The sequence below is a fragment of the Cibotium barometz genome, chromosome 2 (assembly GCF_041138505.1).
Source record: "Cibotium barometz isolate CiBa-2024 chromosome 2, ASM4113850v1, whole genome shotgun sequence".
NCBI lineage: Eukaryota > Viridiplantae > Streptophyta > Polypodiopsida > Cyatheales > Cibotiaceae > Cibotium > Cibotium barometz.
This window is the reverse complement of record NC_141047.1, coordinates 64,713,393-64,857,571: the sequence shown is the minus strand read 5'-3', so window position 1 is coordinate 64,857,571 and position 144,179 is coordinate 64,713,393.

Here is a 144,179-nt window from a genome sequence, read left to right as displayed (position 1 = left end):
GGATCCGTTAGTTGATCTTGCTGATCTTCAACGGAGATTCCATTCTGATATGTGAATATATTGCTGGTTACTATGAGCTAGGAAATATCGAAAAGGCCCCTGAGTGAACAGGTGGCGAGCGTTCTGGTTGCCAATGATGCCATAGGTACACCGATGAAGGAATGTTTGGAAATAAGGATTCAACTAGATAATTAAAGAATTTTGATCAGTGACACTATGGTTTCATTAAATGATTGTTTTAAAGATTGTTGAATCTGTGAAAAAGGCAAGTTCATATTGGGTGTGTAAGTGGTGTGACTAGTTTTATGTTTGCATGAATATCCGGCTAGGGGGCCTGGGAACTCTTTTCCCTAGTACTCGGGACAAAACCTAACCAAATTCCTAATTGCATCCCATCACTACAGTGGTTGGGTGGTTGGCTAACCCATGGGACTGGATGGGGTTAGGCAGGACTGATGGATCCATAAAACGAGACTTAATTTTTGTATAGTATGATAGATGAGGTAAATCCTGGATAAAAATTGTTCTATGGAAAAGAATCAACGACTGTGCCTCTCAACGAGGAAAAAAGCATTTGACATAAATAAACATGTTCCTTAATTAAGGCCCTTTTAAAGCACACTTTTTCCACAGTACCATAATGCCAAAGACAAGATTTATAAAAAAAGTTTATACATGAATCAATTCCATACAAGAAGGCAAACCGGCTCTCTTATTCTTTTCCTTTATACTGCCGATGATCTAGAATTCGGCCTTCTAGCCTCTACATGCTGGGCAAAACCTTACGGGACCATACACCTCATCATCGGCCACACTGGGCGAGGACTTAGCCGACCTGTCGCCCTCTTAGGCTCCGTCGCTCGATCCTCCTGCCCCTCAGAGTGATGTCTATGCCCTAGGGTGGGCTAATTCACCGCACTAGCCTGGACGCTCTAAACTAGGCAGCATCACAATCACTCGCCTCAATCGGCGAACCTCATTCTCCCAATGGTATGAGGGATACCATGGGCTGACTTCGGGCCTTACTAACATCTCCGCCGTCCAGATATACAAGCATAAGAACGGGGTAGTATCAAGGCAGGGAGAGGTTATACCTGTATCTTAATTTAACCAAGATAACAATCCATTTATTCAACTAAACCATAGAACTAGAATCCACGTTACCTTCTTAAGAAAACAACCCTTTCACAAAGATTTTAAAATTTCAACTTGAGATTACGAGGTAAGACATTCTTTATTAAGGCATATGCTGTTGTTTAAAAGAATACAAACTTTAACTAGTAAATCAATCAAATAGATCACTATTAACAATTAATAGAGAAGCCGGGGCCATACCTCAACCCCTAAGAATGATATATAATTGAAAAATAAAAAATATATATACCTTATAGAAATTTATCGTTTATCGTTGTCTTTGCTCGTTATTAAGAGATTCAGCACTTGATATATGAGAATAGAGAGTCTTCTAATACCTTCGCTTATGATTGAAATCATTCGATCATCCCCAAGATTTATCTCCTCTTACTCGTACTCTGACTTCTCTCTTTCGAAGATCTATGGCAAAATAGCCTTCTCTTGCAGGGCTACGGCATACTATTCTTTCTTTAAAAGAAAAACTATGGAGTTTTTGGTCTCTTCCTCCGAAAGACCATAGCAATCTAACCTTCTCTTCTAAGAGATTAGATAAGAATGAAGGGATATATACATCTCAAGCTCTAGGATTACCTTGAGGCTACTTGCTACCTTCTTACATTTTTTCCTGTGTGTTACAGAGACCCTCGACAGAATCAGCAAATTGTTTCGGCCATAACTCTCTGATAAGAACTCAGAATATGGTTGTATAACTAGTCAAAAGAACTGGAAGGCATCTAGTCTACAAGCCAACGCAAGTAGAATAGGCAAAAACGTCTGTATATAGCCGCAAACATGCCATCTTTATAAACATATTGCTTTTTCATATTTTTAGTATAAATGGACTCTAAATATGTTAAAGTACTCTAAATACGACCTCCTATCACCTAAATTGGAATTTCTATTTTTGGAGATACTTATCTCTTAATAGAACTATTCTTGTCTTCTTATTTCTTTTAGGATTTTTTGGAGCTAATATTTTTATTCTAACATTTTACTAATGTTTCTAGCCTTATTGTCTCACTCTTCTCTAAGTACACTCTCTTTCCTTATTGAAATCTATATTAAAAGAGACACATACATGGCTTGGGAGGGACCTTACAATCTACCCCACTTAAAAGATTCGAGATGTCCTCATCTCGTGAGCTGGGGTAGTATCTAAGTAAATCCTCCTGTCTCTTTCAAAGTGGTGTCCCCACCACTAGGTAGAAATCTTCTTTTATCTAAACATTGTTCCAAGTCCCTTATTTCATGTGTTTGGCTTGTTTTGTTGTGCCTCCAAAAGGTCTATTATTCTAAAGTTAATTGGCCTTATTATCCTAAGTTCATGCATCCATATACCTCTCATATGATATGAACCTTCGAACTCCTTATTCTATACCCCCATGTAATATGGTACTTACAAATTGTCGTGTGGAAAAACGTAAGGGAATCAATCCTTTACGCAATCGAACCTATGATAGCAATTTCATAATCTTACTATCGTCTTATAGAATACCTCTATTCATCATGCACATTACTTCACATGAATCTTGAAAAAATCCTCTTCTATTTACTTATAGAAATACTTGTTTAATTCGATTATCTATAATCCAGCTATCCCTATTTCTTGACCTAATTTTTGCTCTAGCTCATGATTCCGTGTAGCCAAGGGTGGGCTTGACGTTCCTCTTGATTTAGGGGACCTCTTCTTGATTAACATGGACTCATGTCCTTCTCGACACTTTCTATATATAAAAAAAACTTTATCATAGTTTTTGGCTATAATTATGGCTTCTGAAATAGAGGATGGTTTTTGCATTCTTGACGAGGTTATTCAATGGTAGATTAAGCTCCCAAACGAATCGATGGAGGAGAGTTACCTCATTCATCTCTAGAGCAAATTGGAGAAGTTTAGTGGTATTCTTTTAGGGTCTTCCTTTCTTGGGTTAGATCCAAAAATTCATTCATTTTATCCTCTCGAAATCTTGAAGGCCAAAACCTTTCTCGAAGAAGGTGTACTTTCATGGCATCCCGTAATAACTGATTCTGGTTCCCATGGTTAGATTGACAACAGTGCTTCCAACTAATTTGGCATTTCTTATGATTTTTAGATGCAAGCAAGGGTGAACTTGCTTCTTTCATCATGTCCATTAAAAGTTCAAAACTATCAACTACTTATCATAGCACCACATTTAAAGGAAGTCAGGATTAATACATCTGAGATCTTAATTTTTTGAGAATTACACATCTGGTGCCTTGAGATGGACACATCCAAATATTATCAGGATTAACACGTCTCAGATGATTAGTTTTCTGAAAATTACACATCTAGTATCTTGGGATTAACACATCTAAGAGCATGATCCTCTAGGAATTACACATCCGAGACCCATGTTTATCTGAGATGTGTTCAAGATCTTGGATGATCGTCCTAGTGTAAAGCATCCACCAATGGATGGAATTCACACGTCAACTATTCAAATCTTAATGGAGTTATAATCTTAATAATCTATAATATGCAAATTAATGAATAATATCCTGAAAATTTCTATAAACAAAGTTTCGGTCTATCCTTCTAGTCATTCATTCAGTCTCTCACTAGTTTCTTAATTTGATCACCCTATGTTTTTCCTCAAAAGCTTTCCTCCCCCAATCTTATTTCTCAAATTTATTGTATAAATATCTTGCATGTGCACCCCCAAGATACAAGCACAATTTCATAGGATGATTGTCTCAACATGTGAGGATATTCAAATCACTTCCATGGCCAGTAGAGATGATTGATTCATCCTCCTCATATGATAAACAATCACTTGTTTTAATCCCTTGACAGTTAACCTTTGAAAAACAATTCCTAGGAACTAAGATCGGCTCTCTGATACCACTTGTAAGGTTCCCCCCTTCTAAAATAGGAGAAACACTTAAGATAGTCCACTAAGTCTTATCTTGGAGAAAATTTCCTACTCATCGACACCTTGACCATGTGGGGATTCAAGGATACGATTCATAGGTAAGACCTAGTTCTATCCCACAGGGGGAGTGTGGTCTTCTAAAAATCAAATCAGCCCCATAGGGTAATTGATCATAATTTGGACAACTACTACTCTTGATTCCTAGAGATAACGCTTTTTTTCTCATCCATGCAAGGCACAGCCGCTGGCCTAGTCTTCTTGAATAGAATTGCTCGAGAACCTATTTATCTAGCGTAAAGCTACCCGACTAATCGGGTCCACCCGTCTGTAGGATGGTGCCGTCAGGGCATTCCATCCCCCCACTTTCCACCCTACTCACGCGTCAATTTGTTTTCTAATTAATCCTACCACACTGTTGACATAAATAAACATGTTCCTTAATTAAGGCCCTTTTCACAAGGTTCGTTAAGCTAGCCTTTTTCCACAGTACCATAATGCCAAGGACAAGATTTATAAAAAAAAGTTTATACATGAATCAATTCCATCCAAGGCAAACCGGCTCTCTTATTCTTTTCCTTTATACTGTCGAGCGATGATCTGGAATTCGGCCTTCTAACCTCTACATGCTGGGAAAAACCTTACGGGACCATACACCTCATCATCGGCCACTGGGCGAGGACTCAAGCCGGCCTGTCGCCCTCTTAGGCTCCGTCGCTCGATCCTCCTCCCCCTCAAAGTGATGTCTATGCACTAGGGTGGGCTAATTCACCGCGCTAGCCTAGGCGCTTAGAACTAGGTAGCATCACAATCACTCGCCTCAATCGGTGAACCTCATTCTCCCAATGCTATGAGGGATACCATGGGCTGACTCTGGGCCTTACTAACGTCTCCGCCATCCAGATATACAAGCACAAGAACGGGGCAGTATCAAGGCAGGGAGAGGTTATACCTGTATCTTAATTTAACCAAGATAACAATCCATTTACTCAACTAAACCATAGGACTAGAATCCACGTTACCTTCTTAAGAAAACAACCCTTTCACAAAGATTTTAACATTTCAACTTGAGATTGCGAGATAAGACATTCTTTATTAAGGCATATGCTGTTGTTTAAAAGAATACAAACTTTAACTAGTAAATCAATCAAATAGATCACTATATTAACAGTTAATAGAGAAGCCGAGGCCATACCTCAATCCCTAAGAATGATATATAATTGAAAAATAAAAAATATATATATACCTTATAGAAATTTATCGTTTATCGTTGTCTTTGCTTGTTAATAAGAGATTCAGAACTTGATATATGAGAATAGAGAGTCTTCTAATACCTTCGCTCACGATTGAAATCATTCGATCATCCCTAAGATTTATCTCCTCTTACTCGTACTCTGACTTTTCTCTCTTTCGAAGATCTATGGATTGTCTATGGTTTCGGCTGCAGGAGAGGATACGTTGAGCCGACGAGCTCCGGCCTCGATGACCTGGCCATTCCCGAAGAGTGAGAGACTTCTGTTTCCAGCAGTGTGCTTGGTGGTGCCCCTTGTGTTTGTTGTGTCTTCCAAGGCTGCTGGGTAGGTAGCTATAGAGGCATTTCTTCGTTTCCCAGCCTCCCGACAACGTGTATGTAGATTGAAGAAAGCAGTGTATGGTCTAGAGCATGCACCAAGAGCTTCGAGTGACAAAATAAGCAAGTATCTTATGAGCAATTGTTTTCATGTGGGAAACTCAGATTCTTTACTTTATGTGAAAAAGACATAGAATGGATTGGTTGTGATAGTCATTTATGTGGATGACCTGAGGGATGGTTTTTGCATTCTTGACGAGGTTATTCAATGGTAGATTAAGCTTCCAAATGAATCGATGGAGAAGAGTTACCTCATTCATCTCTAGAGCAAATTGGAGAAGTTTAACAAAAGTTTAGTGGTATTCTTTTAGGGTCTTCCTTTCTTGGGTTAGCTCCAAAAATTCATTCATTTTTTCCTCTCGAAATCCTGGAGGCCAAAACCTTTCTCGAAGAAGGTGTACTTTCATGGCATCCCATAACTGATTTTGGTTCCCATGGTTAGATTGACAACAGTGCTTCCAACTAATTTGGCATTTCTTATGATTTTTAGATGCAAGCAAGGGTGAACTTGCTTCTTTCATCGTGTCCATTAAAAGTTCAAAACTATCAAATACTTATCATAGCACCACATTTGAGGGTAGTCAGTATTAATACATCTAAGATCTTCATTTTTTTGAGAATTACACATCTGGTGCCATGAGATTGACACATCCAAAGATTATCAGGATTAACACGTCTCAGATGATTAGTTTTCTGAAAATTACACATCTAGTATCTTGGGATTAACAAATCTAAGAGCATGATCCTTTAGGAATTACACATCCGAGACCCATTTTTATCTGAGATGGGTTCAAGATCTTGGATGATCGTCCTAGTGTAAAGCATCCACCAATGGATGGAATTCACACGTCAACTATTCAAATCTTAATGGAGTTATAATCTTAATAATCTATAATATGCAAATTAATGAATAATATCCTGAAAATTTCTATAAACAAAGTTTCGGTCTATCCTTCTAGTCATTCATTCAGTCTCTCACTAGTTTCTTAATTTGATCACCCTATGTTTTTCCTCAAAAGCTTTCCTCCCCCAATCTTATTTCATAAATTTATTGTACAAATATCTTGCATGTGCACCCCCAAGATACAAGCACAATTTCATAGAATGATTGTCTCAACATGTGAGGATATTCAAATCACTTCCATGGCCAGTAAAGATGATTGATTCGTCCTCCTCATATGATAAACAATCACTTGTTTTAATCCCTTGACAGTTAACCTTTGAAAAACAAATCCTAGGAACTAATATCGGCTCTCTGATACCACTTGTAAGGTTCCCCCTTTCTAAAATAGGGGAAACACTTAAGATAGTCCACTAAGTCTTATCTTGGAGGAAATTTCCTTCTCATCAATACCTTGACCATGTGGAGATTCAAGGGTACGATTCATAGGTAAGACCTAGTTCTATCCCACAGGGGGTTGTGGTCTTCTAAAAATCAAATCAGTCCCATAGGGTAATTGATCATAATTTGGGCAACTACTAGTCTCTATTCCTAGAGACAAGGCTTTTTTTCTCATCCATGCAAGGCACAGCCTGGCCTAGTCTTCTTGAATAGAATTGCCCGAGAACCTATTTATCTAGCATAGGGCTTTCACTTAATATGTTGGAAAGCTACCTGACTAATCGGGTCCACCCGTCTGTAGGATGGTGCCGTCGGGGCATTCCATCCTCCCACTTTCCACCCTACTCACGCGTCAATTTGTTTTCTAATTAATCCTACCACACCTAAACATGTTCCTTAATTAAGGCCCTTTTCACAAGGTTTTTTAAAGCAGCCTTTTTCCACAATACCATAATACCAAAGACAAGATATATAAAAAAAAGTTTATACATGAATCAATTCCATACAAGGCAAACCGGCTCTCTTATTCTTTTCCTTTATACTGTCGATAATCTGGAATTCGGCCTTCTAGCCTCTACATGCTGGGAAAACCTTAGGGGACCATACACCTCATCATCGGCCACTGGGCGAGGACTCAGCTGGCCTATCGCCCTCTTAGGCTCCATCCCTCGATCCTCCCGTCCCTCAGAGGGATGTCTATGCACTAGGGTGGGCTAATTCACCGCACTAGCCTGGGCGCTCTGAACTAGGCAGCATCACAATCACTCGCCTCAATCGGTGAACCTCATTCTCCCAACGGTATGAGGGATACCATGGGCTGACTCTGGGCCTTACTAACGTCTCCGCCGTCCAGATATACAAGCACAAGAATGGGGCAGTATCAAGGGAGGGAGAGGTTATACCTGTATCTTAATTTAACCAAGATAATAATCCATTTACTCAACTAAACCATAGGACTAGAATCCACGTTACCTTCTTAAGAAAACAACCCTTTCACAAAGATTTTAACATTTCAACTTGAGATTGCGAGATAGGACATTCTTTATTAGGCATATGGTGTTGTTTAAAAGAATACAAACTGTAACTAGTAAATCAATCAAATAGATCACTATATTAACAATTAATAGAGAAGCCGAGGCCATACCTCAACCCCTAAGAATGATATATAATTGAAAAACAAAAAAATATATATACCTTATAGAAATTTATCGTTTATCGTTGTCTTTGCTCGTTAATAAGAGATTCAGAACTTGATATATGAGAATAGAGAGTCTTCTAATACCTTCGCTTACGATTGAAATCATTCGATCATCCCCAAGATTTATCTCCTCTTACTCGTACTCTGACTTTTCTCTCTTTCGAAGATCTATGGCAAAATAGCCTTCTCTTGCAAGGCTACGGCATACTATTCTTTCTTTAAAAGAAAAACTATGGAGTTTTTAGTCTCTTCCTCTGAAAGACCATCGCAATCTAACCTTCTCTTCTAAGAGATTAGATAAGAATGAAGAGATATATACATCTCAAGCTCTAGGATTACCTTGAGGCTACTTGCTCCCTTCTTACAGTTTTTCCTATGTGTAGACACCCTGACAGAATCACCAAATTGTTTCGGCCATAACTCTCTGATAAGAACTCAGAATATGGTTGTATAACTAGTCAAAAGAACTGGAAGGCATCTAGTCTACAAGCCAATGCAAGTAGAATAGGCAAAAACGTCTGTATATAGTCGCAAACATGCCATCTTTAGAAACGTATTGCTTTTACACATTTTTAGTATGAATGGACTCTAAATATGTTAAAGGACTCTAAATACGACCTCCTATCACCTAAATTCAAATTTCTATTGTTGGAGATACTTATCTCTTAAAAGAACTATTCTTGTCTTCTTATTTCTTTTAGGATTTTTGGAGCTAATATTTTTATTCTAACATTTTCCTAATGTCTCTAGCCTTATTGTCTCACTATTCTCTAAGTACACTCTCTTTCCTTACTGAAATCTATATTAAAAGAGACACATACATGGCTTGGAAGGGACCTTACAATCTACCCCACTTAAAAGATTCGAGATGTCCTCATCTCGTGAGCTGGGGTAGTATCTAATTAAGTCCTCCTGTCTCTTTCAAAGTGGTGTCCCCACCACTAGGTAGAAATCTTCTTTTATCTAAACATTGTTCCAAGTCCCTTATTTCATGTGTTTGGCTTGTTTTGTTGTCCCTCCAAAAGGTCTATTATTCTCAAGTTAATTTTCCTTATTATCCTAAGTTCATGCATCCATATATCTCTCATATGATATGAACCTTCGAATTCCTTATTCTATACCCCCATGTAATATGGTACTTACAAATTGTCGTGGAAAAACGTAAGGGAATCAATCCTTCACGCAATTGAACCTATGATAGCAATTTCATAATCTTACTATCGTCTTATAGAATACCTCTATTCATCATGCACATTACTTCACATGAATCTTGCACCAATCCTCTTCTATTTACTTATAGAAATACTTGTTGAATTCGATTATATTTAACCCTGCTATCCCTATTTCTTGACCTAATTTTTGCTCTAGCTTATGATTCCTTGTACCCAAGGGTAGGCTTGACATTCCTCTTGAATTAGGGGACCTCTTCTTGATTAACATGAAAGGACTCATGTCCTTCTCGACACTTTCTATATATAAAAAAAACTTTATCATAGTCTCTCGCTATAATTATGGCTTCTAAAATAGAGGATGGTTTTTGCATTCTTGACGAGGTTATTCAATGGTAGATTAAGCATCCAAATGAATTGATGGAGAAGAGTTACCTCATTCATCTCTAGAGCAAATTGGAGAAGTTTAACAAAAGTTTAGTGGTATTCTTTTAGGGTCTTCCTTTCTTGGGTTAGCTCCAAAAATTCATTCATTTCTTCCTCTCAAAATCCTAGAGGCCAAAACCTTTCTCGACGAAGGTGTACTTTCATGGCATCCCATAACTGATTTTGGTTCCCATGGTTAGATTGACAACAGTGCTTCCAACTAATTTGGCATTTCTTATGATTTTTAGATGCAAGCAAGGGTGAACTTGCTTCTTTCATCGTGTCCATTAAAAGTTCAAAACTATCAAATACTTATCATAGCACCACATTTGAAGGTAGTCAGGATTAATACATCTATAAGATCTTCATTTTTTTGAGAATTACACATCTGGTGCCTTGAGATTGACACATCCCAAGATTATGAGGATTAACACGTCTCAGATGATTAGTTCTCTGAAAATTACACATCTAGTATCTTGGGATTAACACATCTAAGAGCATGATCCTCTAGGAATTACACATCCAAGACCCATTTTTATCTGAGATGGGTTCAAGATCTTGGATGATCGTCCTAGTGTAAAGCATCCACCAATGGATGGAATTCACACGTCAACTATTCAAATCCTAATGGAGTTATAATCTTAATAATCTATAATATGCAAATTAATGAATAATATCCTGAAAATTTCTATAAACAAAGTTTCGGTCTATCCTTCTAGTCATTCAGTCTCTCACTAGTTTCTTAACTTGATCACCCTATGGTTTCCCTCAAAAGGTTTCCTCCCCCAATCTTATTTCTCAAATTTATTGTACAAATATCTTGCGTGTGCACCCCCAAGATACAAGCACAATTTCATGGAATGATTGTCTCAACATGTGAGGATATTCAAATCACTTCTATGGCCAGTAGAGATGATTGATTCGTCCTCCTCATATGATAAACAATCACTTGTTTTAATTCCTTGACAGTTAACCTTTGAAAAACAAATCCTAGGAACTAAGATCGGCTCTCTGATACCACTTGTAAGGTTCCCCCTTTCTAAAATTGGGGAAACACTTAACATAGTCCACTGTCTTATCTTGGAGAAAATTTCCTACTCATCGATACCTTGACCATGTGGAGATTCAAGGATACGATTCATAGGTAAGACCTAGTTCTATCCCATAGGGGGTTGTGGTCTTCTAAAAATCAAATCAGCCCCATAGGGTAATTGACATAATTTGGGCAACTACTAGTCTCTATTCCTAGAGACAACGCTTTTTTTCTCATCCATGCAAGGCACAGCCGCCGCTAGCCTAGTCTTCTTGAATAGAATTGCCCGAGAACCTATTTATCTAGCATAGGGCTTTCACTTAATATGTTGGAAAGCTACCCGACTAATTGGGTCCACCCATCCGTAGGATGGTGCCGTCGGGAAATTCCATCCTCCTACTTTCCACCCTACTCACGCGTTAATTTATTTTCTAATTAATCCTACCACACTGTTTGACATAAATAAACATGTTACTTAATTAAGGCCCTTATCACAAGGTTTTTTAAAGCAGCCTTTTTCCACAGTACCATAATACCAAAGACAATATTTATAAAAAAAAGTTTATACATGAATTGATCAATTCCATACAAGGCAAACCGGCTCTCTTATTCTTTACCTTTATACTGCCGGTGATCTAGAATTCGGCCTTCTAGCGTCTACATGCTGGGAAAACCTTACAGGACCATACTCGGCCAACTGGGCGAGGACTCAGCCGACCTGTCGCCCTCTTAGGCTCCATCGCTCGATCCTCCGCCCCTCAGAGGGATGTCTATGCACTAGGGTGGGTTAATTCACTACACTAGCCTGGGCGCTCTGAACTAGGCAGCATCACAATCACTCGCCTCAATCGGTGAACCTCATTCTGGTATGAGGGATACCATGGGCTGACTCCGGGCCTTACTAACGTCTCCACCGTCCAGATATACAAGCACAAGAACGGGGTAGTATCAAGGCAGGGAGAGGTTATACCTGTATCTTAATTTAACCAAGATAACAATCCATTTACTCAACTAAACCATAGAACTAGAATCCACGTTACCTTCTTAAGAAAACAACCCTTTCACAAAGATTTTAAAATTTCAACTTGAGATTGCGAGGTAAGACATTCTTTATTAAGGCATATGCTGTTGTTTAAAAGAATACAAACTTTAACTAGTAAATCAATCAAATAGATCACTATTAACAATTAATAGAGAAGCCGGGGCCATACCTCAACCCCTAAGAATAATATATAATTGAAAAATAAAAAATATATATACCTTATAGAAATTTATCGTTTATCGTTGTCTTTGCTCGTTATTAAGAGATTCAGCACTTGATATATGAGAATAGAGAGTCTTCTAATACCTTCGCTTATGATTGAAATCATTCGATCATCCCCAAGATTTATCTCCTCTTACTCGTACTCTGACTTTTCTCTCTTTCGAAGATCTATGGCAAAATAGCCTTCTCTTGTTGCAGAGCTACGGCATACTATTCTTTCTTTAAAAGAAAAACTATTGAGTTTTTGGTCTCTTCCTCCGAAAGACCATAGCAATCTAACCTTCTCTTCTAAGAAATTAGATAAGAATGAAGGGATATACACATCTCAAGCTCTAGGATTACCTTGAGGCTACTTGCTACCTTCTTAGAGTTGGCAAAATAGCCTTCTCTTGCAGGGCTACGGCATACTATTCTTTCTTTAAAAGAAAAACTATGGAGTTTTTGGTCTCTTCCTCCGAAAGACCATAGCAATCTAACCTTCTCTTCTAAGAGATTAGATAAGAATAAAGGGATATATACATCTCAAGCTCTAGGATTACCTTGAGGCTACTTGCTACCTTCTTATAGTTTTTCCTGTGTGTAGAGACCCGGACAGAATCAGCAAATTGTTTCGGCCATAACTCTCTGATAAGAACTGAGAATATGGTTATATAACTAGTCAAAAGAACTGGAAGGCATCTAGTCTACAAGCGATTGCAAGTAGAATAGGCAAAAACGTTTGTATATAGCCACAAACATGCCATCTTTAGAAACGTATTGCTTTTTCCTATTTTTAGTATGAATGGTTTCTAAATATGTAAAAGTACTCTAAATACGACCTCCTATCACGTAAATTCAAATTTTTATACTTATCTCTTAATAGAACTATTCTCGTCTTCTTATTTCTTTTAGGATTTTTGGAGCTAATATTTTTATTCTAACATTTTCCTAATGTTTCTAGCCTTATTGTCTCACTTTTCTCTAAGTACACTCTCTTTCCTTATTGAAATCTATATTAAAAGAGACACATACATGGCTTGGGAGGGACCTTACAATCTACCCCACTTAAAAGATTCGAGATGTCCTAATCTCGTGAGCTCGGGTAGTACCTAAGTAGATCCTCCTGTCTCTTTCAAAGTTGTGTCCCCACTAGGTAGAAATCTTCTTTTATCTAAACATTGTTTCAAGTCCCTTATTTCATGTGTTTGGCTTGTTTTGTTGTGCCTCCAAAAGGTCTATTATTCTAAAGTTAATTGGCCTTATTATCCTAAGTTCATGCATCCATATACCTCTCATATGATATGAACCTTCGAATTCCTTATTCTATACCCCCATGTAATATGGTACTTAACAAATTGTCGTGGAAAAACGTAAGGGAATCAATCCTTTACGCAATCGAACCTATGATAGAAATTTCATAATCTTACTATCGTCTTGTTGAATACCTCTATTCATCATGCACATTACTTCACATGAATCTTGCACCAATCCTCTTCTATTTACTTATAGAAATACTTGTTGAATTCAATTATCTTTAACCTTAATATCCCTATTTCTTGACCTAATTTTTGCTCTAGCTCATGATTCCTTGTAGCCAAGGGTGGGCTTGACGTTCCTCTTGAATTAGGGGACCTCTTCTTGATTAACATGGAAGGACTCATGTCCTTCTCGACACTTTCTATATAAAAAAAACTTTATCATAGTCTCTGGCTATAATTATGGCTTCTGAAATAGAGGATGGTTTTTGCATTCTTGACGAGGTTATTCAATGGTAGATTAAGCTTCCAAATGAATCGATGGAGAAGAGTTACCTCATTCATCTCTAGAGCAAATTGGAGAAGTTTAACAAAAGTTTAGTGGTATTCTGTTAGGGGCTTCCTTTCTTGGGTTAGCTCCAAAAATTCATTCATTTTATCCTCTCGAAATCCTGGAGGCCAAAACCTTTCTCGAAGAAGGTGTACTTTCATGCATCCCATAACTGATTCTGGTTACCGTGGTTAGTTTGACAACAGTGCTTCCAACTACTAATTTGGCATTTCTTATGATTTTTAGATGCAAGCAAGGGTGAACTTGCTTCTTTCATCATGTCCATTAAAAGTTCAAAACTATCAAATACTTATCATAGCACCACATTTGAAGGCAGTCAGGATTAATACATATGAGATCTTCATTTTTTGAGAATTACACATCTGGTGCCTTGAGATTGACACATCCAAAGATTATCAGGATGAACACGTCTTAGATGATTAGTTCTCTGAAAATTATACATCTAGTATCTTGGGATTAACATATCTAAGATCATGATCCTCTAGGAATTACACATCTGAGACCCATGTTTATCTGAGATGGGTTCAAGATCTTGGATGATCGTCCTAGTGTAAAGCATCCACCAATGGATGGCATTTACACGTCAACTATTCAAATCTTAATGGAGTTATAATCTTAATAATTTATAATATGCAAATTACTGAATAATATCATTAAAATTTCTCTAAACAAAGTTTCGGTCTATCCTTCTAGTCATTCAGTCTCTCACTAGTTTCTTAATTTGATCACCCTATGTTTTCCCTCAAAAGGTTTTCTCCCCCAATCTTATTTCTCAAATTTATTGTACAAATATCTTGCATGTGCACCCCCAAGATACAAGCATAATTTCATAGGATGATTGTCTCAACATGTGAGGATATTCAAATCACTTCTATGGCCACCAATAGAGGTGATTAATTCGTCCTCCTCATATGATAAACAATCCCTTGACAATTAACCTTTGAAAAACAAATCCTAGAAACTAAGATCGGCTCTCTGATACCACTTGTAAGGTTCCCCCCTTCCAAAATAGGGGAAACACTTAAGATAGTCCACTAAGTCTTATCTTGGAGAAAATTTCCTACTCATCGATACCTTGACCATGTGGAGATTCAAGGATATGATTCATAGGTAAGACCTAGTTCTATCCCGCAGGGGGAGTGTGGTCTTCTAAAAATCAAATCACCCATAGGGTAATTGATCATAATTTGGGCAACTACTAGTCTTGATTCCTAGAGACAACGCTTTTTTTCTCATCCATGCAAGGCACAGCCGCAGGCCTAGTCTTCTTGAATAGAATTGCCCGAGAACCTATTTATCTAGCATAGGGCTTTCACTTAATATGTTTGAAAGCTACCCGACTGATCAGGTCCACCCGTCCGTAGGATGGTGCCGTCGGGGCACTCCATGTTTTTGCCTATTCTACGTTCGTTGGCTTGTAGACTAGATGCCTTCCAGTACTTTTGACTAGTTATACAACCATATTCTGAGTTCTTATCAGAGAGTTATGGCCGAAACAATTTGCTGATTCTGTCCAGGATCTCTACACACACAAAAAACTTTCAGAAGGTAGCAAGTAGCCTCAAGGTAATCGTAGTCTAGATTGAGATGTATATATCCCTTCATTCTTATCTAATCTCTTAGAAGAGAAGGTTAGATTGCTATGGTCTTTCGGAGGAAGAGACCAAAAACTCCATAATTTTTCTTTTCAAGAAAGAATAGTATGCCGTAGCCCTGTAAGAGAAGGCTATTTTGCCATAGATCTTCGAAAGAGAGAAAAGTCAGAGTACGAGTAAGAGGAGATAAATCTTGGGGATGATCGAATGATTTCAATCGTAAGGGAAGGTATTAGAAGACTCTCTATTCTCATATATCAAGTTTCGAATCTCTTATTAACGAGCAAAGACAATGATAAACGATAAATTTCTATAAGGTATATATATTTTTTATTTTTCAATTATATATCATTCTTAGGGATTGAGGTATGGCCCCTTATTCTCTATTAATTGTTAATAGTGATCTATTTGATTGATTTACTAGTTAAAGTTTGTATTCTTTTAAACAACAGCATATGCCTTAATAAAGAATGTCTTATCTCGCAATCTCAAGTTGAAATAATAAAATCTTTGTGAAAGGGTTCTTTTCTTAAGAAGGTAACATGGATTCTAGTCCTATGGTTTAGTTGAGTAAATGGATTGTTATCTTGGTTAAATTAAGATACAGGTATAACCTCTTCGTGCCTTGATACTGCCCCGTTCTTGTGCTTGTATATCTGGACGGCGGAGACGTTAGTAAGGCCCGGAGTCAGCCCATGGTATCCCTCATACCATTGGGAGAATGAGGTTCGCCGATTGAGGCGAGTGATTGTGATGCTGCCTAGTTCAGAGCACCCAGGCTAGGGCGGTGAATTGGCCCACCCTAGTGCATAGACATCTCTCTGAGGGGTGGGAGGATCGAGAGACGGAGCCTAAGAGGGTGACAGGTCGGCTGAGTCCTCGCCCAGTGGGAAGCACTGTTGTCAATCTAACCACCATTAGGGCCAAAAACGTCTCAAAATGGGCTGTGTAAGGAATTTCGCTAACTTGCTAATTAGTAGAATGTTGACGGTCAAAACGGCTCCAAATTTAGCCGTTTTGGGTATTTAAAGCGTATCTATCTGATTGAATACGTATCTAAGTGCATATTTTAAAATCTAAAAAAATAGATCGTTTTCATGCTACTCTTTAATGGCTCGTCTCGAAATTTGTCCTCTTTTAGTGACTACGCGGCAAAATGACCATTCTCTCCAAACGCGCTCTTATCCATTCTCCAAAAAAATTTCACTCCTTTGCTTCTCTAAAAATTTCACAAGCTACATCTCATTCTCATTCTTCTGTGTCTCTCATGATCTAATAGCTCTGCTTATATTTTTTGCTCGGTTAGTAATGAGTGATACATCTAATCGTAAGTTTCATTTGAACATCAAGCTCAACCAAGAGTATGCAACTACACGGAGTGTCTACCAAAGATCCCTTTCATGTGCAAATGAAGCTCAACATCTTCGCAACGAAGGAAAGAAGCATATTGACCTATGGACAGATGGAAGTCTATATCCACCGGATCCCAAAACAGGAAGGTATCCTTCTTTTCACACACCACATGATTTGATTAGATTTGTTGGTGATGGGGAGGATGGCTTACTTGGTTATAGTTCAAGACTATCTCAATCACATATTAATTATGCAGAATATACTACATATCTTCAAAATACTTCATCTTTGAATGCAACAAAAATTTTAGAACTTGAAAACAAAATAGTGTCTTTGAAACAAGAAAATGATCAATTGAAAACCTTAAAAGAAACTCCAATAGGATTAAGAGCACGAGTAAAATGAATGCGGGATGTAGTTAACTTAACAGAGAGATCTGGACAAAGAAAAAAAAGGTTAAAACTTGTAAGAGATCATGTTACTAACCTTCTAGGATTTGACATGTCTAATGCTCAGGAAAGGGTAAGATTTTTGAATGAGCTTATGAATAGGTCGGATATCTTGAAACTTTTAGAACTTCCTGAAAATCAAACTTAAAAAAAACTGGTCTTTCAACATCTATTAAAAGATATGGACTTATTAGTCCAGCCTTCCCAAATGCAAGAAGTTTGTGACACAGTGGGAGTGAGTAGAAAGGGATACAGAGCCATCTCTAAAACCTGGTTCAGGGTCCTTAAGTATTACAAAATCAAAGCTTTTGGGTTGCCTAGACCTCACAATGTTGGAAAATATAGAACTCTGTTAAATGAGGAAATTTCTAAACATTTCGGAGAGTATTTCCATATTGAGGGAACAATGCCATATGAGAGACAAAAAAAAAATCATCTTTTGAATACAACGTTTATAATAATATTTGGATGAACATTAGAAAAGTCCGATCTTTTATGGTGAGATATTACAACATAAGAGAAATAGATTGTGAAGGAAAACTTGTATTTGTTTTAAAATTAGATGAAGCTCAAATCCAAAAATGTCAAAAAATGGAAAGAATATCTATATCCCTAATGAATGAAGCATTGGACTATAGTCAAGGTAAGCTTGATTCTCCATACCACAAAACTCAATCAGAAATGGAGCTATGGTGGATTGGATCAGCTCAGGTACCAGTAGAGAGTCATGAAACATTAAAGTGGCTCTTCTCAAAAACAGACATTCCTTCAGTTATTCAGAGCCAAAATACAGGTGAACACCTTCATGTTGACGACATAGGTGATTTCATTGTGGAATGGCATTTGAGTGCCGACCTCAAGGCGTTGAAGTGTATGTTTGGTGTATGTGGAGGAGCAAATACCAAATATCCATGTCTTTATTGCATGGCAAGCACAGGGACAAAAGAATGGCTTGCAGAAAATGAGATTGGAAAACCACCATCCAGAAATAATGTAAATGTTGTCGATTATCCAACTTCTGTTAAAATATGGGATCCAATGTTGGAATTAGGGTTGCAGGAATGCACACACAACTTCAAGAAGATGAGGAAGCTTGAGCACAACACAGTAGTGTATTATGAGTGCCAAAAATGAAAGATAACAAGCCCTAGAAGATAATGGGCGTATATACAATGCACGGGGGAAAAAACCTCCTAGTGAGGGAAAAAGTGCCCCGGCGGTCCTAAGTGTGTTCACACACATCACTACTATAATATGGTAACAAATCCCCCCTGGAGTGATGCGGTGAACAAGAGCTAGCACTCATGTATAGGGAAGTGTCTAGCTATGTGGACGAATCCACAAAAGGGAGTAAGCCCAAAGCTTTGCGAAAAGCTTCGAACTTCTCACGAGGCAGAGCCTTTGTGAAAAGGTCTGCAAGGTTATCCTGTGTTGGCACATAAGCCAAACTGATCTCTCCTGCAGAGAGTCTCTCCCTGACATAATGGTAGTGCACCTCAATGTGCTTCGTACGAGCATGGAACACTGGGTTCCGCGCAACTGCCAATGCGCTCTGACTGTCAGTGAAGATGGTGGTGGCAGATGGCTGCCCAACACCCAAATCAGCCATAAGGCGTCTGAGCCACACACACTCAACCGTAGCTGTGAAAGCTGCCCTGTACTCAGCTTCACAACTAGAAGTGGCCACAGTAGGCTGCTTCTTGCTCAACCATGATATGCATGAGCTTCCAAGCATGAAGCAAAAACCACTCGTGGACACGCGTGTGTCATAACAACCAGCCCAGTCAGAATCTGAAAAAGCATGTAAATCTGGCGGCAATGATCCCCCCTTGGGATAAAACAACCCAAGATGCCGAGTACCACTCAAATAGCGAAAGATACGCTTCACTGTTTGCCAATGCTTAATGCCTGGGCTATGCATAAATCTGCTCACCTGTGAGACTGCAAACTGAATGTCTGGCCTCGTAATGCATACATAAATGAGGCAACCAACAGCTGTCTGATAGAGTGTGACATCAAAGTGATCTCCAGCATCATGAAGACTCAACTTCAAACCTGTCTCCATTGGAGTAGCAATAGGCTTGCAGTCTTCAAGGCCAAATCTCCGCAACAATGTTTCAATATACTTTGTCTGACACAAAGCAATACCTCCATCACACTGCTTAAATTGTATCCCCAAATAATGATGCAAATGCCCCAAATCTGACATCTCAAAAGAGGCATTCAAATCAGCCTTAAAATCAGCAATATGACTCTCATTTGGTCCTGTGAGCAGCATGTCATCGACATAGAGAGCAATGATTAGATGTACACCATCCACACGTTTAGCATACAAAGTGCTTTCTGTTGGACTATTCTGAAACCCATGTGCAGTCAAATATGCATGTATTTTTTCATACCAAGCTCGTGGAGCTTGCTTTAAACCATATAAAGCCTTTTTTAACCTGCACACTTTGTTTTCCTGCCCTCTTTGAACAAAACCACGAGGCTGCGATACATACACCTCCTCATGCAAATCTCCATTTAAGAACGCAGTCTTTATGTCCAGCTGATGTACATTCCAACCATTATGAGCTGCTAATGCACAGATGCTACGAACAGTGGTCATACGACATGTGGGAGCAAAAGTCTCATCAAAATCAATGCCCTTCTCTTGAGCATAACCTTTTGCAACAAGCCTAGCCTTATGGCGATCCACTGTGCCATCAGGCTTACGCTTCAATTTGTATACCCACTTAGTGCCAATGGCCTTCTTGCCAGGGGGCAAGTCACATAAAGACCATGTACCATTCTTCATAATAGCATCGTATTCTGCTTGCATAGCAGCCATCCAATTTTCTGAACTTTGTGCCTCATCAAATGAAACAGGCTCACTTTCATCGCACATACTAGAAACAGCCAATGCATAACAATCTGACGCATAAGAGGCACCATAAGAGCCAGAACGAGTGCGACTAGACAAAGGGGCATCCAACTTGCTGTCACGCAAAGTCTGCACCAGCCATCTAGGCATATTCCTAGAGCCCTCAATCTCTTGTCTCTCATCCTCAAGTGCATCATGCACATCTGCATCAGATATAGGCTGATCTGTGCCATCATTTAAAACCTGCATAGGCTGAAAAACTGCCTCATGAGGTATTGCACTTGACTGTGCACCACTGAAAAGAGGCAACAATGTATCATAGACATCACGTGAGCTGATATCTGTCTCCTTAGTACATGAAACCAAGGGCTGAACTGCATCTTCCACAAATACAACATCACGGCTAACCAAAATGCGCTTTGTCTGTGGATGATACAAACGATAGCCTTTGCTCTCAGCACTATATCCAACAAAAATACATTTGACAGCTTTGTCATCCAATTTTCTGCGATGTTGCACAGGCACTAATGCATATGCCAGGCAACCAAAAACACGTAAATGGCCAACAGATGGCTTGCGGCCATGCCAAGCCTCATATGGAGTGACAACCTGTAATGCTTTGGTGGGACACCTGTTTAGTACATAAGTGGCACACATGACAGCCTCAAGCCAAAAACCATGTGGTAGACTTTGACTCTTAACCATACATCTTGCCATTTCCATGAGAGACCTGTTTTTTCTCTCAGCCACACCATTTTGCTGTGGTGTATACGGCACTGTACATTGGTGTTTTATCCCACGCTCAGCCAGAAATGCATTAAATTCTGAAGACATATACTCCCCCCCTCGATCTGAACGGAGGGTGCCCATCTTACTTTCTGACACATTTTCAGCCATAACCAAAAACTGTTTGAAGCACAAAAACACTTCGGACTTTGCCTTCAAAGGATATACCCATGCATGCCTGGTAAAATCATCAATGAAAGTCACAAAGTAAAGGTAGTTTCCAAATGATGGAGTTTGCATGGGACCACAAACATCACTGTGAACAAGCTGCAATCTGCGTTCAGCTCTCATTGATCCATCTTTGGGAAAGGAAGCACGCTGCATTTTACCCAATATGCAGCCCTCACAAACATGCTTGACAGGTGCCTCAAGCTTAGGCAAAGAAGACACCATTTCAGATTTCTGCAGGCGCAGCAAACTTGCAAAATTCAGATGACCAAAACGTGCATGCCACAGTTTTGCATTTGAAATAGCCTGCGTATCCATAATAGCACATGCTGAATCCTCTACACATTTGCCATCCATATTGAGCTTATACAGCCCTCGACATAGTGAACCAGATGCTACAATGATGTCACCACAAGAGAGATCATGAACAGTACATCTGTCATCCACAAATTTTACAACCAAACCTGTTTTGGCAAATGCGGAAACTGACAGCAGATTCTTTTTGATCCCTGGCACATACAATGCATCAAAAAGTGTAAAGGTGTTGCCATTTGCAACATTCAGCACAATCTGTCCAACTCCTTTAACGGGATAAGAGGAGTTATTGGCACAAGTGACAGTATTCCCTGTGGGAGCAGACTCAAGGAAAGTGAATAAACTGCGCTGCGAGGTGATATGCTTAGTGGCACCACTGTCAAAGTACCATACATCTGAATCTACTGCAGACATACATGTGTCATGCAAAGATGGGTCATAACTACATTGCGCATTGAATGCCCATTCTGTATCTAGCACAACATTAGCAGATTCATTGTTAGAAGGAGAGGCATCTGCAACAGCCATACCAGCCTCTTTCTTCTTAGCCTCTTTCGCAGCCAGCTTAGGACACGCTTTGATGACATGATCATTTCCCTTACAGTACTTGCAAAATGTTTTCTGTTTGTCACCCTTCTTCTCATCTTTGTCTTCCTTCTTTGGTTGCGCAGCATTTGCAGATTTCTGCTTACTAGAAGAAAAGCCAGCTTTACCTTTCCCGCTTCTCTGACCAGCAACGAAAGCTTGATCTGCGACACGCATAATATTCCTGTTTTGCCTTGACTGGTCTTCTTGCAGCAAAACAGAAACTAACTCCTCAAATGATAAGGCATTGGGATTGCCTTTCATCATCAAGCGAAGAGTGGAAGCAAAACCCTGATAAGAATCTGGTAGACCATTCAAAACAGTCTGCACAAGTGAACTGTCTGACAGGATTTCATCTGCAGAAATGAGCTGCTCTTTGAAATCCTTGATCTTTGTCAAAAAGCTATCCATAGAATCACCTTCGTTCATATGCTCACTCTCCAACTGTTTTCGGAGGTAAGCAACACGAGCCTCATTTCTTGCCTGATACAATGTGGCAAGTACATCCCAAGCATCCTTAGAAGTCCTGCAAGAGCGAATATGTGGGATAATGGTACGTTTGACAGACAGCGCAATCAAGGCATGAGCCTGCGCATCTCTACCATCCCACCGAATCTGCTCTGCTGAAAGTGGTGGTTCTCGAACAGCTGCTACAGCACTTGTGCCTGCACCATCATCAACAGTACCTGTTTCTGATGTGTTTGCAGCATTCCCAGCCACAATAGGACGTGCATCAATACCCTGCACAATATTCCATAACCCCTTTGCTACCAATACATGTCGCATCATATATGCCCACAATGGATAGTTGGTGCCATCCAACTTATCCTCAGCAGCCAACATGCGGAATACATCATTGTTGTCAGCCATGGCCAATGACTGTACTACTAGATGTAAATGCTGTCTGTAAGAGGTAAACCTGTATAAAATCGACCTGTGCTATGTAGCACAGCCCAAAACAGACGAATGGGCACCTGTCCTGCAGATTTTAATCTTGACAGAAAATCTGCACAGTAGGACGATTTTGCCTGCGCAGTACTTGGAATGCAAAAACGGAGGGCGAAATGACCTCAGATCAAAATTCTGAAACGAACGAGCCCAACGGGTTTTCCCACGGCATATACTAACCTGCAGACGCTCGTGAAACCTCGTCGCAATCGGAGGAGATGAAGCGGCAGGTGCCGGTGATGCTGCCCGGGAGGAGGAAGCCTGCTCTGATACCAATTGTTGGAATTAGGGTTGCAGGAATGCACACACAACTTCAAGAAGATGAGGAAGCTTGAGCACAACACAGTAGTGTATTATGAGTGCCAAAAATGAAAGATAACAAGCCCTAGAAGATAATGGGCGTATATACAATGCACGGGGGAAAAAACCTCCTAGTGAGGGAAAAAGTGCCCCGGCGGTCCTAAGTGTGTTCACACACATCACTACTATAATATGGTAACATCCAATTCTACCAATACATTTGAAAAATGTGCATATATGTACACTGCATGCAGAGATAAGAATCTTGGACAAATTGCTCAGACTTCATCTGGACTATGCATATTCTATTAAGCCGACTAAACTTGCAGATGAGTGCATAGAAAAGTGCGAAGCCTTGCTCTCTCAAATGGGTTTTCATGGTGGGGAAGTGCATCTTAAAAAAGATCCTGTTCTTTCTGGAGGTATAGGTGATGTTCTGCAAGATGTTTCAATGGGAGGAGCAAAAGCGAGAAGATTTTTGAGCAACCATGACACCAAACAAGTCAACGCAATGTGGAACTGTTGGAAACAGCTATGTGTCATCACCACAAATGTCAAAAGTAGACCAGATGTAGCCAACAAACGTATGGAAGTTTGGAAAAAACTCGACAATTTTTTCAAAGTCCTTAGACGACAAGTTGGTTCAAATACTTATGCAGATGATTTCAAAAACGCAATAAAGCTTTTGATCAAAGCTATCATAGATGCGTGGGGAGAAAAAGACATAACTTATTACTTGGTGAGTATTCAGACTTATCAAAACAGTTATAAATTGGTGTGTCCAGACTTATTACTTGTAATTTTTTAAATGTACTAACAAAAATTTTCTTTGTAGCATATTCTTTACTTGCATGGACCATATTTTGCTATAGAAGGACCACTTGCAACATGGAATACACAAGGAATGGAAAAGTCTCATTATCAAGTGAGAACTTCCTTTTTTAGATGTACCCGAAGAGGAGGAGGTGGACAAAGAAGAAGCAATGCACTAAACGAATTATTCAATTGGTTCTACAGGAGGCAATTACAAAGGATGAGATCAAAGACCCAGCAATCTGAAACTACACCAACACCTCAAGAAAGAGACTAATGATTACTAACACATTTGTACCTCTAACAAAAAATTTTGCTGAAATAAAATCGGTTCTTGCAAAATATTGTGTACATTAGTATTTGATTCTCTTGGGACTACTTGGCATGTCACCTCTGTATCTCAAAAATTTTCTCCTTCTATAACCTCCAAGAAGATTGATATCTGACACCTCAGCTGCAGCTGCATAGCTAGAGTAGCAAAGAAAGTATCCTGCTCTTGAGGCATTGAAACCTGCAGCATATCCAAAGATTCTAAGAGCAGCAGCTCTCTCCAGAAGCAAAACCTTGTTAGCATTTATTTGAAGGGGAGTATATCCCATGAACCTTGACAACACCTTCAAGGCAAATATTGGCAACTCAGCATCTTCAGAGAAGTTCATGTGGAATGCACAGAACACAGCCTTATCCAATGTAGGCAAGTAGTGCATGAGAGCAGATGAAGGCCTTCTTGACCTAGTTTCTATAGATTTCACTCTGCTGCCTCTAGCTCTTCCCAGAAAATCATCCTTATCAAGCAATTCAATCTGCAAGACAAAAACCTCAATTAAAAAAAATTACAATCACAATAACATTTAACAAAAGATTAAATGGAAGCTACCTTCTGCAACTCATCCTCAATTACTACTTTGTCTTTCATCAAGTTGCATGAGCCAACCCTTTCCACTTTATCAGAATCTGCCTGAAGCTTGAAATCTCTGCCAAAAGACTCAATACCTAACTCAATAAGCCTATTCTCAAAATCCTCATCACTCAAGGAAGGTTTTCCCTCTTCCATTTTTTTAAGGCACAAGGCAAGTGCATCAGTATAGCAGGGATAAATGAGTTGTCAGATGTTTACAAATCAAGTGCCAAAAACTCTTCCTTTGGCTCTACTTCTGTATCAATAAAGTCTTTGGCCACTTCACAAGCTTCTGAAATTGCTGCAATACAGTAGTCTTCTCTGATATTGAAGAGACATTGAAGATAGGAAAGAGGAATAAAATCTTTCTCATTGATATAAAAGAAAGGAAGGTTTGGAAGAGTAACAGAGGATACAGATATGCTTGCTTCCTCTGAAGGCTCTTCAGTAATAGTGGAAGCCCTAAATTCTGCAACATCAAGATTGGCACTTTATCTCTCCTCAGCTTGAACATCAATTTCTTCCTCTTCTAAAACTTCACATTTCTCTAACTTTGAAACTGTGGTGACATTTAAGTTTTCTTCCTCATTCTCTACATCAATTTCTGGTTGTTGATCTTTATCCTGTATTTCTGCTTTCAAAAATAGGAAGAAAAGAAAGGAGACATCCTTGGGGACAAGGTTGCAATGCTTTTTATGGATAGGACAAGAAATGGATGAAGGGCATGTGAAAGAGGTTCTATTTGAAAATCTACTGAACCTCTTTGTTACTTTGGCTTTCTCCACAGATAGCTGTGTAAAATCTGTAAGGTGACAAAAATCATGGTCTCCGATACGAAAACAATGAGCTTGAATTGACATTTCAAATTGCTTGTACTCATCTTCAAGAATGTCCTTAAGCTTTAACAAAACATCTGAAAGAGAAAACCTTGGATTGAAAATCTCCACTGCATCAACGTATATCTTCATATCATGACCATCTTGCAAAATAGCATTCAAGAGTTTCTCACTTGGGCTTTCTTCAACAAGTTCATGTCGACCCGCAACACCTTTACTCATTGAGATATTTGAGAAAAATGCCTGAAAAATTCTGATGAGCCTGAACGAAGCGAAAATGAAAGGTCCAAAAAAATTGGAATGCCTCTATCGCTTGGTGCGGGCTTTGACAATTCCAAGGTCTCGAAATAAATTTTGAGTTTTGCAAAATAGGGCTAGGAAGAAAAAACGGTGCACAGCTTGATCTGACACAAATAAGTGGTCCAAAACTAGGGAAAAAAATTGAAAGTGAGTTTTGAAAAATATATGTTGCGTGATTAAAAGACATTAAATAGTGACCGTTTATGCCACGTGGCAATAATGATTACATGCCACGTGTACCCAACGGTACTTTGTACGACATATCCGAGGTATAAAAAGTTAATATTGTTGAAAATATTCATATTTTTCTCCGACACTGTATCAAGCTACCTTTTTTTTCCCATATCAAGCGATTTCACAATTCCCTGCCCAAATCAAGCGATTACGCTCATCCGAGATCCTTGGATTCTCCTCATCGCTTCGTTCGGGACTTCTAGTTTTCTTTAGTTCCTGCCCGCATCAAGCGATTACACTCATCCGATTCTCTTGGATTCTCCTCATCGCTTCGTTCGGGACTTCTCCTTTTTTTTATTTCGTGCCCGAATCAAGCGATTATCACTTTCCATAATCTTTGGATTCGCTCTATCGCTTCGTTCGGGCTACCTCATTTCTTTGTCCTATTATACAAATCGCTTCATCTGGTCTCTTTTTTAAGCTTCAATGGCAAGGACAAAGCAGACTGCAAGGAAAGTCTACCCACCATTGGAAACTGAAAAAGCTGAAGACAAGCCAGGACCTTCCGAACAAGAAAAGCCTCTTCCAAAGCCTCGTGCAAGGGCGACAGCAAGAAAGAGATTGAATTATCAGGTGAAGTCCTTAAGAGAGATAAGAGCAGCACAGAAATCTACAAGTCTTCTCATCCCTCGACTGCCATTTACTCGGGTTGTCAGGGACATATCAGAAAGGTTAGTTGGTAAAATGAGAAACACATATCTTCAGAAAGTTCGATGGGAGACCCAGGCCCTCATGTGTCTTCAAGAGGCTGCTGAAGATTTTTTAATCGACTTTATGAATGATGGTTACATTGCTGCTGCATTTGCTCATAGGATCACTCTTATGAGCAAAGATTTTGTGCTGGTGTCCAGACTTAGATATAAATTTGACAAAGCTTTGGAGCCTATTCCAAGTCAAGATATGAGAGCTTTTGAAATTCTTAATATCCCTCCAGCAAGGCAACCCAAGCAATCTGTTATTATTGAAGATATTTCTCATCCTTATGATACAAGAAAAGCTCAGGATATCAAAGAAGAAGTTGAAAAAGAGAGAGAGCAGGAGAAAATTTCAGAGGATGCCATTCTTTCTCAGCAAGCTAAAATTCTCCATTCATCCAATTCAGAGCTTTATCAGAATGTGACAGGTCAAATGATAGTAGATGTGTCCATGCCTGGAGAGGATGAGGTGTATTGTGACATTGCCCCTGAGGACACAAGCATGCTTGTGAATCCTAATATTGAGATATCTGACACAGTCCTCTTCATCTGTCTGAGGTTTGTGTGGATTTGCTTTTGTTTTCTTGATGAATTTCTCAGAAACCATATTTTGTTGACATGTTTTGTTTGTGTCTCCAGATGTCTTATGAGGGATCTTCATGAATCAATGGCTGTGCAAGTGACAATTCTTGATCCCCTTGTTACACAGTGCCTTTTCAATAGGCAAGGGGATCTTGCAAGTTTTCTCAAAAACTTTGATATGCTTACCTGCAATTACATTGTGTACCCTTATGTTGAAGTGTAAGACTCATACTCAATTACCTTTTGCCTATTATAGACATGACAGTATTCATAACTAATTTCAGTACTCATATTATCACAGAGGCCATTGGAGTCTTATTATCATCAATCTATTGGATAGAGATGTGATCTTTATGAACTCTTTGGCATCCATCCATGGGAGAAGTAAAATGTAAGAATCAACTTTTCCATGTGTTGACCCTCAAATTTCTTGCATGATTTCAATTATTTGGTTGACCCTCAAAATTTTATGTTTGTAGTGCTGCCAAACTTATCTTGAGTTATCTAGCTTCTACCTATGTAGACTACAAACTTGAAGATTTTAAGTACTTCAATCAGGAAGTTCCCTTGCAGAAAGACTCAACATCTTGTGGATGGATGGTTCTTGCTAATGCTTGGAGATTTCTTGAGTCAAGATTTAGAATGAGAACACTTCCTGTAAGTTCATGAATGAAAACCATTGATTGATTTAGTGAATACATTTAGTGACCTGTTTTCTTACTTTCTTATTTTCTTTTGTCTTAGTTGCATGAGTATCCAGATTCTTGGGTAAGTTGGGTAAGGGAGAAGGCAGTGTCCATGGTTTTGAGCAGATCCATCAATCCATATGATCCTGATTCTCCCTTTCCACCTAATAAAGGAGCCAAGGATACAACTTCAAAGAAAAGGAAAAGGGAGAAGAAGGAAAGCAAAGACAAGGATGACTTATTCAAGAAGGAAAAGACCTCTGCCAAAGAGAAGAAGAAGAGAAAGAAGAGCCCTTCCAAGAGCAGATCTTCCAAGGGGAAAAAGAGCCATTCTAAAGAGAAGAGCCATTCTAAAGTAAAGATCCCTCAGGCTACAGAGAAGATCCCTATCCCTCCTGTTAAAGAGAAGAGCCCTAGCCCACTTGCTAAAGAGAAGACCCCTAGCCCTCCTGCCAAAGAGATGAGCTCTTCACCAGCTCAAGGAAAGACACCTATCAAAGAGAAGATCCCTAGTCCTCCTACCAAAGAGAAGAGCTCTTCTCCAACTCAAGAGAAGACACCTATCAAAGAGAAGATCCCTAGTCCTCCTACCAAAGAGAAGAGCTCTTCTCCAGCTCAAGAGAAGACACCTATCAAAGAGAAGACCCCTGTCAAAGAGAGAAGTGCTGCTAAAGGTCTTCCTTTTCACTCACCAGTGAAATTTAAAATTCAGAAGCGTCGTTTGTCCAACAAAGGTAGTAAGAGGGCAAATGTTGGCTCTCCATTAAATTTCTTGTTCATGTTCCCCAAGAAGACTGCCAAGTCTCCAAGGCCAACCTCCAAAGAACCTTCTCCAAAACCAGACCCCACTGCCAAATCTCCCTCGCTAACACGTGAAGGTCTCAGAGAGGAGCCCAACTTACCACCATTAGGGGAATTCACTCTAAAGTCTTCCTCTCCAACACCTCAAGTGCTGAAAACTCCAGAACTTGAACCTCAATCAGCAAAATTTGATCGAAGCAAACAGAAGAGAGAAAGATTCTCTAAAGATGCAGGGTCATCTCATGCCAAAAGGAAAGTTGATTTTGTAGAGTGATTCCACATATTGGATTTTGTTTTGTTCATTTTGTCCATATGAACACACCCTTTTTGGGACAATTTTCTGTACTTAAATTCAGTATCAATAATTTGATATTCAACTGTTAAACCTTGTTTTGTGTTGCGAACAATTTGTTAACCAATTTTGTGAAGAAGCCAAGACGAAATCTAGCAGAATATATTGATTACATTATTGGAGAAATCCTTTTCAACTATACAAACTTGCCCTTGCAAGTGGCTCAAATACAACTTTTTTTGGGGGGAGACATGTGATGCATGAGGTTACACTCTCCATCCTTGTACGGATAACAATATCATCTACTTTGAATCTATATTCAGGTGATATTTCATCCAGAAACTCAAGCGACTCTCTAACATGTTGTAGTCGCCAGTTTGATGTTACTATGAGTTTCCTGGGATCTATGAATGGATGGACTATGATGTTAAATTCAAACTCTGGACAATTCTCTTCAGAATCCAAAGGGACCCAACTACCAAGCTTGCTTTTCCATCTCCTATAGTCATAGCCCAAAACTAGGGATTGGCGACACAGTTGGTATGAGATGGACAAAGAATTTAGGCTTACTCTACAACTGATATTGTCCCCCATATGAAAAGTTTCCTTGGTACTCCATCCTTCTCCAAGTACAGTGTCCAGATCAGTCAGAGATAGTCTTCTATTAAGCCACATCGTTCTTGTCCTCTCCAATTCCATTGTTTTGAAACATGCCACAAAGACATGTATAGGCAAGAACCATTGAAGTTTAATCCTTCTTGAAATCCTTCTAGGAGACATTGCTTTAAGAATATCATCTTTGATTTTGGATTTGAAGCTTGTTATGGTATTTGGATCAGGAACTTCCCATTCTAGTGACATTATTGTGGGAATAGATATGTCATACAATTCTCCATGAACACCTTCTCTTGATGGAACCCTGTATTCTGCAAAATACACAAATAAATCCACTGATTTGTAAAATGAAGGTGGTTTGTCTGCGTACATGACATCTGCAATCCCCTTGTGAATTGCTTTGAATGTGCCACTTAAGCTCTCAACAGGCTGCCACTCCACAGCTGTTGACGGAAAGATAACTGAAATGAAACAAACAACAAATATATCAGAAAGAGAAATATTGTGTTGTATCAAATAGATAAAGGTTTGTTGAATTACAGTAAGAATGGAGAATTGGATGTTCATCCAAGTTCAACACCATGTCTTTGGCCATGTAGACATGTTGAACTTTTGCAAGCCAGCCATTGTCGGTCACTTTGAATGCAAGAACACGACCTTTCCAATGGGATTTCACTTCATTTCGCTTGGTTCTTTTCACCCTGTGGGCATCTTTGCAAGAGGGAAGCATTGTTACCCAATCATTCACACGAAAGGACATGGGTTTCCAAACACCATCTTCTCTCGTGTTATGAAAAATGCGGGAACCAAAATCAGTTATGGGATGCCATGAAAGTACACCTTCTTCGAGAAAGGTTTTGGCCTCCAGGATTTCGAGAGGATAAAATGAATGAATTTTTGGAGCTAACCCAAGAAAGGAAGACCCTAAAAGAATACCACTAAACTTTTGTTAAACTTCTCCAATTAGCTCTAGAGATGAATGAGGTAACTCTTCTCCATCGATTCATTTGGAAGCTTAATCTACCATTGAATAACCTCATCAAGAATGCAAAAACCATCCTCTATTTTAGAAGCCATAATTATAGCCAAAGACTATGATAAAGATTTTTTTTATATAGAAAGTGTCGAGAAGGACATGAGTCCTTCCATGTTAATCAAGAAGAGGTCCCCTAATTCAAGAGGAACGTCAAGCCTACCCTTGACTACAAGGAATCATGAGCTAGAGCAAAAATTAGGTCAAGAAATAGGGATATTAAGGTTAAAGATAATTGAATTCAACAAGTATTTCTATAAGTAAATAGAAGAGGATTGGTGCAAGATTCATGTGAAGTAATGTGCATGATGAATAGAGGTATTCTACAAGACGATAGTAGGATTATGAAATTGCTATCATAGGTTTGATTGCATAAAGGATTGATTCCCTTACGTTTTTCCATGACAATTTGTTAAGTACCATATTACATGGGGGTATAGAATAAGGAATTCGAAGGTTCATATCATATGAGAGGTATATGGATGCATGAACTTAGGATAATAAGGCCAATTAACTTTAGAATAATAGACCTTTTGGAGGCACAACAAAACAAGCCAAACACATGAAATAAGGGACTTGGAACAATGTTTAGATAAAAGAAGATTTCTACCTAGTGGGGACACCACTTCGAAAGAGACAGGAGGATTTACTTAGATACTACCCCAGCTCACGAGATCTCGAATCTTTTAAGTGGGGTAGATTGTAAGGTCCCTCCCAAGCCATGTATGTGTCTCTTTTAATATAGATTTCAATAAGGAAAGAGAGTGTACTTAGAGAAGAGTGAGACAATAAGGCTAGAAACATTAGGAAAATGTCAGAATAAAAATATTAGCTCCAAAAATCCTAAAAGAAATAAGAAGACAAGAATAGTTCTATTAAGAGATAAGTATCTCCAAAAATAGAAATTCGAATTTAGGTGATAGGAGGTCATATTTAGAGTACTTTAACATATTTAGAGTCCATTCATACTAAAAATGTGGAAAAGCAATATGTTTCTACAGTTGGCATATTTGCGGCTATATATACAGACGTTTTTGCCTATTCTACTTGCGTTGGCTTGTAGACTAGATGCCTTCCAGTTCTTTTGACTAGTTTTACAACCATATTCTGAGTTCTTATCAGAGAGTTATGGCCGAAACAATTTGCTAATTCTGTCAGGGTCTCTACACATAGGAAAAATTGTAAGAAGGGAGCAAGTAGCCTCAAGGTAATCCTAGAGCTTGAGATGTATATATCTCTTCATTCTTATCTAATCTCTTAGAAGAGAAGGTTAGATTGCTATGGTCTTTCGGAGGAAGAGACCAAAAACTCCATAGTTTTTCTTTTAAAGAAAGAATAGTATGCCGTAGCCTTGCAAGAGAAGGCTATTTTGCCATAGATCTTCGAAAGAGAGAAAAGTCAGAGTACGAGTAAGAGGAGATAAATCTTGGGGATGATCGAATGATTTCAATCGTAAGCGAAGGTATTAGAAGACTCTCTATTCTCATATATTAAGTTTTGAATCTCTTATTAATGAGCAAAGACAACGATAAACGATAAATTTCTATAAGGTATATATGTTTTTTGTTTTTCAATTATATATCATTCTTAGGGGTTGAGGTATGGCCTCGACTGCTCTATTAATTGTTAATATAGTGATCTATTTGATTGATTTACTAGTTAAAGTTTGTATTCTTTTAAACAACAGCATATGCCTTAATAAAGAATGTCTTATCTCGCAATCTCAAGTTGCAATGTTAAAATCTTTGTGAAAGGGTTGTTTTCTTAAGAAGGTAACGTGGATTCTAGTCCTATGGTTTAGTTGAGTAAATGGATTGTTATCTTGGTTAAATTAAGATACAGGTATAACCTCTCCCTGCCTTGATACTGCCCCGTTCTTGTGCTTGTATATCTGGATGGGGGAGACGTTAGTAAGGCCTAGAGTCAGCTGATGGTATCCCTTATACCATTGGGAGAATGAGGTTCGTCGATTGAGGCGAGTGATTGTGATGCTGCCTAGTTCTGAGTGCCTTGGAGAGTGCGGTGAATTAGCCCACCCTAGTGCATAGACATCCCTTTGAGGGGCAAGAGGATCGAGCGACGGAGCCTAAGAGGGCGACAAGCCGGCTTGAGTCCTCGCCCAGTGGCCGATGATGAGGTGTATGGTCCCGTAAGTAAAAGCCCTACGCTAGATAAATAGGTTCTCGGGCAATTCTATTCAAGAAGACTAGGCCAGCGGCGGCGGCTGTGCCTTGCATGGATAAGAAAAAAGCCTTGTCTCTAGGAATCAAGACTAGTAGTTGCCCAAATTATGATCAATTACCCTATGGGGCTGATTTGATTTTTAGAAGACCACACTCCCCTTGTGGGATAGAACTAGGTCTTACCTATGAATCCTATCCTTGAATCTCCACATGGTCAAGGTGTCGATGAGTAGGTAATTTTCTCCAAGATAAGACTTAGTGGACTATCTTAAGTGTTTAGAAGGGGGGAACCTTACAAGTGGTATCAGAGAGCCGATCTTAGTTCCTAGGATTTGTTTTTCAAAGGTTAAGGGATTAAAACAAGTGATTGTTTATCATATGAGGAGGACAAATCAATCATCTCTATTGGCCATAGAAGTGATTTGAATATCCTCACATGTTGAGACAATCAGTCTATGAAATTGTGCTTGTATCTTGGGGGTGCACACGCAAGATATTTGTACAATAAATTTGAGAAATAAGATTGGGGGAGGAAACCTTTTGAGGAAAAACATAGGGTGATCAAATTAAGAAACTAGTGAGAGACTGAATGACTAGAAGGATAGACCGAAACTTTGTTTATAGAAATTTTTAGGATATTATTCATTAATTTGCATATTATAAATTATTCAGATTATAACTGCATTAAGATTTGAATAGTTGACGTGTGAATGCCATCCATTGGTGGATGCTTTACACTAGGACGATCATCCAAGATCTTGAACCCATCTCAGATAAACATGGGTCTCGGATGTGTAATTCCTAGAGGATCATGCTCTTAGATGTGTTAATCCCAAGATACTAGATGTGTAATTTTCAAAAAACTAATCATCTCAGACATGTTAATCCTGATAATCTTGGGATGTGTCAATCCCAAGGCACCAGATGTGTAATTCTTAAAAAAATGAAGATCTCATATCTATTAATCCTGGCTGCCTTCAAATGTGGTGCTATGATAAGTATTTGATAGTTTTGAACTTTTAATGTGGACACAATGAAAGAAGCAAGTTCACCCTTGCTTGCATCTAATGTATATAGCTGCAAACATGCCATCTTTAGAAACGTATTGCTTTTTCACATTTTTAGTATGAATGGACTCTAAATATGTAAAAGTACTCTAAATACGACCTCCTATCACGTAAATTTGAATTTCTATTTTTGGAGATACTTATCTCTTAATAGAACTATTCTTGTCTTCTTATTTCTTTTAGGATTTTTGGAGCTAATATCTTTTAACATGGCTTGGGAGGGACCTTACAATCTACCCCACTTAAAAGATTCGAGATGTCCTAATCTCGTGAGCTCGGGTAGTATCTAAGTAAATCCTCCTGTCTTTCAAAGTGGTGTCCCCACTAGGTAGAAATCTAAGTAAATCCTCCTGTACTCCTTTCAAAGTGGTGTCCCCACTAGGTAGAAATCTTCTTTTATCTAAACATTGTTCCAAGTCCCTTATTTCATGTGTTTGGCTTGTTTTGTTGTGCCTCCAAAAGGTCTATTATTCTAAAGTTAATTGGTCTTATTACCCTAAGTTCATGCATGCATATACCTCTCATATGATATGAACCTTCGAATTCCTTATTCTATACCCCCATGTAATATGGTACTTAACAAATTGTTGTGGAAAAACGTAAGGGAATCAATCCTTTACGCAATCGAACCTATGATAGAAATTTCATAATCTTACTATCGTGTTGTTGAATACCTCTATTCATCATGCACATTACTTCACATGAATCTTGCACCAATCCTCTTCTATTTACTTATAGAAATACTTGTTGAATTCGATTATCTTTGACCCTGCTATCCCTATTTCTTGACCTAATTTTTGCTCTAGCTCATGATTCCTTGTAGCCAAGGGTGGGCTTGATGTTCCTCTTAAATTAGGGGACCTCTTCTTGATTAACATGGAAGGACTCATGTCCTTCTCGACACTTTCTTTATAAAAAAAACTTTATCATAGTCTCTGGCTATAATTATGGCTTCTGAAATAGAGGATGGTTTTTGCATTCTTGACAAGGTTATTCAATGGTAGATTAAGCTTCCAAATGAATCGATGGAGAAGAGTTACCTCATTTATCTCTAGAGCTAATTGGAGAAGTTTAACAAAAGTTTAGTGGTATTCTTTTAGGGTCTTCCTTTCTTGGGTTAGCTCCAAAAATTCATTCATTTTATCCTCTCAAAATCCTGGAGGCCAAAACCTTTCTCGAAGAAGGTGTACTTTCAAGGCATCCCATAACTGATTCTGGTTCCCGTGTGGTTAGATTGACTACAGTGCTTCCAACTACTAATTTGGCATTTCTTACGATTTTTAGATGCAAGCAAGGGTGAACTTGCTTCTTTCATCGTGTCCATTAAAAGTTCAAAACTATCAAATACTTATCATAGCACCACATTTGAAGGCAATCAGGATTAATACATCTGAGATCTTCATTTGAAGGCAATCAGGATTAATACATCTGAGATCTTCATTTTTTTTAGAATTATACATCTGGCGCCTTGAGATTGACAAGATTATCAGGATTAACACGTCTGAGATGATTAGTTTTCTGAAAATTACACATCTAGTATCTTGGGATTAACACATCTAAGAGCATGATCCTCTAGGAATTACACATTCAAGACCCATGTTTATGTGAGATGGGTTCAAGATCTTGGATGATCGTCCTAGTGTAAAGCATCAACTAATGGATGGCATTCACACGTCAACTATTCAAATCTTAATGGAGTTATAATCTTAATAATTTATAATATGCAAATTAATAAATAATATCCTAAAAATTTCTCTAAACAAAGTTTTGGTCTATCCTTCTAGTCATTCAATCTCTCACTAGTTTCTTAATTTGATCACCCTATGTTTTTCCTCAAAAGGTTTTCTCCCCCAATCTTATTTCTCAAATTTATTGTACAAATATCTTGCATGTGCACCCCCAAGATACAAGCACAATTTCATAGGATGATTGTCTCAACATGTGAGGATATTCAAATCACTTCTATGGCCAATAGTAGAGATGATTGATTCGTCCTCCTCATATGATAAACAATCACTTGTTTTAATCCCTTGATAGTTAACCTTTGAAAAACAAATCTTAGGAACTAAGATCGGCTCTCTGATACCACTTGTAAGGTTCCGCCCTTCCAAAATAGGGGAAACACTTAAGATAGTCCACTAAGTCTTATCTTGGAGAAAATTTCCTACTCATCGACACCTTGATCATGTGGAGATTCAAGGATATGATTCATAGGTAAGACCTAGTTCTATCCCGCAGGGGGAGTGTGGTCTTCTAAAAATCAAATCACCCATAGGGTAATTGATCATAATTTGGGCAACTACTAGTCTTGATTCCTAGAGACAACGCTTTTTTTCTCATCCATGCAAGGCACAACCGCTGGCCTAGTCTTCTTGAATAGAATTGCCCGAGAACCTATTTATCTAGCGTAGGGCTTGCACTTAATATGTTGGAAAGCTACCCGACTAATCGGGTCCACCCGTCTGTAGGATGGTGCCGTCCGGGCATTCCATCCTCCCACTTTCCACCCTACTCACGCGTCAATTTGTTTTCTAATTAATCCTACCACACTGTTTGACATAAATAAACATGTTCTTTAATTAAGGCCCTTTTCACAAGGTTTGTTAAAATAGCCTTTTTCCACAGTACCATAATGCCAAAGATAAGATTTATAAAAAAAGTTTATACATGAATCAATTCCATACAAGGCAAACCAGCTCTCTTATTCTTTTCCTTTATACTGTCGATGATCTAGAATTCGGTCTTCTAGCCTCTGGGCAAAACCTTACGGGACCATACACCTCATCATCGGCCACTGGGCGAGGACTCAAGCCGACATGTCGCCCTCTCACGCTCCGTTGCTCGATCCTCCCGCCCCTCAGAGAGATGTCTATGCACTAGGGTGGGCTAATTCAGCACACTAACTTGGGCGCTTAGAACTAGGCAGCATCACAATCACTCGCCTCAATTGGCGAACCGCATTCTCCCAATGGAATGAGGGATACCATGGACTGACTCTAGGCCTTACTAACATCTACGCCGTCCAGATATACAAGCACAAGAACGGGGCAGCATCAAGGTAGGGAGAGGTTGTACCTATATCTTAATTTAACCAAGATAACAATCCATTTACTCAACTAAACCATAGGACTAAAATCCACGTTACCTTCGTAAGAAAACAACCCTTTCACAAAGATTTTAACATTTCAACTTGAGATTGCACGAGATAAGACATTCTTTATTAAGGCATATATTGTTGTTTAAAAGAATACAAACTTTAACTATGAAATCAATCAAATAGATCACTATTAACAATTAATAGAGAAGCCGGGGCCATACCTCAACCCCTAAGAATGATATATAATTGAAAAACAAAAAATATATATACCTTATAGAAATTTATCGTTTATCGTTGTCTTTGCTCGTTAATAAGAGATTCAGAACTTGATATATGAGAATAGAGAGTCTTCTAATACCTTCGCTTATGATTGAAATCATTCGATCAATCTCCTCTTACTCGTACTCTGACTTTTCTCTCTTTCGAAGATCTATGGCAAAATAGCCTTCTCTTACAGGGCTACGGCATACTATTCTTTCTTTAAAAGAAAAACTATGGAGTTTTTGGTCTCTTCCTCCGAAAGACCATAGCAATCTAACCTTCTCTTCTAAGAGATTAGATAAGAATGAAGGGATATATACATCTCAAGCTCTAGGATTACCTTGAGGCTACTTGCTACCTTCTTACAGTTTTCCCTGTGTAGAGACCGTGACAGAATTAGCAAATTGTTTCGGCCATAACTCTCTAATAAGAACTCAGAATATGGTTGTATAACTAGTCAAAAGAACTGGAAGACATCTAGTCTACAAGCCAACACAAGTAGAATAGGCAAAAACTTTTGTATATAGCTACAAACCTGCCATCTTTAGAAACGTATTGCTTTTTCACATTTTTAGTACGAATGGACTCTAAATATGTAAAAGTACTCTAAATACAACCTCCTATCACCTAAATTCGAATTTCTATTTTCAGAGATACTTCTCTTAATAGAACTATTCTTGTCTTCTTATTTCTTTTAGGATTTTTGGAGCTAATATTTTTATTCTAACATTTTCCTAATGTTTCTAGCCTTATTGTCTCACTCTTCTCTAAGTACACTCTCTTTCCTTATTGAAATCTATATTAAAAGAGACACATACATGGCTTGGAAGGGACCTTAAAATCTACCCCACTTAAAGGATTCGAGATATCCTCATCTCGTGAGCTGGGGTAGTATCTAAGTAAATCCTCCTGTCTCTTTCAAAGTGGTGTCCCCAACTAGGTAGAAATCTTCTTTTATCTAAACATTGTTCCAAGTCCCTTATTTCATGTGTTTGGCTTGTTTTGTTATCCCTCCAAAAGGTCTATTATTCTCAAGTTAATTGGCCTTATTATCCTAAAATCATGCATCCATATACCTCTCATATAATATGAACCTTCGAATTCCTTATTCTATAGCCCCATGTAATATATTACTTAACAAATTGTCATGGAAAAACGTAAGGGAATCAATCCTTTATGCAATCGAACCTATGATAGCAATTTCATAATCTTACTATCGTCTTGTAGATTACCTCTATTCATCATGCACATTACTTTACATGAATCTTGCACCAATCCTCTTCTATTTACTTATAGAAATACTTGTTGAATTCGATCATCTTTTACCCTACTATCCCTATTTCTTGACCTAATTTTTGCTCTAGCTCATGATTCCTTGTAGCCAAGGGTGGGTTTGATGTTCCTCTTGAATTAGGGGACCTCTTCTTGATTAACATGGAAGGACTCATGTCCTTCTCGACACTTTCTATATAAAAAAAACTTTATCATAGTCTCTGGCTATAATTATGGCTTCTAAAATAGAGGATGGTTTTTGCATTCTTGACGAGGTTATTCAATGGTAGATTAAGCTTCCAAATGAATCGATGGAGAAGAGTTACCTCATTCATCTCTAGAGAAAATTGGAGAAGTTTAACAAAAGTTTAGTGGTATTCTTTTAGGGTCTTCCTTTCTTGGGTTAGCTCCAAAATTTCATTCATTTTATCCTCTCGAAATCCTGGAGGCCAAAACCTTTCTCGAAGAAGGTGTACTTTCAAGGCATCCCATAACTGATTTTGGTTCCCATGGTTAGATTGACAACAGTGCTTCCAACTAATTTGGCATTTCTTATGATTTTTAGATGCAAGCAAGGGTGAACTTGCTTCTTTCATTGTGTCCACATTAAAAGTTCAAAACTATCAAATACTTATCATAGCACCACATTTGAAGGCAGTCAGGATTAATAGATATGAGATCTTCATTTTTTTGAGACCCTCAAAAGGTTTCCTCCCCCAATCTTATTTCTCAAATTTATTGTACAAATATCTTGCATGTGCACCCCCAAGATACAAGCACAATTTCATAGGATGATTGTCTCAACATGTGAGGATATTCAAATCACTTCTATGGCTAGTAGAGATGATTGATTTGTCCTCCTCATATGATAAACAATCACTTGTTTTAATCCCTTGACATTTAACCTTTGAAAAACAAATCCTAGGAACTAAGATTGGCTCTCCGATACCACTTGTAAGGTTTCCCCCTTCTAAAATAGGGGAAACACTTAAGATAGTCCACTAAGTATTATCTTGGAGAAAATTTCCTACTCATCGACACCTTGACCATGTGGAGATTCAAGGATACGATTCATAGGTAAGACCTAGTTCTATCCCACAGGGGGTTGTGGTCTTCTAAAAATCAAATCAGTCCCATAGGGTAATTGATCATAATTTGGGCAACTACTAGTCTCTATTCCTAGAGACAACGCTTTTTTTCTCATCCATGCAAGGCACAGCCGCCGGCTGGCCTAGTCTTCTTGAATAGAATTGCCCGAGAACCTATTTATCTAGCGTAGGGCTTTCACTTAATATGTTGGAAAGCTACCCGACTAATCGGGTCCACCCGTCTGTAGGATGGTGCCGTCGGGGCATTCCATCCTCCCACTTTCCACCCTACTTACGCGTCAATTTGTTTTCTAATTAATCCTACCACACCTAAACATGTTCCTTAATTAAGACCCTTTTCACAAGGTTTTTTAAAGCAGCCTTTTTCCACAATACCATAATACCAAAGACTAGATATATAAAAAAAAGTTTATACATGAATCAATTCCATACAAGGCAAACCGGCTCTCTTATTCTTTTCCTTTATACTGTCGATAATCTGGAATTCGGCCTTCTAGCCTCTACATGCTGGGAAAACCTTACGGGACCATACACCTCATCATCGGCCACTAGGCGGCGAGAAGTCAATCCGGCCTGTCGCCCTCCTAGGCTCCGTCGCTCGATCCTCCTGCCCCTCAAAGGGATGTCTATGCACTAGGGTGGGCTAATTCACCGCACTAGCCTAGGCGCTCAGAACTAGGCAGCATCACAATCACTCGCCTCAATCGGCAAACCTTATTCTCCCAATGGTATGAGGGATACCATGGGCTGACTCTAGGCCTTACTAACATCTCCGCCGTCCACATATACAAGCACAAGAATAGGGCAGTATCAAGGCATGGAGAGGTTATACCTGTATCTAATTTAACCAAGATATCCATTTACTCAACTAAACCATAGGACTAGAATCCACGTTACCTTCTTAAGGAAACAACCCTTTCACAAAGATTTTAACATTTCAACTTGAGATTGCGAGATAAGACATTCTTTATTAAGGCATATGCTGTTGTTTAAAAGAATACAAACTTTAACTAGTAAATCAATCAAATAGATCACTATTAACAATTAATAGAGAAGCCGGGGCCATACGTCAACCCCTAAGAATGATATATAATTGAAAAATAAAAAATATATATACCTTATAGAAATTTATCGTTTATCATTGTCTTTGCTCGTTAATAAGAGATTCAAAACTTCAAATATGAGAATAGAGAGTCTTCTAATACCTTCGCTTATACGATTGAAATCATTCGATCATCCCCAAGATTTATCTCCTCTTACTCGTACTCTGACTTTTCTCTCTTTTGAAGATCTATGGCAAAATAGCCTTCTCTTGCAGGGCCACGACATACTATTCTTTCTTTAAAAGAAAAACTATGGAGTTTTTGGTCTCTTCCTCCAAAAGACCATAGCAATCTAACCTTCTCTTCTAATGGATTAGATAAGAATGAAGGGATATATACATCTCAACCTTGAGGCTACTTGCTACCTTCTTACAGTTTTTCCTATGTGTAGAGACCCTCGACAGAATCAGCAAATTGCTTCGGCCATAACTCTCTGATAAGAACTCAGAATATGGTTGTATAACTAGTCAAAAGAACTGGAAGGCATCTAGTCTACAAGCCAACGCAAGTTGAATAGGCAAAAACGTCTGTATATAGCCGCAAACATGCCATCTTTAGAAACGTATCGCTTTTCCACATTTTTAGTATGAATGGACTCTAAATATGTATGAATGGACTCTAAATATGTAAAAGTACTCTAAATACGACCTCCTATCACCTAAATTTAAATTTCTATTTTTGGAGATACTTATCTCTTAATAGAACTATTCTTGTCTTCTTATTTCTTTTAGGATTTTTGGAGCTAATATTTTTATTCTAACATTTTCCTAATGTTTCTAGCCTTATTGTCTCACTCTTCTCTAAGTACACTCTCTTTCCTTATTGAAAACTATATTAAAAGAAACACATACATGGCTTGGGAGGGACCTTACAATCTACCCCACTTAAAAGATTCGAGATGTCCTCATCTCTTGAGCTGGGGTAGTATCTAAGTAAATTCTCCTGTCTCTGTCAAAGTGGTGTCCCCACTAGGTAGAAATCTTCTTTTATCTAAACATTGTTCCAAGTCCCTTATTTCATTTGTTTGGCTTGTTTTGTTGTGCCTCCAAAAGGTCTATTATTCTAAAGTTAATTGGCCTTATTATCCTAAGTTCATGCAAAATATACCTCTCATATGATATGAACCTTCGAAGTCCTTATTCTATACCCCCATGTAATATGGTACTTAACAAATTGTCGTGGAAAAACACCATCCTACGGACGGGTGGACCCGATTAGTCGGGTAGCTTTCCAACATATTAAGTGAAAGCCCTACGCTAGATAAATAGGTTCTCAGGCTATTCTATTCAAGAAGACTAGGCCAGCGGCTATGCCTTGCATGGATAAGAAAAAAAGCATTATCTCTAGGAATCAAGACTAGTAGTTGCCCAAATTATGATCAATTATGAGAAAAAAAGCATTATCTCTAGGAATCAAGACTAGTAGTTGCCCAAATTATGATCAATTACCCTATGGGGATTTGATTTTTAGAAGACCACACTCCCCTTGCGGGATAGAACTAGGTCTTACCTATGAATCGTATCCTTGAATCTCCGCATGGTCAAGGTGTCGATGAGTAGGTAATTTTCTCCAAGATAAGACTTAGTGGACTATCTTAAGTGTTTCCCCTATTTTAGAAGGGGAGAACCTTACAAGTGGTATCAGAGAGCCGATCTTAGTTCCTAGGATTTGTTTTTCAAAGGTTAACTGTCAAGGGATTAAAACAAGTGATTGTTTATCATATGAGGAGGACGAATCAATCATCTCTATTGCCATAGAAGTGATTTGAATATCCTCACATGTTGAGACAATCATCCTATGAAATTGTGCTTGTATCTTGGGGGTGCACACGCAAGATATTTGTACAATAAATTTGAGAAATAAGATTGGGGGAGGAAACCTTTTAAGGGAAACCATAGGGTGATCAAATTAAGAAACTAGTGAGAGACTAAATGACTAGAAGGATAGACCGAAACTTTGTTTAGAGAAATTTTTAGGATATTATTCATTAATTTGCATATTATAAATTATTAAGATTATAACTCCATTAAGATTTGAATAGTTGATGTGTGAATGCCATCCATTGGTGGATGCTTTACACTAGGATGATCATCCAAGATCTTGAACCCATCTCAGATAAACATGGGTCTCGGATGTGTAATTCCTAGAGGATCATGCTCTTAGATGTGTTAATCCCAAGATACTAGATGTGTAATTTTTAGAAAACTAATCATCTCAGACGTGTTAATCCTGATAATCTTTGGATGTGTCAATCTCAAGGCACCAGATGTGTAATTCTCAAAAAAATGAAGATCTCATATCTATTAATCCTGACTGCCTTCAAATGTGGTGCTATGATAAGTATTTGATAGTTTTGAACTTTTAATGGACACGATGAAAGAAGCAAGTTCACCCTTGCTTGCATCTAAAAATCATAAGAAATGCCAAATTAGTTGGAAGCGCTGTTGTCACTCTAACCACGGGAACCAGAATCAGTTATGGGATGCCATGAAAGTACACCTTCTTCGAGAAAGGTTTTGACCTCCAGGATTTCGAGAGGATAAAGCAACCACAAAAGCTTCAAGATTTCCTACCAATTGGCAACAGTAACAAAAGAAAAATTATGTGGATGGTATCTCCTAATCCATGAACATGTGTGGGTACCACAATGATTACATTGTGGAAACACTTAGGTTGGATATTCCTTCACGGCACACAGGGGTTTTATCACCCAGGCGGGTCATTAATGTCCATCATAGCACTAGTTGAGCTCAATATCTCAACATAGCATACGTATGCATGCATGGCTGTAATATCCATACAAAGAACATATGTATTCTGTATGCATGCATATTAGAGCTATGTAGCAAGGTGTTGGACCAAAACAAAGAGTAGAGACAATGCATATGCATAGAAGCCTCTTATGCATTCTCTAAGCATGCATATTATTGGAGCTTTGCATGAGGCATATTAGAGCATACATACAAAGCATGCCTATGTTATTGGAGCTTTGCATGTTGTATGTATGCATATTAGAGCATACATCTAGACCAAAACAAAGAATACCTACAATCATAGAGTAGAAGCAATATTGCATAGGCATAGAAGCCTCTTCTGCAGCATGCACATTATTGGAGCTTTGCATATTGTATGTATGCATGTCAAATCACACATAGAGTATGCATCAAGCATACATATGGATCAAAACAAACAAGACCTACAATCATAGAGTAGAGCCACTACATAGGCATATGCTACAAGAGATGAAGAGATGCAGAAGGTGTACACAATTTTAGTACATGGCTATAGTCGTGCGTAGCTACTATGCAACTATAGCCACATTTATAGATGCGTGTGTAGATGCATACTACGAAAAAAAATCCAAACATTCTAAAGAGCATTCCTAAGAGGTCCCATTGCAAGATTAACAAAAATATCTATCCCACTAGCAGTGGACTCAACATCATCATCATCAATATGCTTAGACTCAATTCCTTCCTCATTATGTTGGATAGGGACACCTTTATCTTGATTATTTGTTGGTATCTCATGTTCTTCATCTTATACTTGACCCTTCACATGTTCATTTTCAACTACCACTTCATCCATGAGCTCATCAACATCCCTATCTTGAACAATACTCTTTGAACAAGGAGCGACTTGTATGACATACCACCATTTCTTGTCATTTATATCCATGTGAAACACAACCTTGTAAGAAGAAACACATCGAGTGTAAATCAAACATGCATAAGGATGATATAATAAAAGCTTATGGTTAGAATTTACTTGCTCACAATGGTGAGGTAGGACAAATTTTTCCCTCTCTGTTTTGTGGAATCAATTGCCATAATTCCATTTGGATGTGTTTTCATGGTTGCTTGAGTGCCTCCACACACCACATCCTTGAACCACTTCACATCCAATATAAAAATTTAGAATTTCCTAAATCCAACCTTTATGATGTTTTGAATCATTCCACAATAATCAAGAATTGCTCCACTTTCTTGCTCAAAGTTTGCCATAACCCTATAATTTTGGGTTATTTTCTTTGTACGCATGGTGTCCCACGAACCAGAAGGCAAAGAAAGAGTAAGGAGAATGGACACATCAATGTTGAAGAAGGTGAATACATTTTGTATTCTCAATAGTGAAGATATGAAGAGATTGATGGCAAGGTATGAAGAGGTGGATGGCAAGCTATGAAGAGGTGAGGAGAAATCAATCTAAGAAGAGAAGAGCATTTAGGATGTGTTTGAGAGCCTTGCCATTTCCTCTGGAGCTTTCATCACTTCCAAAAGATTAGACGATTGATTAGCTTTATGAATAAATGGAAAAGGCCAAAGAACATAGAGAGATGGTGACATAAGAAGAGTGGTAGTACGCAAGAGGATGAGAGTCACACGTAAGTGTCTCTCTACTTTCTCTTTTTTTATTTAAGTAGAATCTCATGATATGGTTATTCAATATCATAAATATATTTCATTTGGTGTTGGTGGTAGTATAAGGTATACAATGCCATGTGGTCCAAAGGAAGGCATTTCTACAGTCAATGTCTTCATTACTCCACAATCATGGCATTGTGGGATTAACTCAACATAGATACTCTAAAATAAGGACACATGCTTCTTGCACACTAACCAACTCTCTACCATGCTTCCTTCTATCATAGCTCTAATTTTCCTAACAAAATCCTTCAAGGTCTTCATGAAATTCTCAAGTAAGAACATCCACCAAGCATGCACAACACCACACACTGACACTTCATCAATCAAGTGTACCGCAAGATGAAATTGACTAGTGTGGAGAGTTCTTGGGAGGTTTTCCTCTATCATGCATTGCCTACACTTCCATTACTCAGGTTGCATTAATAGTGATGAATGGATCTCCTTGGAACTTATGTACCTAAGATGGAGTTGAGTCCATTTAATTAGCATGACATGTCTTACAAACTAGTGTAATAATAAAATAAAGTCATGTGAGAATTTTAGTTTCTCATACCTCACCAATGCCCCCATTTGTAGATGGCCTTGCGCACTTTTTGATCTCCACACCTACTAATTCATATGGGAAGAATGAACCTGGGGATAGGCCCCACACTTGCACCACTGGCATGGTTGGTGAGATCATGGGTGATATGCGGCGGCCAGTGGGATGACAGGCTATGTGACAACCATTCTAGAGACTGGCATAGTTATAGCGCCAGCTCATTTAGTTGGGTTCACACTATAGAGAACCCTAGTATGTATTTGGTTATGTACTCTTATCTTTGTATATGGTGTGTTGAGTGTTGTGTAAAGAAGAAGAAGAAGATTTTCAGCCTCTCACCTTGTGTGTTCTCTTTTAGGGTTTTGTGAGTGTGTGTGTGTGTGCTTGCAAGAGCTGAAGCTCTCTTCTCCCCTACATCTTTTCATGGTATCAGAGCCTGGTTCATGCGCTAAGGGCTGAGCTACAAGAAAGAGAAGCACAGGAAGCGGTACGAGGGTAAGAGCTTCAACTACTCTTCCCTATTTGTGTTGGCAACTACACCCTTGTCGAGAACTCTACGGGAGGCACCGGCAAACGATCTCTGATTGAGGAGCTTTCTTCGTGGGAGTAAAGCTATAGGGCAACTATACTGTTCTTTCAGACTATATTTTTTGGGCTGAAAACGCGTTTCGGGCACGTCAAGACCTTCGTTTTTCAGAAAGCAGGCGATTTCGAGCATTGCGGATAAGTCATCGATTCTCTGCAGAACTCTGTTTTAAGAACTGTAGAAAGACAAATTGGTTGTGCAGACATTGTGTGTGTTGCAAGGAGGTCAACAGTTGCCATTGGGTGTATGTATGCACATTGTGTGTGCTGCAAGGAGGTCAACAGTTGCCATTGGGTGTATGTATGCACATTGAGGTCACTGGTTGTGACATTTGAGTGTACTATAGTACCGCAGCATGTCGTTAATGCCATGTCTGAAAATGTTGAAGCAGCACATAAAGATGATGTATGGTACATTGATTCAGGTGCTTCGAACCACATGACAAGTCATGAGGAGTGGTTCAAGGAGATGAAAAACCTTGAAAGACCAGGTTTTGTGGAAACAGGGAATGACACTGCTCATCCAATTGCCCATGTTGGAGATGTGCCATTGTCTATGTAGGATAGCAAAGTGAAGTACCTTGTAGATGTACTTCATGTTCCAAACATAATAAAGAATCTGGTTTCAGTTGGCCAGATGATTGAGCAAGGTTTGCAGGTTTGGTTTAACCCTGATGGCTGTTATGTTGAAGACTTTAAAGACGTGCAGGTTGGTTGTAAAAGGCAACAGAGTGGGCAGAATGATTACATTGAATATAAACATGCCTGAAGTGAGTGCTGCGATGTTTGCAAATGGTTGAGGAATTGTTGCAGACACAGACATTTGGCATAAAAGAATTGGACATGTGAATGTGCAGAGAATGAAGTCTATGCAGACTAAAGGAATTGTGACAGGGCTGCCAAAGTTTAGAGTTGAAGGTATGCAGAAAATATGTGATACATGCCAATTTGGAAAGCAAACAAAGCATGTATTTCCATGTAACAGAAATGTGAGCAGAAATGCACTAAATGTTGTGCATTTAGATGTATGGGGTCCTACAAAGCCATGTCTATCGGAGGCTGCAGGTATTATGTGATATTTATTGATGACCACACAAGGAAATTGTGGGTATACTTCATGAAGGAGAAGGGTGAGGTGTTCACTCACTTTCAAAATTTCAGAGTTAAGAAGTTGAAAAGCAAACAGGGAAATATGTAAAGTGCCCAAGGTCAAATGGAGGGGAGAGTACTTCTCCAATGAGTTCTCTGAATTTTTGAAGAAGAATGGTATTCGGAGACAGTTTACATGCAAATACACTCCGTAGCAAAATGGAGTTACTGAGCAGAAAAACAGGCACATTGCTAAGATTGCGCGAGCATTGATAGAAGAGAAGAATATGCCGCATAGCTATTGGACTGAGGCTGTTTCTACAGCAGTTTACATCATGAACAAGACTCCAACTGTAGCCATACATGATGTAACTCCAGAGGAGAGGTTTACTGGCAGAAAACTTGATTTGTCTTATCTAAAAGTCTTTGGATGCATTGCATATGTGCATGTGCCAGATGAGCTGAGAATGCTGAAAAATGTGTGTTTATTGGATACTCCTTTGAGCAAAAGGGATACAGGTGTTATAACCCTGTCACACGTGAGTTGAGGGTAAGCAGGGATGCTGTTTTTTATGAGATGAGCAGCTGGTATGCTAGTGAAAAAGAAGCTGTTGGGGCTAATGTGAGTGGAAATGTGGTTGCATAGAATGCAAATCAGCAATCACAATCTTTGAGTGGACCAGGAGAGTCCTCATCTAATGGTTCAGTTGATAGATCATGGAGTGGCAGGCTGTGTCATAATACCAGTCCTGCAAATGTGATTAGTACACCACATAAAGGCAAAGAGAAAGTGGTTGAGCCCCTTAGTATGCCTCACATTTTTGGAGGGCATTCTCATGTTGATGGAGAGTCTAGTGGCTCACAGATGAGCCTTAATGAGGAGCTTGGGATACCAGCTAGAGAACACCTGGTGTGTAAAGAAAGCTATGGAAGCCATGAATGCAAAGCTGCGAAGATCTGGGAGAGTGAAGAATCTTGTTCAGAGGTTTACCTATGATGGTTATGTGGCACATCACTATGCAAACATGGAAAAAGTTGTATAGGTTGTAAAGCCCACATGCATTGATGAGGCTATTGGAAATGTGTGTTGGAAGAAAGCTATGGATGAGGAGATGGATGCACTATATGGAAATGTGTGTTGGAAAAAAGCTATGGATCAGGAGATGGATGCACTATATGGAAATGTGTGTTGGGAGAAAGCTATGGATGAGGAGATGGATGCACTATATGGAAATGAGACTTGGGATTTAGTGCAATTGCCTGAAGGCAAGAAAGCTATTGGATGCAAGTGGGTGTACAAAGTAAAACATAACAGTGATGGAAGCATAAGCAGGTACAAGGCTAGAATGGTAGCCAAAGGATATGCGTAGACATATGGCATTGATTATGAGGAAACTTTTAACCCAGTTGCCAAGATGGCAACAGTGAGAGTTGTGATAGCAGTGGCTACGTCAAAGCAATGGTCTTTACATCAGATGGATGTAAAGAATGCATTCTTGCATGGGGATTTGCAAGAAGAGGTGTATATGCCACCTGGTTATGAGGATGTGAGTCACCCCGAGCATGTGTGCAGGTTGAAGAAAGCCTTGTATGGCTTAAAACAAGTACCAAGAGCATGGTCTGACAAGATTTCTCAATATCTTGTCACTATTGGCTTTCATGTAGCCAATGCAGATTTCTCGCTGTATGTGAGACACAATGATAGAGGGGTTGTGCTTGTTGTCATCTATGTAGATGACTTGATCATTACGGGGGACCATGATGCAGAGATCTTTTGATGTAAAGATCTTGCTTAGACAAAAGTTTGAGATGAAGGATCTGGGGGAGCTCAGATATTTCTTGGGCATTGAGGTGATTAGGTCACTACATGGTATTGGATTACTGCAGAGACAGTATGGCTTGGATATGTTGTCCAAGCATGGTATGATAGGCTATAAGCCTATCTCAGTGCCATTGGATCAGAATGGCAAGTTGAGTGCAGATTCAAGAGAGATTTTGGAGGATCCTACTATGTATAGGCTCATAGTAGGAAGCTTGATCTACATGATGATCACCAGGCCAGATTTGAGCTATGCTATTGGGTTGGTGAGTCAATTTATGCAGGTTCCTTGGAAGCCACATTTGGATGCATTCAGACGCATACTGAGGTATGTGAGGTCTACTTTGCATTGTGGACTATTTTATGAAACTGGGACAGAGATATGTGTACATGGGCACACAGATGCTGATTGGGCTAGTAGTATCTCAGATAGAAGATCTACTAGTGGCTTCATGTTTTCTTTGGGGAGTGCTACTATGACTTGGAGCAGCAAGAAGCAGCCTATAGTTGCTCTATCCAGTACCATAGAGGTCGAGTACAGAGGTACTGCTATGGTAGAATGTGAGGTAGCTTGGTTGAGAAAGCTACTTCAGATTTGGGTCTATCAGTATAGATAGACAAGTTGTCATTTTTTGTGATTTGACAACATTAGCAGTATAGAGTTGGCCAGGAACCTAGTTTTTCATGCTCGCACAAGGCATATAGAGGTCCACTACCATTTTGTCAGAGAGAAGGTTTTGGCAGGAGACGTTAACCTTGTTTATGTCAACACATAGGATCAGGTCGTTGACATCTTTACCAAAGCATTGGGTACAGAGAAGCTCCACAGATTCAGGGCTTTGCTTGGTGTACATGAGATGGAGTTGAGCTCGAGGGGAAGTGTTGAGATATCGAGCTCATCTAGTGAGGTGGTGGACACTGATGACCCGCCTGGGGGATAGGCCCCACACTTACACCACTGGCATGGTTGGTGAGATCATGGGTGATATGTGGCCAGTGGGATGACAGGCTATGTGATAGCCATTCTAGAGACTGGCATAGTTATAGCACCAGCTCATTTAGTTGGGTTCACACTATAGAGAACCCTAGTATGTATTTGGTTATGTACTCTTATCTTTGTATATGGTGTGTTGAGTGTTGTGTAAAGAAGAAGAAGAAGATTTTCAGCCTCTCACCTTGTGTGTTCTCTTTTAGGGTTTTGTGAGTGTGTGTGTGTGCTTGCAAGAGCTCAAGCTCTCTTCTCCCCTGCATCTTTTCAACCTCATCCTGTCCACACCATCTTCTTGTTTGCCAGGTCAATGGGTGAGAGAGAGAGAGAGAGAGAGAGAGAGAGAGAGAGAGAGAGAGAGAGTGACAAAGAGAGATGTGTGAACAAACAATACCCGCCTCTTTGATCGGCAAAACCCCCATGAGTGACACCAGAGACTGGGTTGCCGATAGGCAAGTTCTCCCCTGGTAGAGGGCCTGGTGAAATTTCCCATAAGGCTCAGCTTAGCAAGGAGATCGGGTAAAGTGTAAAGCCTTTTCCGAGCTTCTCACTGCCCCCTGGATACTCGAGGAAGAGCTTGAATCAAAATAAGTGAAGGGGCCTAAGTTGGAAAATTCCATATACTCAAATGAGCGACATCGTACCCTCAAATGAGACACGGGTGGGTGGGATCTTTCTGCCTAGACACAAAAGAGTTATCCCTCTACTAACTATAATCCTAATTTCGTGAGCTGTGCGATGGGTGACCATTGCACACCGTTCTAAGAGCACTTGATCATGCCACTCGGGTGAATGGTTGCATCATGCTCACATAGTTCGGAGAGCATTTGTTCATGCCACTCAGGTGAATGGATGCATTGTGGTATGGATAACAAACAAGCTCTCTTGATTTGCAAAGGGAAAGGCCCGATGAAGTAACTTTTGACCCGGTGTTTGATAGTCTGACTATAGTTATGCCAATTGTGGTGACAATCATTATAGAAGCTTGGTTTATCTCTCTCTCTCTCTCGGTGTTTGATAGTCTGACTATAGTTATGCCAATTGTGGTGACAATCATTATAGTAGCTTGGTTTATCTCTATCTAACGTTCACACACACCCTCTCTCTCTATCTCACCCTCTCTCTCTCTCTCTCTCTCTCTCTCTCTCTCTCCCTCTCTCTCTCTCTCTCTCTCTCACTCTCTCACCCTCTCTCTCTCTCTCTCACCCTCTCTCTCTCTCTCACCCTCTCTCTCTCTCTCTCTCTCACCCACTCACCCTCTCTCTCTCTCTCTCTCTCTCTCTCTCTCTCTCTCTCTCTCTCTCTCTCTCTCTCTCTCCATACTAGCTGACCACACATTACTTTCTTTCACAATCTCATGCCCCCCCTTATCGCAAGCTCCCACACCCCCTGCCACCACGTTCACCTGGATTCATTTTCATCTCATGATCTTAACCACATCTATGAGGGCCACCTCTCCCACCACATTTCAAGTCTCAACTTATCCCTCCCTATCTCCACCATTACATCCTAACTCTCCTCCATCATTGATGACTCCGCCCATGCTAGCTTCCCCTACACCACATACTCCACAACAAGTTTTCCAATTGGATTCCAACCCCATAATGGATGGTATGATGAAGAGTGAAAAACCACCAGGATTTGCCTCTTACACATGAGGGAAAATGGGCTCATTTCAGCACATAAGATGTAATGCATCTTTTGTACATTCACTCATCGAAAGAAATGGGCATTTCTCACTAGACAAGAACAAGAGTTATACAACTCTTTTTGAGTAAGGACAACTCAGAAGCTTGGTGAATTCTTGAAGAAAAAAGAGCACTGACACCTATCACAGATCCTAGCCTTTGGGAAGCCTATGTACAACAGCCGTATGATGTGCCACTCCAACCTATACCACAAATGTCACACATCCCTTGGCCTACATCATCTTATCTCTTTGATTCCCCCAATGTCACTAGGGATCTTAAAAAGTTGCATAATGGGAGAGAAAAAGATCATGAGGATCTACGCACGAAACATTTTGCCCATGGGCACCATGCATTGACTCCCATTCTTGCCAATCTTTTTAACAGAGCACTATGTGAAGGCTTCCCACCCTGATGGACTACCAACACCATTGTCCCCATCCACAAAGCAGGAGACCCCACAAACCTAGGTAACTACATGACTATCATGATTGGTCACACAATGGCCAAGATCTTTGGGGTAGTACTAGAGGACATGATGAGCTCTATGGCAAAGAGGTTGGGAAATAGAGCACCATGCTAGGTAGGCTTCAGGAGAAACTTCTCCATGCTAGACTATATCTTTACTTTATGGGCTATCATAGAGGAGGCGAGGTCCTCAAAGAGACATGTGTATTGCTGCTTTGTGGATTTCCATAAAGCTTTTGAATCCGTCCCTCGATCTCATCTGATAGTCGAGTGGTTTCATGCACATGCCATATAGATGGACTATCCCCCCTATTTCACTATAGCCTAGATTTCCCTACCTTGATCTCTCATGACAGGAGATCAACTAGATCATCCAATTATATCACTTGGGCTATACATACACCAGATATGGGTGTCTTCATCAAAGATTAGTTATTAGAAGTGTGAGTTCTATAGAGATCACTTCTTGAGACTCTTCGAGGATGGATTCTTTGATATCCCACGATATCAGTTTGGTCAATTTTTGACCATTTTTAGGTCACTTTAGCTTACTTTTTGGAACTAGACTTGAATTAGGAGAGAGGAGAGAGGAGAGATGAAATATCTCAATTTTTTATGATTTAAAACTCCACCACACATGTGAAGTAGGCGCCTCATTCATGAGGGGGGAATCCCTATTGTGAGGTGTCAAAAATCCATTTTTTTAGTAATGCCTTTGGTCCTTAGTCCACTCTTCATCTTATGTGAGTATTTACTCGTTTTTGGGGGGATTTTCTTTATTTCTTCTATTTATCTTCTCCACACATTTGGATGAATCGGATTGGCCCCTCAAAACCTTAATTTAAAATTTTTCAAAAATCTGGATCCCTAGGGTAAGGCCTCTTGAACAGATTATACTTGATTTCTAATGCAACTTTTGAAAATCTTTTTGAACTTCTGTTTTGGGGGAACTTATTGGACTATTGTTGTCCAGAATTTTGATTTCCTTGTCGACCACCACCTTGGCCTCTCGACCACGGCCTCTACCTTTGCCTTTACCTGAATTAGAGTAGAAGGCCTGTTCCGATGTGTTCTTACTTTGTGAAGAAGAATCCTCGCCTAAAGCCTTTTCTTCTATGATTAGCATAGATATCAAGTCTCAAAAGTTGGGAATATTCTCCCTAACTGCAATGGAGGCCTTGAATAGCTTGTAATCTTTGCCAAGCCCATTTAGATAGACACTCACCAAATCATCATCCTCCACCACTGATACATTGATAGACCCAAGGGATTCAACAATTCCCTTGATCTTTAAGGCATATTCATTTATGAACATGCTTTTCTTTTCCACAGTATGCAACTCTTGCTTTAACTGCAACTTCCTTCCTTTGTGTGTTAGTCTGGAACATCTAAACCAAATTCTACCATCATGCAACTGTTAGAGTGTTTGCATCTTGTATGTGTCCTATCATAGTATCTGTGACACTAATTGAAAACCAGCACATGACTTTTCTTGCACCCTGATTCCAATCCTTGAATGCCTTTATATATGCAAGAGTGGCATTCTCTCAGATAACTCTGGAGGCTCCTCATCGTTATCTCCTTCTACATAATCCCAAAATCCTTTGCCCATTAGGAAATTGATCATTCCTGAACTTCCAAGCATGGAAGTTATTCTTATCCAGCTTCTCACTAACAATCTGATTAATTCCGTTAGACATGTTTTTCTATAGCAATCAAATAACCTGCAAACAGACAACTTCTGTATGCAACCTGTAATACAGCATTATCTCTTGTAACTGCTACACAGCGGTACTTCAGCACAACCTATATGTCACCAAATGTGACAAGAGTACATATACATACACCCAGTATCAACAATACATGTGCAAATCCTGTCTACACTTTCAAAATGCACTGCTTCACTACAATAACCAGATTTTGAGTAGAAATAGCTCTCTACCAGAACTTCGAAAAAACTGCCAAAAATACCTTGCAATGACGAACTTGCAAAAAATGACAAAACGGGGACCGTAACACGCCCAAAACATGAATATGGCCAGAAAAAGTATACTATTATCCACACAAATAGGACAATATACTTGCCCTGTAGCTCTGCTCCCACAAAGACAGCTCCTCAATCAGAGATGCATAGCTCCCAGAGCTACTAAGGGGGTGTTGTATCTAAACCAAGAAGGGGAAAGAGATGATGGTGCTCTTACCCGTGTAGTACCTTCCTTCCTTGCTTGTTCTTGCCTCTTGCTTGCCTACTTAGCTCTCACATGAACTAGGCTCTAATACCATAAAGATAATATGGGGGAGAGGGAGAGCTTCAAACCCTAGCGAGTAAACACACACACACAATAGAGAGCAAGACACAAGAGAGAGATAGATAGCTAAATATTCTTCTATCTTCTTCTTCTCTACTCAACCAACATAACATAAAGATAAGAGTACACACTGTTGAAATTAGAGCAATGTGATGAGCTATGGTGGATCAAACACTAGAATCAACATCATTAACAAAGTAATTAGCAAATAATTAAGATGTAGTAATTAGCAAATAGCTTAATGTAGGCATGGATAATCAAAAACCAGCAAATTCTCATTAGGCCAATGCCTCAATTTATAGAGTTTACATCCAAGCATCTAATCCCACTGATTTCTTCTTGATTCACTCCACCTCTCCCAGAATATCTCCACCTCTTTTGCTTGATTCTCTCCACCTCTTCACTTTTCCCAGAATATCTCCACACTTCCTAAATCTTCTCATGCTACCCTTTATTCTCTCCCAGTAGATTCTTCTCACCTTTTCACAGGTTCTTTCACATTTACACATCCTCTTTTACAGCCTCTAACTAAGGGCTTGTTCCCGCACACACCCTATTCACTTATATATTTCAACACCTCCCCTCAAGTGAATACTCTCTAGCACACTTGGACCCTATACCAAGTTTCCCTCTTACTTGATGCTCCGCGCGACCAGTGTCTAGCACACCTCCCCTCAAGTTAACTTAGCACACATGGACCCTGTACCAAGTTTCTCTCGTACTTGATAGTCCGCGACCAGTGCCTCAAGTCCCTAAACTCCATAGTCCTTGACACTCTCTCTCTCTATGTGTCCAAGGCTACTATAAGTGCCCGCGACCTTGACTAAAGTGCTCACACATACATCTACCTACCACGTGGCCTACATCATCAATGGCTCAGAGGTGGTTTTACTTTGTTGGGGCACGGTTACATTGGGTTGTAGGGTCTCTCTCTCTCTCTCTCTCAAAGATTTTCACATGGCTCCTCACTCTTTGGAGCCTCACATCTTCTCTTGTTTTCAGTCTTCTTGTCGTGGCAGTTTCTCTCAACACGTCCATCTCTTCTTTCAGTCTTCTTGGGGTAGCTTCTCTTCTCGTGTCCATGTCTTCCTTTAGATCTTCTTGGTGTGGATCTTCTTCTTGGAAGGAGATGTCCTTCTTCTTTCATGGCTGGGGCCATGAGCTTGTCCGTCAGATCTTCTTGCTCCATGATGTGAGCAACATGTTTCAATGTTTTGCTGACAGTTCCTTTGGATTTTTGATGTTTATCTTGTGTCATTATGCAATGCAAACCCAAATCTATGCGGGAGGTCTTACCTCTTGCCTTATTCTGGACAAGGGCAGTGTCTGATCCCATTTTTACACTGATGCAATGTGCCCAATACATAATGCATATGGCATTCATTCTAATGCACATTCCCAAATGCAACTTTGGCTATGAATAATCTTGAATTTGAGTGAGATTTACAAATATTAACCAAGGGTTAAATGCAAAATGATGATTATCACAAATTTATCAGCACAATTTTACCAGAAATTACATTAAATCAAGGGTAACCAATTTGTACGGAATGGTTGGAGTATCAAACCAACTCCGAATTGCAATCTGAAGTTATAGGGATCTGTATTAGATACTTAATGGTTAATTTGAACCCTCAATCGCACCAAAATATAGTGATTAGCATTGATTAATCATTGATTAGCAAATTAATCCATTATTTTGTGTGTAGAAAACAGAGTATGCAGGGAGTCCAGATCTAGTGCCTTAGACTTCAAATGAGCTCAAATGCTTTCAAAGCCATCAATAGCAATGAGTCTAGTAGAGGATTAAGCCAATAAACACAAGATTTGACCAAATATTGGATGCTTAATCTCTGTTTTACCAAAGTCACCTGCAGATTTGATGAAGAGCTTGGATCTCACTGTAGACTTGATAAAATTGAATTCTGTCTTCACCAGCTTGTAGAGCATGCTTAAAAACCCCCGGGGCTATGAGAAATTAGAGCAATTTGATTTGATGGAGTAGCAATGTCAAAATCTCCTCAGAAAACTGACGCCAGCAAAAATCACGATTTCTCCTGCGTTTCTTAGCGGTTTGCTACGTTGATTCGACTGGCTGGAGCATTAGTGAGTTAGCTACCTTGTGCTAGAAGGGTTTGGCCTTTTTTGAAGTGTGCAAGGAGCAACCTCATGGATTCTAGGCATGGCTCTGATACCATGTTGAAATTAGAGCAATGTGATGAGCTATGGTGGATCAAACACTAGAATCAACATCATTAACAAAGTGATTAGCAAATAATTAAGATATAATTAGTAAGTAATTAGTGATTAGTAAATAATTAAGGTGTAATTAGTGAGTAATTAGTGATTAGCAAATAGCAAATAGCTTAATGTAGGCATGGATAATCAAAAACTAGCAAATTCTCATTAGGCCAATGCCTCAATTTATAGAGTTTACATCCAAGCATCTAATCCCACTGATTTCTCCTTGATTCACTCCACCTCTCCCAGAATATCTCCACCTCTTCACTTTTCCTAGAATATCTCCACCTCTTTTGCTTGATTCTCTCCACCTCTTCACTTTTCCTAGAATATCTCCTAGAATATCTCCACACTTCCTAAATCTTCTCATGCTACCCTTTATTCTCTCCCAGTAGATTCTTCTCACCTTTTCACACGTTCTTTCATATTTACACATCCTCTTTTACAGCCTCTAACCAAGGACTTGTTCCCGCACACACCCTATTCACTTGTATATTTCAACACACACTATATGGGTTAGTACTACTCAACTACTATAACATGTAAGGGTCAGTCCATAATGTGAACTTGACTAAAATGAGATGGAGCTATAACTATGCTAGTCTCTAGTAATCCAAAATGGCTGTCACACAGCAGCCTGTCATCCCATTGGTCGCATATCACCCATAACCTCACCAACCATGCCAGTGGTGTAGATGCGGAAGCTATCACCCATGCGGGTCATCTCATCAATATTCACCATAGCACTAGTTGAGCTCAATATTTCAACAAGTTTGAGCATACCTTTGGCAACCAATCTTGCTTTATACCTTCTAATACTTCCATCTGAGTTTTGCTTTATTTTGTACACCCACATAGCCTTCTTGTCCTCAAGCAATGGCACCAAGTCTCAAGTCTCCATTACATCCAATGCAGCCATTTCTTCATCCATGGCTTTTTCCCAATATACATTCCCAATAGCTTCTTCAAAATATGTGGGTTCAACATCTTGCACAACTTTAGCCATATATGCATAATGATGAGCGACATAACCATTATATGTCAACCTATTAATAGGTTTTCTGAATCTCCCTGACCTCTAAGTTGTCCATGATCACTGCCTAGCATTTTTGCAACTTCTCTTGCCTTTTGTTACCATATTATAGTAGTGATGTGTGTGAACACACTTAGGACCGCCGGGGCACTTTTTCCCTCACTAGGAGGTTTTTTCCCCCGTGCATTGTATATACGCCCATTATCTTCTAGGGCTTGTTATCTTTCATTTTTGGCACTCATAATACACTACTGTGTTGTGCTCAAGCTTCCTCATCTTCTTGAAGTTGTGTGTGCATTCCTGCAACCCTAATTCCAACAATTGGTATCAGAGCAGGCTTCCTCCTCCCGGGCAGCATCACCGGCACCTGCCGCTTCATCTCCTCCGATTGCGACGAGGTTTCACGAGCGTCTGCAGGTTAGTATATGCCGTGGGAGAACCCGTTGGGCTCGTTCGTTTCAGAATTTTGATCTGAAGTCATTTCGCCCTCCGTTTTTGCATTCCAAGTACTGCGCAGGCAAAATCGTCCTTCTGTGCAGATTTTCTGTCAAGATTAAAATCTGCAGGACAGGTGCCCATTCGTCTATTTTGGGCTGTGCTACATAGCACAGGTCGATTTTATACAGGTTTACCTCTTACAGACAGCATTTACATCTAGTAGTACAGTCATTGGCCATGGCTGACAACAATGATGTATTCCGCATGTTGGCTGCTGAGGATAAGTTGGATGGCACCAACTATCCATTGTGGGCATATATGATGCGACATGTATTGGTAGCAAAGGGGTTATGGAACATTGTGCAGGGTATTGATGCACGTCCTATTGTGGCTGGGAATGCTGCAAACACATCAGAAACAGGTACTGTTGATGATGGTGCAGGCACAAGTGCTGTAGCAGCTGTTCGAGAACCACCACTTTCAGCAGAGCAGATTCGTTGGGATGGTAGAGATGCGCAGGCTCATGCCTTGATTGTGTTGTCTGTCAAACGTACCATTATCCTACATATTCGCTCCTGCAGGACTTCTAAGGATGCTTGGGATGTACTTGCCACATTGTATCAGGCAAGAAATGAGGCTCGTGTTGCTTACCTCCGAAAACAGTTGGAGAGTGAGCATATGAACGAAGGTGATTCTATGGATAGCTTTTTGACAAAGATCAAGGATTTCAAAGAGCAGCTCATTTCTGCAGATGAAATCCTGTCAGACAGTTCACTTGTGCAGACTGTTTTGAATGGTCTACCAGATTCTTATCAGGGTTTTGCTTCCACTCTTCGCTTGATGATGAAAGGCAATCCCAATGCCTTATCATTTGAGGAGTTAGTTTCTGTTTTGCTGCAAGAAGACCAGTCAAGGCAAAACAGGAATATTATGCGTGTCGCAGATCAAGCTTTCGTTGCTAGTCAGAGAAGCGAGAAAGGTAAAGCTGGCTTTTCTTCTAGTAAGCAGAAATCTGCAAATGCTGCGCAACCAAAGAAGGAAGACAAAGATGAGAAGAAGGGTGACAAACAGAAGACATTTTGCAAGTACTGTAAGGGAAATGATCATGTCATCAAAGCGTGTCCTAAGCTGGCTGCGAAAGAGGCTAAGAAGAAAGAGGCTGGTATGGCTGTTGCAGATGCCTCTCCTTCTAACAATGAATCTGCTAATGTTGTGCTAGATACAGAATGGGCATTCAATGCGCAGTGCAGTTATGACCCATCTTTGCATGACACATGTATGTCTGCAGTAGATTCAGATGTATGGTACTTTGACAGTGGTGCCACTAAGCATATCACCTCGCAGCGCAGTTTATTCACTTTCCTTGAGTCTGCTCCCACAGGGAATACTGTCACTTGTGCCAATAACTCCTCTTATCCCGTTGAAGGAGTTGGACAGATTGTGCTGAATGTTGCAAATGGCAACACCTTTACACTTTTTGATGCATTGTATGTGCCAGGGATCAAAAAGAATCTGCTGTCAGTCTCCGCATTTGCCAAAACAGGTTTGGTTGTAAAATTTGTGGATGACAGATGTACTGTTCATGATCTCTCTTGTGGTGACATCATTGTAGCATCTGGTTCACTATGTCGAGGGCTGTATAAGCTCAATATGGATGGCAAATGTGTAGAGGATTCAGCATGTGCTATTATGGATACGCAGGCTATTTCAGATGCAAAACTGTGGCATGCACGTTTTGGTCATCTGAATTTTGCAAGTTTGCTGCGCCTGCAGAAATCTGAAATGGTGTCTTCTTTGCCTAAGCTTGAGGCACCTGTCAAGCATGTTTGTGAGGGCTGCATATTGGGTAAAATGCAGCGTGCTTCCTTTCCCAAAGATGGATCAGTGAGAGCTGAACGCAGATTGCAGCTTGTTCACAGTGATGTTTGTGGTCCCATGCAAACTCCATCATTTGGAAACTACCTTTACTTCGTGACTTTCATTGATGATTTTACCAGGCATGCATGGGTATATCCTTTGAAGGCAAAGTCCGAAGTGTTTTTGTGCTTCAAACAGTTTTTGGTTATGGCTGAAAATGTGTCAGAAAGTAAGATGGGCACCCTCCGTTCAGATCGAGGGGGGGAGTATATGTCTTCAGAATTTAATGCATTTCTGGCTGAGCGTGGGATAAAACACCAATGTACAGTGCCGTATACACCACAGCAAAATGGTGTGGCTGAGAGAAAAAACAGGTCTCTCATGGAAATGGCAAGATGTATGGTTAAGAGTCAAAGTCTACCACATGGTTTTTGGCTTGAGGCTGTCATGTGTGCCACTTATGTACTAAACAGGTGTCCCACCAAAGCATTACAGGTTGTCACTCCATATGAGGCTTGGCATAGCCGCAAGCCATCTGTTGGCCATTTACGTGTTTTTGGTTGCCTGGCATATGCATTAGTGCCTGTGCAACATCGCAGAAAATTGGATGACAAAGCTGTCAAATGTATTTTTGTTGGATATAGTGCTGAGAGCAAAGGCTATCGTTTGTATCATCCACAGACAAAGCGCATTTTGGTTAGCCGTGATGTTGTATTTGTGGAAGATGCAGTTCAGCCCTTGGTTTCATGTACTAAGGAGACAGATATCAGCTCACGTGATGTCTATGATACATTGTTGCCTCTTTTCAGTGGTGCACAGTCAAGTGCAATACCTCATGAGGCAGTTTTTCAGCCTATGCAGGTTTTAAATGATGGCACAGATCAGCCTATATCTGATGCAGATGTGCATGATGCACTTGAGGATGAGAGACAAGAGATTGAGGGCTCTAGGAACATGCCTAGATGGCTGGTGCAGACTTTGCGTGACAGCAAGTTGGATGCCCCTTTGTCTAGTCGCACTCGTTCTGGCTCTCATGGTGCCTCTTATGCATCAGATTGTTATGCATTGGCTGTTTCTAGTATGTGCGATGAAAGTGAGCCTGTTTCATTTGATGAGGCACAAAGTTCAGAAAATTGGATGGCTGCTATGCAAGCAGAATACGATGCTATTATGAAGAATGGTACATGGTCTTTATGTGACTTGCCCCCTGGCAAGAAGGCCATTGGCACTAAGTGGGTTTACAAATTGAAGCGTAAGCCTGATGGCACAGTGGATCGCCATAAGGCTAGGCTTGTTGCAAAAGGTTATGCTCAAGAGAAGGGCATTGATTTTGATGAGACTTTTGCTCCCACATGTCGTATGACCACTGTTCGTAGCATCTGTGCATTAGCAGCTCATAATGGTTGGAATGTACATCAGCTGGACATAAAGACTGCGTTCTTAAATGGAGATTTGCATGAGGAGGTGTATGTATCGCAGCCTCGTGGTTTTGTTCAAAGAGGGCAGGAAAACAAAGTGTGCAGGTTAAAAAAGGCTTTATATGGTTTAAAGCAAGCTCCACGAGCTTGGTATGAAAAAATACATGCATATTTGACTGCACATGGGTTTCAGAATAGTCCAACAGAAAGCACTTTGTATGTTAAAAGTGTGGATGGTGTACATCTAATCATTGCTCTCTATGTCGATGACATGCTGCTCACAGGACCAAATGAGAGTCATATTGCTGATTTTAAGGCTGATTTGAATGCCTCTTTTGAGATGTCAGATTTGGGGCATTTGCATCATTATTTGGGGATACAATTTAAGCAGTGTGATGGAGGTATTGCTTTGTGTCAGACAAAGTATATTGAAACATTGTTGCGGAGATTTGGCCTTGAAGACTGCAAGCCTATTGCTACTCCAATGGAGACAGGTTTGAAGTTGAGTCTTCATGATGCTGGAGATCACTTTGATGTCACACTCTATCAGACAGTTGTTGGTTGCCTCATTTATGTATGCATTACGAGGCCAGACATTCAGTTTGCAGTCTCACAGGTGAGCAAATTTATGCATAGCCCAGGCATTAAGCATTGGCAGGCAGTGAAGCGTATCTTTCGCTATTTGAGTGGTACTCGGCATCTTGGGTTGTTTTATCCCAAGGGGGGATCATTGCCGCCAGATTTACATGCTTTTTCAGATTCTGACTGGGCTGGTTGTTATGACACACGCGTGTCCACGAGTGGTTTTTGCTTCATGCTTGGAAGCTCATGCATATCATGGTTGAGCAAGAAGCAGCCTACTGTGGCCACTTCTAGTTGTGAAGCTGAGTACAGGGCAGCTTTCACAGCTACGGTTGAGTGTGTGTGGCTCAGACGCCTTATGGCTGATTTGGGTGTTGGGCAGCCATCTGCCACCACCATCTTCACTGACAGTCAGAGCGCATTGGCAGTTGCGCGGAACCCAGTGTTCCATGCTCGTACGAAGCACATTGAGGTGCACTACCATTATGTCAGGGAGAGACTCTCTGCAGGAGAGATCAGTTTGGCTTATGTGCCAACACAGGATAACCTTGCAGACCTTTTCACAAAGGCTCTGCCTCGTGAGAAGTTCGAAGCTTTTCGCAAAGCTTTGGGCTTACTCCCTTTTGTGGATTCGTCCACATAGCTAGACACTTCCCTATACATGAGTGCTAGCTCTTGTTCACCGCATCACTCCAGGGGGGATTTGTTACCATATTATAGTAGTGATGTGTGTGAACACACTTAGGACCGCCGGGGCACTTTTTCCCTCACTAGGAGGTTTTTTCCCCCGTGCATTGTATATACGCCCATTATCTTCTAGGGCTTGTTATCTTTCATTTTTGGCACTCATAATACACTACTGTGTTGTGCTCAAGCTTCCTCATCTTCTTGAAGTTGTGTGTGCATTCCTGCAACCCTAATTCCAACACCTTTCTCACACCAGGTGTTCTAATAGCTGGAATCCCATGCTCATCACCCCAAGAGGCTCACCAACCTTCTCTTTTCCTTTTTGTGATGTACCAACTATATTTTTAGGACTAGTATTTTGAACGCAACCTCCTACTCCATGGTCTATCAATAAACCCAATACAAGAAGACTCTCTCGGTCTACTCAATGACTATGATTGCTTACTTGCATTCTATGCAATCATATTTCTGATTACATAATCCCAATAACATCTTTTTCAATAGCATACCACCAGCTACTCATTTCATCAAACACAGCATCTTTGTTTACTCGTGTAGTAGGGTTATAGAATCTATATCCCTTTTGCTCAAGGAAATATCTAATAAACACTCATCTGGCACATGCATCCAAAAAATTTCAAGTGACACAAATCAAGGAAATATCTAATAAACACTCATCTGGCACATGCATCCAAAAAATTTCAAGTGACACAAATCAAGTTTCTTGCCACCACTGAATTCACATCATGTATGGCTGCAGTAGGGGTCCTGTTCATGATATAAACTACTGTAGAAACAACTTCAGCCCAATAGCTATGCGGTATATTCTTTTTTGTCATCAATGCTCGTGCTATCTCTGCAATGTGCTTGTTTTGTTGCTCAGAAACTCCATTTTCTTGCGTAGTGTATCTACATGTAAACTATCTTTGAGTGCCATTCTTTCGCAAAAAATCAGAGAGCTCATTGGAGAAGTACTCTCCCCCTCCATCTAACCTTAGGCACTTCACATGCTTTCATGTCTGCTTTTTTCAGCCATCACTTTGAAATTTTAAAAATGAGTGAGAACTTCACTCTTCTCCTTCATGAAATACACCCACACTTTCCTCATGTGATCATCAATGAATGTTACGTAATACCTGCAACCACCCATAGACATAGTTTTTGGACCCCATACATCTGAATGCACAACATATATAGTACATTCCTACTCACATTCTATCATGTGGAAATACATGCTTTGTCTGATTTTCAAATTAACATGCTTCACATCTATTTGCATACCATCAGCCTTAAACTTAGGTAGCCCTGTGATAATTTCTTTAGTTTGCATAGAGTTCATTCTTTGCACATATATGTGCCCAATTCTCTTAGGCCAAATGTCTGTATCTGTAGCAACTCTTGAATCCTGAGCAAACATTGTAGCTTTCACTTCAGGCATATTTACATCTAGTGTAAACATTCTGCCCACTCTATTGCCTTTGCAACCAACCTCCACTTGTCTGTAAGGTCTTTGACATAACAAATATCAGGGTTAAAGTGCACTTGCAAACCTTGCTCAATCATCTGGCCAACAAAAACTAGATTCTTTCTAATATTCAGAATGTGAAGTATATCTACAAGATACTTTACCTTCCCATTTTGCATAGACAATGGCACATTTCCACCATGGGAAATTGGATGATTAGTATTGTTGGGCGGCGAAATTGACCGCTTAATCCCCCGAGCAACCTGGTGAGATTCTGTGGTTATGCATGGCAGCATACACCCGGCGGATACAAATCCCCGAGCAACCTGGTGAGATTCTCTGGTTATGCATGGCAGCATATACCAGGCGGATACAAACCCAACACAAAACAAACATAGTCCACGGGCTACGATGATTGCCTAATGAAAGAAGTGCAAAGACATGAGGACTTAACAAAAAAACTTACTTAACATATATATATATGTAAACGAGAATGAATATACAGATACACAATGAGGAAAAAAGCATATACAGAAATAAGAAACAAAAGAATAGTCTCGCTTTATTTCAAAGAGAAGATATGATACAATCGGCAACCAGCCTTGCAAAGCTCAGGATCCATCCTTTTATACTATCTGATTGGGTTATCCATTGCTACTGTTATTCGGTGTTAAGGTGCGCCAACTAGGTGTTAAGGAAGTGTCGTTCTTGTAATAAAGTACTCTACCTAACATTTTGTTGGCCCCTGATAATTGGCGGTGCTGACATGCGGCTCTGTGGAAGGGCAGCCGCTCTAGCCAATGGCACAGGCTGGCCAACGACCAACACTTGGCATGCCCGGTGGGTCAGATTTCCAATCCAATGACTCAAACCTAAAAATATGGACTCTCCATTTTGCCCCTTAAGGAGTGAATAAAAAAAGATTAGCCTAACCAATGAGAGATCTGGGATTCTAGATCCATGTAACATGGATCTTTTTGTCATATCTTTGTCCAAATCTCTTAAGACAATAAAATAATAGCGCCCATATCTTAAAAAAATAGAGAAATGTCAGATTTCATGTCAGATTCCATATCTTTCATTGTCAGATGTACCATGTGGTCAGCACATGGAAGTTTGAAAACCGAATTTCATTTTTTTCATTTTTTTATATTTAACTTTTTACTTTCCCTCCTTTTTCATTTCCCCTCCTTTTTTTAGCAGAATTCAATTTTGCCATATCTTCTGCAACTCTAGTTCTCTCTTCCCAAAATTTTATAGGTATGTTTTTCTCCACCATAGCTCTCTCCTCATAAAATTTCATCTCATTTGGACAAACCTCTATTAGTTATGTACGTTTTCTCACATGAACTTTCTCTTCTTTGCGCCACAAATAGCTATCTTAATCTGAAGTGGCATCAAATTCTTATGAGTAATGATTATATGTTTAAGGTTTGTCTATGTTTTATCTTGATGTAAGATAGGTTTGTTTATGTTTTGTCTTAATGTGGTGTTGTTGTTTATTTTCACAGGAGCAAGGTTGTCAACAACAAGATTGTGCAAATCAAAGCAGTAAGTTGTTGTTTATTTCGTGTTGTTTTAATCTTTATTTGTTGCTTATAATCTTCTCTACACCAAAGATAACTATGTTGATTTTATGTGGCATAAAATACTTATGTGAGTAATGATCATAGGTTTAGGGTTTGTTTATGTTTTGTCTTGATATGTTTCTGTTCATTTTCATAAGTTGTAAGCAACAAGGTTGCAATAGGTTGCTGTTTATTTCTTGTTGTTATAATGTTTATTTGTTGCTTACAATCTTAACATAGATATTTATTAATCATGCAATCTAACTTTGTTAATTTGGTGCTTTGTTTTTTTATTGTAGATGTCTTTAAGGGGGAGGAATATCAGTAATATTCACACAGTGGAGGTGTTTAATAGGAGAGATGATGAAGGTAATTGGATCCCTGATCAATACAATAAGTCAAATTGGATTTTAATGAGACCAAGTACTCGTGGGAGTTTCAAGGTCAAGCTCAAAGATGTAACCCCAACAAACAATGGAAAGACGCACCAATGGTACAATAATAGAGGCTTTCATTCAGCATGTTCTAGAACCCAATTGGACTTGGTTAGTGGCCTCCCTCACCTATAAATAGACCCTCATTCCATTATATTTTCATCTTTGTGAATTTACATGCCATTATTATCTTCATTTTAGTGTAATTCTACTATCCCTCTATTTTACCTCTACTTTTGGGAGCTTTGGAGCTTCCCAATTCTCCATCCTCTCTTGGAGATTATCCTCTCCCTCTTGGTTGTTGAAATATACAAGTGAATAGGGTGTGTGCGGGAACAAGCCCATAGCAAGAGGCTGTAAAAGAGAATCTGTAAATGAGAGAGAAGATGTGAAAAGGTGAGAGGTATCTACTGGGAGAGAATAAAGGGTAAAGCATGAGAAGATTTAGGATGTGTGGAGATATTCTGGGAAGAGGTGGAGAGAATCAAGCAAAAGAGGTGGAGTGAATCAAGGAGAGATCAGTGGGATTAGATGCTTGGATGTAAACTCTATAAATTGAGGCATTGGCCTAATGAGAATTTGTTGGTTTTTGATTATCCATGCCTACATTAAGCTATCAATTAATTGCTCAACACTAATCGCATCTTAATCATTATCTAAGCTCTTTGTTTTAATGATGTTGATTCTTGCATTTGATCCACCATAGCTCATCACATTGCTGCACATTTAACATGGTATCAAAGCCTAGCTTAGAATCCATTAAATTTATGAGCTCATTATCTTGCTAATCACCTAGTTAATTAGGATTATAAATGAGAAAATAAGTGATGAGATAGAAAAAGATGTGATTAGAAGAGAATGGGAATACTTATGAAATGAATGTGGATTGATTTTTGGATAATGTGGATTGATGTAGATGGATGTATGGATGATGTGGATGGTGTGGATGATGCGGATTGATGTAGATGGATGTATGGATGATGTGGATGATGTGGATTGATGTAGATGGATGTATGGATGATGTGGATGATGTGGATTGATTTGTGGATAATGTGGATTGATGTAGATGGATGTATGGATGATATGGATGATGTGGATGGATGTGGATGATGTGGATTGATGTGGATGATGTGGATAATGTGGATTGATGTAGATGGATGTATGGATGATGTGGATTGATGTAGATGGATGTATGGATGATGTGGATGATGTGGATAATGTGGATTGATGTAGATGGATGTATGGATGATGTGGATGATGTGGATTGATGTAGATGGATGTATGGATGATGTGGATGATGTGGATTGATTTGTGGATAATGTGGATTGATGTAGATGGATGTATGGATGATATGGATGATGTGGATTGATGTGTGGATAATGTGGATTGATGTAGATGGATGTATGGATAAATTGGATGATGTGGATTGATGTGTGGATAATGTGGGTTTATGTAGATGGATGTATGGATGATGTGGATCGATGTGTGGATAATGTGGATTGATGTAGATGGATGTATGGATGATGTGGATTGATGTGTGAATAATGTGGATTGATGAAGGTGGATGTATGGATGATGTGGATTGATGAGTGGATAATGTGCATTGATGTAGATGGATGTCTGGATGATGTGGATTGATGTGGATGGATGTATGGATAATGTGGATTGATGTGGATGATGTGGATGGATGTATGGATGATGTGGACTGATGCGTGGATGATGCGATTGGATGTGATTTGATGTGGGAATGATGTGATGTGATGTGATAGGGATCGAAATAAGGATTCAACTAGATAATTAAAGGATTATGATCAGTGACACTATGGTTTCATTAAATGATTGTTTTAAAGATTGTTGAATCTGTGAAAAAGGCAAGTTCATATTGGGTGTGTAAGTGGTGTGACTAGTTTTATGTTTGCATGAATATCCGGCTAGGGGGCTTGGGAACTCTTTTCCATGGTACTCGGGACAAAACCTAACCAAATTCCTAATTGGATCCCATCACTACAGTGCTTGGGCGGTTGGCTAACGCATGGGACTGGATGGGGTTAGGCTGGACTAATGGATCCGTAAAACAAAACTCAATTTTTATATAGTACGATGGATGAGGTAGATCCTGGATAAAAATTATTCTATGGAAAAGAATCAATGACTGTGCCTCTTAATGAGGAAAAAAGCGTTGGTCTCTATGATCCAAGTACAATCTTTTCCCTAATCTGACTATGGGACTTACGGGTTCGGTCAGATCAGTTCAATTAGTTCAAGCTTTTGACTACGTTAGAGAAAAGTTATCCTGCAGGAATAGCCCGTGGTTTCCGGGTAGTAAGGGAAGTTTTTTCGGATTCGAATTTGGAAGAACCGATGGATTGGTCTCTTGTCCGAATATTTGTGGGCGAGGCCCCGAGTGTGGGACCCTACCCCGTGCAAGAAGTGCTACTTCTGCTACTAGCACCCTTGAATTCGTTGCATGGTGGGGACATGGATCTTACAGCTAGTATCAGAGTAAATTGGCTAATGAGGATCAACCGAGAAGCCAAAAATGTCAAAAATTTATGAAGAAGCAGTAAAAGGTTGTAATTGTGTATAAAATTCATACAAATTGATATTCAAACTGAAATTCGTAAATTGGTAATTGGGTCTTCAGATCGAAGTACCGTAATTTTATGGAATCACTTGCTTGAGGCCTAGACATGATGGTATTTACCTTATAGTTCCAAGGACCGTGACTACCCGTATATACCGAGGGTATAACTATAGCTCTTTACTGGCAGTATATACGAGTAAATCTAAGACTTGAAATTATAAGCATTAATACTATCCAAATGATGAATTTGAATGTGGTTGATATGATTTTAAATTCTGGTTTGAGAACTGATGAGTTGATTTGGATTCTGATTGAAAAATGAAGATTCCTGAATTTTGGTTGAAATGTAATAACCTAAGCAAAACCACAATGAGAATGAATGGGACGAGTCCCTGTGATAATGTTTGTCGCTGGAATGACGTTAATGACTTCAGCAAATCCCTATGAGATTAGTGGATTGTGCTAGTAGATTGCTGCTATTAACACTTGTTGACCCAGTGGATCAAGTTAAGGGGTGTTAAATTAAAAATCTGTAAAATTGAAAATTTCCATGAAGGACTGTTCAGATAGAAATTTTGGTCTAATGGACCATTATTATGATAAGGATTTGAATGTTACGATCTGAGTGAATTATTATTTGATGATGAATTTTATATAAGGGATCTTTATCCTAGGATTCTGTTGGGTTCAGAGGACTATAAGGAATCCCAGAATCAGTTGGATCTTAAGGAAAAGAGTTCTCCTCTAATTTTGCGAGATGAGGACATCTCGCGTTTTTTAAGTGGGGTAGGATGTAAGATTCCCTTTCGCTTTTGAGGTGTGCAGGTGTAAGAACCTCCCCTTCTGATCTTATAATTATTTTCCCTCTCTGAAATAAAAGAAAGAATCTGTTTTATCCTGTTTTGGCCTAGAGAGAGAAAATATTCTAGAGAGAGATTATTCAATTTTTAGATATTTTTGGATGCAAAAATATCTCTTCTTATTAAAATAAATTTCCCTCAAACAGAAGTTCAAAAAAATTTTCAGAAGGTGCATTAGAAATCAATTATAATCTGTTCAAAAGGCCTTATCCTAAGGGTCTAGATTTTCGAAGAATTTTAAATTAAGGTTCTGAGAGGCCAATCAGATTCATCCAAATGTAGGGAGGAGATAAATTGAAGAAATAAAGTAAATCCCCCCAAAAATGAGTAAATACTCACATAAGATGAAGAGTTGACTAAGGACAAGGATATTAGTTAAAAAAGAAGAGATATTTAGAGAAATGATGCATTTTTGACACCTCAGTGTGGGGGAATTCCCCTCATGAAGGAGGTGCCTATTTCACATGTGTGACTGAGTTTTAAACTCACAAATAATGAGATATTTTCATCTCTCCTCTCTCCTGCTTCAATTAGATCCAAAAAGTAAGCTAAAGTGACCTAAAAATGGTCAAAATTTGACCAAACTGATCTGGAAAATTCTAGAACCAGTTTGCTTGGTTAGAGGCTCACTTTTTCCTATAAATGAAGCCTCCCCCTTTGTAAATGGTTCATAGTGTTTTATGCACTGTTACTCTACTCCTCCCTAGAGCCAAAAACTGTGAATTTATTAATAATTCATTAGTTTTTGACCATTCGAGTCTCTTCTAAAGAATTGGTGGCCACTCTTGTTGCAAACAAGAGTAGATCCCTCAAACCATCAAGCCAAAGGAAAGCTCCCAGAAATTCATGTAAGCTAGAAATCCTACTTTTTCTTATTCCTTTTAATGGTTTTCTAATTTTTGTTTTGTTTAAAATGTAAAATGATGCTATGCCTTGTTGGAAAGGCTTCCCCCTCTCTTGTTTCTTAAATTCAGCCTTTCTTTATCCTAGATAAGTAATCTAATTGTTGGAATTAAACTTTTTATATTATTTCTCTTTTAAAAGTGGAATTTGATTAGTTTAGAATGCTTTAAAACATTTGGGGATAATTTTTAAGTAACTTAAGGATAGGAAAATTTGAAAAATGGTTAGCCATACAAAGGAGGTTATGGCAAAATTTTCTTAAATTATGTGAAATAAGTTTTATGTTTTATTATTCAAAAAGAGTAATCCCCACCGTTTGTGTATTCTAAAAGTGTTATTTTCATTCTAGGCATATAAAAATGCATAGTAGAAATATTTTTATTATAAAAGTGTTATTTCCATTAAAATTAATTTCTATGCATACAAAGATGCATATTGGGAATATTTTGATTATAAAAGTGTTACTTTCATCAAAACTGATTTTTATGCATAAAAGATTTTTTATTATTATAAAAGTTTTACTTTCATTAAAATTGAATTTATGCATAAATAGATGCATAAAAGAATTTTTTTAATAATAAAAGCGTTACTTTTATCAATTTTGATTTTATGCATAGAAAGATGCATAAAGAAATTTATTTTTATTTCAAAAGAGTTATTCTCATCAATTTTAATTTTATGCATAGAAAGAGACATAAAGAAATTTATTTTTATTTCAAAAGAGTTATTCTCATCAATTTTGATTTTATGCATAGAAAGATGCATAAAGAAATTTATTTTTATTTCAAAAGAGTTATTCTCATCAATTTTGATTTTATGCATAGAAAGAGACATAAAGAAATTTATTTTTATTTCAAAAGAGTTATTCTCATCAATTTTCATTTTATGCATAGAAAGAGGCATAAAGAAATTTATTTTTATTTCAAAAGAGTTATTCTCATCAATTTTGATTTTATGCATAGAAAAATGCATAAAGAAATTTATTTTTATTTCAAAAGAGTTATTCTCATCAATTTTGATTTTATGCATAGAAAGAGGCATAAAGAAATTTATTTTTATTTCAAAAGAGTTATTCTCATCAATTTTGATTTTATGCATAGAAAGATGCATAGAGAAATTTATTTTTATTTCAAAAGAGTTACTCTCATCAGTTTTGATTTTATGCATAGAAAGAGGCATAAAGAAATTTATTTTTATTTCAAAAGAGTTACTCTCATCAGTTTTGATTTTATGCATAGAAAGATGCATAAAGAAATTTATTTTTATTTCAAAAGATTTATTCTCATCAATTTTGATTTTATGCATAGAAAGATGCATAAAGAAATTTTTTTTTATTTCAAAAGAGTTATTCTCATTAAAATTGAATTTATGCATAGAAAGATGCATAAAAGATTTATTTTTATTTCGAAAGTGTTATCTTTCCTAAAATTGAATTTATGCATAGAAAGATGCATAAAAGATTTATTTTTATTTCGAAAGTGTTATTCTTCTTAAAATTGAATTTATGCATAATTAGATGCATAAACGGATTTTTATAAAAGTGTTATTTCCCATTGAAGTTGTTCTTATGCATAAATAGATGTGTAAAGAATCTTTATATCAAAAATAATAATTCTCTTACATTCTATAAATGGATGTGTAAAGAATCTTTATATCAAAAATAATAATTCTCTTATATTTCAACACCTCCCCTCAAGTGAATACTCTCTAGCACACTTGGACCCTATACCAAGTTTCCCTCTTACTTGATGCTCCGCGCGACCAGTGTCTAGCACACCTCCCCTCAAGTTAACTTAGCACACATGGACCCTGTACCAAGTTTCTCTCGTACTTGATAGTCCGCGACCAGTGCCTCAAGTCCCTAAACTCCATAGTCCTTGACACTCTCTCTCTCTATGTGTCCAAGGCTACTATAAGTGCCCGCGACCTTGACTAAAGTGCTCACACATACATCTACCTACCACGTGGCCTACATCATCAATGGCTCAGAGGTGGTTTTACTTTGTTGGGGCACGGTTACATTGGGTTGTAGGGTCTCTCTCTCTCTCTCTCTCAAAGATTTTCACATGGCTCCTCACTCTTTGGAGCCTCACATCTTCTCTTGTTTTCAGTCTTCTTGTCGTGGCAGTTTCTCTCAACACGTCCATCTCTTCTTTCAGTCTTCTTGGGGTAGCTTCTCTTCTCGTGTCCATGTCTTCCTTTAGATCTTCTTGGTGTGGATCTTCTTCTTGGAAGGAGATGTCCTTCTTCTTTCATGGCTGGGGCCATGAGCTTGTCCGTCAGATCTTCTTGCTCCATGATGTGAGCAACATGTTTCAATGTTTTGCTGACAGTTCCTTTGGATTTTTGATGTTTATCTTGTGTCATTATGCAATGCAAACCCAAATCTATGCGGGAGGTCTTACCTCTTGCCTTATTCTGGACAAGGGCAGTGTCTGATCCCATTTTTACACTGATGCAATGTGCCCAATACATAATGCATATGGCATTCATTCTAATGCACATTCCCAAATGCAACTTTGGCTATGAATAATCTTGAATTTGAGTGAGATTTACAAATATTAACCAAGGGTTAAATGCAAAATGATGATTATCACAAATTTATCAGCACAATTTTACCAGAAATTACATTAAATCAAGGGTAACCAATTTGTACGGAATGGTTGGAGTATCAAACCAACTCCGAATTGCAATCTGAAGTTATAGGGATCTGTATTAGATACTTAATGGTTAATTTGAACCCTCAATCGCACCAAAATATAGTGATTAGCATTGATTAATCATTGATTAGCAAATTAATCCATTATTTTGTGTGCAGAAAATAGAGTATGCAGGGAGTCCAGATCTAGTGCCTTAGACTTCAAATGAGCTCAAATGCTTTCAAAGCCATCAATAGCAATGAGTCTAGTAGAGGATTAAGCCAATAAACACAAGATTTGACCAAATATTGGATGCTTAATCTCTGTTTTACCAAAGTCACCTGCAGATTTGATGAAGAGCTTGGATCTCACTGTAGACTTGATAAAATTGAATTCTGTCTTCACCAGCTTGTAGAGCATGCTTAAAAACCCCCGGGGCTATGAGAAATTAGAGCAATTTGATTTGATGGAGTAGCAATGTCAAAATCTCCTCAGAAAACTGACGCCAGCAAAAATCACGATTTCTCCTGCGTTTCTTAGCGGTTTGCTACGTTGATTCGATTGGCTGGAGCATTAGTGAGTTAGCTACCTTGTGCTAGAAGGGTTTGGCCTTTTTTGAAGTGTGCAAGGAGCAACCTCATGGATTCTAGGCATGGCTCTGATACCATGTTGAAATTAGAGCAATGTGATGAGCTATGGTGGATCAAACACTAGAATCAACATCATTAACAAAGTGATTAGCAAATAATTAAGATATAATTAGTGAGTAATTAGTGATTAGTAAATAATTAAGATGTAATTAGTGAGTAATTAGTGATTAGCAAATAGCAAATAGCTTAATGTAGGCATGGATAATCAAACGTGGTCAGCACATGGAAGTTTGAAAACCGAATTTCTTTCTTTTCATTTTTTTATATTTAACTTTTTACTTTCCCTCCTTTTTCATTTCCCCCCCTTTTATTAACAGAATTCAATTTTGCCATATCTTCTGCAACTCTAGTTCTCTCTTCCCAAAATTTTACAGGTATGTTTTTCTCCACCATAGCTCTCTCCTCATAAAATTTCATCTCATTTGGACAAACCTCTATTAGTTATGTACGTTTTCTCACATGAACTTTCTCTTCTTTGCGCCACAAATAGCTATCTTAATCTGAAGTGGCATCAAATTCTTATGAGTAATGATTATATGTTTAAGGTTTGTCTATGTTTTATCTTGATGTAAGATAGGTTTGTTTATGTTTTGTCTTAATGTGGTGTTGTTGTTTATTTTCACAGGAGCAAGGTTGTCAACAACAAGATTGTGCAAATCAAAGCAGTAAGTTGTTGTTTATTTCGTGTTGTTTTAATCTTTATTTGTTGCTTATAATCTTCTCTACACCAAAGATAACTATGTTGATTTTATGTGGCATAAAATACTTATGTGAGTAATGATCATAGGTTTAGGGTTTGTTTATGTTTTGTCTTGATATGTTTCTGTTCATTTTCATAAGTTGTAAGCAACAAGGTTGCAATAGGTTGCTGTTTATTTCTTGTTGTTATAATGTTTATTTGTTGCTTACAATCTTAACATAGATATTTATTAATCATGCAATCTAACTTTGTTAATTTGGTGCTTTGTTTTTTTATTGTAGATGTCTTTAAGGGGGAGGAATATCAGTAATATTCACACAGTGGAGGTGTTTAATAGGAGAGATGATGAAGGTAATTGGATCCCTGATCAATACAATAAGTCAAATTGGATTTTAATGAGACCAAGTACTCGTGGGAGTTTCAAGGTCAAGCTCAAAGATGTAACCCCAACAAACAATGGAAAGACGCACCAATGGTACAATAATAGAGGCTTTCATTCAGCATGTTCTAGAACCCAATTGGACTTGGTTAGTGGCCTCCCTCACCTATAAATAGACCCTCATTCCATTATATTTTCATCTTTGTGAATTTACATGCCATTATTATCTTCATTTTAGTGTAATTCTACTATCCCTCTATTTTACCTCTACTTTTGGGAGCTTTGGAGCTTCCCAATTCTCCATCCTCTCTTGGAGATTATCCTCTCCCTCTTGGTTGTTGAAATATACAAGTGAATAGGGTGTGTGCGGGAACAAGCCCATAGCAAGAGGCTGTAAAAGAGAATCTGTAAATGAGAGAGAAGATGTGAAAAGGTGAGAGGTATCTACTGGGAGAGAATAAAGGGTAAAGCATGAGAAGATTTAGGATGTGTGGAGATATTCTGGGAAGAGGCGGAGAGAATCAAGCAAAAGAGGTGGAGTGAATCAAGGAGAGATCAGTGGGATTAGATGCTTGGATGTAAACTCTATAAATCAAGGCATTGGCCTAATGAGAATTTGTTGGTTTTTGATTATCCATGCCTACATTAAGCTATCAATTAATTGCTCAACACTAATCGCATCTTAATCATTATCTAAGCTCTTTGTTTTAATGATGTTGATTCTTGCATTTGATCCACCATAGCTCATCACATTGCTGCACATTTAACATGGTATCAAAGCCTAGCTTAGAATCCATTAAATTTATGAGCTCATTATCTTGCTAATCACCTAGTTAATTAGGATTATAAATGAGAAAATAAGTGATGAGATAGAAAAAGATGTGATTAGAAGAGAATGGGAATACTTATGAAATGAATGTGGATTGATTTTTGGATAATGTGGATTGATGTAGATGGATGTATGGATGATGTGGATGGTGTGGATGATGTGGATTGATGTAGATGGATGTATGGATGATGTGGATGATGTGGATTGATGTAGATGGATGTATGGATGATGTGGATGATGTGGATTGATTTGTGGATAATGTGGATTGATGTAGATGGATGTATGGATGATGTGGATGGATGTGGATGATGTGGATTGATGTGGATGATGTGGATGGATGTGGATGATGTGGATGATGTGGATTGATGTAGATGGATGTGTGGATGGATGTGGATGATGTGGATGATGTGGATTGATGTAGATGGATGTATGGATGATGTGGATGATGTGGATAATGTGGATTCATGTAGATGGATGTATGGATGATGTGGATGATGTGGATTGATGTAGATGGATGTATGGATGATGTGGAGGATGTGGATTGATTTGTGGATAATGTGGATTGATGTAGATGGATGTATGGATGATATGGATGATGTGGATTGATGTGTGGATAATGTGGATTGATGTAGATGGATGTATGGATAAATTGGATGATGTGGATTGATGTGTGGATAATGTGGGTTTATGTAGATGGATGTATGGATGATGTGGATCGATGTGTGGATAATGTGGATTGATGTAGATGGATGTATGGATGATGTGGATTGATGTGTGAATAATGTGGATTGATGAAGGTGGATGTATGGATGATGTGGATTGATGAGTGGATAATGTGCATTGATGTAGATGGATGTCTGGATGATGTGGATTGATGTGGATGGATGTATGGATGATGTGGATTGATGTGGATGATGTGGATGGATGTATGGATGATGTGGACTGATGCGTGGATGATGCGATTGGATGTGATTTGATGTGGGAATGATGTGATGTGATGTGATAGGGATCGAAATAAGGATTCAACTAGATAATTAAAGGATTAGGATCAGTGACACTATGGTTTCATTAAATGATTGTTTTAAAGATTGTTGAATCTGTGAAAAAGGCAAGTTCATATTGGGTGTGTAAGTGGTGTGACTAGTTTTATGTTTGCATGAATATCCGGCTAGGGGGCTTGGGAACTCTTTTCCATGGTACCCGGGACAAAACCTAACCAAATTCCTAATTGGATCCCATCACTACAGTGCTTGGGCGGTTGGCTAACGCATGGGACTGGATGGGGTTAGGCTGGACTAATGGATCCGTAAAACAAAACTCAATTTTTATATAGTACGATGGATGAGGTAGATCCTGGATAAAAATTATTCTATGGAAAAGAATCAATGACTGTGCCTCTTAATGAGGAAAAAAGCGTTGGTCTCTATGATCCAAGTACAATCTTTTCCCTAATCTGACTATGGGACTTACGGGTTCGGTCAGATCAGTTCAATTAGTTCAAGCTTTTGACTACGTTAGAGAAAAGTTATCCTGCAGGAATAGCCCGTGGTTTCCGGGTAGTAAGGGAAGTTTTTTCGGATTCGAATTTGGAAGAACCGATGGATTGGTCTCTTGTCCGAATATTTGTGGGCGAGGCCCCGAGTGTGGGACCCTACCCCGTGCAAGAAGTGCTACTTCTGCTACTAGCACCCTTGAATTCGTTGCATGGTGGGGACATGGATCTTACAGCTAGTATCAGAGTAAATTGGCTAATGAGGATCAACCGAGAAGCCAAAAATGTCAAAAATTTATGAAGAAGCAGTAAAAGGTTGTAATTGTGTATAAAATTCATACAAATTGATATTCAAACTGAAATTCGTAAATTGGTAATTGGGTCTTCAGATCAAAGTACCGTAATTTTATGGAATCACTTGCTTGAGGCCTAGACATGATGGTATTTACCTTATAGTTCCAAGGACCGTGACTACCCGTATATACCGAGGGTATAACTATAGCTCTTTACTGGCAGTATATACGAGTAAATCTAAGACTTGAAATTATAAGCATTAATACTATCCAAATGATGAATTTGAATGTGGTTGATATGATTTTAAATTCTGGTTTGAGAACTGATGAGTTGATTTGGATTCTGATTGAAAAATGAAGATTCCTGAATTTTGGTTGAAATGTAATAAACTAAGCAAAACCACAATGAGAATGAATGGGACGAGTCCCTGTGATAATGTTTGTCGCTGGAATGACGTTAATGACTTCAGCAAATCCCTATGAGATTAGTGGATTGTGCTAGTAGATTGCTGCTATTAACACTTGTTGACCCAGTGGATCAAGTTAAGGGGTGTTAAATTAAAAATCTGTAAAATTGAAAATTTCCATGAAGGACTGTTCAGATAGAAATTTTGGTCTAATGGACCATTATTATGATAAGGATTTGAATGTTACGATCTGAGTGAATTATTATTTGATGATGAATTTTATATAAGGGATCTTTATCCTAGGATTCTGTTGGGTTCAGAGGACTATAAGGAATCCCAGAATCAGTTGGATCTTAAGGAAAAGAGTTCTCCTCTAATTTTGCGAGATGAGGACATCTCGCGTTTTTTAAGTGGGGTAGGATGTAAGATTCCCTTTCGCTTTTGAGGTGTGCAGGTGTAAGAACCTCCCCTTCTGATCTTATAATTATTTTCCCTCTCTGAAATAAAAGAAAGAATCTGTTTTATCCTGTTTTGGCCTAGAGAGAGAAAATATTCTAGAGAGAGATTATTCAATTTTTAGATATTTTTGGATGCAAAAATATCTCTTCTTATTAAAATAAATTTCCCTGAAATAGAAGTTCAAAAAAATTTTCAGAAGGTGCATTAGAAATCAATTATAATCTGTTCAAAAGGCCTTATCCTAAGGGTCTAGATTTTCGAAGAATTTTAAATTAAGGTTCTGAGAGGCCAATCAGATTCATCCAAATGTAGGGAGGAGATAAATTGAAGAAATAAAGTAAATCCCCCCAAAAATGAGTAAATACTCACATAAGATGAAGAGTTGACTAAGGACAAGGATATTAGTTAAAAAAGAAGAGATATTTAGAGAAATGATGCATTTTTGACACCTCAGTGTGGGGGAATTCCCCTCATGAAGGAGGTGCCTATTTCACATGTGTGGCTGAGTTTTAAACTCACAAATAATGAGATATTTTCATCTCTCCTCTCTCTTGCTTCAATTAGATCCAAAAAGTAAGCTAAAGTGACCTAAAAATGGTCAAAATTTGACCAAACTGATCTGGAAAATTCTAGAACCAGTTTGCTTGGTTAGAGGCTCACTTTTTCCTATAAATGAAGCCTCCCCCTTTGTAAATGGTTCATAGTGTTTTATGCACTGTTACTCTACTCCTCCCTAGAGCCAAAAACTGTGAATTTATTAATAATTCATTAGTTTTTGACCATTCGAGTCTCTTCTAAAGAATTGGTGGCCACTCTTGTTGCAAACAAGAGTAGATCCCTCAAACCATCAAGCCAAAGGAAAGCTCCCAGAAATTCAGGTAAGCTAGAAATCCTACTTTTTCTTATTCCTTTTAATGGTTTTCTAATTTTTGTTTTGTTTAAAATGTAAAATGATGCTATGCCTTGTTGGAAAGGCTTCCCCCTCTCTTGTTTCTTAAATTCAGCCTTTCTTTATCCTAGATAAGTAATCTAATTGTTGGAATTAAACTTTTCATATTATTTCTCTTTTAAAAGTGGAATTTGATTAGTTTAGAATGCTTTAAAACATTTGGGGATAATTTTTAAGTAACTTAAGGATAGGAAAATTTGAAAAATGGTTAGCCATACAAAGGAGGTTATGGCAAAATTTTCTTAAATTATGTGAAATAAGTTTTATGTTTTATTATTCAAAAAGAGTAATCCCCACCGTTTGTGTATTCTAAAAGTGTTATTTTCATTCTAGGCATATAAAAATGCATAGTAGAAATATTTTTATTATAAAAGTGTTATTTCTATTAAAATTAATTTCTATGCATACAAAGATGCATATTGGGAATATTTTGATTATAAAAGTGTTACTTTCATCAAAACTGATTTTTATGCATAAAAGATTTTTTATTATTATAAAAGTTTTACTTTCATTAAAATTGAATTTATGCATAAATAGATGCATAAAAGAATTTTTTTAATAATAAAAGCGTTACTTTTATCAATTTTGATTTTATGCATAGAAAGATGCATAAAGAAATTTATTTTTATTTCAAAAGAGTTATTCTCATCAATTTTGATTTTATGCATAGAAAGAGACATAAAGAAATTTATTTTTATTTCAAAAGAGTTATTCTCATCAATTTTGATTTTATGCATAGAAAGATGCATAAAGAAATTTATTTTTATTTCAAAAGAATTATTCTCATCAATTTTGATTTTATGCATAGAAAGAGACATAAAGAAATTTATTTTTATTTCAAAAGAGTTATTCTCATCAATTTTCATTTTATGCATAGAAAGAGGCATAAAGAAATTTATTTTTATTTCAAAAGAGTTATTCTCATCAATTTTGATTTTATGCATAGAAAAATGCATAAAGAAATTTATTTTTATTTCAAAAGAGTTATTCTCATCAATTTTGATTTTATGCATAGAAAGATGCATAGAGAAATTTATTTTTATTTCAAAAGAGTTACTCTCATCAGTTTTGATTTTATGCATAGAAAGAGGCATAAAGAAATTTATTTTTATTTCAATAGAGTTACTCTCATGAGTTTTGATTTTATGCATAGAAAGATGCATAAAGAAATTTATTTTTATTTCAAAAGATTTATTCTCATCAATTTTGATTTTATGCATAGAAAGATGCATAAAGAAATTTTTTTTTATTTCAAAAGAGTTATTCTCATTAAAATTGAATTTATGCATAGAAAGATGCATAAAAGATTTATTTTTATTTCGAAAGTGTTATCTTTCCTAAAATTGAATTTATGCATAGAAAGATGCATAAAAGATTTATTTTTATTTCGAAAGTGTTATTCTTCTTAAAATTGAATTTATGCATAATTAGATGCATAAACGGATTTTTATAAAAGTGTTATTTCCCATTGAAGTTGTTCTTATGCATAAATAGATGTGTAAAGAATCTTTATATCAAAAATAATAATTCTCTTACATTCTATAAATGGATGTGTAAAGAATCTTTATATCAAAAATAATAATTCTCTTATATTTCAACACCTCCCCTCAAGTGAATACTCTCTAGCACACTTGGACCCTACACCAAGTTTCCCTCTTACTTGATGCTCCGCGCGACCAGTGTCTAGCACACCTCCCCTCAAGTTAACTTAGCACACATGGACCCTGTACCAAGTTTCTCTCGTACTTGATAGTCCGCGACCAGTGCCTCAAGTCCCTAAACTCCATAGTCCTTGACACTCTCTCTCTCTATGTGTCCAAGGCTACTATAAGTGCCCGCGACCTTGACTAAAGTGCTCACACATACATCTACCTACCACGTGGCCTACATCATCAATGGCTCAGAGGTGGTTTTACTTTGTTGGGGCACGGTTACATTGGGTTGTAGGGTCTCTCTCTCTCTCTCTCTCAAAGATTTTCACATGGCTCCTCACTCTTTGGAGCCTCACATCTTCTCTTGTTTTCAGTCTTCTTGTCGTGGCAGTTTCTCTCAACACGTCCATCTCTTCTTTCAGTCTTCTTGGGGTAGCTTCTCTTCTCGTGTCCATGTCTTCCTTTAGATCTTCTTGGTGTGGATCTTCTTCTTGGAAGGAGATGTCCTTCTTCTTTCATGGCTGGGGCCATGAGCTTGTCCGTCAGATCTTCTTGCTCCATGATGTGAGCAACATGTTTCAATGTTTTGCTGACAGTTCCTTTGGATTTTTGATGTTTATCTTGTGTCATTATGCAATGCAAACCCAAATCTATGCGGGAGGTCTTACCTCTTGCCTTATTCTGGACAAGGGCAGTGTCTGATCCCATTTTTACACTGATGCAATGTGCCCAATACATAATGCATATGGCATTCATTCTAATGCACATTCCCAAATGCAACTTTGGCTATGAATAATCTTGAATTTGAGTGAGATTTACAAATATTAACCAAGGGTTAAATGCAAAATGATGATTATCACAAATTTATCAGCACAATTTTACCAGAAATTACATTAAATCAAGGGTAACCAATTTGTACGGAATGGTTGGAGTATCAAACCAACTCCGAATTGCAATCTGAAGTTATAGGGATCTGTATTAGATACTTAATGGTTAATTTGAACCCTCAATCGCACCAAAATATAGTGATTAGCATTGATTAATCATTGATTAGCAAATTAATCCATTATTTTGTGTGCAGAAAACAGAGTATGCAGGGAGTCCAGATCTAGTGCCTTAGACTTCAAATGAGCTCAAATGCTTTCAAAGCCATCAATAGCAATGAGTCTAGTAGAGGATTAAGCCAATAAACACAAGATTTGACCAAATATTGGATGCTTAATCTCTGTTTTACCAAAGTCACCTGCAGATTTGATGAAGAGCTTGGATCTCACTGTAGACTTGATAAAATTGAATTCTGTCTTCACCAGCTTGTAGAGCATGCTTAAAAACCCCCGGGGCTATGAGAAATTAGAGCAATTTGATTTGATGGAGTAGCAATGTCAAAATCTCCTCAGAAAACTGACGCCAGCAAAAATCACGATTTCTCCTGCGTTTCTTAGCGGTTTGCTACGTTGATTCGATTGGCTGGAGCATTAGTGAGTTAGCTACCTTGTGCTAGAAGGGTTTGGCCTTTTTTGAAGTGTGCAAGGAGCAACCTCATGGATTCTAGGCATGGCTCTGATACCATGTTGAAATTAGAGCAATGTGATGAGCTATGGTGGATCAAACACTAGAATCAACATCATTAACAAAGTGATTAGCAAATAATTAAGATATAATTAGTGAGTAATTAGTGATTAGTAAATAATTAAGGTGTAATTAGTGAGTAATTAGTGATTAGCAAATAGCAAATAGCTTAATGTAGGCATGGATAATCAAAAACTAGCAAATTCTCATTAGGCCAATGCCTCAATTTATAGAGTTTACATCCAAGCATCTAATCCCACTGATTTCTCCTTGATTCACTCCACCTCTCCCAGAATATCTCCACCTCTTCACTTTTCCTAGAATATCTCCACCTCTTTTGCTTGATTCTCTCCACCTCTTCACTTTTCCTAGAATATCTCCTAGAATATCTCCACACTTCCTAAATCTTCTCATGCTACCCTTTATTCTCTCCCAGTAGATTCTTCTCACCTTTTCACACGTTCTTTCACATTTACACATCCTCTTTTACAGCCTCTAACCAAGGACTTGTTCCCGCACACACCCTATTCACTTGTATATTTCAACACACACTATATGGGTTAGTACTACTCAACTACTATAACATATAAGGGTCAGTCCATAATGTGAACTTGACTAAAATGAGATGGAGCTATAACTATGCTAGTCTCTAGTAATCCAAAATGGCTGTCACACAGCAGCCTGTCATCCCATTGGTCGCATATCACCCATAACCTCACCAACCATGCCAGTGGTGTAGATGCGGAAGCTATCACCCATGCGGGTCATCTCATCAATATTCACCATAGCACTAGTTGAGCTCAATATTTCAACAAGTTTGAGCATACCTTTGGCAACCAATCTTGCTTTATACCTTCTAATACTTCCATCTGAGTTTTGCTTTATTTTGTACACCCACATAGCCTTCTTGTCCTCAAGCAATGGCACCAAGTCTCAAGTCTCCATTACATCCAATGCAGCCATTTCTTCATCCATGGCTTTTTCCCAATATACATTCCCAATAGCTTCTTCAAAATATGTGGGTTCAACATCTTGCACAACTTTAGCCATATATGCATAATGATGAGCGACATAACCATTATATGTCAACCTATTAATAGGTTTTCTGAATCTCCCTGACCTCTAAGTTGTCCATGATCACTGCCTAGCATTTTTGCAACTTCTCTTGCCTTTCTCACACCAGGTGTTCTAATAGCTGGAATCCCATGCTCATCACCCCAAGAGGCTCACCAACCTTCTCTTTTCCTTTTTGTGATGTACCAACTATATTTTTAGGACTAGTATTTTGAACGCAACCTCCTACTCCATGGTCTATCAATAAACCCAATACAAGAAGACTCTCTCGGTCTACTCAATGACTATGATTGCTTACTTGCATTCTATGCAATCATATTTCTGATTACATAATCCCAATAACATCTTTTTCAATAGCATACCACCAGCTACTCATTTCATCAAACACAGCATCTTTGTTTACTCGTGTAGTAGGGTTATAGAATCTATATCCCTTTTGCTCAAGGAAATATCTAATAAACACTCATCTGGCACATGCATCCAAAAAATTTCAAGTGACACAAATCAAGGAAATATCTAATAAACACTCATCTGGCACATGCATCCAAAAAATTTCAAGTGACACAAATCAAGTTTCTTGCCACCACTGAATTCACATCATGTATGGCTGCAGTAGGGGTCCTGTTCATGATATAAACTACTGTAGAAACAACTTCAGCCCAATAGCTATGCGGTATATTCTTTTTTGTCATCAATGCTCGTGCTATCTCTGCAATGTGCTTGTTTTGTTGCTCAGAAACTCCATTTTCTTGCGTAGTGTATCTACATGTAAACTATCTTTGAGTGCCATTCTTTCGCAAAAAATCAGAGAGCTCATTGGAGAAGTACTCTCCCCCTCCATCTAACCTTAGGCACTTCACATGCTTTCATGTCTGCTTTTTTCAGCCATCACTTTGAAATTTTAAAAATGAGTGAGAACTTCACTCTTCTCCTTCATGAAATACACCCACACTTTCCTCATGTGATCATCAATGAATGTTACGTAATACCTGCAACCACCCATAGACAGTTTTTGGACCCCATACATCTGAATGCACAACATATATAGTACATTCCTACTCACATTCTATCATGTGGAAATACATGCTTTGTCTGATTTTCAAATTAACATGCTTCACATCTATTTGCATACCATCAGCCTTAAACTTAGGTAGCCCTGTGATAGTTTCTTTAGTTTGCATAGAGTTCATTCTTTGCACATATATGTGTCCAATTCTCTTAGGCCAAATGTCTGTATCTGTAGCAACTCTTGAATCCTGAGCAAACATTGTAGCTTTCACTTCAGGCATATTTACATCTAGTGTAAACATTCTGCCCACTCTATTGCCTTTGCAACCAACCTCCACTTGTCTGTAAGGTCTTTGACATAACAAATATCAGGGTTAAAGTGCACTTGCAAACCTTGCTCAATCATCTGGCCAACAAAAACTAGATTCTTTCTAATATTCAGAATGTGAAGTATATCTACAAGATACTTTACCTTCCCATTTTGCATAGACAATGGCACATTTTCACCATGGGCAATTGGATGATTAGTATTGTTGGGCGGCGAAATTGACCGCTTAATCCCCCGAGCAACCTCGTGAGATTCTGTGGTTATGCATGGCAGCATACACCCGGCGGATACAAATCCCCGAGCAACCTGGTGAGATTCTCTGGTTATGCATGGCAGCATATACCAGGCGGATACAAACCCAACACAAAACAAACACAGTCCACGGGCTACGATGATTGCCTAATGAAAGAAGTGCAAAGACATGAGGACTTAACAAAAAAACTTACTTAACATATATATATATATGTAAACGAGAATGAATATACAGATACACAATCAGGAAAAAAGCATATACAGAAATAAGAAACAAAAGAATAGTCTCGCTTTATTTCAAAGAGAAGATATGATACAATCGGCAACCAGCCTTGCAAAGCTCAGGATCCATCCTTTTATACTATCTGATTGGGTTATCCATTGCTACTGTTATTCGGTGTTAAGGTGCGCCAACTAGGTGTTAAGGAAGTGTCGTTCTTGTAATAAAGTACTCTACCTAACATTTTGTTGGCCCCTGATAATTGGCGGTGCTGACATGCGGCTCTGTGGAAGGGCAGCCGCTCTAGCCAACGGCACAGGCTGGCCAACGACCAACACTTGGCATGCCCGGTGGGTCAGATTTCCAATCCAATGACTCAAACCTAAAAATATGGACTCTCCATTTTGCCCCTTAAGGAGTGAATAAAAAAAGATTAGCCTAACTAATGAGAGATCTGGGATTCTAGATCCATGTAACATGGATCTTTTTGTCATATCTTTGTCCAAATCTCTTAAGACAATAAAATAATAGCGCCCATATCTTAAAAAAATAGAGAAATGTCAGATTTCATGTCAGATTCCATATCTTTCATTGTCAGATGTACCATGTGGTCAGCACATGGAAGTTTGAAAACCGAATTTCTTTCTTTTCATTTTTTTATATTTAACTTTTTACTTTCCCTCCTTTTTCATTTCCCCCCCTTTTTTTAACAGAATTCAATTTTGCCATATCTTCTGCAACTCTAGTTCTCTCCTCCCAAAATTTTACAGGTATGTTTTTCTCCACCATAGCTCTCTCCTCATAAAATTTCATCTCATTTGGACAAACCTCTATTAGTTATGTACGTTTTCTCACATGAACTTTCTCTTCTTTGCGCCACAAATAGCTATCTTAATCTGAAGTGGCATCAAATTCTTATGAGTAATGATTATATGTTTAAGGTTTGTCTATGTTTTATCTTGATGTAAGATAGGTTTGTTTATGTTTTGTCTTAATGTGGTGTTGTTGTTTATTTTCACAGGAGCAAGGTTGTCAACAACAAGATTGTGCAAATCAAAGCAGTAAGTTGTTGTTTATTTCGTGTTGTTTTAATCTTTATTTGTTGCTTATAATCTTCTCTACACCAAAGATAACTATGTTGATTTTATGTGGCATAAAATACTTATGTGAGTAATGATCATAGGTTTAGGGTTTGTTTATGTTTTGTCTTGATATGTTTCTGTTCATTTTCACAAGTTGTAAGCAACAAGGTTGCAATAGGTTGCTGTTTATTTCTTGTTGTTATAATGTTTATTTGTTGCTTACAATCTTAACATAGATATTTATTAATCATGCAATCTAACTTTGTTAATTTGGTGCTTTGTTTTTTTATTGTAGATGTCTTTAAGGGGGAGGAATATCAGTAATATTCACACAGTGGAGGTGTTTAATAGGAGAGATGATGAAGGTAATTGGATCCCTGATCAATACAATAAGTCAAATTGGATTTTAATGAGACCAAGTACTCGTGGGAGTTTCAAGGTCAAGCTCAAAGATGTAACCCCAACAAACAATGGAAAGACGCACCAATGGTACAATAATAGAGGCTTTCATTCAGCATGTTCTAGAACCCAATTGGACTTGGTTAGTGGCCTCCCTCACCTATAAATAGACCCTCATTCCATTATATTTTCATCTTTGTGAATTTACATGCCATTATTATCTTCATTTTAGTGTAATTCTACTATCCCTCTATTTTACCTCTACTTTTGGGAGCTTTGGAGCTTCCCAATTCTCCATCCTCTCTTGGAGATTATCCTCTCCCTCTTGGTTGTTGAAATATACAAGTGAATAGGGTGTGTGCGGGAACAAGCCCATAGCAAGAGGCTGTAAAAGAGAATCTGTAAATGAGAGAGAAGATGTGAAAAGGTGAGAGGTATCTACTGGGAGAGAATAAAGGGTAAAGCATGAGAAGATTTAGGATGTGTGGAGATATTCTGAGAGAGGTGGAGAGAATCAAGCAAAAGAGGTGGAGTGAATCAAGGAGAGATCAGTGGGATTAGATGCTTGGATGTAAACTCTATAAATTGAGGCATTGGCCTAATGAGAATTTGTTGGTTTTTGATTATCCATGCCTACATTAAGCTATCAATTAATTGCTCAACACTAATCGCATCTTAATCATTATCTAAGCTCTTTGTTTTAATGATGTTGATTCTTGCATTTGATCCACCATAGCTCATCACATTGCTGCACATTTAACATGGTATCAAAGCCTAGCTTAGAATCCATTAAATTTATGAGCTCATTATCTTGCTAATCACCTAGTTAATTAGGATTATAAATGAGAAAATAAGTGATGAGATAGAAAAAGATGTGATTAGAAGAGAATGGGAATACTTATGAAATGAATTTGGATTGATTTTTGGATAATGTGGATTGATGTAGATGGATGTATGGATGATGTGGATGGTGTGGATGATGTGGATTGATGTAGATGGATGTATGGATGATGTGGATGATGTGGATGATGTGGATTGATGTAGATGGATGTATGGATGATGTGGATGATGTGGATTGATTTGTGGATAATGTGGATTGATGTAGATGGATGTATGGATGATATGGATGATGTGGATGGATGTGGATGGATGTGGATTGATGTGGATGATGTGGATGGATGTGGATGATGTGGATGATGTGGATTGATGTAGATGGATGTGTGGATGGATGTGGATGATGTGGATGATGTGGATTGATGTAGATGGATGTATGGATGATGTGGATGATGTGGATAATGTGGATTGATGTAGATGGATGTATGGATGATGTGGATGATGTGGATTGATGCAGATGGATGTATGGATGATGTGGATGATGTGGATTGATTTGTGGATAATGTGGATTGATGTAGATGGATGTATGGATGATATGGATGATGTGGATTGATGTGTGGATAATGTGGATTGATGTAGATGGATGTATGGATAAATTGGATGATGTGGATTGATGTGTGGATAATGTGGGTTTATGTAGATGGATGTATGGATGATGTGGATCGATGTGTGGATAATGTGGATTGATGTAGATGGATGTATGGATGATGTGGATTGATGTGTGAATAATGTGGATTGATGAAGGTGGATGTATGGATGATGTGGATTGATGAGTGGATAATGTGCATTGATGTAGATGGATGTCTGGATGATGTGGATTGATGTGGATGGATGTCTGGATGATGTGGATTGATGTGGATGATGTGGATGGATGTATGGATGATGTGGACTGATGCGTGGATGATGCGATTGGATGTGATTTGATGTGGGAATGATGTGATGTGATGTGATAGGGATCGAAATAAGGATTCAACTAGATAATTAAAGGATTATGATCAGTGACACTATGGTTTCATTAAATGATTGTTTTAAAGATTGTTGAATCTGTGAAAAAGGCAAGTTCATATTGGGTGTGTAAGTGGTGTGACTAGTTTTATGTTTGCATGAATATCCGGCTAGGGGGCTTGGGAACTCTTTTCCATGGTACTCGGGACAAAACCTAACCAAATTCCTAATTGGATCCCATCACTACAGTGCTTGGGCGGTTGGCTAACGCATGGGACTGGATGGGGTTAGGCTGGACTAATGGATCCGTAAAACAAAACTCAATTTTTATATAGTACGATGGATGAGGTAGATCCTGGATAAAAATTATTCTATGGAAAAGAATCAATGACTGTGCCTCTTAATGAGGAAAAAAGCGTTGGTCTCTATGATCCAAGTACAATCTTTTCCCTAATCTGACTATGGGACTTACGGGTTCGGTCAGATCAGTTCAATTAGTTCAAGCTTTTGACTACGTTAGAGAAAAGTTATCCTGCAGGAATAGCCCGTGGTTTCCGGGTAGTAAGGGAAGTTTTTTCGGATTCGAATTTGGAAGAACCGATGGATTGGTCTCTTGTCCGAATATTTGTGGGCGAGGCCCCGAGTGTGGGACCCTACCCCATGCAAGAAGTGCTACTTCTGCTACTAGCACCCTTGAATTCGTTACATGGTGGGGACATGGATCTTACAGCTAGTATCAGAGTAAATTGGCTAATGAGGATCAACCGAGAAGCCAAAAATGTTAAAAATTTATGAAGAAGCAGTAAAAGGTTGTAATTGTGTATAAAATTCATACAAATTGATATTCAAACTGAAATTCATAAATTGGTAATTGGGTCTTCAGATCGAAGTACCGTAATTTTATGGAATCACTTGCTTGAGGCCTAGACATGATGGTATTTACCTTATAGTTCCAAGGACCGTGACTACCCGTATATACCGAGGGTATAACTATAGCTCTTTACTGGCAGTATATACGAGTAAATCTAAGACTTGAAATTATAAGCATTAATACTATCCAAATGATGAATTTGAATGTGGTTGATATGATTTTAAATTCTGGTTTGAGAACTGATGAGTTGATTTGGATTCTGATTGAAAAATGAAGATTCCTGAATTTTGGTTGAAATGTAATAAACTAAGCAAAACCACAATGAGAATGAATGGGACGAGTCCCTGTGATAATGTTTGTCGCTGGAATGACGTTAATGACTTCAGCAAATCCCTATGAGATTAGTGGATTGTGCTAGTAGATTGCTGCTATTAACACTTGTTGACCCAGTGGATCAAGTTAAGGGGTGTTAAATTAAAAATCTGTAAAATTGAAAATTTCCATGAAGGACTGTTCAGATAGAAATTTTGGTCTAATGGACCATTATTATGATAAGGATTTGAATGTTACGATCTGAGTGAATTATTATTTGATGATGAATTTTATATAAGGGATCTTTATCCTAGGATTCTGTTGGGTTCAGAGGACTATAAGGAATCCCAGAATCAGTTGGATCTTAAGGAAAGGAGTTCTCCTCTAATTTTGCGAGATGAGGACATCTCGCGTTTTTTAAGTGGGGTAGGATGTAAGATTCCCTTTCGCTTTTGAGGTGTGCATGTGTAAGAACCTCCCCTTCTGATCTTATAATTATTTCCCCTCTCTGAAATAAAAGAAAGAATCTGTTTTATCCTGTTTTGGCCTAGAGAGAGAAAATATTCTAGAGAGAGATTATTCAATTTTTAGATATTTTTGGATGCAAAAATATCTCTTCTTATTAAAATAAATTTCCCTGAAACAGAAGTTCAGAAAAATTTTCAGAAGGTGCATTAGAAATCAATTATAATCTGTTCAAAAGGCCTTATCCTAAGGGTCTAGATTTTCGAAGAATTTTAAATTAAGGTTCTGAGAGGCCAATCAGATTCATCCAAATGTAGGGAGGAGATAAATTGAAGAAATAAAGTAAATCCCCCCAAAAATGAGTAAATACTCACATAAGATGAAGAGTTGACTAAGGACAAGGATATTAGTTAAAAAAGAAGAGATATTTAGAGAAATGATGCATTTTTGACACCTCAGTGTGGGGGAATTCCCCTCATGAAGGAGGTGCCTATTTCACATGTGTGGCTGAGTTTTAAACTCACAAATAATGAGATATTTTCATCTCTCCTCTCTCCTGCTTCAATTAGATCCAAAAAGTAAGCTAAAGTGACCTAAAAATGGTCAAAATTTGACCAAACTAATCTGGAAAATTCTAGAATCAGTTTGCTTGGTTAGAGGCTCACTTTTTCCTATAAATGAAGCCTCCCCCTTTGTAAATGGTTCATAGTGTTTTATGCACTGTTACTCTACTCCTCCCTAGAGCCAAAAACTGTGAATTTATTAATAATTCATTAGTTTTTGACCATTCGAGTCTCTTCTAAAGAATTGGTGGCCACTCTTGTTGCGAACAAGAGTAGATCCCTCAAACCATCAAGCCAAAGGAAAGCTCCCAGAAATTCATGTAAGCTAGAAATCCTACTTTTTCTTATTCCTTTTAATGGTTTTCTAATTTTTGTTTTGTTTAAAATGTAAAATGATGCTATGCCTTGTTGGAAAGGCTTCCCCCTCTCTTGTTTCTTAAATTCAGCCTTTCTTTATCCTAGATAAGTAATCTAATTGTTGGAATTAAACTTTTCATATTATTTCTCTTTTAAAAGTGGAATTTGATTAGTTTAGAATGCTTTAAAACATTTGGGGATAATTTTTAAGTAACTTAAGGATAGGAAAATTTGAAAAATGGTTAGCCATACAAAGGAGGTTATGGCAAAATTTTCTTAAATTATGTGAAATAAGTTTTATGTTTTATTATTCAAAAAGAGTAATCCCCACCGTTTGTGTATTCTAAAAGTGTTATTTTCATTCTAGGCATATAAAAATGCATAGTAAAAATATTTTTATTATAAAAGTGTTATTTCCATTAAAATTAATTTCTATGCATACAAAGATGCATATTGGGAATATTTTGATTATAAAAGTGTTACTTTCATCAAAACTGATTTTTATGCATAAAAGATTTTTTATTATTATAAAAGTTTTACTTTCATTAAAATTGAATTTATGCATAAATAGATGCATAAAAGAATTTTTTTAATAATAAAAGCGTTACTTTTATCAATTTTGATTTTATGCATAGAAAGATGCATAAAGAAATTTATTTTTATTTCAAAAGAGTTATTCTCATCAATTTTGATTTTATGCATAGAAAGAGACATAAAGAAATTTATTTTTATTTCAAAAGAGTTATTCTCATCAATTTTGATTTTATGCATAGAAAGATGCATAAAGAAATTTATTTTTATTTCAAAAGAGTTATTCTCATCAATTTTGATTTTATGCATAGAAAGAGACATAAAGAAATTTATTTTTATTTCAAAAGAGTTATTCTCATCAATTTTGATTTTATGCATAGAAAGAGGCATAAAGAAATTTATTTTTATTTCAAAAGAGTTATTCTCATCAATTTTGATTTTATGCATAGAAAGATGCATAAAGAAATTTATTTTTATTTCAAAAGAGTTATTCTCATCAATTTTGATTTTATGCATAGAAAGAGGCATAAAGAAATTTATTTTTATTTCAAAAGAGTTATTCTCATCAATTTTGATTTTATGCATAGAAAGATGCATAGAGAAATTTATTTTTATTTCAAAAGAGTTACTCTCATCAGTTTTGATTTTATGCATAGAAAGAGGCATAAAGAAATTTATTTTTATTTCAATAGAGTTACTCTCATGAGTTTTGATTTTATGCATAGAAAGATGCATAAAGAAATTTATTTTTATTTCAAAAGATTTATTCTCATCAATTTTGATTTTATGCATAGAAAGATGCATAAAGAAATTTTTTTTTATTTCAAAAGAGTTATTCTCATTAAAATTGAATTTATGCATAGAAAGATGCATAAAAGATTTATTTTTATTTCGAAAGTGTTATCTTTCCTAAAATTGAATTTATGCATAGAAAGATGCATAAAAGATTTATTTTTATTTCGAAAGTGTTATTCTTCTTAAAATTGAATTTATGCATAATTAGATGCATAAACGGATTTTTATAAAAGTGTTATTTCCCATTGAAGTTGTTCTTATGCATAAATAGATGTGTAAAGAATCTTTATATCAAAAATAATAATTCTCTTACATTCTATAAATGGATGTGTAAAGAATCTTTATATCAAAAATAATAATTCTCTTATATTTCAACACCTCCCCTCAAGTGAATACTCTCTAGCACACTTGGACCCTATACCAAGTTTCCCTCTTACTTGATACTCCGCGCGACCAGTGTCTAGCACACCTCCCCTCAAGTTAACTTAGCACACACGGACCCTGTACCAAGTTTCTCTCGTACTTGATAGTCCGCGACCAGTGCCTCAAGTCCCTAAACTCCATAGTCCTTGACACTCTCTCTCTCTATGTGTCCAAGGCTACTATAAGTGCCCGCGACCTAGACTAAAGTGCTCACACATACATCTACCTACCACGTGGCCTACATCATCAATGGCTCAGAGGTGGTTTTACTTTGTTGGGGCACGGTTACATTGGGTTGTAGGGTCTCTCTCTCTCTCTCTCTCAAAGATTTTCACATGGCTCCTCACTCTTTGGAGCCTCACATCTTCTCTTGTTTTCAGTCTTCTTGTCGTGGCAGTTTCTCTCAACACGTCCATCTCTTCTTTCAGTCTTCTTGGGGTAGCTTCTCTTCTCGTGTCCATGTCTTCCTTTAGATCTTCTTGGTGTGGATCTTCTTCTTGGAAGGAGATGTTCTTCTTCTTTCATGGGGGCTGGGGCCATGAGCTTGTCCGTCAGATCTTCTTGCCACATGATGTGAGCAACATGTTTCAATGTTTTGCTGACAGTTCCTTTGGATTTTTGATGAGTGTCTGATCCCATTTTTACACTGATGCAATGTGCCCAATACATAATGCATATGGCATTCATTCTAATGCACATTCCCAAATGCAACTTTGGCTATGAATAATCTTGAATTTGAGTGAGATTTACAAATATTAACCAAGGGTTAAATGCAAAATGATGATTATCACAAATTTATCAGCACAATTTTACCAGAAATTACATTAAATCAAGGGTAACCAATTTGTACGGAATGGTTGGAGTATCAAACCAACTCCGAATTGCAATCTGAAGTTATAGGGATCTGTATTAGATACTTAATGGTGGTTAATTTGAACCCTCAATCGCACCAAAATATAGTGATTAGCACTGATTAATCATTGATTAGAAAATTAATCCATTATTTTGTGTGCAGAAAACAGAGTATGCAGGGAGTCCAGATCTAGTGCCTTAGACTTCAAATGAGCTCAAATGCTTTCAAAGCCATCAATAGCAATGAGTCTAGTAGAGGATTAAGCCAATAAACACAAGATTTGACCAAATATTGGATGCTTAATCTCTGTTTTACCAAAGTCACCTGCAGATTTGATGAAGAGCTTGGATCTCACTGTAGACTTGATAAAATTGAATTCTGTCTTCACCAGCTTGTACAGCATGCTTAAAAACCCCCGGGGCTATGAGAAATTAGAGCAATTTGATTTGATGGAGTAGCAATGTCAAAATCTCCTCAGAAAACTGACGCCAGCAAAAATCACGATTTCTCCTGCGTTTCTTAGCGGTTTGCTACGTTGATTCGATTGGCTGGAGCATTAGTGAGTTAGCTACCTTGTGCTAGAAGGGTTTGGCCTTTTTTGAAGTGTGCAAGGAGCAACCTCATGGATTCTAGGTATGGCTCTGATACCATGTTGAAATTAGAGCAATGTGATGAGCTATGGTGGATCAAACACTAGAATCAATATCATTAACAAAGTGATTAGCAAATAATTAAGATATAATTAGTGAGTAATTAGTGATTAGTAAATAATTAAGGTGTAATTAGTGAGTAATTAGTGATTAGCAAATAGCAAATAGCTTAATGTAGGCATGGATAATCAAAAACTAGCAAATTCTCATTAGGCCAATGCCTCAATTTATAGAGTTTACATCCAAGCATCTAATCCCACTGATTTCTCCTTGATTCACTCCACCTCTCCTAGAATATCTCCACCTCTTCACTTTTCCTAGAATATCTCCACCTCTTTTGCTTGATTCTCTCCACCTCTTCACTTTTCCTAGAATATCTCCTAGAATATCTCCACACTTCCTAAATCTTCTCATGCTACCCTTTATTCTCTCCCAGTAGATTCTTCTCACCTTTTCACACGTTCTTTCACATTTACACATCCTCTTTTACAGCCTCTAACCAAGGACTTGTTCCCGCACACACCCTATTCACTTGTATATTTCAACACACACTATATGGGTTAGTACTACTCAACTCCTATAACATATAAGGGTCAGTCCATAATGTGAACTTGACTAAAATGAGATGGAGCTATAACTATGCTAGTCTCTAGTAATCCAAAATGGCTGTCACACAGCCTGTCATCCCATTGGTCGCATATCACCCATAACCTCACCAACCATGCCAGTGGTGTAGATGCGGAAGCTATCACCCATGCGGGTCATCTCATCAATATTCACCATAGCACTAGTTGAGCTCAATATTTCAACAAGTTTGAGCATACCTTTGGCAACCAATCTTGCTTTATACCTTCTGATACTTCCATCTGAGTTTTGCTTTATTTTGTACACCCACATAGCCTTCTTGTCCTCAAGCAATGGCACCAAGTCTCAAGTCTCCATTACATCCAATGCAGCCATTTCTTCATCCATGGCTTTTTCCCAATATACATTCCCAATAGCTTCTTCAAAATATGTGGGTTCAACATCTTGCACAACTTTAGCCATAATGATAAGCGACATAACCATTATATGTCAACCTATTAATAGGTTTTCTGAATCTCCCTGACCTCTAAGTTGTCCATGATCACTGCCTAGCATTTTTGCAACTTCTCTTGCCTTTCTCACACCAGGTGTTCTAATAGCTGGAATCCCATGCTCATCACCCCAAGAGGCTCACCAACCTTCTCTTTTCCTTTTTGTGATGTACCAACTATATTTTTAGGACTAGTATTTTGAACGCAACCTCCTACTCCATGGTCTATCAATAAACCCAATACAAGAAGACTCTCTCGGTCTACTCAATGACTATGATTGCTTACTTGCATTCTATGCAATCATATTTCTGATTACATATGTAACGTCCCTCCCAAGCCATGTATGTATGTGTCTCTTGTAATATAGATTTCAATAAGGAAAGAGAGTGTACTTAGAGAAGAGTGAGACAATAAGGCTAAAAACATTAGGAAAGTGTTAAAATAAAAATATTAGCTCCAAAAATCTTAAAAGAAATAAGAACATAAGAATAGTTTTATTAAGAGATAAGTATCCCCAAAAATAGAATTTTGAATTTAGGTGATAAGAGGTCATATTTAGAGTACTTTTACACATTTAGAGTCCATGCATACTAAAAATGTGGAAAAACAACGCGTTTCTAAAGATAGTGCGTTTGCGGCTATATACAGACGTTTTTGCCTATTCTGCCCGCGTAGGCTTGTAGACCAGATGCCTTCCCGTTCTTTTGACTGGTTACATGACCATATTCTGAGTTTTTATCAGAGAGTTATGGCCAAAACAGTTTGCTGTTTCTGTCAGGGTCTCTACATAGAGAAAACTGTGAGAAGGCAGCAAGTAGCCTCAAGGTAATCCTAGAGTTTGAGATGCATTTATCCCTTCATTCTTATCTAATATCTCAGAAAAGAAGCTTAGATTGCTATAGTCTTTCGGAGGAAGAGACCAAAACTCCATAGCTTTTCTTTTAGAGAAAGAATAGTATGTCGTAGCCCTGTAAGAGAAGGTTATTTTGCCATAGATCTTAGAAAGAGAGAAGACTCACAGTATGAGTAAGAGGAGATAAAGCTTGGAGATGATTGGATGATTTCAATCATAAGAGAAGGTATTAGAAGACTCTATATTCTAAAGCTCTTGTTAATAACGAGCAAAGGCAACGATAAACGACAAATTTCTATAAGGTATATACATATTTTGTTTTTCAATTATATATCATTCTTAGGGGTTGAGGTATGGCCCCGGCTTCTCTATTGATTGTTACAGTGATCTATTTGATTGATTTACCATTTAAAGTTTGTATTCTTTTAAGCAATAGTATATGCCTTAATAAAGAATGACTTATCGCAATCTCAAGTTGAAATGCTAAAATCTTTGTGAAAAAGATTGTTTTCTTAAAGAAGGTGACATGGATCCTAGTCACATGGTTTAGTGAGTAAATGGATTGTTATCTTGGTTATATTAAGGTACAGGTACAACTTCTCCCTGCCTTGACGCTGCCCCATTCTTGTGCTTGTATAGCCGGACGGCGGAGACGTTCGTAAGGCCCGGAGTTGGCCCATGGTATCCCTCATACCATTGGGAGATTGAGGTTTGCCGATTGAGGCAAGTGATTGTGATGCTGCCTAGTTCTGAGGGCCCAGGCTAGTGCGGTGAATTAGCCCACCCTAGTGCGCAGACATCCCTCTGAGAGACGGGAGGATCGAGCGATGGAGCCTGAGAGGGCGACAGGCCGGCTTGAGTCCTCGCCAGCGGCCGACGATGAGGTGTATGGTCCCGTAGGGTTTTGCCCAGCATGTGGAGGCTGGAAGGCCGAATTCTAGATCATCGGCGATATAAAGGAAAAGAATAAGAGAGCCGGTTTGGCTTGTATGAAATTGATTCATGATTAAACTTTGTTTTTATAAATCTTGTCTTTGGTATGATTGTATTGTAGAAAAAGGCTGTTTTAACAAACCTTGTGAAAAGGGCCTTAATTAAGGAACATGTTTATTTATGTCAAACAGTGTGGTAGGATTAATTAGAAAATAAATTGACGCGTGAGTAGGGTGGAAAGTGGGAGGATGGAATGCCCCGATGGCACCATCCTACGGACGGGTGGACCCGATTAGTCGGGTAGCTTTCCAACATATTAAGTGAAAGCCCTACGTTAGATAAATAGGTTCTCGGGCAACTCTATTCTAGAAGACTAGGTCAGCGGTTGTGCCTTGCATGGATGAGGAAAAAAGCGTTGCCTCTAGAAATCAAGTCTTGTAGTTGCCCAATTTATGTGATCAATTACCTTATGGGTGATTTGATTTTAGAAGACCACGCTCTCCCTGCGGGATAGAACTAGGTCTTACCTATGAATCGTATCCTTGAATCTCTGTATGGTCAAGGTGTCGATGAGTAGGAAGTTTTCTCTAAGATAAGACTTAGCGGACTATCTTAAGTGTTTCCCCCATTTGTGGAAGGGGGGAACCTTACAACATAATCCCAATAACATCTTTTTCAATAGCATACCACCAGCTACTCATTTCATCAAACACAGCATCTTTGTTTACTCGTGTAGTAGGGTTATAGAATCTATATCCCTTTTGCTCAAGGAAATATCTAATAAACACTCATCTGGCACATGCATCCAAAAAATTTCAAGTGACACAAATCAAGTTTCTTGCCACCACTGAATTCACATCATGTATGGCTGCAGTAGGGGTCCTGTTCATGATATAAACTACTGTAGAAACAACTTCAGCCCAATAGCTATGCGGTATATTCTTTTTTGTCATCAATGCTCGTGCTATCTCTGCAATGTGCTTGTTTTGTTGCTCAGAAACTCCATTTTCTTGCGTAGTGTATCTACATGTAAACTATCTTTGAGTGCCATTCTTTCGCAAAAAATCAGAGAGCTCATTGGAGAAGTACTCTCCCCCTCCATCTAACCTTAGGCACTTCACATGCTTTCATGTCTGCTTTTTTCAGCCATCACTTTGAAATTTTAAAAATGAGTGAGAACTTCACTCTTCTCCTTCATGAAATACACCCACACTTTCCTCATGTGATCATCAATGAATGTTACGTAATACCTGCAACCACCCATAGACAGTTTTTGGACCCCATACATCTGAATGCACAACATATATAGTACATTCCTACTCACATTCTATCATGTGGAAATACATGCTTTGTCTGATTTTCAAATTAACATGCTTCACATCTATTTGCATACCATCAGCCTTAAACTTAGGTAGCCCTGTGATAATTTCTTTAGTTTGCATAGAGTTCATTCTTTGCACATATATGTGCCCAATTCTCTTAGGCCAAATGTCTGTATCTGTAGCAACTCTTGAATCCTGAGCAAACATTGTAGCTTTCACTTCAGGCATATTTACATCTAGTGTAAACATTCTGCCCACTCTATTGCCTTTGCAACCAACCTCCACTTGTCTGTAAGGTCTTTGACATAACAAATATCAGGGTTAAAGTGCACTTGCAAACCTTGCTCAATCATCTGGCCAACAAAAACTAGATTCTTTCTAATATTCAGAATGTGAAGTATATCTACAAGATACTTTACCTTCCCATTTTGCATAGACAATGGCACATTTCCACCATGGGCAATTGGATGATTAGTATTGTTGGGCGGCGAAATTGACCGCTTAATCCCCCAAGCAACCTGGTGAGATTCTGTGGTTATGCATGGCAGCATACACCCGGCGGATACAAATCCCCGAGCAACCTGGTGAGATTCTCTGGTTATACATGGCAGCATATACCAGGCGGATACAAACCCAACACAAAACAGACACAGTCCACGGGCTACGATGATTGCCTAATGAAATAAGTGCAAAGACATGAGGACTTAACAAAAAAACTTACTTAACATATATATATATGTAAACGAGAATGAATATACAGATACACAATCAGGAAAAAAGCATATACAGAAATAAGAAACAAAAGAATAGTCTCGCTTTATTTCAAAGAGAAGATATGATACAATCGGCAACCAGCCTTGCAAAGCTCAGGATCCATCCTTTTATACTATCTGATTGGGTTATCCATTGCTACTGTTATTCGGTGTTAAGGTGCGCCAACTAGGTGTTAAGGAAGTGTCGTTCTTGTAATAAAGTACTCTACCTAACATTTTGTTGGCCCCTGATAATTGGCGGTGCTGACATGCGGCTCTGTGGAAGGGCAGCCGCTCTAGCCAACGGCACAGGCTGGCCAACGACCAACACTTGGCATGCCCGGTGGGTCAGATTTCCAATCCAATGACTCAAACCTAAAAATATGGACTCTCCATTTTGCCCCTTAAGGAGTGAATAAAAAAAGATTAGCCTAACCAATGAGAGATCTGGGATTCTAGATCCATGTAACATGGATCTTTTTGTCATATCTTTGTCCAAATCTCTTAAGACAATAAAATAATAGCGCCCATATCTTAAAAAAATAGAGAAATGTCAGATTTCATGTCAGATTCCATATCTTTCATTGTCAGATGTACCATGTGGTCAGCACATGGAAGTTTGAAAACCGAATTTCTTTTTTTTCATTTTTTTATATTTAACTTTTTACTTTCCCTCCTTTTTCATTTTCCCCCCTTTTTTTAGCAGAATTCAATTTTGCCATATCTTCTGCAACTCTAGTTCTCTCTTCCCAAAATTTTACAGGTATGTTTTTCTCCACCATAGCTCTCTCCTCATAAAATTTCATCTCATTTGGACAAACCTCTATTAGTTATGTACGTTTTCTCACATGAACTTTCTCTTCTTTGCGCCACAAATAGCTATCTTAATCTGAAGTGGCATCAAATTCTTATGAGTAATGATTATATGTTTAAGGTTTGTCTATGTTTTATCTTGATGTAAGATAGGTTTGTTTATGTTTTGTCTTAATGTGGTGTTGTTGTTTATTTTCACAGGAGCAAGGTTGTCAACAACAAGATTGTGCAAATCAAAGCAGTAAGTTGTTGTTTATTTCGTGTTGTTTTAATCTTTATTTGTTGCTTATAATCTTCTCTACACCAAAGATAACTATGTTGATTTTATGTGGCATAAAATACTTATGTGAGTAATGATCATAGGTTTAGGGTTTGTTTATGTTTTGTCTTGATATGTTTCTGTTCATTTTCATAAGTTGTAAGCAACAAGGTTGCAATAGGTTGCTGTTTATTTCTTGTTGTTATAATGTTTATTTGTTGCTTACAATCTTAACATAGATATTTATTAATCATGCAATCTAACTTTGTTAATTTGGTGCTTTGTTTTTTTATTGTAGATGTCTTTAAGGGGGAGGAATATCAGTAATATTCACACAGTGGAGGTGTTTAATAGGAGAGATGATGAAGGTAATTGGATCCCTGATCAATACAATAAGTCAAATTGGATTTTAATGAGACCAAGTACTCGTGGGAGTTTCAAGGTCAAGCTCAAAGATGTAACCCCAACAAACAATGGAAAGACGCACCAATGGTACAATAATAGAGGCTTTCATTCAGCATGTTCTAGAACCCAATTGGACTTGGTTAGTGGCCTCCCTCACCTATAAATAGACCCTCATTCCATTATATTTTCATCTTTGTGAATTTACATGCCATTATTATCTTCATTTTAGTGTAATTCTACTATCCCTCTATTTTACCTCTACTTTTGGGAGCTTTGGAGCTTCCCAATTCTCCATCCTCTCTTGGAGATTATCCTCTCCCTCTTGGTTGTTGAAATATACAAGTGAATAGGGTGTGTGCGGGAACAAGCCCATAGCAAGAGGCTGTAAAAGAGAATCTGTAAATGAGAGAGAAGATGTGAAAAGGTGAGAGGTATCTACTGGGAGAGAATAAAGGGTAAAGCATGAGAAGATTTAGGATGTGTGGAGATATTCTGGGAAGAGGTGGAGAGAATCAAGCAAAAGAGGTGGAGTGAATCAAGGAGAGATCAATGGGATTAGATGCTTGGATGTAAACTCTATAAATTGAGGCATTGGCCTAATGAGAATTTGTTGGTTTTTGATTATCCATGCCTACATTAAGCTATCAATTAATTGCTCAACACTAATCGCATCTTAATCATTATCTAAGCTCTTTGTTTTAATGATGTTGATTCTTGCATTTGATCCACCATAGCTCATCACATTGCTGCACATTTAACATGGTATCAAAGCCTAGCTTAGAATCCATTAAATTTATGAGCTCATTATCTTGCTAATCACCTAGTTAATTAGGATTATAAATGAGAAAATAAGTGATGAGATAGAAAAAGATGTGATTAGAAGAGAATGGGAATACTTATGAAATGAATGTGGATTGATTTTTGGATAATGTGGATTGATGTAGATGGATGTATGGATGATGTGGATGGTGTGGATGATGTGGATTGATGTAGATGGATGTATGGATGATGTGGATGATGTGGATGATGTGGATGATGTGGATTGATGTGGATGATGTGGATGATGTGGATTGATGTAGATGGATGTATGGATGATGTGGATGATGTGGATTGATTTGTGGATAATGTGGATTGATGTAGATGGATGTATGGATGATATGGATGATGTGGATGGATGTGGATGATGTGGATTGATGTGGATGATGTGGATGGATGTGGATGATGTGGATGATATGGATTGATGTAGATGGATGTGTGGATGGATGTGGATGATGTGGATGATGTGGATTGATGTAGATGGATGTATGGATGATGTGGATGATGTGGATAATGTGGATTGATGTAGATGGATGTATGGATGATGTGGATGATGTGGATTGATGTAGATGGATGTATGGATGATGTGGATGATGTGGATTAATTTGTGGATAATGTGGATTGATGTAGATGGATGTATGGATGATATGGATGATGTGGATTCATATGTGGATAATGTGGATTGATGTAGATGGATATATGGATAAATTGGATGATGTGGATTGATGTGTGGATAATGTGGGTTTATGTAGATGGATGTATGGATGATGTGGATCGATGTGTGGATAATGTGGATTGATGTAGATGGATGTATGGATGATGTGGATTGATGTGTGAATAATGTGGATTGATGAAGGTGGATGTATGGATGATGTGGATTGATGAGTGGATAATGTGCATTGATGTAGATGGATGTCTGGATGATGTGGATTGATGTGGATGGATGTATGGATGATGTGGATTGATGTGGATGATGTGGATGGATGTATGGATGATGTGGACTGATGCGTGGATGATGTGATTGGATGTGATTTGATGTGGGAATGATGTGATGTGATGTGATAGGGATCGAAATAAGGATTCAACTAGATAATTAAAGGATTATGATCAGTGACACTATGGTTTCATTAAATGATTATTTTAAAGATTGTTGAATCTGTGAAAAAGGCAAGTTCATATTGGGTGTGTAAGTGGTGTGACTAGTTTTATGTTTGCATGAATATCCGGCTAGGGGGCTTGGGAACTCTTTTCCATGGTACCCGGGACAAAACCTAACCAAATTCCTAATTGGATCCCATCACTACAGTGCTTGGGCGGTTGGCTAACGCATGGGACTGGATGGGGTTAGGCTGGACTAATGGATCCGTAAAACAAAACTCAATTTTTATATAGTACAATGGATGAGGTAGATCCTGGATAAAAATTATTCTATGGAAAAGAATCAATGACTGTGCCTCTTAATGAGGAAAAAAGCGTTGGTCTCTATGATCCAAGTACAATCTTTTCCCTAATCTGACTATGGGACTTACGGGTTCGGTCAGATCAGTTCAATTAGTTCAAGCTTTTGACTACGTTAGAGAAAAGTTATCCTGCAGGAATAGCCCATGGTTTCCGGGTAGTAAGGGAAGTTTTTTCGGATTCGAATTTGGAAGAACCGATGGATTGGTCTCTTGTCCGAATATTTGTGGGCGAGGCCCCGAGTGTGGGACCCTATCCCGTGCAAGAAGTGCTACTTCTGCTACTAGCACCCTTGAATTCGTTGCATGGTGGGGACATGGATCTTACAGCTAGTATCAAAGTAAATTGGCTAATGAGGATCAACCGAGAAGCCAAAAATGTCAAAAATTTATGAAGAAGCAGTAAAAGGTTGTAATTGTGTATAAAATTGATACAAATTGATATTCAAACTGAAATTCGTAAATTGGTAATTGGGTCTTCAGATCGAAGTACCGTAATTTTATGGAATCACTTGCTTGAGGCCTAGACATGATGGTATTTACCTTATAGTTCCAAGGACCGTGACTACCCGTATATACCGAGGGTATAACTATAGCTCTTTACTGGCAGTACATACGAGTAAATCTAAGACTTGAAATTATAAGCATTAATACTATCCAAATGATGAATTTGAATGTGGTTGATATGATTTTAAATTCTGGTTTGAGAACTGATGAGTTGATTTGGATTCTGATTGAAAAATGAAGATTCCTGAATTTTGGTTGAAATGTAATAAACTAAGCAAAACCACAATGAGAATGAATGGGACGAGTCCCTGTGATAATGTTTGTCGTTGGAATGACGTTAATGACTTCAGCAAATCCCTATGAGATTAGTGGATTGTGCTAGTAGATTGCTGCTATTAACACTTGACCCAGTGGATCAAGTTAAGGGGTGTCAAATTAAAAATCTGTAAAATTGAAAATTTCCATGAAGGACTGTTCAGATAGAAATTTTGGTCTAATGGACCATTATTATGATAAGGATTTGAATGTTACGATCTGAGTGAATTATTATTTGATGATGAATTTTATATAAGGGATCTTTATCCTAGGATTCTGTTAGGACTATAAGGAATCCCAGAATCAGTTGGATCTTAAGGAAAAGAGTTCTCCTCTAATTTTGCGAGATGAGGACATCTCGCGTTTTTTAAGTGGGGTAGGATATAAGATTCCCTTTCGCTTTTGAGGTGTGCAGGTGTAAGAACCTCCCCTTCTGATCTTATAATTATTTCCCCTCTCTGAAATAAAAGAAAGAATCTGTTTTATCCTGTTTTGGCCTAGAAAGAGAAAATATTCTAGAGAGAGATTATTCAATTTTTAGATATTTTTGGATGCAAAAATATCTCTTCTTATTAAAATAAATTTCCCCGAAACAGAAGTTCAAAAAAATTTTCAGAAGGTGCATTAGAAATCAATTATAATCTGTTCAAAAGGCCTTATCCTAAGGGTCTAGATTTTCGAAGAATTTTAAATTAAGGTTCTGAGAGGCCAATCAGATTCATCCAAATGTAGGGAGGAGATAAATTGAAGAAATAAAGTAAATCCCCCCAAAAATGAGTAAATACTCACATAAGATGAAGAGTTGACTAAGGACAAGGATATTAGTTAAAAAAGAAGAGATATTTAGAGAAATGATGCATTTTTGACACCTCGGTGTGGGGGAATTCCCCTCATGAAGGAGGTGCCTATTTCACATGTGTGGCTGAGTTTTAAACTCACAAATAATGAGATATTTTTATCTCTCCTCTCTCCTGCTTCAATTAGATCCAAAAAGTAAGCTAAAGTGACCTAAAAATGGTCAAAATTTGACCAAACTGATCTGGAAAATTCTAGAATCAGTTTGCTTGGTTAGAGGCTCACTTTTTCCTATAAATGAAGCCTCCCCCTTTGTAAATGGTTCATAGTGTTTTATGCACTGTTACTCTACTCCTCCCTAGAGCCAAAAACTGTGAATTTATTAATAATTCATTAGTTTTTGACCATTCGAGTCTCTTCTAAAGAATTGGTGGCCACTCTTGTTGCAAACAAGAGTAGATCCCTCAAACCATTAAGCCAAAGGAAAGCTCCCAGAAATTCATGTAAGCTAGAAATCCTACTTTTTCTTATTCCTTTTAATGGTTTTCTAATTTTTATTTTGTTTAAAATGTAAAATGATGCTATGCCTTGTTGGAAAGGCTTCCCCCTCTCTTGTTTCTTAAATTCAGCCTTTCTTTATCCTAGATACGTAATCTAATTGTTGGAATTAAATTTTTCATATTATTTCTCTTTTAAAAGTGGAATTTGATTAGTTTAGAATGCTTTAAAACATTTGGGGATAATTTTTAAGTAACTTAAGGATAGGAAAATTTGAAAAATGGTTAGCCATACAAAGGAGGTTATGGCAAAATTTTCTTAAATTATGTGAAATAAGTTTTATGTTTTATTATTCAAAAAGAGTAATCCCCACCGTTTGTGTATTCTAAAAGTGTTATTTTCATTCTAGGCATATAAAAATGCATAGTAGAAATATTTTTATTATAAAAGTGTTATTTCCATTAAAATTAATTTCTATGCATACAAAGATGCATATTGGGAATATTTTGATTATAAAAGTGTTACTTTCATCAAAACTGATTTTTATGCATAAAAGATTTTTTATTATTATAAAAGTTTTACTTTCATTAAAATTGAATTTATGCATAAATAGATGCATAAAAGAATTTTTTTAATAATAAAAGCGTTACTTTTATCAATTTTGATTTTATGCATAGAAAGATGCATAAAGAAATTTATTTTTATTTCAAAAGAGTTATTCTCATCAATTTTGATTTTATGCATAGAAAGAGACATAAAGAAATTTATTTTTATTTCAAAAGAGTTATTCTCATCAATTTTGATTTTATGCATAGAAAGATACATAAAGAAATTTATTTTTATTTCAAAAGAGTTATTCTCATCAATTTTGATTTTATGCGTAGAAAGAGACATAAAGAAATTTTTTTTTATTTCAAAAGAGTTATTCTCATCAATTTTGATTTTATGCATAGAAAGAGGCATAAAGAAATTTATTTTTATTTCAAAAGAGTTATTCTCATCAATTTTGATTTTATGCATAGAAAAATGCATAAAGAAATTTATTTTTATTTCAAAAGAGTTATTCTCATCAATTTTGATTTTATGCATAGAAAGAGGCATAAAGAAATTTATTTTTATTTCAAAAGAGTTATTCTCATCAATTTTGATTTTATGCATAGAAAGATGCATAGAGAAATTTATTTTTATTTCAAAAGAGTTACTCTCATCAGTTTTGATTTTATGCATAGAAAGAGGCATAAAGAAATTTATTTTTATTTCAAAAGAGATACTCTCATCAGTTTTGATTTTATGCATAGAAAGATGCATAAAGAAATTTATTTTTATTTCAAAAGATTTATTCTCATCAATTTTGATTTTATGCATAGAAAGATGCATAAAGAAATTTTTTTTTATTTCAAAAGAGTTATTCTCATTAAAATTGAATTTATGCATAGAAAGATGCATAAAAGATTTATTTTTATTTCGAAAGTGTTATCTTTCCTAAAATTGAATTTATGCATAGAAAGATGCATAAAAGATTTATTTTTATTTCGAAAGTGTTATTCTTCTTAAAATTGAATTTATGCATAATTAGATGCATAAACGGATTTTTATAAAAGTGTTATTTCCCATTGAAGTTGTTCTTATGCATAAATAGATGTGTAAAGAATCTTTATATCAAAAATAATAATTCTCTTATATTCTATAAATGGATGTGATGAGACTAGAAGTAATGAGAATATGTGATGATATGTGATATGAATCAGTGAGAATGAATAGAGAATGGATGTGATGAGAATAGAAGTAATGAGAATGAGAGGTAAATAGATGTGATAATATGTGATATGAATAAGATAGATGAGAATGAATAGAGAATGGATGTGATGGGAATAGAAGCGATGAGAATGAGAGGTAAATAGGTGTGATGAGATGGGATGCGAATCAGATAGATGTAAATGAATAGAGAATGGATGTGATGAGAATAGATGTGATGAGGATGAGAGGTAAATAGATGTGATGAGATGTGATGTGAATCAAATAAATGTGAATGAATAATATAGGATGTGAATGAATGTGTTAGCATGTGAATCGGGATGTGAATAAATGATATAGGATGTGAATGAATGTGTTAGCATGTGAATCGGGATGTGAATGAATGATATAGGATGTGAATGAATGTGATAGCATGTGAGTCGAGATGTGAATGAATGATATAGGATGTGAATGAATGTGATAGCATGTGAATCAAGATGTGAATGAATGATATAGGATGTGAATGAATGTGATAGCATGTGAATCGAGATGTGAATGAATGATAAGGGATGTGAATAGATGTGATGTGATGTGAATCGGGATGTGAATGAATGATAAGGGACGTAAATGAATGTGTTAGCTTGTGAATCGGGATGTGAATGAATGAGATGTGATGTGAAATGAATGTGATAAGATGCGATGTAAACTGGATAGATGTTAATGTATGTGAAGTGATGAGATATATGGGTAGATGCAAGTGGATGAGATCTGATGAGGATAAATGAGGAAATAAGTGATGAGATAGAAAAAGATGTGATTAGAAGAGAATGGGAATACTTATGAAATGAATGTGGATTGATTTTTGGATAATGTGGATTGATGTAGATGGATGTATGGATGATGTGGATTGATGTTCGGATAATGTGGACTGATGTAGATAGATGTATGGATGATATGGATGATGTGGATTGATGTGTGGAGAATGTGGATTGATGTAGATGGATGATGTGGATGATGTGGATTGATGTAGATGGATGTATGGATGATGTGGATCGATGTGTGGATAATGTGGATTGATGATGTAGATGGATGTATGGATGATGTGGATCGATGTGTGGATAATGTGGATTGATGAAGATGGATGTATGGATGATGTGGATTGATGAGTGGATAATGTGGATTGATGTATGGATGATGTGGATTGATGTGGATTGATGTGGATGGATGTATGGATGATGTGGATTGATGTGGATGATGTGGATGATGTGGATGGATGTATGGATGATGTGGGCTGATACGTGGATGATGCAATTGGATGTGATTTGATGTGGGAATGATGTGATGTGATAGGGATCGATAAAGAAAATAAAATTGTGGGAAGATGAGAAAAGATGGGGACTAATGTGAAAGGATGTGGAGTAATGAGAAAAGATGGAAATATTATTGGAACTGTATTTGTATGTGAAATCTATTTTTAAATGAGTGTTTTATGTCAAGAATGCTAGGGAAGCATTTTGACCATCTTGTGAATGAGGTCGTGGAGACCTATGTGTTAAAGTTGCAGCTACGGAGAGTCATCGGAGGACGTCTCGTGTAGCAAGGTCGGCCGAGGTCTTGACCAGCCTTGGTTTGATTTAAATGGTGAGCTTCTGGTACAGTGAATGAGGGACCAAGGAAGCGGCCTATGAGTGAAGTGCTAGGTGACTTGCGAAGGATCCTAGAGGGTGCTGACCATACGGTGCTCAGGCTCTGGGTCGTCAAAGATACCCACGTACGTCGGGGAAGATTTTGGAACAAGGAGTAGGAGTTGTTTTCTGAATTCGGGCATGGATCTGGTTGATGATCCACACTGCTATTGCAAAACCACATGAACTAAAACCTCTGTCCCCTGACCATTCTCTCGTACCTTAGAAAGATGGAGCTGGAACACCTTGCCCGTAGTTCTTGATGCTCTTCTTACACTTGCCATTTTGGCCACCTAACCATCCTTGGCAAGTGAGCTTGCTATGTAGAGGTGTTCGACGTATAGCCCACATTGAGTCAAGTATGTCATTCTCCAAAATTTCATGAACCTCTGATTCAGTTGTTGCTAACTCCTATATGTATTGTGACCACCTTCTACAAGCTGAAGGAATAGTGGGTGGAAAGTTTAATCTCTTACCTTGATTCTTGCGTGGTTGGTTTTCTGTGAAGGAGTACAAGGCCAAAAAGAAGAGAGAACAGTAGGAAAGAAGCAAGTGCAAGAGCAAGACTAACTTGATGGAGATTGATGAATCAATAAAGCAGGGAATCATCTTTGAGACAGTAAAGTTCTTCAACCAAAGCATGGAAAAGAAACTAAAGTGTGAAATCTTTAATCGAATTCTACAACACCCTACAATGCTAGGATTATGAGATCAATCATCTAGAGAGGAGCTGCAAGTGCAAGCAGCTCCAGTAGCCAATGTGCGCAACACATTGGTGATTGTTAAGCAGCCAACAAACAAAGAAGAGTTGTTCTTAAAGAAAAGTACTTTGACCATGCTAATGAATTCAACTGAAGACATGCCCATTGGTAAGGTAGCAAGGGTTTTGCAGGTTTCCAAGCCATCCTTGTACAAGAATGCAAGGTCTCATGTCCAAGCCACTTCAGATGATGGTAATGGCTTATTCTCATTGGTAGCATGTTGGAAGCATCAACATGGCAATACCATAACTGAAGAATTGAAAGAACTAGTTTACTCATTTTGGGAATCTAAGTCACGTGTTTCTCCCAATAAGAAGGATGTTTGTAGAAAAAGATTAGGAAAGAAAAGTTACATCAAACGCCTAGTCCATCTACTCAATGAGCCGCAGGTATATTATGTTTAATTGTTCTAGTTTCAAGTGTTAAACCAACTTACTAATTCATTTTATGAGCACATTCTTTGCCTAATTAGCATATTCATCATCTGTTGATTAGCCTAAATGATTCTAACTAACTAGCATAAAAAGTTCATATATGCTAGGTAGCATATTTCTCATGCTAATTAGCATATCTATCATGTTAAGTAGTATATCTATCATGCTAAGTAATATATCTATCATGCTAAATAGTATATCTTTCATGCTAAGTAACATATCTTTCATGTTAAGTAGCATATCTTTCAATTTAGTTAGCATTTCTTTCATGTGCTAAGTAGCATATTATACATGCTAGTAGTTAGCATATTTCCTACTACAAGTACTAAGTAGCATGAAAATCATGATGTTAGCATATCTTGCATCCTAAGTAGCATGTTTGTTATCATATCTTTCCTACTTTAGGTCATGCTAAGTAGCATATCATACATGCTAGTTAGCATATTTTTCACTCTAAGTAACATATCTTTCATGCTAATTATCATATCTTGCATGTTAGTTAGCATATCTTTCCTGCTTCAGCAAGTCATGCTAAGTAGCATATCGTGCATGTCTTTCACGCTAAGTAGCATATCTTTCATATTAAGTAGCATATCTTTCATGATAAGTAACATATCATACATGCTAGTTAGCATATTTTTCACTCTGAGTAACATATCTTTCATGCTAATTAGCATATCGTGCATGTTAGTTAGCATATCTTTCCTGCTTCAGGTCATGCTAAGTAGCATATCACGCATGCTAAAGTAGCATATCATACTTCAGGTCATGCTTCAAGTCATGCTAAGTAGCATATTGTTCACACTAAAGTAGCATATCATACGTGCTAGTTAATATCTTTCACGCTAAGTACCATATCTTATATGTTGTTAGCATATATTTCTTGCTAACTAGCATATCTATCGTGCTCTTAGCATATCTTTCAACCCAAGTAGCACATCTTTCAACCCAAGTAGCACATCTTTCATGCAAAGTAATGTATCTTTTTGGTTTTTTTATCTGTAGGTTGAGTTGTTTCGTAGATTCAAAGCTTGTCATCCAGAATGCAAAATTCAATTCTGTTCATTTGAGTATTCAATTGCATTCATTTGAGTATTTGGAGCCTTTCTTTGTTCGTCGAGTGAAGGACAGATATACATGTTGCTGTGAATATCACACGCAGATGTATTTATTAAAAGATGCACTCAATCACATGTGCTCTTAGAAGTTTGGTCTCCATGGGTGTGGATGTCCATGCAGTTGTGAGATTTGTGCTGGAGGTGGTACCAACAAAACATGCTCATCTATAGGGCATACCTTGAATGGTGTCACACAGTTGTGGCAGTCAATAGTCTTCCCGAAGAAAGAAGACGAGTTCTTCCATAATAGAAAGTGCTTGATGGGGCAATGCAAAAATTGTGGTGTGAAGAATTTGGAATGCTGCCCTTTGGAGATAAGAAAGGGAGGGTATTCTATGATTGTGAAGGTATTTGCATTTGTGGAGTGTATGGACAAAGAAGGAAACAAAACGAAGAGGAAAGATCTTTAAACAAAGAGATGCAGTGTTGGGAGTTTCTTGCACTTTTGAAATCCAAGCTTAGTTTCTTCATTACTCACAATTACGTTGCCCGGTGGCAAGCACAACAATTTAAAGAATGTATTCAAAATTTTCCTAATGATGTGGTTGTATCTGTGATCGACTTTGCTGAAAGCTATGCTTTTAAAGAGAATAATGAGATCTAGTCTATGCATTGGCATTCGACACAAGTTACCATACTTGTACACATAACTTACCTACAGGAAGGTAGGTGAACTCATCAAAACTGTCCACTTCTTCATTTCAAACGACAGATTTCATGACACCTTGTTTGTGCAACATTGCTTTATGTTGCACTTTAAATGGTTGAAGGAACAAGGGGTAACAATTAAATCACACTGGTGGGTGTGGTCTGATGGTGCTGCTTCACACTGGTGGGTGTGGTTTGATGGTGCTGCTTCACAGTTCAAGGCACGCAGGCCATTCTATTTTTGTAAGAAGGTATGCAAGTTTGACTAGGATACAAATGAGTCATTTCTTCTCAGCATTAGGACATGGCAAGGGAAAACATGATGGAGCAGGAGCTGTGGTGAAGAGAACGTTGACACATGAACAATTAAAGCCAGACAATGCTACCTTAAAGTGTGCTGTTGATGTAGTCGCTTACTGTAGGGCCAACCTATCAGAGGGTGCTGAAGCTTGCTATTCTTCAAAACAGAGAAACTGTGCCCATGTTTTTTGGGAGGTCAACGCAAATAGGGAGGTAAAATGGAAATGTGAACCTATCCCAAAGTCATGCTCTATGCATGCCATTCGTGCTCATGAGTCATAACCCATGGGATTCTACACGACTTGCCACTAGACATTTGTTGGCTTGCTTTTGTGATGCATGTATGCATGGTTGTTGGAATAGATGTGTCAACAAAGCACATGTTCCTTCTTAGGATTATCATATTTTGCAACCCTTGCCTGATTTTGAACCCCTTCCTGTGATGACGAAGATGCATATGATGAAGTGTCATATGAGAGACATCATGATGTGTTGAGAAATGCACTACAAATTGGTGACACTTTTGCAGTACAATCAGATGCTGCAACCAATATAGAGGCATTTGACTTTTACCTCATCAAATGTATTGTAGAGAAGGACGAGAGGCTAAAGACAATTATGTGGATGAATGACAGAATAAAATTGCTAAAGGAACATATGTCATCAACGGTTTGTACAAGACGAGAGATGCATATTACTTTAATCTTATTGACTAGCATGCTAATGAACATGTGATTGTTAACTAAACATATTCAAGTGCTAGCTAACATGGGTGGTTGTTGGCTAGCATGCTAGTGAACAGGTGATTGTTAACTAATATGTTGGAAACTATTAACAAGCATACTAGGGAGTGTTAACTAGCATACTGGGCACTCTTAACTATCATGCTTGTTAACAGGTGACTGTTAACAAGCATACTAGGGAGTGTTAACTAGCATACTGTGGGCACTATTAACTTTCATGCTTGTTAACAGGTGACTGTTAACAAGCATAGTGGGCATTGTTAACTAGCATACTGGGGACTATAAAATAGCATAGTGGGGACTATAAACTAGCATATTGGGCACTGTTAACTATTATGGTTGTTAATAGGTGACTATTAACAAGCATACTGGGCATTGTTAAACTATCATGCTTGTTAACAGGTGACTATTAAAACAAGCATACTTGGCACTATTAACTAGCATACTTGGCACTATTAACTATCATACTTGTTAAACTATCATGCTTGTTAACAGGTGACTATTAAAACAAGCATACTTGGCACTATTAACTAGCATATTAGTAAGTGGTAACTAGCATATTGGGGACTATAAACTAGCACATAGGTGACTGTTGACTAGCGTACTATTGAACAGGTGAACTGCTAATTAGAAAATGTTGAGTACTAACTAACATAGGTTACTATTGACTAGCATGTTAGTGACTATTAACTAGCATGTTAGTGACTATTAACTAGCATATTGGATCCTATCAACTAGCATACATGTGAGTGTTAACTAGCATATTGGTGACACATTATATACATGTAAAAATGAAACAAAGGTCTTTACTTGCTCTCCAAACCACTCTCAAATGAGCACTATGCGGAATCACCATAGTACAATAGGGAAATATACATCGATCCCTAAAAGTGCATAATGATGCAAAGACAATTGAGTGATATGTGTGCTTGCATGGCAGTACCACCAACATCAGGGTTTCGTTGACATTGAAACCCTGCCCACACCCAGAACACTTTCCTGCTATAGTAAGGTTGTCTATGGTGTGGGAGACCATAGAAGGTGGAGATGGAAAGAGGCACACTTGTAGGCTCGCCTCCTTCGACTCTACTAAGCATCTACAAGCAAAGCATGATGCATTTCTAGCTCCTTTATTACATCAGCCTGTAGCTTCATATCAACCTGCAGTCAATCAATATCCATATAGAAAACACACATAAGGCAGTCAATCAAAATGTACACACATACAATAAATATAAAAAACAGAAAAACTAATAAATTCACCTTAATCACAGATAGGTCCACAAAATCTATTGATCCTCCTCCAAGAACCTGCAACGTCGACTCCTGTGTTGCTAGCTACTCACTAAGTGTGGTTCTTGTGACTCAACAAGGAAGCCAAGTTGGATTGTGTTGTTTCCATTTGTTCTTTTAACAACTTGAGGGATTTGGCAAATTTCTCTTCACTCAATTTCTGAACTTTTGTAGCCTCCAATTTCTTCTCACAAATTGCATATGCATCCTTGGCCTCTCTCATTCTTATTTTTACATCTTCAATTAATGCTTTCATCTTCAAGGCCTCAAACATATAATCTGCATGCAGGAAACTTAAGCTCCTACTTGCTGCTGCTCTTGAGTTGGGAGTTTCTTCAATTTGGAGTTGTGCCCCTTTGTTGTCCTCACGGCACTATCCACGCCACCATTGTTTACCTTCCAACGGAGGAAATGGCTATCAACATAGCTGCCTTTCCAAAGATCATTGTTGTGATCTTCGATAACAACAGCCTAAGCAAAACCGGATATGCCCCGACAACCTACACAAAAACAAGTTGTAGCTCATAAACAGGTCAAAGAGAGCATACAAAGTTTTGCATTACTTGTCTATATGTATCTCGGATGCTATACTCATACATATACATGATGCTGAGAATCCCAAGGATGCATGGGATACTTTGGTAAAGCTGTTTGATATAGATACTAGTGCTCGTAAGTCTCAGTGAGACAACAGATTCATAATGTGAAGCGAAAAGGAAGGAGTATTGAAGTATGCAGATGCAATGGCAACTATCAATGCCCCCATGCCTGATGATAATTTGGTAGACACTTTGTATAAGACGAACATGCCATGTTTGGGGTACGCTCGGGCGCTTCTAATCGTACAGTCAATTAGTTGTTTCATTGCTCATCTGCCACGGCATTCCATCTGTAGCAGCCCGGCGCGCAGGTTTGAACTGCAATGCTGGTCGTACAAGCATTCACCGTCTACAGCGCATTATAGCATTCACTGTCTCTACAGTGCATTATAGCATGCATAAGCTTAGGGCTATGGTAGCCCATTGAGTGGAGTTGCCACAGCTTTGGTTTGAGCTTCAACAAACCTTCGAGGCGCCGGCTCTGCTCTGCAGATGAAAAACCAGGCAGGGGTTCACTTTCTCCTTCAAGCTTCCATTAAAGCTTCATTTTGGAGGTTTTTCTTGCTCATATTATCACCCCCTTTGCTCTAATCAATCAAGTGATGAAGTAAATGTTTGTTGCTGAGATTTCTCTTGGTTTTGAAGAGATTTCATCCACTTGAGATATCCATAAATCTCATTCCCGTCGTCAAGCTTCAACATTAACATCAACTTTCAAGCTTTCAAAGTGATCAAAGTGTGCTTTTAAGCACTAATTGTGTTGTTTAACACTAATTACTCTATTAATCCAGCAAAGGGAAAGTGTTCTTAAACACTAATAGTGTTATTAAACACTAATGGTGAGTTAATCACCAAAATAAGTGTTATTTTACACTAAAAATATACTTTTTAGTACTAATTATGTTTTATACACACTAATGATGATATTAATCATCAACCAAAGTGTTGCTTAACACTCAAGTGGTCTTAACCATCAAAGGAGGAGGTCATTTACATTAAGGAGGCTCTTCTTCATCAACATGGAGGCCGGGCACACACCATAATTTCCACATTTAAGTCTTCATCGTCAACCCGTTTCTTCCAAAGAGAAATGGTGCAACCATGAACCAATTGTCTTCATCTCATAAGCTAAAGAGGTTGAAGAATTCTGGTTTTTTATCATAAAACTCAGATTTTTCTCATCTTCAATGTTTATGTGTATTACCCTTGAGGCTCTTATTTGTAAAAGACATAGGCATGCCATAAGCCATATGTTCTCATTTCCCAAGCCCAAGGCACTTCATTCCGCTGCATATTCTGCACTTTCATCATCTAAGATGAGTCGTAAGGTTAAGCATAGCATCCCTAAGTGCTTCACCTTATTGGTTGTCATGATTTTAAGCATTTTTTGGCATTACTTTTGTAAGAGGCATTGGCAACATTATGAGCCATGTCCTCTCCTTCTTGAGCCAAAGATGATTAACCTTATTTGTTTGAGTATTTACCTCAACCAATTACTCATTAAGCTTGTAACTTCAAACCCTAAAGGGTATCATTTAACTAAATGCACAAAACTTGTTGTAATTGTGGAGTAGACACTGCCCTTGACCAATGCATAAGGCAAGTGGTAAGACCCTCCCTTTCCCTTCCCCATTTAAATCTACCTCATTACTCATGGAGGAGATATATTATACATGGAAGCATAAAGCATGTTGGAGGACCATCTAAAAGCAAACCATTAAAGCAAGGGTGGCAGCCTGCTTTTGATCATTGTGTGAAGCAATGGCATGTATCTCCTAAGCATGTCATCTACAAGAAGCCAAGAAAACACAAAGAGTGGGGTGCACCATCATTGAGGTGTACATCTTCATCGACAAACAAATAAAGACTTAGATAGCATCAATGTAATAGCCTCTAAGGCTCTAGGAACACTTTTGTAAATCCTAGATAACCACACCTATATTCAAGCCTTGTACGCCTAATGTTATAAAGGCATCTTATGTCCAATACCACCTATTCCATTCTTTCATAGTTGGTATTGAGAGGGGGTATTAAGAGACTAAGGTTATGTAGAAGGGTGAGAGAAGGGTGTGAGTGTGAATGGACTTGAGGTCCACTTGTTCACCTATTTAAAGGTGAGGCCATGAGGCATTTTGTATGAGAGCAAGGCCTAGTTGTATTCATAAACAACTTAATAAGCAAGAGTTTGTTTTTGTATTTTGTGAGTTCTTCTCCTCCACACACTTGATCTAGCATGAGCACCATGTTTTCTCAACACCAATTAACCATGCAGATAAAAGTCATGGGGATGGTTCCAGATTCCAAATACTGGGCTCCCCTGGGCTGTATTACATCAATGGTAGCCAACACATGCATCCAATTTTCACTGAACTCTAGAGGAGGTAGTGACGTATACATTCTCGTTTCCTCCTCATCCTTGGTTTCCCCCTTAGTAGGTTGGCATATTTGTATGGATATGGTTCACTCCGTTGTGATCAAATCATTACCAAACAATTGTCCTTCCATGGGGTGTGCTTTCCATGCTCTTAGATCAATCTTCAAGATTTATGAATCCCTGCGTACATACACATGATCCAAGGCCCAATCATGCACCAATTTGGATTCCCTCATGAAAGGTCATCCCAATATTATGCCATATGTATCAGGTTGGCATAGGAAGTCCATGACCACAAATGTATGATGATAGAAAAACGTAAAAAATCTTAATTTAACATTCTCCAAGAGCCCAATGGGTCTCGAAGGATGTTCCATCAGCCATTTTAATGACGATTAAATCTGCTTTTTTTAGATCAGGTTTTCCCCAGTTTTCCTAGCAACATTTGGTAATGATGCTAAACCCTACCCCACCATCCAGGATAGCCAATGCATTATGGTATCCATTATGATGAATCAAGATGGTAGCATTCGTGTCATTACTTACATAGTAGCATCCCAGTTGGTTAACTGGTATCTTATTAACGACCCGAGTTTCCTTTTTATGCTTCAAGGTTCTTTCTGCTAGGGGTGGCAGAGTCTCCTCCATATTATCAGCTGGCCTTAAACCACCCTCGACCCATTCTTTTACATCTGTCCACCATAAGGTTGGTGAATTGCGTAACAATTGCCCCAAGGGCATCTGGATAGGCATGGATAGTATAGCCACGAGACTTCCTATATCCCTGGGTTCTTTGAATATAGAGGCTTTTTCCCATGTAGATGTTTCGTATTCTTCCACGGGGAAGGAATGGATAGACCCCCCCAACTCATTTTCCTCAAACATTCTAGACATTGTGTTGGTCTAGGAGTCCTCTTCTGTTCTTCCGGGAATCAGGGTTGGCACGTTTTCATACCCTATTCCAGGTTGGTTCATCTCGTGGGGATAGATGGTATCCCTTACTCAGCTGGTCCTTAGCTTAGTGTCATGAAGTCATTGGTACTCTTTAGCTAAGGCCTTGGCATCTTCGAGCTTTCTTATTTCTTCATCGGCATTGGGATATTCAATAACCCCCTTAGGAGTTGTTGGTTGTTCTTGCATTCCCTGGTCTAATCCTCCAAGATTGATCCCTCGACCCCCCTCATCCTTTGATTGGGTGGATTCGGTATCAATTGTATCTTCTTCAGATACATCTTGGATTGTAACCCATGTGTCCCCCTTTCCTACTTTCTTCACTCTTCTCATGCAGCCAGATCTGGAAATAGTCGCATCCGCCCGGTTTCTTCCCTTTTATCCTAATTGAGCCTAAGCTCATGTTAGGACATTGAGCGGTGTGATCTTCCCAGATTGTACACTAATGGTCTGGATGATGGCCTGATTAACAGTAGAAGCAGAGCCACTTGCTCGATAGGGACAATCCTTGATCAAGTGATCAACTCCACATTTAGTGGTGCAGGTGAGCACTGGCATGTCTCTGGGCGTGGCTGCCACTTGTTGTGGTTGGTGTGTATGATTCATATTCTTGTTTGGGCATTCCGCTACTTAATGTGGCCCACCACAGCCATGGCACTGTAAAGGTCCTCTTCTCAGATTTGAGATTATTTCATTTCCCTTTCACTGTACCATGGTTTGAAACACAAGTACTGGCGTGTTATTCTGTAGGACATAGTATTTATTAAGACTAAGGTCATGTAAAAGGGTAGGCGAAGGATGTGTGTGTGAATGGACTTATGGTCCACTAGCTCACCTATTTAAAGGCAAAGCTAGAAGGCATTTGTGTGGGCAAAGCTAGAAGGCATTTGTGTGGGCAAAGGCCAAGTTGTATGCATAAGCAACTTAATAAACAATATTTGTTCTTGTATTTTTTGGGTCTCTCTCCTCCACTCAACTTGATCTAGCATAAGCACCACGTTTTCTTAACATGGTATCTAGAGCTTGGGTAGATTAGGTCACATTTTGTGTGGTGTAGACTAGGTTATCCATAACTCACTACTTGCGGAGATGAACCCCTAGCCAGTGGAGGCCTTCCAGCTGCTTGTGGAGGCCATGTCTTGGCTTTGCTTCCAACTAGGAAGATGAAGCACATCACCGAGCACTCAGGAACGTATAGTCAATTGAAGGTTTTCTCCTCTCTCAGCCGTGCCATTGTGTTTTGAGCATGTCGGCGCACAGTTCTGCAGTGCTGGAGTTCGTACAGCTATATGTGTGCAACTATAAGCCACATTAGCTTAGGGATTTTGAAGCCCTAAGCCTCAAGGTTCTACAGCTAAGAAATCAGCCTCAATGGCTGCTCGTCATGCACACTAGAAACAAAAGACCAGGCTGCTCTTGTTTTTTCCATGAAAGCTTCTTTAAAGCTTGATAATAGTGTTCATAAACACTAATAGTGTTAATTAACACTAATGATAGTGTCATGTATGCTAATAGAAAGCCAATACATGACTTTCCTTGCTCCTTGATTCCAATCCTTGTATTCTTTTACATCTGTAGTAGTTGGATTAATCTTTGGTATCTCTGGTGCCTCCTCATGTTCACCTTCAATGTAGTCCCAATAGCCTTTTCCCATCATAAAATTTGTTAATCTAAACCTCCAAGCATGGAAGTTGTTCTTGTCAAGATTTTTTACAAACAAGCTGGTTAATTCCATCATTCAACATCTTGTTTGCAACACAAACTCACTAAAAATAGCACTGTTGTTTGACCTGCACAAATTGTTGTATTCTTTGCAGCGGTATTATGCTACACCCAAACTGTCACAACCACTGATCTCAATTTGCATACATATACCCAATGGAAACTTTAAGATGTCTTTGTAATACACACAGTGTCTACACAACCAATCATCCTTCTTACAATTCCAAAAACAAAGTTCTGCAAAGAATCAAAACTTACCCGCAATGCCCATGAACACCTCCTGCGAACTGAAAAACAGAGGTCTAGACGTGTCCAAAATGTGTTTTCGACTTGAAACATTCCATCCAATGGACAATATAGTTGCCCTAAAGCTCCGCTCCCATGAAGAAAGCTTCTCAATCGGAGTTTGTTTGTCGGCGCCTCCCAAAGAGCTCCCGACAAGGGTGTAGTAGCCAACACAAAGGGGGAAGAGTAGATGAGGCTCTTACCTTCATACTACTTCTTCTACTTCTCTTGCTTGTTGCTCAACTCTTAGCATGAACTTAGCTCTGATACCATGAAAAGATGTAGGGGAGAAGAGAGTTTAAGCTTTTGCAAGCACACATACACTCACACAAACCTTAGAAGAGAACACACAAGGTGAGAGGCAGAAAATTCTTCTTCTTCACACAACACAAGAGGTCTGCAAAGGAGATAAATCGACTAACACATATACTAGAGTATATACAAGCAGTCCATAATGTGAACATGCTAAGTGGAGTGGATAGGTGTGGACTAGTCGGTATAGTCCAGCTGTAGAATCTCTTGTGAAAATATGTCAGTTGGCAGATACCAAATCCGCCAGTGATGTAAATGTCAAATGGTCATGCAGGCGCCTTGTGAGTGTCAGCTCATGTTGAGCTTGACATCTCAACACTCTAAGCCAACAGTGTAACTCAAATCTAGCCTACTAATCGTGACATAGATCAAACTCCCCACAATCTTCCTATACATATTGGGGTCCTCCAACCCATAACTTGTATCCACACTAAGCTTGCCATTTTGATCTAATGGCACCGAGATTGCCTTACAACCAAAGATTGCCTTACAACCAACCATCCGATACTTGGACAACATGTCCAACACATACTGTCTCTTTGATCTAATGGCACCGAGATTGCCTTACAACCAACCATCCGATACTTGGACAACATGTCCAACACATACTGTCTCTTTGTAATAGCCAAATACAATCAGGTGTGTGAATGACCTCAATGCCCAAAAAGTAGTGCAAATCTCCCAAATCCTTCATTGTCAAACATCCGTTTGAGAAGACTTTTCACATGCTGAATCTCTTCCAAGTTGTCACCCCCAACAATAAGATCATCTACATAGATGGTGATGATCACGATATACTTATCACTCTTACAAACATACAAGGAGTGATTTGCATCTGTGCCATATGAAACCCAATAGTGACAAGATACTCAACAATCTTGTCATGCCATGCTTGTGGAGCTTGCTTCAGCCCATACAAGCTTACATACATAGTATAGGTGACATGTATCCTCAAAACTAGGTGGTTGATCCATATACACTTCTCTCAAATCCAATGAAAATTTATAATTTTAATAGATTTTTCTAATTTTTTGAGTCAAAAATATATTTTTAAAGGAATTTGAATGATCACGGGCGCCCGAATGGACACACCACATGCCAAACACCAACCCCACATTTTTTCGAAATTTAAAATAACCTTTGTCTAATTTTTCACTAATTTTCAAGAATTTTTTGAAAATTTTAAATTACCTCGAACGCATTTTAGAATACGAACGGTCAAAAAATTTCCAAATTCCAATGGTTTTCCCGAAATACGAAAAGCCAAAAGTTTTGGGAAAATGAAAAGACAAAAAAAAAATCGGAATGTGAAAGGTCAAAAGTTTTCGGAATACGGAAGGTCAAATGTTTTTCTGGAATTTGGAAAGCCAAAAGGTTTCAAGAAAACGGAAAGCCACAGGTTTTCCGGAAGATGAAAAGCCACAAAGTTTCAAAAAGAAATTTTCAAAAAATAAAAAGAATTTTTATCCCAAATTTCACATTTTCTGGCTTTTTCCAAGCCTTTTTTTGAAATATTATCAAAAGCTTTTTTTTAATAATAAAAAACCTTTAAAAAAATAAAGAAAAAGCTTTAATAAGCTTTTTCTTGGTTTTGATTTTTTAAAGGGGGGGCAATTTTTTCATCGGCTGCAGCGCAGCCCCCCCGTCTGTGTGCAAGGAAGGAGAGAGGGAGGGAGTTAAAAAAAACTCCCTCCTCTCCTTCTTCTCCCCTCTTTCCTCTCCTTCTTCTCCCTTTCATTCTCTTTCTCCTCCCCTCTCTCTTAACAGAGGGTTAACTTTAATCATTTGATTAAAGTTCTTAATTAAACATTAGTTAATCATAATTAACATTAATTATGATTAATGTTTTAAAAAATCTTTTTTAAGAGAATTCCTCACGAAAAAAAGAAGAAAAAATCAGATTTGAGAGGCGGAGAGGATCCCACACACACGGGAGAGTATTTCATGCATCAACATGCTATCCCTTACTGCATTTTAGTAGAAAATTGATAGAAATTTGATCGCATACCTGTAGAAAAAACTCGCAAAAATGTATAAAAATACATTTTTAATCATAAAAATGCTCAAAAAATTCTTAAAAAATTAGGGAAAAATTTCTTAAAAATTCTAGAAATTTAGGGAATCCATTGTACCAAAAATATCCACCATAAAATATGTGGTATTTTTATAAAAAAATTTCATTAATGCTTATTTTAAACCATAAAAAATAGAAAAAAATAGCATTAAACTCACGGAATTCTCCCGCAACGTCGATTCGTCCATTGAATTGAAGTAACACGCATTCCAATCGCCATATTGATGATCCCCGTGAAATTCATCAACACAAATCAACAAAATAACATTTTTATTAGTAAATATTAAAATTTAATTCAAAAAAATCAACAACAATTAACTAGAGATTGCTCTGATTGCCCCATGTCCCTATTATATAGGAGGGCCCTCAAGTGACTCTTGACTCTCCATTTCCCATGTGTGACCCTTGGATGCCTGATCCTAACCTTAACCCTTAAGGTTAGTCCTAATCCATGCTCCACTAGAGCTTGTTCCCATGCTCCCATGCTCACAAGCGTAATGTGGGTTAGCCTCCTAGTATATGCACACGTAATGTGCATATAACATAGCACACATAATGTACATATAACAATCTGGTTGATTGACCTTGCTAGTCTTCAAAACGGATGAGTCCATGGCTCTGTTATATGGATCTGTTGGTTGATCTTGCTGATCTTCAATGGAGATTCCATCTGGATATTTTTATGTGATTATTTTATGCATACAAATCATTTATGATGAAAATAACTCTTTTAATATAAAAGAATTTCTTTTATGCATCTATTTATGCATAAAAATCATTTATGAGAAAAATCACACTTTTATAATCAAAATAACAATTTCAATATACTTCCTTCTATGCATGGAATTTAATTCTAAAGAAAGCAACACTTTTTTAATAAAATATTTTTAGTATGCATTTTCTTATACCTAGGATGAAAATTAACACTTTAAGAATACATATACGACGAGAATTACTCTTTTTGAATATTAAAACTTATTTTTCACAATTTTAGAAGATTTTGCCATAACCTCCTTTGTATGGCTGACCATTTTTTAATTTTTAATTCTCTAAGATTAACTGGAAGTTCACCAAGAGTATTTAAATCATTCTAATGTAAACATTTTTTACTTAACAGTAGTAATCCGCCAGCACAATCCACTAATCTCATAGTGATTTTTTGTAGTCATTAATGTCATTCCAGTTATGAACATCATCACAAGGACTCGTCCCATTCATCCTCATTGTGGTTTTGCTCAGTTTATTACATTTCAACTAAATTTCAGGAATCATCATTTTTCAATCAGAATCCAAATCAACTCATCAGTTCACAACCAAATTTTAAAAATCATATCAACCACATTCGAATTTCATCATCTGGATAGCATTAATGCTTATAATTTCAAGTCTTAGATTTACTCGTATATACTGCCAGTAAAGAGCTGTAGTTATACCCTCAGTATATACGGGTAGTCACGGTTCTTGGAACTATAAGGTAAATACCATCATGTCTAGGTCTCACAAGCAGTCAGGGATTCCATACAATTGCGATACTTCCATCTGAAGACCGAATTACCAATTTATGAATTTCAGTCTCATTAGCCAAATAGCTCTGATAGCAACTGTGAGATCCCTGTCCCCACCGCGCAATAATTTTAGGGGTGCTAACAGCGGAAGTAGCACTTCTTGCGCAGGGCAAGGTCCCACACTCGGGGCCTCGCCCCACGGATATCCGGACAAGAGACTAATCCATCGGTTTTTCCAAAACCAAACCCGAAAAAACTTCCTTTGCCCGGAATGAATGGGCGATTCCACCAGGATAACTTTTTCCTAACATAGTCAAAAGCCTTAACTAACTGAGCTCATCTGACCAAACCCGTAAGTCCCATAGTCAGATTAGGAAAAAAGATTGTACTTGGATCATAGAGACCAACTCTTTTTTCCTCATTGAGAGGCACAGCCGTTGATAGAATAATTTTTGTCTAGGATTTACTTCATCTATCGAACTAAACAAAAATTGAGTCTCGATTTATGGATCCATCAGTCCAGCCTAACCCCATCCAGTCCCATGGGTTAGCCAACCACCCAACCACTGTAGTGATGGGATCCAATTAGGAATTTGGTTAGGTTTTGTCTCGGGTACCAAGGAAAAGATTTCCCAGGCCCCCTAGCCGGATGTTCATGCAAACATAAAACTAGTCACACCACTTACACACCTAATATGAAATTGCCTTTTTTTCTTAGCATCAGCTATCTTTAAAACAATCCTTTAATGAAACCATTGTATCACTAATCACAATCCTCCAAAATATCCAGTTGAATCTTAATTTCCAATCATTCCTTCGTCGGAGTATCTATGGAATCATTAGCAACCAAAACGCTCACCACCTGTCCACTCAGGAGCCTTTTCAATAGTTCCTAGCTCATAGTACCCGGTAATATAATCACTTATAAAAATCAAGATGGAATCTCTGTTGAAGATCAGCAAGATCAACCAACAGATCCATATAAAAAAGCCATGGACTCATCCGTTGAGGACCAGCAAGGTCAATCAACCAGATCCATGCCCGATTTCAGAAAACAACTCTTACTCCTTGATTCAATATCTTCCACGACGCACGTGTGGGTATCTTCAGCGACCCAAAGCTCGAGCATCGTATGGTCAGCACCCTCTAGGATCCTTCGCAGGTCACCTAGCGCTTCACTCATAAGCCGCTTCCTTGGTCCCTCATCCACCATACCGGAAGCTCACCATTTAAATCAAACCGAGGCTAGTTTAAGACCTCGGCCAACCATGCTACGCAAGACGTCCTCCCTTGACTCTCCGTCAGCTATTGCAACTTTATCAGTTAGGTCTCCACGACCTTAATCACAAGACGATCAAAATGCTTCCCCAGCATTCTTGACATAAAACAGTCATTTACAAACAGGTCACAAATACAGTTTCTATAATGAACTCTCGTCTTTCCACATTATCCCTCATCAGTCCACATTACTTATTCCACATTCCATTCATATGTGTACTCATTCTCATCCAATCACATCATTTTCCATCTCATCACATCAGATTCATTCACATCACATATCATTTATTCACATCCCAATTCACATGTCATCACATCTCATCCATTCACTCATATCGACGTGTCATCATTTCACATACACATTTCACTCATATCGACGTGTCATCATTTCACATACACATTGGCATTCATTATTCCACATACACATCCACATTCGTACATCCACATCCATACATCCAAGTCCACATCTGCATTCATACACATAAATCCATATCCACATCCATACATCCACATCCACATTTATACATCCATATCCACATCCACATTCATACATCCACATCCACATTCATACATCCACATCCACATTCCATATTTACATCCATACATCCACATTCATACATCCACATCTACATCCACATCCATACATCCATATCCACCTTCCACATTCATACATTCATATCCCATGCATCCACATCCACATTCACATCCATACATCCATATCCACATTCATACATCCATATCCACATTCCATATTCATACATACACATCCATATCCACATTATGCATCTATTTATGCATAAAATCATAATTGATGAGAATAACACTTTTGGATTAAAATAAATTCTTTATGCATCTTTCCATGCATAAATCCAATTTAGTAGGAATCACACTTTTAGAATAAAAGAATTTCTCTTATGAATCTAATTGATGCATAAAATCCATTTATGATGGAAATCACACTTTTAATATAAAAAATATATCTTTTATGCATATGTTTATGCCTACAAATCATTTATGATGAAAATCACTCTTTTAATATAAAAGAATTTCTTTTATGCATCTATTTATGCATATAAATCATTTATGATGAAAATCACACTTTTAATATAAAAAAAATATCTTTTATGCATACAAATCATTTATGATGAAAATCACTCTTTTATGCATATGTTTATGCTTACAAATCATTTATGATGAAAAGCACTCTTTTAATATAAAAGAATTTCTTTTATGCATCTATTTATGTATAAAAATCATTTATGATGAAAATCACACTTTTAATATAAAAAATTATCTTTTATGCATACAAATCATTTATGATGAAAATCACTCTTTTAATATAAAAGAATTTCTTTTATGCATCTATTTATGCATAAAAATCATTTATGATGAAAATCACTCTTTTATAATCAAAATAAGAATTTCAATATACTTCCCTCTATGCATGGAATTTAATTCTAAAGAAAGTAACACTTTTTTAATAAAATATTTTTAGTATGCATTTTCTTATACCTAGGATGAAAATTAACACTTTAAGAATACATATACGACGAGAATTACTCTTTTTGAATATTAAAACTTATTTTTCACAATTTTAGAAGATTTTGCCATAACCTCCTTTGTATGGCTGACCATTTTTCAATTTCTAATTCTCTAAAATTAATTGGAAGTTCACCAAGAGTATTTAAATCATTCTAATGTAAACATTTTCTACTTATCAAAGCACAATATGAAAAACTTGATTTTATCCCATAATCATTCTAGGATAAAGAATGATTGGATTTACTAAAGAAGAGAGGGGAATGCCTTCAATGAGGCATAACATCATATTCAATTTAGAGAAGACAAAAATCATAAAAAAATCATAAAAATTAAGCATACATGGGAATTTATGTATTTCCTTACTTCTATTCATCAATTAACTTCAATAGCATTAAAAAGCCATTCCAATTAAGCTTCTCAAGCTTGAGAGGGGTTGAGAAGAGAGAAACATTGAGAAATTATGGAAAAAGATCAAATTCACACTTTACCTTACAAATTGCTTGATTCTTTGGTCACGGTAGAGGCCCCCAACCAATCAATTGGTTTGGTATGCTGATGGAGCCACCAATGGAGATTGAAGAAGAAGGGAAGCTCCAATTTCTTCAATTTGGAGAGAATTTCAGAGAATAGTAAAAATTATCATTATTTCATCATCATTCTGGCATAGTATAATTCTCCTCTTTTTTTACAAAGGGCTCAGGTTCTATTTATAGGAGAGTGAGGCTCTAACCAAGACCAACTGATTTCTAGATTCAGTTTGGTTGAATTTGGACTAGATTTGGACCTAGTTTGATTCCTTTTTATTCGGTTTGGTTCCTTTTTTATTCGGTTTGGTTCCTTTTTTATTCGGTTTGGTTCCTTTTTTATTCGGTTTGATCCAAGAGAGAGGAGAGAATATCACATTATTTTTTAGTTTAAAACTCATTCAAGCATGTGAAGTAGGCGACTCCTTGAAGAGACTCCCCTTCCTTACACATGTGTCAAAATGGAATCATTATACCCAACTTATGTCTCATTTTTTTAGTAATACTCGTTGTTTTTTACTAATAAACTTTGTACATAGTCAACTCTTCATCTTATGTGAGCATTTACTCATTTTTTGGAGGATTTTCTTCATTTCTTCATTTTTTTTCTCCACACATTTGGATGAATCTTATTGGCCCATAGGAACCTTAATTTAAAATTTCGAAAAAATCTTGACCCTCAGGATAAGGCCTTTTTGAACAGATTATACTTGATTTCTAATGCACCTTCTGAATATCTTTTTGAACTTCTATTTCGGGGAAACGTATTTTAATAAGAAGAGATATTTTTCCATCCAAAAATATTTAAAAACTGAATTATCACTCTCTAGAAGATTTTCTCTCTCTAGGCCAAAACTGGTAGAAACAAGATCTTTTATATTTCTGAAGAGGGATTTGACTTCAGGGGAAGATACTGGACATCCTGAGATGCTGGGGAGGAATCTTACACTCTACCCCACTTAAAAAACGCGAGATGTCCTCATCTCGCAGGTGGAGTATGATCTCTTTCATCTTCTTCTTCTTCTTCAATCACTTCCAGCGTTACTGCCTTGGAAGCGGACGGTCGATTTGGGAACAACTCTCTTTAACTTCCTCTATTCTGAGGTGGAGGTCTTCCATTACCTTGGATTGAAACTACAGGTTGGATAGAGGGTCTACCTCTAGGATTTCCTTGATTTTGGCGGATAGAACCCTAATTACTCTGGACGGAAGGGGCTGGAGCTTGGAATCTTGATCCCTGATTTTCCTGCCCTGAAAACCTTGATCCAAAAGAAGTCGGGCAATCCATGCTGCGATGTCCAAACCCTTGACAGTTATAGCATTTCACTCTCTTGTTCAAGGGTGGAACTTCTGAAGTTGAAATCCAGGGGATTGAGTTTCGGAAAATATTTCTTCCATTCTGGAACTTCCCATACCTTGGGTTTGACCCTGATATCTCTTAGGCGGAGGAAGGTTGGAATCACCTTCTGGGAATAAAAACCTTTTGAAAGGTGATGGTGCTGGCTTTGGCGAGACTTTGACATCAAAGGCCTTGGCGAAATCCTTCGCCATCCGAACTGCTTCGGGGGCCATGGAAACTGGCTTGGCATTCTTCACCTGGATATTCAAAGGTTCGTTCAGTCCCCGAATGAACGTGGCCATCAGCTATTCTTCATCCAGCGGAGGCGAGTATTTGAGGAGGAGGGCAAATGCTTGATGATATGCTTCAATAGTTCTACTTCCCTAGGTTAACTCTAAGAATTCATTCATCTTTGTTTCTAAAAAGCCGGGAGGACAGAACCTCGTCCTTAGGTAAATTTTGAGATCAGTCCAGGTTTGGGTATTGCGGTCGAGACGGTTTGTCTCGTAGTGGTTGCTCCATGTCACTCTAGCTGACTCCACTATCTTTAGCCTTGCAAGAGCCATTTTGCTCTTCTCATTGTACCCGGTGACATCGAAGTATTCTTCCATTGATTCGATCCACTTCTCCACGGCCTCGCCCAAGTTTTTCCCTTCTCCCTTGAAAGGTCCAAGCTGCAAACTATGAAGAGTTTTACGAACATCCAGGTTGAGCTCTTCTTCATCGAGTTGGGGGTTAACATTTCTACCAAACGACAACCTCGATCCATGTTCTTATCAATACGAAAATTCTTGTTAAGTCTCTTTATTTATGATTCAATCCGATTTTTGATTCAACTAATTTCGGGGTTCTCTAAATAGGTCGGCTCTCCACAGAATCAAGGGATAAAGATACTCATATAGAACGCATTATCAGTTTAATAATTCATTCAAAATATTTCATTCATATCTTTAACACAATAATGGTCCATCAGACTGAATTTTTCCATCTGCACAGTCCTCCATGGGGATTTCAATTTTTCAGATTTTTAATTTATCATCCCTTAACTTGATCCACTGATCAAAAGTTAACAGTAGTAATGCACAATCCACTAATCTCATAGTGATTTGCTGTAGTCATTAACGTTGTTCCAGTTATGAACATCATCATAGGGACTCGTCCCATTCATCCTCATTATGGTTTTGCTCAGTTTATTACATTTCAACTAAATTTCAGGAATCATCATTTTTCAATCAGAATCCAAATCAACTCATCAGTTCCCAACCAAAATATAAAAATCATATCAACCACATTCGAATTCATCATCTGGATAGCATTAATGCTTATAATTTCAAGTCTTAGATTTACTCGTATATACTGCCAGTAATAAAGAGCTACAGTTATACCCTCGGTAAATACGGGTAGTCACGGTTCTTGGAAACTTATAAGGTAAATACCATCATATCTAGGCCTCAAGCAGTCAGGGATTCCATACAACTGAGGTACTTCCATCTGAAGACCCAATTACCAATTTATGAATTTCAGCTTGAATATCAAATTGTATGAATTTTATCACACAATTTACAACCTTTTAGTGCTTCTTGATAAGTTTTTGACATATTTGGCTTCTCGGTTGATCCTCATCAGCCAAATAGCTCTAATACCAACTGTGAGATCCCTGTCCCCACCGCGCAACAATTTCAGGTGTGCTAGTAGCAGAAATAGCACTTCTTGCACGGGGCAGGGTCCCACACTCGGGGCCTCGCCCACGGATATCCGGACAAGAGACTAATCCATCGGTTTTTCCAAAACCGAACTCGGAAAAACTTCCTTTGCCCGAAAAGCACGGGCGATTCCACCAAGATAACTTTTCCCTAACGTAGTCAAAAGCCTTAACTAACTGAGCTCATCTGACCAAACCCGTAAGTCCCATAGTCAGATCAGGGAAAAAGACTGTACTTGGATCATAGAGATCAACGCTTTTTTCCTCATTGAGAGGCACAGTCGTTGATTCTTTTCCATAGAACAAATTTTGTCCGGGATCTACTTCATCTATCGAACTAAACAAAAATTGAGTCTCGATTTGCGGATCCATCAGTCCAGCCTAACTCCATCCAGTCCCATGGGTTAGCCACAACCGCCCAACCACTGTAGTGATGGGATCGAATTAGGAATTTGGTTAGGTTTTGTCCCGAGTACCAAGGAAAAGAGTTCCTAGGCCTCCTAGATGGATGTTCATGCAAACATAAAACTAGTCACACCACTTATACACCCACCAGAATGAAATTGCCTTTTTTTCTCAGCATCAATTATCTTTAAAACAATCCTTTAATGAAACCATTGTATCACTGATCACACTTCAAAATATCTAGTTGAATCTTAATTTCCAATCATTTCTTCATTGGAGTACATATGGCATCATTGGCAACCAGAACGCTCACCACCTATCCACTCAGGGGCCTTTTCAATAGTTCCTAGCTCATAGCACCCGGAAATATAATCACTTATAAAAATCAAGATGGAATCTCCGTTGAAGATCAGCAAGATCAACCAACAGATCCATATAAAAAAGCCATGGACTCATCCGTTGAGGACCAGCAAGGTCAATCAACCAGATCCATGCCCCGTTTCAGAAAACAACTCTTACTCCTTTATTCAATATCTTCCACGACGCACGTGTGGGTATCTTCGGCGACCCATAGCCCGAGCACCGTATGGTCAGCACCCTCTGGGATCCTTCGCAAGTCACCTAGCGCTTCACTCATAGGCCGCTTCCTTGGTCCCTCATCCACCGTACCGTACCACGGTAAAAAATATATCTTTGATGCATATGTTTATGCACACAAATCATTTATGATGATGAAAATCACTCTTTTAATATAAAATAATTTCTTTTATGCATCTATTTATGCATATAAATCATTTATGTTGAAAATCACACTTTTAATATAAAAAAATATCTTTTATGCATATAAATCATTTATGATGAAAATCACTCTTTAATATAAAAGAATTTCTTTTATGCATAAAAATCATTTATGATAAAAATCACACTTTTAATATAAAAAATTTATCTTTTTTGCATACAAATGATTTATGATGAAAATCACTCTTTTAATATAAAAGAATTTCTTTTATGCATCTATTTATGCATAAAAATCATTTATGATAAAAATCACACTTTTATAATCAAACTAACGATTTCAATATACTTCCTTCTATGCATGGAATTTAATTCTACAGAAAGTAACACTTTTTTAATAAAATATTTTTGGTATGCATTTTCTTATACTACCTAGGATGAAAATCAATAGTTTCAGAATACATATACGACGACAATTTCTCTTTTTGAATATTAAAACTTATTTTTCACAATTTTAGAAAATTTTGCCATAACCTCCTTTGTATGGCTGACCATTTTTTAAATTTTAATTCTCTAAAATTAATTGGAAGTTCACCAAGAGTATTTAAATCATTCTAATGTAAACATTTTCTACTTATCAAAGTGAAACATTATGAAAAACTTGATTTTATCCATTTATCATTCATCTAGGATAAAGAATGGTTGGATTTACTAAAGAAGAGAGGGGAATGCCTTTTTTTCAATGAGGCATAACATCATATTCAATTAGAGAAGACAAAAATCATTAAGAAAACATAAAAATTAAGCATACATGGGAATTTATGTATTTCCTTACTTCCATTCATCAATTAACTTCAATAGCATTAAAAAGCCATTCCAATTAAGCTTCTCAAGCTTGAGAGGGGTTGAGAAGAGAGAAACATTGAGAAATTATGAAAAAAGATCAAAATTCACACTTTACCTTACAAATTGCTTGATTCTTTGATCACGGTAGAGGCCCCCAACCAATCAATTGGTTTGGTATGCTGATGGAGCCACCAATGGAGATTGAAGAAGGAGGGAAGCTCCAATTTCTTCAATTTGGAGAGAATTTTAGAGAATAGTAAATATTATCATTATTTCAGCATAATTCTGGCATAGTATAATTCTCCTCTCTTTTTACAAAGGGCTCAAGTTCTATTTATAGGAGAGGGAGGCTCTAACCAAGACCAACTGATTTCTAGATTTTTCTAGATTCAGTTTGATTGAATTTGGACCAGATTTGGACCTAGTTTGGTTCCTTTTTGATTCGGTTTGATCCAAGAGAGAGGAGACATAAAAATGTCACATTATTTTTGAGTTTAAAACTCATTCAAGCATGTGAAGTAGGCGCCTCCTTGAAGGGACTCCCCTTCCTTACACGTGTCAAAATGGAATCATTATACCCAAAATATCTCTTTTTTTTAGTATAGTTTTTTACTAATAAACCTTGTACATAGTCAACTCTTCATCTTATGTGAGCATTTACTCATTTTTGGGAGGATTTTCTTTATTTCTTCATTTTTCTCCACACATTTGGATGAATCTTATTGGCCCATAGGAACCTTAATTTAAAATTTCGAAAAAATCTTGACCCTCAGGATAAGGCCTCTTGAACAGATTATACTTGATTTCTAATGCACCTTCTGAATATCTTTTTGAACTTCTGTTTCGGGGGAACTTATTTTAATAAGAAGAGATATTTTTCCATCCAAAAATATTTAAAAATTGAATTACCACTCTCTAGAAGATTTTCTTTCTCTAGGCCAAAACTGATAGAAACAAGATCTTTTATATTTCACAAGAGGGATTTGACTTCAGGGGAAGATACTGGACATCCTGAGAGGCTGGGGAGGAATCTTACATTCTACCCCACTTAAAAAACGCGAGATGTCCTCATCTCGCAGGTGGAGTATGATCTCTTTCATCTTCTTCTTCTTCTTCAATCACTTCCAACGTTACTGCCTTGGAAGCGGACGGCCGATTTGGGAACAACTCTCTTTGACTTCCTCTATTCTGAGGTGGAGGTCTTCCATTACCTTGGATTGAAACCGCAGGTTGGATAGAGGGTCTACCTCTGGGATTTCCTTGATTTTGGCGGATAGAACCCTGATTACTTTGGAGGGACGGGGTTAGAGCTTGGAATCTTGATCCCTGATTTTCCTGCCCTGAAAACCTTGATCCAAAAGGAGTTGGGCAATCCATGCTGCGATGTCCAAACCCTTGACAGCTATAGCATTTCACTCTCTTGTTCAAGGGTGGACCTTCTGAAGTTGAAATCCAAGGGATTGAGTTTCGAGAAAAGTACATTTCACTCTCTTGTTCACTCTCTTGTTCAAGGGTGGAACTTCTGAAGTTGAAATCCAGGGGATTGAGTTTCGGGAAAAGTACATTTCTTCCATTCTGGAACTTCCCATATCTTGGGTTTGACCCTGATATCTCTTAGGCGGAGGAAGGTTGGAATCACCTTTTGGGAATAAAAACCTTTTGAAAGGTGACGGTGCTGGCTTTGGCGGGACTTTGAAATCAAAGGCCTTGGCGAAATCCTTCGCCATCCGAACTCGCCATCCGAACTGCTTCGGCCATGGAAGTTGGCTTGGCATTCTTCACCAGGATATTCAAAGGTTCGTTCAGTCCCCGAATGAACCTGGCCCATCAGCTGTTCATCCAGTGGAGGCGAGTATTTGAGGAAGAGGGCAAATGCTTGGTGATATGCTTCAATAGTTCTACTCCCCTGGGTTAACTCTAAGAATTTGTTCATCTTTGTTTCTAAAAAGCCGGGAGGACAGAACCTCGTCCTTAGGTAAATTTTGAGATCAGTCCAGGTTTGGGTATTTCGATCGAGACGGTTTGTCTCGCAGTGGTTTCTCCATGCCACTCTAGCTGACTCCACTATCTTTAGCCTTGCAAGAGCCATTTTGCTCTTCTCATTGTACCCGGTGACATCGAAGTATTCTTCCATTGATTCGATCCACTTCTCCACAGCCTCGCCCAAGTTTTCCCCTTCTCCCTTGAAAGGTCCAGGCTGCAAACTATGAAGAGTTTTACGAACATCCAGGTCGAGCTCTTCTTCATCGAGTTGGGGGTTAACGATTCTACCACGACGACCTCGATCCATGTTCCTATCAATACGAAAATTCTTGTTCAGTCTCTTTATTTATGATTCAATCCGATTTTTTATTCAACTGATTCAGGGGTTCTCTAAATAGGTCGGCTCTCCACATAATCAAGGGATAAAGATACTCATATAGAACGCATTATCAGTTAATAATTCATTCAAAATATGTCATTCATATCTTTAACACAATAATGGTCCATCAGACTGAATTTCTCCATCTGCACAGTCCTCCATGGGGATTTCAATTTTTCAGATTTTTAATTTATCATCCCTTAACTTGATCCACTGATCAAAAGTTAACAGTAGTAATCCGCCAACACAATCCACTAATCTCATAGTGATTTGCTGTAGTCACTAATGTCATTCCAGTTATGAACATCATCACACAGGGACTCGTCCCATTGATTCTCATTGTGGTTTTGCTTAGTTTATTACATTTCAACTAAATTTCAGGAATCATCATTTTTCAATCAGAATCCAAATCAACTCATCAGTTCACAACCAGATTTTAAAAATCATATCAACCACATTGGAATCCATCATCTGGATAGCATTAATGCTTATAATTTCAAGTCTTAGATTTACTCGTATATACTGCCAGTAAAGAGCTGCAGTTATACCCTCGGTATATACGGGTAGTCACGGTTCTTGGAACTATAAGGTAAATACCATTATGTCTAGGCCTCAAGCAGTTAGGGATTCCATACAGTTGCAGTAGTTCCATCTGAAGACCCAATTACCAATTTACGAATTTCAGTTTGAATATCAAATTGTATGAATTTTATCACACAATTATAACCTTTTAGTGCTTCTTGATTAATTTTTGACATATTTGGCTTCTCGGTTGATCCTCATTAGCCAAATAGCTCTGATACCAACTCTGAGATCCCTGTCCCCACCGCGCAACAATTTTAGGGGTACTAGCAACGGAAGTAACACTTCTTGCACGGGGCAGGGTCCCACACTCGGGGCCTCGCCCACGGATATCTGGACAAGAGACTAATCCATCGGCTTTTCCAAAACCGGACCCGAAAAAACTTCCTTTGCTCGGAAAGCACGGGCGATTACACCAGGATAACTTTTCCCTAACGTAGTCAAAAGCCTTAACTAACTGAGCTCATCTAACCAAACCCATAAGTCCCATAGTCAAATCAGGAAAAAGACTATACTTGGATCATAGAGACCAACGCTTTTTTCCTCATTGACAGGCACAGCTGTTGATTCTTTTCCATAGAACAAATTTTGTCCGAGATTTACTTCATCTATCGAACTAAACAGAAATTGAGTCTCGATTTACGGATCCATCAGTCCAGCCTAACCCAAGGAAAAGAGTTCCCAGGCTCCCTAGCCGGATGTTCATGCAAACATAAAACTAGTCACACCACTTACACACCCAATATGAAATTGCCTTTTGTTCTCAGCATCAGCTATCTTTAAAACAATCCTTTAATGAAACCATTGTATCACTGATCATAATCCTCCAAAATATCCGGTTGAATCTTAATTTCCAATCATTCCTTCATCGGAGTATCTATGGCATCATTGGCAACCAGAACGCTCACCACCTATCCACACACCTATCCACTCAGGGGCCTTTTCAATAGTTCATAGCTCATAGTACCCAGTAATATAATCACTTATAAAAATCAAGATGGAATCTCCGTTGAACATCAGCAAGATCAACCAACAGATCCATATAAAAAAGCCATGGACTCATCCGTTGAGGACCAGCAAGGTCAATCAACCAGATCCATGCCCAGTTTCAGAAAACAACTCATACTCCTTGATTCAATATCTTCCACGACGCACGTGTGGGTATCTTCGGCGACCCAAAGCCCGAGCATCGTATGGTCAGCACCCTCTAGGATCCTTCGCAGGTCACCTAGCGCTTCACTCATAGGCCGCTTCCTTGGTCCCTCATCCACCATACCGGAAGCTCACCATTTCAATCGAACCGAGGCTGGTCAAGACCTCGGCCGACCATGCTACGCGAGACATCCTCCGTTGACTCTCCGTCAGTTAGGTCTCCACGACCTTAATCACAAGACCATCAGTTAGGTCTCCACAACCTTAATTACAAGACCATCAGTTAGGTCTCCACAACCTTAATCACAAGACGGTCAGCTATTGCAACTTTATCAGTTAGGTCTCCACGACCTTAATCACAAGACGGTCAAAATGCTTCCCCAGCATTCTTGACATAAAACAGTCATTTACAAACAGGTCACAAATACAGTTTCTATAATGAACTCTCGTCTTTCCACATTATCCCTCATCAGTCCACATTACTTATTCCACATTCCATTCATATGTGTACTCATTCTCATCCAATCACATCATTTTACATCTCATCACGTCAGATTCATTCACATCACATATCATTTATTCACATCCCAATTGACATGTCATCACATCAGATTCATTCACATCACATATCATTTATTCACATCCCAATTCACATGTCATCACATCTCATCCATTCACTCATATCGACGTGTTATCATTTCACATACACATTTGCATTCATTATTCCACATACACATCCACATTCGTACATCCACATCATTACATCCAATTTCACATCCGCATTCATACATATACATCCATATCCACATCCATACATCCACATCCACATTCATACATCCATATCCACATCCACATCCATGCATTCATTTCCACATCCATACATCCATTTTCACATCCACATTCATACATCCACATCCACATTCCATATTTACATCCATACATCCACATTCATACATTCACATCTACATCCACATCCATATATCCATATCCACCTTCCACATTCATACATCCATATCCACATTCCACATTCATACATTCACATCTACTTCCACATTCATACATCCATATCCACATTCCACATTCATACATTCACATCTACTTCCACATTCATACATCCATATCCACATTCCACATTTATACATCCACATCCACATTCACATCCATACATCTATATCCACATCCATACATCCATATCCACATTCCATATTCATACATACACATCCATATCCACATCCATACATCCACATCCATATCCACATCCACATTCATACATACACATCCATATCCACATACATACATCAACATCCATATCCACTTTCACATTCATACATCTACATCCACATTCATACATACACATCCATACATCCACATCCATATCCACTTCCACATTCATACATCCACATCCACATCCTCATTCATACATCCATATCCACATTCCACATTCACATTCACAAACATCCTCATCCATTCATCCATTTACATTTATTTGATTCATATCACTTCCATCCATCCATTTACATCTATCTGATTCCTATCACATCTCATCACAACTTATTATTGAATGTAAGAGATTTTTTTTTAATATAAAGATTCTTTACGCATCTAATTAGCATAAAGACAACTTTAGTAGGAATAACACTTTTATAAAAATCCTTTTATGCATCTATTTAGGCATAAGTTCAATTTTAAGGAAAATAACACTTTCGAATTAAAAATAAACCTTTTATGCATTTTACTATGCCTAAATTCCATTTTAATGAGAATAACACTTTCAAAATAAAAATAAATCTTTTATGCATTTTACTATGCATAAATTTAATTTCAAAATAAAAATAAATCTTATCTTTCTATGCATAAAATCAATATTGATAAGAATAACTCTTTTGAATTAAAAATATAATTCTTTATGCATCTTTCTATGCATAAAATCAAAATTGATGAAAATAACTCTTTTGAATTAAAAATAAAATTCTTTATGTATCTTTCTATGCATAAAATGAAAATTGATAAGAATGACTCTTTTGGAATAAAAATAAAATTCTTTATGCATGTATTTATGCATAAAATCAAATTGATGAAAATAACTCTTTTAAAATAAAAATAAAATTCTTTATGCATCTATTTATGCATAAAATCATAATTGATGAGAATAACACTTTTGGATTAAAATAAATTCTTTATGCATCTTTCCATGCATAAATCCAATTTAGTAGGAATCACACTTTTAGAATAAAAGAATTTCTCTTATGCATCTAATTCATGCATAAAATCCATTTATGAATAAAAATCACACTTTTAATATAAAAAATATATCTTTTATGCATATGTTTATGCATACAAATTATTTATGATGAAAATCACTCTTTTAATATAAAAGAATTTCTTTTATGCATCTATTTATGAATATAAATCATTTATGATGAAAATCACACTTTTAATATAAAAAATATCTTTTATGAATATGTTTATGCATACAAATCATTTATGATGAAAATCACTCTTTTAATATAAAAAATTTCTTTTATGCATAAAAATCATTTATGATGAAAATCACAGTTTTAATATAAAAAATTTATCTATTTTGCATACAAATCATTTATGATGAAAAACACTCTTTTAATATAAAAGAATTTCTTTTATGCATCTATTTATGCACAAAAATCATTTATGATGAAAATCACACTTTTAAAATCAAAATAACAATTTCAATATACTTCCTTCTATGCATGGAATTTAATTCTAAAGAGAGTAACACTTTTTTAATAAACTATTTTTAGTATGCATTTTCTTATACTACCTAGGATGAAAATTAACACTTTCAGAATACATATACAACGACAATTACTCTTTTTGAATATTAAAACTTATTTTTCACAATTTTAGAAAATTTTTCCATAACCTCCTTTGTATGGCTGATCATTTTTCAATTTCTAATTCTCTAAAATTAATTGAAAGTTCACCAAGAGTATTTAAATCATTCTAATGTAAACATTTTCTACTTATCAAAGTGAAACATTATGAAAAACTTGATTTTATCCATTTATCATTCATCTAGGATAAAGAATGGTTGGATTTACTAAAGAAGAGAGGGGAATGCCTTTTTTTCAATGAGGCATAACATCATATTCAATTTAGAGAAGATAAAAATCATAAAAAAAAAACCACAAAAATTAAGCATACATGGGAATTTATGTATTTCCTTACTTCCATTCATCAATTAACTTCAATAGCATTAAAAAGCCATTCCAATTAAGCTTCTCAAGCTTGAGAGGGGTTGAGAAGAGAGAAACATTGAGAAATTATGGAAAAAGATCAAAATTCACACTTTACCTTATAAATTGCTTGATTCTTTGATCACGGTAGAGGCCCCCAACCAATCAATTGGTTTGGTATGCTGATGGAGCCACCAATGGAGATTGAAGAAGGAGGGAAGCTCCAATTTCTTCAATTTGGAGAGAATTTTAGAGAATAGTAAATATGATCATTATTTCAGCATAATTCTGGCATAGTATAATTCTCCTCTTTTTTTACAAAGGACTCAAGTTCTATTTATAGGAGAGGGAGGCTCTAACCAAGACCAACTGATTTCTAAAATTTTCTAGATTCAGTTTGATTGAATTTGGACCAGATTTGGACCTAGTTTGGTTCCTTTTTGATTCGGTTTGATCCAAGAGAGAGGAGACATAAAAATGTCACATTATTTTTGAGTTTAAAACTCATTCAAGCATGTGAAGTAGGCGCCTCCTTGAAGGGACTCCCCTTCCTTACACGTGTCAAAATGGAATCATTATATCCAAAATATCTCTTTTTTTTAGTAATACTCATAGTTTTTTACTAATAAACCTTGTACATAGTCAACTCTTCATCTTATGTGAGCATTTACTCATTTTTGGGGAGATTTTCTTTATTTCTTCATTTTTCTGCACACATTTGGATGAATCTTATTGGCCCATAGGAACCTTAATTTAAAATTTCAAAAAAATCTTGACCCTCAGGATAAGGCCTCTTGAACAGATTATACTTGATTTCTAATGCACCTTCTGAATATCTTTTTGAACTTCTGTTTCGGGGGAACTTATTTTAATAAGAAGAGATATTTTTCTATCCAAAAATATTTAAAAACTGAATTACCACTCTCTAGAAGATTTTCTCTCTCTAGGCCAAAACTGGTAGAAACAAGATCTTTTATATTTCACAAGAGGGATTTGACTTCAGGGGAAGATACTGGACATCCTGAGAGGTTGGGGAGGAATCTTACATTCTACCCCACTTAAAAAACGTGAGATGTCCTCATCTCGCAGGTGGAGTATGATCTCTTTCATCATCTTCTTCTTCTTCAATCACTTCCAACATTACTGCCTTGGAAGCGGACGGCCGATTTGGGAACAACTCTCTTTGACTTCCTCTATTCTGAGGTGGAGGTCTTCCATTACCTTGGATTGAAACGGCAGGTTGGATAGAGGGTCTACCTTTAAGATTTCCTTGATTTTGGCGGATAGAACCCTGATTACTTTGGACGAAAGGGATTGGAGCTTGGAATCTTGATCCCTGATTTTCCTGCCCTAAAAAACCTTGATCCAAAAGGAGTTGGGCAATCCCTGATTTTCCTGCCCTAAAAACCTTGATCCAAAAGGAGTTAGGCAATCCATGCTGCGATGTCCAAACCCTTGACAGTTATAGCATTTCACTCTCTTGTTCAAGGGTGGAACTTCTGAAGTTGAAATCCAGGGGATTGAGTTTCGGGAAAAGTACATTTCTTTCATTCTGTAACTTCCCATATCTTGGGTTTGACCCTGATATCTCTTAGGCGGAGGAAGGTTGGAATCACCTTCTGGGAATAAAAACCTTTTGAAAGGTGACGGTGCTGGCTTTGGCGGGACTTTGACATCAAAGGCCTTGGCGAAATCCTTCGCCATCCGAACTGCTTCGGCCATGGAAACTGGCTTGGCATTCTTCACCAGGATATTCAAAGGTTCGTTCAGTCCCCGAATGAACCTGGCCCATCAGCTGTTCTTCATCCAGTTGAGGCGAGTATTTGAGGAGGAGGGCAAATGCTTGGTGATATGCTTCAATAGTTCTACTCCCCTGGGTTAACTCTAAGAATTCGTTCATCTTTGTTTCTAAAAAGCTGGGAGCATAGAACCTCGTCCTTAGGTAAATTTTGAGATCAGTCCAGGTTTGGGTATTTCGGTCGAGACGGTTTGTCTCGCAATGGTTTCTCCATGCCACTCTAGCTGACTCCACTATCTTTAGCCTTGCAAGAGCCATTTTGCTCTTCTCATTGTACCCGGTGACATCGAAGTATTCTTCCATTGATTCGATCCACTTCTCCACAGCCTCGCCCAAGTTTTCCCCTTCTCCCTTGAAAGGTCCAGGCTGCAAACTATGAAGAGTTTTACGAACATCCAGGTCGAGCTCTTCTTCATCGAGTTGGGGGTTAACGATTCTACCACGACGACCTCAATCCATGTTCCTATCAATACGAAAATTCTTGTTCAGTCTCTTTATTTATGATTCAATCCGATTTTTTATTCAACTGATTCCGGGGTTCTCTAAATAGGTCGGCTCTCCACAGAATCAAGGGATAAAGATACTCATATAGAACGCATTATCAGTTAATAATTCATTCAAAATATGTCATTCATATCTTTAACACAATAATGGTCCATCAGACTGAATTTTTCCATCTGAACAGTCCTCCATGGGGATTTCAAATTTTCAGATTTTTAATTTATCATCCCTTAACTTGATCCACTGATCAAAAGTTAACAGTAGTAATCCGCCAACACAATCCACTAATCTCATAGTGATTTGCTGTAGTCACTAATGTCATTCCAGTTATGAACATCATCACACAGGGACTCGTCCCATTCATTCTCATTGTGGTTTTGCTTAGTTTATTACATTTCAACTAAATTTCAGGAATCATCATTTTTCAATCAGAATCCAAATCAACTCATCAGTTCACAACCAGATTTTAAAAATCATATCAATCACATTGGAATCCATCATCTAGATAGCATTAATGCTTATAATTTCAAGTCTTAGATTTACTCGTATATACTGCTGCAGTTATACCCTCGGTATATACGGGTAGTCACGGTTCTTGGAACTATAAGGTAAATACCATTATGTCTAGGCCTCAAGCAGTTAGGGATTCCATACAATTGCGGTAGTTCCATCTGAAGACCCAATTACCAATTTACGAATTTCAGTTTGAATATCAAATTGTATGAATTTTATCACACAATTACAACCTTTTAGTGCTTCTTGATAAATTTTTGACATATTTGGCTTCTCGGTTGATCCTCATTAGCCAAATAGCTCTGATACCAACTCTGAGATCCCTGTCCCCACCGCGCAACAATTTCAAGGGTGCTAGCAGCGGAAGTAACACTTCTTGCACGGGGTAGGGTCCCACACTCGGGGCCTCGCCCACGGATATCTGGACAAGAGACTAATCCATCGGCTTTTCCAAAACCGGACCCGGAAAAACTTCCTTTCCTCGGAAAGCACGGGCGATTACACCAAGATAACTTTTCCCTAACGTAGTCAAAAGCCTTAACTAACTGAGCTCATCTGACCAAACCCATAAGTCCCATAGTCAGATCAGGGAAAAAGACTATACTTGGATCATAGAGACCAACGCTTTTTTCCTCATTGAGAGGCACAGCCGTTGATTCTTTTCCATAGAACAAATTTTGTCCGGGATTTACTTCATCTATCGAACTAAAAGAAATTGAGTCTCGATTTACGGATCCATCAGTCCAGTCTAACCCCATCCAGTCCCATTGGTTAGCCAACCGCCCAACCACTGTAGTGATGGGATCCAATCAGGAATTTGGTTAGGTTTGTCCCGGGTACCAAGGAAAAGAGTTCCCAGGCCCCCTAGCCGGATGGTCATGCAAACATAAAACTAGTCACACCACTTATACACCCAATATGAAATTGCCTTTTGTTCTCAGCATCAGCTATCTTTAAAACAATCCTTTAATGAAACCATTGTATCACTGATCACAATCCTCCAAAATATCCGGTTGAATCTTAATTTCCAATCATTCCTTCATCGGAGTATCTATGGCATCATTGGCAACCAGAACGCTCACCACCTATCCACTCACACCTATCCACTCAGGGGCCTTTTCAATAGTTCATAGCTCATAGCACCCAGTAATATAATCACTTATAAAAATCAAGATGGAATCTCCGTTGAAGATCAG